This window comes from Amphiura filiformis, chromosome 20 (assembly GCF_039555335.1).
Source record: "Amphiura filiformis chromosome 20, Afil_fr2py, whole genome shotgun sequence".
NCBI classification, from domain to species: Eukaryota; Metazoa; Echinodermata; class Ophiuroidea; order Amphilepidida; family Amphiuridae; genus Amphiura; species Amphiura filiformis.
In genome coordinates this window covers 4310224-4430785 of record NC_092647.1, presented here as the reverse complement: position 1 = coordinate 4430785, position 120562 = coordinate 4310224, and the positions used below count along the sequence as shown (strand labels likewise).

General features: G+C 36.3%; 2 protein-coding genes across 4 annotated transcripts; both read left to right on the top strand.

The window, feature by feature from the left end:
* The first annotated feature begins 1076 nt into the window (after positions 1-1076).
* On the top strand, positions 1077-45962 carry LOC140143001 (neogenin-like). The gene is made up of 18 exons (XM_072165028.1): positions 1077-1519; positions 10958-11134; positions 16553-16666; positions 21207-21521; positions 22003-22014; positions 22239-22544; positions 35797-35820; positions 36644-36952; positions 37737-37781; positions 38853-39009; positions 39595-39743; positions 40475-40594; positions 41121-41327; positions 41751-41910; positions 42716-42762; positions 43578-43743; positions 44213-44289; positions 44756-45962. Coding segments are annotated over exons 1-18 (2454 nt in total). The 5' UTR covers positions 1077-1452; the 3' UTR covers positions 44758-45962.
* An 8177-nt stretch (positions 45963-54139) lies between these two features.
* LOC140142540 (neogenin-like) lies at positions 54140-98536 on the top strand. Of its 3 annotated transcripts, none has more exons than XM_072164535.1 (15): positions 54140-54425; positions 67084-67263; positions 68070-68180; positions 68530-68832; positions 80198-80512; positions 84794-84826; positions 88606-88756; positions 89126-89271; positions 90055-90171; positions 91383-91595; positions 93051-93216; positions 94017-94072; positions 94496-94664; positions 97023-97099; positions 97573-98536. In XM_072164535.1, coding segments are annotated over exons 1-15 (2103 nt in total). In that variant the 5' UTR covers positions 54140-54361; the 3' UTR covers positions 97575-98536. The 3 variants fall into 3 exon arrangements, with proteins under 3 accessions (XP_072020636.1, XP_072020635.1, XP_072020637.1); XM_072164534.1 differs by having other exon boundaries at positions 94493-94664; XM_072164536.1 differs by lacking the exon at positions 84794-84826 and having other exon boundaries at positions 94493-94664.
* Positions 98537-120562: the final 22026 nt, after the last annotated feature.

Here is a 120562-nt window from a genome sequence, read left to right as displayed (position 1 = left end):
CCTTATGCCATGTATGCTGTGGTGATTGTAACTGTTCAGTCCTTTAAAAGTGCAAATTCAACAAAAAATAAAGAAGTAAATCATCATAATTAGTAATTCAGACCTATAACATTAATTTATTTAATTGTTTTTGATGTTCAAAACATACTTGAACTTTTGACATCGTGTCTCAACAACTGTCACCATTATTTTGTAACCATTGTAAATTAGCCAATTTGTAATAATGCGCAACATGACACATTTCGGTCTCAGTATCATGGTCGAGATGTTACCTACGAAGACATTAAAATCAAAAGTTCCTTATGAGCTTTCCATGCTTATAGGATGTACTCAAAGTCACAAGTCGCATAATTTTATTTTTAAGGCAGATCGAAGGAGGATGCTCATAGCAGTGTTTGCACTCAAATATTGAGACAAATAAATCTGACGTAGGCGCTAGGAATGGGGTTTACTGTTTACTGAAGGGAGCAATAGGGTCGGGGAGGGGGAGTTGTAAGAACATTTTCAGGGGAGGGGGAAAATTTGACGTACCTGGCTAAAAATAGGAGTACAACAAATAGCTCTGATTTAGGCTCGAGGAATGGGTTCTATTCGCTCTTTGCATGGATCCACCATCTTGCTTCCAAAACGAGGTTCTCCTTGCAAACGCAAATTATTAAACGCATGCCAATCTTAGATTAATACTGTTAATAAAGTACACTTTTATTTCTCGAGCTTTTCTGGTAATGCGCATACGCGGTAATTAAAGCTTGCGTTTGGCGTGCACACATACAACACGCACTTTCCGGGGAAAACTTCGTTTTGAGATAACAAGGGGTCAATAAGGAGCAGTAGTATAGCCAGGCCATAAAAATCTTATCAGAGCGGCCAGCATCCTACAGGGGACAAGACTTCTAACAGCGGCAAAAACTAACACCCCCCCACCTCCCCAAGAATCGAATAGTGCGTCCCAAAAGGCAAGACGCGAAACGCATCCCACAGGGGCAAGACTTCTAACACGCAGGGGCAAGTGCGACGAATATTCGCGAAAATCATTAATGAGTAATTTAATAAATGGGAACGAGGCTGACAGTATGTATACATGCCAGTCAGTCCATAGACTCTAGCAGTCTTCCGTTCATTCTTCCGCAATTAAGATATACCCAGAAAAGTTTAATCTGTTCACAGTTTAACTGCCGCCGTCATTGTCTACCAAGTCGGAAACTGATTACATGATAATTTTGTTTTAATAAAAACCACAAGTTGAAGTCCATTATTAGTTATACCCTATGAGTCCCTATGCTCGGTTGGATATATTTCTGTTGCAACGCAATTAGGTCGTGGTTTTCAGCTCCTGGCGCAGAGAATTGTGGGAGATTCTTTCATTCGTATTTTGTAGAGCTCCGGTGAAGAAGACCATAGGAGCAAATAAGGGATTTATTTTCTTGACTACATGTGTGGTTATTTTTCATCATGAAAGGGATTTGGATAATCATATTGCTATTTTTATCAATCGTTGGTGAAGGATTGGGAAAAAAAGGTTAGTAATTTGCGTTCATATTATACTTAAATTTGCTAACACATTTCGCATTTTGTTAAAAAGATGCGCGGGTATTTTTTATTAATCTATCGCTGGGAATTAATTACAAAGGAAACCTTATAATAATACTAATTATAATATCAATACAATTACTTAAAATACTTTTTCTAGGGACTATGTGCGAGAGACAATAAAATGATAAGGCGTATTCAACATTATAAACTTTATAACATATATTATTTAGTATTTTAAAAGCCATAAATATCAGCAAAAAAGTAAAGACTGTGTTGCATGACTGCATGCAATTTAATCGCTGTAGTTGTCCCACCTAAATAGGTCAAATACTTCACCCTGAATTCCAATCAAAATAAACCCGTTAATTATGGTTAATTACTTTTCACTTATGTCATGTTAATGATAAAGTATTGTGATGCCGGCATGGGTTTCTGAAATGGAAACCATTATATTCGACCAGATTTGCGCTCACCCTATATTACACTTGTTTTGCCGATGGCAATTAAATCTGAAATCACAAATATCCAAATAGTTTCACGCGTTGAATTTGAGAAAATATATATTTTGATTTGTATATGATAATGTTAGGGTCAAATAAAAGGTCTTGTCTTTTCCGAATGTTAGCCAAAAAACCTTAAGGGTGATACCTCCCACGCGTTGCCTCCATATTATATTCTTTTTTCCTAGTTCTACTTAGGACGACAATTGTAATCCAATGCAATCATTGTGACAAAGCCAGATCATTAATATTATTTAATACAAAAACACTCTACGTCCCAACCACCCCATCTCACCCACCCACCCACCCCCCCACACACACACACACCCCCACCCCTCCCCACACATATACACACACCCCTACATGTATCCAGGCCCATGCAGATTTATTGGTGAGCTAAAATCGAACAAATTTTGACAAAATGACAAGATAGACAAGACAAAATAGACAAGATAGACAAGACAAAATTTCAAAAAATCAGCTTTCAAAAGGCATTTTGAGTAAAAGTTGGATGACTAAGGTATCTTTACTAATTTGGACCTGCTGAATCCAAAAAAGGCGGTGAGCAAGAATTATTTTGAGTCTATGACATTCAAAATGAGGGTCACAGACTCAAAATAACGCTTGCTCACCTCCTTTTTTTTGGATTCAGCAGGTCCAAGCACAAATTTGAGATTTTCCTCTAGACTAATTATGTATTATGTATTCCACTTTCAATGAATAAAAGAGAAACCATCTTTTTCAATCAATCAACCAATCAACAACATTTATATAGCGCAAATAACTAACTACTAGTATCACACACAACCTTGCGGCAGTTGTGGATTGAGATTGGATTATAAGAATTTCCTTTTTCTTGACCTAAAGTAAAATTGCCGGCATGACAGTAAACGCAAACACGGGTTTGTTATTATTATTATTATTAAATATCAGGTTATGAAAATGGTAATGAAGGAAACAACTTACACTCCAACTTTTTTAAATGTAGTTGATTGTTCTCATTAAATATTTTTGCAAACGTTTAAGCAAACATATCTTGTCAACAAATCAATAACATAAATGTTAGAAACTTGGAATGTTTTGAAGAAACTTTTTAAAATGTTATTAAAACGCTAAATTTTATACCCTCTGTATAACCTGAATTTTTGCGAATGTTTCTGAAAATGTTTTGTATTTTGCTGGGATGCTTGCTTTTCAGGCCGGCTTGAGTTTTATTTGAGCCTGGTCCGCATGAAACGACTGTTTCAACAAACAAACAAACACACACAATAACTCACTCACTCCCCCACCCACTCCCAATATAATCTAAAAACAATAAGCATAAAGTACGGCAAACATGACAAAACTCGCACCGCTTCACACACCAACACACCCCACATGCACACACCCCATCCACACATCCTACAAATATACCGAACTCGTCCCTACCCCACAACTTACTTAACACATTATATACTGCACCCACCACACACTACCGCAGGCTTTATAATTGTAGTGTTCCCAAAGAATATGCTTTATAAGGGAGCGATCGTTATTTATGGCAGGGGGGAATGGGTAAATTGAGGGGGGAACAAGAAATGTTTTTGTGGGCTTGAGGGGGGAACCAGAAATTTTAGTTGAACCAGGAGGGGGATTGTTAAATTTTAAATGGAGAAAATTGGGAAAACAAGGGGAACGCGAAAATTTTGAGCGGACGCGGGGGGGGAACGCGAAATTTGTTGTCGATATTTTTGCCAAAACACCCATTCCCCCCCCTGCCGTAAATAACGATCGGTCCCTAAGCCGTAAGTGTTCGTCAGTCCTTTGATCAAACAGAAATCCGAAACACGCATTTTGTTACGGAAATGTCTTCTTTTAATTTGACACCTCATTATAAAACTGACTACTTACTTTATGTGCTAGTATGTTGATGAATTAGCTTTAAAATCATTAAATGGCTGGAATAATACTAATGCGTATCAAACTGCTTTTAATTTCCTGTGAGACCATTGCAATATCCTAATTATGTTACAAGACAAATCACTATGCTTATCAATCATTCATCATGCTAATCATAGGTTAGAATTTCTATCGCAATTAGGGAAATAGAAATTAAGCATATATTGTTATTATGTTTTTAAGGACACATTTCGAGGTGACTATAATAACACAGCGACTGAAATAGGTCATGAAATGACATGAATAACCTGTTCAACTTAAGGGATGGGGTATGAACGTTTGGACAGTATTTATTGTGGGACATTAGAGCACATCAAACATATCGAATTGCATTCGGAATACGAAGAATGTCCTTCTGATATCAAATAATTTTGATTTTTTTAAATTCGCAATGTAATACACATTTTATGGCAAATCATTAAAAATTGATATTTTTGATATTTAACAGTACTCGAAGTAAACTTGATAAATCTGATGATTTATACTTAAAGTGTATGTAGGTGGGATGAAAAGCCGACGATCAATTGAAATTTTGACCTTTCGTATTGAAGATATGGATTTTTTCCCAAAACACAACAAAAAATTAGGTCTTTTGGGGAAAAAATCCATATCTTCAATATGAAAGGTCAAAATTTTCAATTGATCGTCGGCTTTTCGTCCCAGCTACATACACTTTAAGAATATATCATTAGATTTATAAAATTTACTTCGAGGACTGTTATATATCAAAATGTGAAAAATATCAAATGTTAATAATTTGTCATAAAATTTGTATTATATCGTGAATTTCAAAAAATGAAAATTATTTGATATCAGAAAGACATTCTTCGTATTCAGAATGCAATTCGATAGTGTGCTCTCATGTCCCACAAAAATACTGTCGAAACGCTTAAAAAGCTCATTACAGATCCCTTAAGGATAGTGCAATAATTGTGACGTGTCATGTCAAAAGGAGACACTTTTGAGCAGGATCGTAAATGGAGAAATAGCCAAAAATCTGCCCGGGGTGATTTTTTCACAATTTGGGTTTGTTGCGAATTTGTGATGCTATTAATGTTAAAAATATTGTCTGATAGTTTCAGACCGGAATATGACTGGCATCTTGTATTTTTGAGACATTTTGAAGATAAATCCTACTCTCAACAGTGTCAATAATATTTTTAAAGGACGATATCTCAACTTCCAATTTTATAATACTACAACTTACCAACTTAATATCTTCGCTTAGGAATGTTCGATTTCATTGGGGAAAACGGCATTGTGGAGCAAAATATCTCTATATTTAAGATATGTAAAAACCTCAAAATTGATAACCTGCCCAAAAGTGTCTCCTTTTGACATGACACGTCACAATTATGCATGGGGTGAATTGTAGAGGCGCAAGAATTTTTGCCAAGACAAAAGTGGGCAAACGAATTTTTGTCACGTCAAATGGGGTGTTGTTTGATAAGATCATTTATTATTTTTACTAAAAAAACTTTATATGATGTTCAATTCTAGACCTGGAAATACCAACAGCTATCACACTAATATACACATTATATTCTTAGCTATTTCTAACAAAAGATTTTTGTTTGCATATCATCTTTTTCTGTTTTTGTGGTAATTTTTATTCTAGAATCTGTACATTTGTGTGCAAATTGATGGCGCTATTTACGTATATTTTAAATTAGCCAAATAATATGAGTTATTCCTTACACTTCATGATACAAGGTTTTTTGAAAATGTCCTTGCCATTTGTTAGTCTATTTTCTAATGGTCTAATGCCATTATTAAGTGTCTACCCCTGGTAAAGATGTAAACAAGATTTTAGATAAATTGCGCTATCATTGTTCAATTTTTCTTTAAAATGACAGTTTTACATGCGATCAAGCGCCCGTATGCCACCTGCTCGATATTACACCCTAAAAAGCGGTAACAGGTAGGAAAATAGTCCAATATGAACCTGTTCCACGTGGTGAACGGGTTCCTAAAGATCTGGGGGAGGGTGGCAAAAATGTTATAGTGCATCGAACGGAAGGAACGGTATTGGGCCCTTTAATGTTCCTCCTATATATTAATGATATTGCAGACCACATCGATAGTTCAACAAAAATACGATTGTTCGCTGACGACTGTCTTCTATACAGAGTCATTCACACATCTCAAGATACAGATATTCTGCAGAAGGACTTAACATCTCTTTGTAATTGGGCTGAAAAATGGCAAATGCGCTTCAATACCGCTAAATGTAAGACACTCAGAATCACAACCAAGAAAAATCCCCTCATTAGTACATATACGATGTGTAATGATGAACTGGAATATGTCTCTCACCATCCCTACCTTGGAGTAAACATTTCGCATAATTTAAAATGGAGCATCCACATTAACAACATCATAGCTAAGGCAAATAAAGCCCTCTGGTTCCTGCGTAGAAATCTTTGGAGATGTCCGCAGAAGGTAAAGGAACAGCTATACTTCATGCTTGTAAGACCCCATCTAGAATATGCCTGTGCTGTATGGGACCCTTTTACATCATCGGATATCCATCGTCTTGAGATGATACAGCACAGAGCAGCACGCTTTGTCACAAAGAACTACAACAGAACAGAGGGCTCCATGACACAAATCCTCAATAAATTGCAATGGCCTACACTGGAACAAAGAAGAAAACAAGCCCGGCTTACCACCATGTTTAAAATACAACATGAATCGCTTGCAATTCCAAAACCAGACTACGTCCAACGTCAGGTTGATAACAACACTTGGCAATACCATCCAGCTAAGTACAGAGTTATGAGAACCAGAATCAACAGTTACAAATTCAGTTTTTGGCCCCGTACAATAGTTCAATGGAATGATCTCTCACCAAACACTCTCAACATCACCAATATTTCAGCTTTCAAAACAGCTTTAAGTAACAACTAATTTTTTGTTTGTAAGATTATTAGTGTCTATATGTTTATGTGTTTTTCATTCAATGCCACCACACTGTTTCTCAATTAGATATTGCTTCGGCAACTTTTTTGAGTATATGATAGATGTAGAACGGGGGGCACAGATCTTTGGCACGTCAAAAGGGGGCACCCAAGAAATTTTTGCAGACCATTTTGTGAATTCACCCACAACTCGCCACTAATTATTGCAAACCCCCTTTACGGATGAGATCCTCAACCCTTGTTCCCATCAAAATTGCGATTTTGTATATTTTTCTCATTTACCCTTATTATAATAGCTTAAAGATGTTTAGTTTTGATTTTGTATTAGCAAAACGTGTCTAAAGCAGGTTATCCAATGTATTGTTCATACAGCTAACTGGGCCTGACATATCACATTCTGGATCTCACAATTATTAAAGGAAGGTGACCCGATATATTTGAAAAATCGAATTCTTTCAACTTATGAATAACATAGAATGTCGTCCCTTTTAAGCATTCATGGCAAAAGAACACGCAATGTTGAATGTTACTTGCAAATGTGACTAATTCCTTATAGAATTACTGATAGGGAATATCACACAACTTCAGAAGATAGCTTTTATTGCCAGGTGGTGGCGGATGCGATATCGCCATTTTTGACGTCGCCATTGGATTAACACATAATCATGAAATGTTCACAAACAATTTTAAATTTATTATGTGGTGTCAAAGCAAAATTATCTTACTCTAAAACCGTTGGGGTACGACAATGTACCGGACTTTAAGTATGTTATTTTTTATTTATAACTGCTAACCGTCTATTTTGAATGGGACTGCCAGTATTCGCCAGCAAAGTGGTTACGTAACTCCCTGGTAACTGGATCACACACCTTTTGGCATTGATAGTATATGTCATAGACTTTGTGTTGCGATCATCTTGATCGTGGTGTAGAACTCACAAGCGTGATCCAGTTGACATGGTGATAATCGGATTAAACGTAACACTTCGGTGCGAATTGCATTTTCGCCAGCCTCGTACGTCACGTGTCGCGTGTCCTATACCGCCTGTTATTGGCTTGATTTCTGAATAAAATCAAAGCACACATTTATTGTTGTTTATCACCTTGATAGTCTATAATGCGATAACTGTTTAATATTGCAACTGAATTGAATGGACAATTGGTCTAGATGTTGAGAGGAGATAACACTTGGAGATGTGATATAAACTTATTGTATCTTGGTTTTATGTGTAATGAAATTTATTTTCTCGGTCAAATATAAAGCAATTTTTTTTTTTCAGTAATGTCAGTTAAAGACATAGTGCTTGGATAAACATTTTTTTTTTTTCCTGGTGTTAAAATTCAAGCATCATATTTTGTCTTTTAGTGTGATATTTTTGATTTTTATAGGCCTTTAGTTCGCCCGCGAGCTTTTTACGGAATTCATTTTTAGCGTCTCAAACTAATATAGTTTGCTAAAGAAAGATATTTCCCACCTCTGTAAAGCACATCGTGTGGGTCTATATATTATAGTTTTGTCAGAATTTCCGTTTTTATTTTACCCTTTTTCCCTTCATGCTCCGAAAATGTCAAACTCAGTACTTTATCTCGAGAGCAACCAGCAGAAATAATCGATATTTCAATTGTTGTCAACCAGGTCCCTTTTCCATTGAAAACCAGGATTGCCTGACCAGCGATTTGGTAGCCCAAATCCCCAATTCTGGTAAATGAGGTGAATTTTGGAAATTTGCTCCCGTGATAGCCTGCAATTTCAATTTATAGGGGCTATGGATTCCATGATTATGAAAACCATTTTGTCTGTTTGTTTGTTTGTTTGTTTATTTACCTAGGATGAGGTCCATGGGAAAATCCACTGTCCAAACCTAGAAAAATTCGCGTGTTATTAGAGGGGATTTTAATTTTCTGTCCCTCCTATCTCCAGGTGAATTTTGAATGACCCACCCCCCTTATCGCGGGTTGGCATTTTCATTACACCCTTCAGACTTGCGTTCGGGTTTGTGTAGGCCTATTTGTCATAATTTAGCACTATAGGACCTACTTTCTAAATGTATAGCTATAGCCGTGCTATATAAATATTATAAGGTACCGGTATGTAATATTTTTTAGGCCTATGGGGTGGGGTGGGTACTCAACACATTTTAACCATGACTTACAATGCTGTTACGTGAAATCAGAGTTAAGCAGCTCAAATTCCTTGGTCATATCCTCAGAAAGGATGGTTTCGAGAACCTAGTATTGACAGGAAGAATAGAAGGAACAAGGAGCAGAGGCAGGAAGAGAGTGATGTGGTTATCAAATCTGAAAGACTGGCTCAAAGCAAGGGGAACTGAACATAAAGCGACAGAGCTTCTGGAGATGGCTTATAACAGAGAATTGTGGCACGACATGATCGCCAACGTCTTAGGATATGGCACCTAGAGAGAGAGAGAGAGACAATGCAAGGCTCATTGTTGCCATAAATGATTTTTCCTTTAGGTCATTATAATAGGTTGTTATAAACTTCCATGTTTAACCTTGTATTGTTTTGGCTGCTTCATTATGACTTTCGGTGGGTTTAAGCAATTTCAAACAAACACAAACAAAAGGCACTATACCCAGTCACCTTCATAACAATTGAAACACTAGGTAATTTCTTTGCTATATTGAAGTTCTGGCAACACTGTATCCAGGCCGGGCTGTCCCGGGCACCCAGAGATATCGATCCACAATGCTAGTATTAGCCTAAGATTTCACGCGTGGATTTGAAAATTTTTCAGCTGGTAGTCAAAAATTATGGAATCAAAACGGAAATTCTGACAAAACTATGATATATCGCTCACGGTGATGTGCGTTAGTAAGTTAAGAAAAATCCTTCTTTAGCGAACTATATTACTTTGAAAAGCTAAAAGGTTGATCAAAAAAAGGCTCGCGGGCAGAGTTGAAGCCTATCAAAATCGAAAATCTTACACTAAATGACTGAATTTCACGACTAAGTTTGACACTAAGATTTGAACAAAAATACAGTATCAAGCATTACAGTTTTTCCTGACATTTACTGAAAAAATGAAAATTATTGCTTTTCATTTGGCTGAGAAAAAAAATTTTACACTGAAAAGGTGTAACTCAAAATTTTGTTCATTTGAATACCAAATACGATCGTTTGTATTGCCTTATTAAATGACTGAGTGAGCCTTGCAGAACAATAACAATCGGTTGTCCAGCGTCCTAACTGTATAGGGATGATGACGGTGTGAGTCAGCTCTCAAACAATACAGTAGGCCATTCATGTGTTTGTTAAAGAAAACCTGACTGCTGTGGACTCATGTGCCACTTTTAAAACGGTCTCTTTTCTTACACAATTAACCATTGTGACTGAACGCAATGAAGTGTGACGCTATAAATTGGTCCACGTGTGTAAAACAAATGGGGCTATATATATCTCCTTTTACATTTTTACATTTGGTAAAATATTTTTAGACTTATTCTAAAAAGTATTAGGGGGGAACTTATAAGTTGTGGACCGTATATCACACTGATATGTACACACATTTCCAGCCCTTTTAAACATATATTTTTGTTTCTTTTCATTGTTCAACTTTTCTTTAAAATGACGTACGGTTTTACATGCTATCAAACAACCGTGGAGCCGGATAAACAGAGAGAGCCTTATATTTTAATTTTTTTCTTTGGAAATTTGAATTGAACCCAATTTGCAAACCTTTTAAGGTTTGCAAATTGTTATTAGTAAAACAAAATAGTTTAGATTATATAATACGATCGTTGCAAGCAGGAAATTGTTCATTTTAAAAGTCTGTTATTCAATGGCATTTATTTGTTTAAAGGTGCCCCATAAAAGTGTGCCAAAAATAGGGTATCCCCACTTTCGACCTATCAAAAGTTGTTTCCCACCCTTTTTGCGTTGCCAAAAGATTCTTCTCCCACATCCAATTGTAAACTATCCCAGGGCTCCTAATTGACCTTTTCGGTAACATCTCGGGTCTAACCGAAAGGAATGGGATGTACCAAACAGGTCAATTATTACATAGCCCCTTATTTATCATGTTTTCTATTAACATCTATACCACAGCTAAGGCGCCAAAACCGATACTTGATTTTGAGCCATCCGCTACATCCATCCGAATCCAATGGAAGAAGCCATCCTCCAGCCATACAATAACACAGTGGCGAATACAACATATGGAACTTGGGGGTAGAAAGAAGCAGATAAGGGTGGACGGTGATCTCAGTGAATATATTCTGGAAGGTAAAATGTAGAAACTATAGTATTGTAAACAAACATTAACATTCGGTCGGTCGGCATGACGTCACTTTTGATAGAATAGCCTCTTCCCATTGGTTGTTTTTGCCGGGATTTGGTTTTTCCATCTCGCTAATACTGTTGTATTCAATGGGATGGGGAAATCACAAAACATGCCATAAAATAAATACCTCATGATGAAACACTCCAAAAGTTCAATTTTTATCAGGGAAATCGACTTTCAATAATTACCAAAGAAAGGGCAAATTGGTATTTTCGGTGCAGAGAAAATTGAGAACTGAAAGGGCCTGTACAAACCAAAAGGGATTTCATGAGAGTGTCCTTTTTGACAGACGTGAGCAGTGGGTGCAATAGATGGAACAACTAGTTGGGTGATCTAGAGCAATTCCGTGACCGTGGAGAGCGAAGGTTCGTTTTTCAGTGGATTTGTCTTCTATGAAGGTTAATAAAAAAATTTAGCGGGGGTGCCCCTCGCGAAAGTGTGGGCGGAATCCGTGGGGGCCCAAAATCCAAAATGGCCGCCATCGGCCATTTTAAAAACGATTTTTTCAATGGTTTGGCCTACAATGCTGTTCAGTATATGTTTTCTGAGGTTTTTTGGGTCGAGGAATTCATATCTGATGCCTATTTTATGATATTACTAACTTTTGACCTTCAAATCCAAGATGGCCGCCGATTTTTAGCTCAGAAAGGTCAAATTTTCACATTTGTCGTAGAGCGTTCATAATAGGCTCTAATTAAAGTTCTCCTCATGCCGAGTTGAGTGATTGACTCTAAAAACTACCAGTAATAATGATTTGACTTATTTTTGACCTTCAAATTCAAGATGGCCGCCGATTTGCAGCTCAGAAAGGTCAAATTTTCACATTTGTCGTAGAGCCTTCATAATAGGCTCTAATTGAAGCTCTCAACATGCCGAGTTGGGTGATGGACACTAAAAAACTACAAGTAATAATGATTTGACCTATTTTTGACCTTCAAATCCAAGATGGCCGCCGATTTTCAACTGATAAGAAAGGTAAAAATTTCAAATTCGTCGTATAGCCTTCATAATAGACTCTAATTAGAGCTGTGAGTAGTAGAGTCTTCATAATAGCCTCTAATGAATACCGTACCCCCTTCTGGCATATACATACACCCCCGCACACCAACATATACATTATATTCATATTATTTGAATGAGTTTAGTCGTTATTGGTTTCAGGTCTATGTGTGTTTTGCTCTGCACCCTATCAACAAAGAATGAATGCAGCATCAAAGACATTTATATAATTTTATATTTAGAAAGAAACATTATTCTATGAGACTAGTGCATAGATCACCTATAACACTGCTTGCTTGTTACCTACAGCAAAATCATCCCCTATCAATGTCTACTGAAATGTAGCAATCCGTGTAGGACCTAAGTCCTATCATACTATTGTCCAAGGTAAATATGGTAAATGGGAGAGTTTACAAACAAAAACGAAAAACTTGACAAATATGGTGATTTTTACAACACTAAAATATGGGTCTAGAAGTCATTACATGCATCACATGTTACATTATATCTCAATCGCATCTTCAGACAGGATTGAAAAGGCTCAGTATTCAAGTAAACCACCAAGTTCGGAAAGTGATGATGAGACAGAGGGACCATTGGCACCCAAGCGCCCGCGTTCATCTGTGCGTGGACCTCTTCACGAAAAAACTAAATGTGTATGGTGCATGTGGGGTGTGGATCTGAAGCACTCGAATAGGCCACAGGGTTAGCTGTCCATAATCAGCACACACTCAGCATGACGCTCCTTTAAGCGCCACACAGTCCTCGTAAAACATGGGGAGCTGAGGGATCGTCTCACACAGCTTGTTGAGTCCACGCCAGCACTGTCAGGTCCTTTCGCAAAATTATCATGTACCAACAAGCCTGTTGGTTGCAGCACGTCAATCACACTCAATTAAAGTTAGATGGTGTAATGCATCATCAGAATGTGTGTCTCGCAGAGGCAAAAAATTTGCTCTTTAGAGCCCATTGGCACCCAAGCGCCCGCGTTCATCTGTGCGTGGACCTCTTCACGAAAAAACTAAATGTGTATGGTGCATGTGGGGTGTGGATCTGAAGCACTCGAATAGGCCACAGGGTTAGCTGTCCATAATCAGCACACACTCAGCATGACGCTCCTTTAAGCGCCACACAGTCCTCGTAAAACATGGGGAGCTGAGGGATCGTCTCACACAGCTTGTTGAGTCCACGCCAGCACTGTCAGGTCCTTTCGCAAAATTATCATGTACCAACAAGCCTGTTGGTTGCAGCACGTCAATCACACTCAATTAAAGTTAGATGGTGTAATGCATCATCAGAATGTGTGTCTCGCAGAGGCAAAAAATTTGCTCTTTAGACACGTGGATAGATTCGAACCTTCACCGAGCACGAGATCCGTTCACGAGACCTTCTTATTCCCTCTGTTACTCCTGTTGCATTGCCTATCATAGTATCGATATTGAAGTCGTCAGTGTCGACGATAACAATGCCTGGCTTGCTGTCTGCAATCTCCTGCTGACAGGTTGCCTATGCTTCAACGACCATTAGAGTCCAGTGATCTTAAAATCAGCATAGCTGATGCAGACACGACTCTTGTGTAGAGTTCCACCAGATCTTGACTCCGCGTTATACAAGGAACATTGATGCCCAGGTTGATAACAGTGGTGGTGATCTGTCCAGTGCTGTGATCATGGATGCCAGACTGAGTATGGAATGGTTGAGATCGGCAGTTTTCTCTGAGGCTGTTTAGCCAAGTCGGCAGCTTTAACTGTTAACTAATCAACTCACAGAACTCTTTGTGTTCTTCAAGATGATCGATATGAGGTGGGCAGGCGGCAGTAGATGTGTCTTTGATCTTCTTAGACAGCCGCTGTGCCAGGTTCTTCTGGAGGATCTGTTCATTAGCTTTCATTACTGATACCAAGTGATGAAATGGCAGCCTCAGTGTCATCACCTCTTCCCCCAATATCATAGACCCACTGACCCTTGTTATCTTCTCATTTCTCTCTTTGAAGCCAATTGTCTCTTGATACTCATTAATGCGAATTGAGCAGGTCCTTGAGATTGGACGATTTTACAGCACCCACTGCATAGTCATAGTCACTATGCATAGCATAGTCATGCATTTGTAGTCTGCTATAAAGAGGGGCTGCAGTGAACGGATCTTGTGCTTAGTGAAGATGATAGAATCCATGTGTCGAAAGACCAAATTCTTTACCTCTGCGAGACACACGTTCTGAAAACACATCGATTTGTGTGTGGTTGACATGGTTCAACCAACAGGCACGGTAATACACTCAATATCAATTTGCGAAAGGATCTGTCAGTGCTGATGTGGACTCAACAATCTGTGTGAGACGATTACGAGGACTGTGTGGCGCTTAAAGGAGCGCCATGCTGAGTGTGTGTTGATTATGAACAGCTAACTCCGTGGTCTATCCGGGTGCTTCAGATCCACACCACGCATGCACCATATACATTTAGTTTTTTTTTCGTGAAGAGGTCCACGCCAGATGAACGCGGGCGCTTGGGTGCCAATGGTCCTTGTCTCATCATCACTTTCAGAACTTGGTGGTTTACTTGAATACTGAGCCTTTTCAATCCTGTCTGAAGATGAGATTGAGATATAATGTAACATGTGATGCATGTGATGACTTCTAGACCCAACTTTCCATGAGGAGGTGTTGTAAAAATCACCATATTTGTCAAGTCCTGACCAGTTTTTCGTTTTTTGTTTGTAAACTCTCCCATTTACCATATTTACCTTGGTATGATAGGACTTAGGTCCTACACGGATTGCTACATTTCAGTAGATATTGATAGGGGATGATTTTGCTGTAGGTAACAAGCAAGCAGTGTTATAGGTGATCTATGCACTAGTCTCATAGAATAATATTTCTTTCTAAATATATATAAATGTCTTTGATGCTGCATTCATTCTTTGTTGATAGGGTGCAGAGCAAAACACACGTAGACCTGAAACCAATAACGACTAACTCATTCAAATAATGTGAATATAATGTATATGTAGGTGTGCGGGGATGTGTGTATGCCAGAATGGGGTACGGTATTCATTAGAGGCTATTATGAAGACTCTACTACTCACAGCTCTAATTAGAGTCTATTATGAAGGCTAAACGACGAATTCAAAATTTTTACCTTTCTCAGCTGAAAATCGGCGGCCATCTTGGATTTGAAGGTCAAAATAGGTCAAATCATTATTACTTGTAGTTTTTATTGTCCATCACCCAACTCGACATGTTGAGAGCTTCAATTAGAGCCTATCATGAAGGCTCTACGACAAATGTGAAAATTTGACCTTTCTGAGCTGAAAATCGGTGGCCATCTTGGATTTGAAGGTCAAAAATATGTCAAATCATTATTACTGGTAGTTTTTAGAGTCAATTATTCAACTCGGCATGAGGAGAACTTTAATTAGAGCCTATTATGAAGGCTCTACGACAAATGTGAAAATTTGACCTTTCTGAGCTGAAAATCAGCGGCCATCTTGGATTTGAAGGTCAAAAGTTGGTAATATCATAAAATAGACATCAGATATGAATTCCTCGACCCAAAAACCTCAGAAAACATATACTGAACAGCATAGTAGGCCAAACCATTGAAAAAATAATTTTTAAAATGGCCGATGGCGGCCATTTTGGATTTTGTGTTCCCACGGATTCCGCCCACACTTTCGCGAGTGGCACCCCCGCTAAATTTTTTAATTAACCTTCATAGAAGACAAATCCACTGAAAAACGAACCTTCGCTCTCCACGGTCACGGAATTGCTCTAGATCACCCAACTAAACCCCGACCGAGAGAATGATTAATGTATCCCTGAATCAACTTTTTAGTTCAATTTGAAAATGCATACAATTATGATACATAATATAAATGCCTTTTACTTTCTTGAAGAGAGCAATTAAAATATGCGAATCTTTCATGGCAGTTATATAAGACCAATAAGATGGTACATTCATAGGATGAAATTCGAATGTGTTGTGCACAAAAACAAAAAAACGCTTATTTATTTATTTATTTATTTATTTATTTATTTATTTATTTATTTGTTTATTTATTTATTTATTTATTTATTTATTTATTTATTTATTTATTTATTTATTTATTTATTTATTTATTTATTATAATGTTGGTAGGGATATATCTTTGTATTATTTTATTTAGTTACATAGTTAGTTAGTTACTTAGTTAGTTAGTTACTTATTAGTTTCTTTTTGGAAAACATTATCTACAATACGAAAGTGTCTGATGTGCTCTAAGGTCCCACAAAAATAAGTGGAAAACGTTGCTATCCGAATTATTAAGCAGATTAAAAAAAAAAAATAGTTTACCGACAATCAGACAATGTTCTTTCTGACAGGACTTGCACCAGAGACAACGTACAGAATTCGTATGCTGGCACAAACAGCATCAGCAGGTACTGGCTTACCCAGTAGATGGACGGAAATTACTACACTAGCGGACACACCTGAAGGTAAGATACTACATATTAGAGAGCTTGCGAAATGGAGTTACTTTAACTTTAACTTTAACGTCTAGAGGATTATAGAGGATTATGTATTCAAAACCACTCTGCCATTAAAGCCGCTTGAAGTTAAAGTTAACGCCAGAATCTATAGTGTGCCGTAAATTATGATGAAAATACGTCATAATTAAAACAATGGTTTGCATATTTCCTCATAGACTACATAATTACCACTTATGTATTGTCTAGTTAATAGACCAATTATTGGAAATCTAATTTGGTTTGGGTAAAAACATGCCACATGATGCTAAAATTACTGATTGAATTAGATCAAAATAAATTTTGTTCCAAACGTCACACTTGATATATACATTTGTGTGTGCTCATGACGTACACCAAATCAGCTTGCGGAACCAAGTTTTGGCTTGACTTCAACGCGAAGGGGATTAAGTTCCAGTAAAATGGACTGATTTTACGGGACCCAGCAGTGTAGTGAACTTCTGCGAATTGCAGCACAGTTCCAGGATCTGTGATTGCAGCTACTGTGAACATTTTTTTTTAAACGTTGCGTGTCTTATAATTACACCTCTATATAACCAAATATGTTTGTACTATTCAGGTATTTTATTTAATTATTATTTTATTCATTTAGGCCTACATTATGTACCCCAATTCAGCAGAAAGATGGTCTAAAATGTGCCACGCTATTATACGCATATTATAGGCCTATGGGTATTGTATGTCAACCAAATTATTCATTACTAGGCGGTTACCCGTATTTGGCGGTTCTCGGCTGTCGCGATTACCTGGCTGATGGTGACTGTACTCACCATTTTATGTCCAAAGGACAGTTTTTACTAATTTGATCTCAGATGACCCCTTGTGACCTCGAAATGACCTTACAAAATGTGGTTCTAAATGTTGACTGTACCCACCATGTTTCATGCCCATATGACAGTTTTTAGTAATTTGACCTTGGATGACCCCAGATGACCCCAAAATGACCGTCCAAAAATTTGACTCTAAAAGTTGACTGTACCCACCAAGTTTCATGCCCATACGATAGTTTTTACTAATTTGACCTCAGATGACCCCTGGATGGCCTCGGGTGATCTTGGCCCACTAACTGAAACAAACTTGTTCTGTCTGAGGTTCAGATGCACCCACCCACCAAGTTTGAGGAACGTGCGACCCCTAGTCTCCGAGAAAATAGGCGGAAAACAGTTTTTACTAATTTGACCTCAGATGACCCCTGGGTGACCTTGACCCACTAATCGATACAAACTTGTTCTGTCCTAGGTCAAGATGCACCTACCCACCAAGTTTCATGCCCATATGACAGTTCTTACTAATTTGACTCCTAGATGACCTCTGGTGACCTTGACCCACTAACCAATACAAACTTGTTCTGTCCCGGGTCAAGACGCACCCACCCGTTAAGTTTGAGGAATGTGCGACCCCCAGTCTCCGAGAAAAACAGTTTTTACTAATTTGACCCCTGGATGACCTTGGGTGACCTTGATCCACTAACCAATATAAACTCGTTCTTCCTCATACCAAGCTGCACCCACCCATCAAGTTTGAGGAACGTGCGACACCCAGTCTCCGAGAAAAGAGGCGGACAGACACACAAACAAACAAACAAACAAACAGACAGATTCTGGTGAATTTATAGTAAGATTAAAAGAGGAGGCCTATTTGTTACAAAAAATAAGAGTGTCAGAAAAGGAGCATCCAGAAATATGTTGGTTGAAATTCAAAATTCTGGGAGTTTTTAAAGAACAAAATGAGGATCATTCGGGGAGATATATTTAATTCGATCAGAATGCAAAGAGGAGTCCTTGCCCTCCTAAAAGAAAACTCCTGGCAACGCCACTGCATGATGCAGTCATGTCTACAGTAGAATTCATCTCGACCTTTGCAGGACTTAAACCCCATTAAAAGCTATTAAACCAAGATAACACTCATTGAAGCAGCTCAACTGATTAAATCAGATCTTCTCTGGTTGTGTACAAGTGTCTGTTTTCAATGTGCGACATCGCAATAAAGCTGGTATTACAGCTTCAGTTGGGTAACCGATTATAAAGGAAACGAAAGGAAACAATGGTATGTGTACCATTGTTCACGAAATGAGACAAAGACCTGCTTTTTGTTAACCAGCATTCTTCAAAATGAGCAACATAATGATTGTTGACTTAACACAGTTTGGAAATAATTTCTTCATATTTTTGGTGTTATCTGTCGTTTACATATCCTTCCTAAAACACAAAAGTGCGACCCTCTCCAAACATCTAAATCAGCCAAAAATCTAGGACACGTTACAAAACTTTATTTTCTAGAACCTATTTAGAATAATTTAAATGTAGCTTTTACCGTTTTTTGTGGCATCCTTCAGAAGTGAGCGGTCCGATACCAATATTTTCGGTCAAATCTCCATTTAATTAACACGGGGAGTTGGCTAGCTATGCCTTGCCCTCACTCATATTTTACAAAAGTGCGACCATTTCTGAACATCTAACCTAGCTGTAATTTTAGGTCATGTTAGAGAAATATATTTGCTAGAAGTTTTGGAGAATAAATAAAATATTGGCTGGTTATTTTTCACACAGTGATGTTAACTAGGCAAGTGTCCATTCTCCCAACATACATCATTTGTTGAGGTCACACGTCAATGGTGAGAGCACTGTGTATTGTGTATAGGAAAACGGACAGTAACTGCAGTATGGGGGAGTGGGAAAGTGAGGATAGATGGAGGGAGGGGATGATATGGAGAGGTGGTGATGGTGGTGGGGGGGGGGGGGCTAGGGAGAGCAAACAGATAAAATGGGCTTATGTCCTGATGGAAATATAAAATTGACAAAGCAAAGCTGACGTTTACTGGAATAATAATTGAGCTTTTATTATAATAATCCGGGACAATAATATAGGCATAGCACAAGAATATTTAATTGAAACATGTTTAGAAGTATAATATTAGCGTATAGCTCATAACATAGGCCTAATTCCCATTGCATTGGTCATCGCCAAGAGATGTAATCCATGTTTATTCAAACTAAGCGCCTATTGTAATAAGTGTTACCAACAAACCACTTCAGCAAACAAAAGGAGAAATTTGATGCAGTCGCTTTTACATACCCTTCTGTTGATCGCCCGTGGATACACTTCCCCTAGTTTAAACAACAAGACGCTGTTGGAAAGAAAACAATCTGACGTTCGCGTTGAAGTGAAGTTGAGCAAGAAATCGAATCGATATTTTTGAAGTTGCCGTTACTAGTTCCAGTAACTTCATTCCGCAAGCTCTCTATTAGGTGAAGTTCAGCAAACCGTCGGAAGAAAATACTCCCTAATGGTGCGTAATCTCGCAAGGGGCGGCTGCCCCTTGTTCCCCTGTGTTCCCCTGTGATGATGGCCGCCGTACAATTTTAAATATTTAGGCTTTTTGACATCATTTGTCACCCCCGGCCTTTGACATTTGTCTTGCCCTCTAGTTGTCTAGTTTGTCTTGCCAACTAGTATGTAAGCTAGTAACATACACAAATATATGTGACGTGTCATGTCAAAAGGAGACACTTTTGGGCAGGTTATCAATTTTGAGGTTTTTACATATCTAAAATATAGAGATATTATGCTCCACAACAACGTTTTCCCCAATGAAATCGGAAATTCCTTAGCGAAGATATTGAGTTCGTAAGTTATGGTATTATAAAATTGGAAATTGAGATTTCGGTCTTTAAAAATATTATTGACAATTAATGTTGAGAGTAGGAATTACCTGGCAAAATGTCTCAAAAAGTACAAGATGCCAGTTATATTCCGGTCTGAAACTACCAGACAATATTTTAAACATTAATAGCATCACAAATTCGCAACAAACCCAAATTGTGAAAAAATCACCCCGGGTAGCTAGATTTTTGGCTATTTCTCCATTTACGATCCTGTCCAAAAGTGTCTCCTTTTGACATGACACGTCACATATGCTGATACCGTTTAATGGTTCGGCAATCTCGCTTATGCCTTATGCCTGTTATTTTATGTCAGTCTACTCCAATGTCAATCATACATCATAGTAGAATAGCTTATTATACGCACTCGAGCTGTATATTTTGGACGTAGAATTATTTAGTGTAAGACTTCCCCGTAGTCCACTTGCTCATTGTGCATACTCTGGCTATTACATTTAAGCATAAAACTCTTGATTGATAGATCTGATCTTCTCAGTCACCGTACTCACTCTGTTTGTTAGCTTCCATATTTTTTTTTACTTCGACTTTCGCGGTCAATAGTTCAGTAAGTGAGCCCTCATTATAATTACGCCAACATATTGTTGCATTCAATGACATACGTATAGGCTACTTTACTTTTACTGTCACTGTTTATATAAACTTTTTCTGACCATTTATTGAATACGTCATCAAGATTAATAACATATTTTTAAGGATCAAAATTCGACTATGACATAGTGTCTGTGGCGGTACTAGATTGTACGTTTGTATCATAATAAAGCCACACTCTTTCGATTAAAAAAAACATCTGTAACTTTTTTCTGTAGTTGCACAACCTGAACCAACTCCTAAACCTAAACCAACTATACCAAATCCACCACAAAGGCTTACAGCAGATGCCACAGCAACTACAGCCCGCATTACTTGGTCTCAACCGATAGACAATGGCATCGAGGCCTTAGGATATATCATCTCTTATGGACCAAGAGACAATCCTAGGGAAAATATCGTATCAGTAGATATTAATCCAATGGTAAAGGAACTAGATGGTTTATCTAGTAACGTACAATATCGTCTGACAATGACCGCTTTTAATACGGTGGGTCAAAGCGATCCAGCCACGGTGGACTTCTTTACTTTAGGTAAGTCTTTCATAATTTGCTACATATACACTAAGCCAAAAAAGAAACTTTACACACAAAATTACACACAGGATTACTTCAATACTCTACTCTAAACACATGTCAGTAACCAAGCAGTTGTCCAAATGACACAACAGCAAAATGCACCGACATGGAACAACTTCATGGACCACATTCACAGCCCATTAAATAGCCCCCAGCACAAGAAATCTCTGAGTAAGTGGAATAGTGTAGAACAAGACCTGTTTCTTGAAGAAAGTGCGTGAAAAGCAGAAATGAGCCCCGTTCCACACTATTCCACTTACTCTTTGGAAATTGTCATCTGTGTAAGGATCTTACACAGATGGACAAATTTTATGACAATTTTATTAAAGTAATGCTATATAATTATGATTTTTAATATTTTGATTTGCTTGTAATTTTCAATTTATCATATAATCCAAATTTGTTTCTTTCCTTTTTGCCCTGTTTATTCGTACAGCTGAAGAAATAGGTAAGTAAATAACAATTGCATGATTTACAAAACAATATAAACGACTGATTAGATATCAATCACGGTAAGTAACTGAAACTGATACAATGTACCTACTGTATATAGATAGCTTCTACAAGTGCCTCCAATATACTTACACTGAGTCTAATAATGAACCTAATGAGACGAATAAGAACTTTGCGAACCTTTTCATATCCTTAGAATTTGTGTTCGTTGCCTTTCAGTAAAGGGACCTCCCCCACCGATTGAAGCAATAGAATTCCAAAGCATCTCCCCAACTAGTATACAAGTCACATGGACTCTCCCGGACACAACAGTACTTAATGAGATTGAAAATATCCTATTTGGTTTCGGAGATGAGGGTACTCCTTTCAAAAAATTAAGCACAACAAATTTGGAGAGGCGGACCTCGAGATATACTATGGATGGGCTGCAGCCAGAAACACGATACATTGTTATGATCGTTACTGAGAACAGATACGGTGAAAGCAAGCGAGCAGAGATAACAGTGGAGACTATTCCTATACCAGGTAAGAATAAAGTGGTGGATTCCGTGTCATTACACTATGGACAACAATGGTCTCATCCCAATGCCATAGTTCAATAACCTTAATAAAAAACAATCATAGTAAACAATTTGACCTCAAGTTGCAAAGTATGAATTTTTGTACCCACATTTTCAAAGGTCATTCAATGAATGTACAAATATATTGGGGTTAAATAACGGTGCCCTGACAGAGGGGTATGTTGTGGATCCTAGTGTTAGGTAGAGAACAAGAGGTACACGGTAGTAGAAAGGTAATAAAACGTATTAAACATATTTCTGGGTAAACGTTATTATTTAGGCACCACAGTTCCGACATATGGGTATATTTATGTGCTCCGATAAGTACCGGTTATTTGTTTTATCGGACCCTGGAGAGATAATAAATCGTATCAAGCACAATAATAAACATTTGCATAGTGGAAGGCCCCATGTCACAGGGGAAGTTGCCCAAATTTGTCCAAAATTGTCAAAATGACCAAAGTTGCGCAAAATTGTGTAAAACTGCTCAAAGTTGTCATTTGACTTTGCAAAATTTTTGACAATTTTGTGCAACTTTGCATTAACATTGAGTAACTTTGTGCAACTTTACATTAACATTGAGGAAATTTGCGCAACTTTGTACAATTTTGTGTAGCTTTTGCAAAATTTTACGTAACTTTGAGCAACTTTGCAAAATTTTACGCAACTTTGAGCATCTTTGCAAAATGTTATGTAACTTTGCAAAACTTTGAGCAACTTTGCAAAATTTTATGCAACTTTGCGGAACTTTGTGCAACTTTGCAAAATGTTTAGGCAACTTTGAGGAACTGTGTGCAACTTTGCAAAATTTTACGTGACTTTGCAGAACTTTGTGCAACTTTGATATAAAATTGGATCGATTGAGCCCACATTTATTGGTCGAGCTATGAGTTTTAATATTGGACGAAGCGTACTCGAGTTAAAACTCATAGCTCGACCAATAAATATTGGGCATAAAGTATCCAATTTTATCATTATTATGTTTTGGATCCAATATTAGGCCCCACGACAGGGTATTAATTCCGATTTCAGGGTCCGATATTGGAGTTATCGGAATTGCAATATTTATTTGTAGTTATTCCGAGTTATCGATATTATTTGGAACAATCCGCAGTTAGTTGAAATTAGTCAGAACAATTTGGAGTTATCAAAATTAATCGGAACAATCCGGAGATAGGGAGTGTTCATTAATACTTTTGGTAGGGGGCTGGTCTTCCTTAAATTTTTCCTTAAACTTTTTTGACCCCCCCCCCCCATAGACCGCTAAACTTTTTTGACCCCTCTTTTGACAGACAAAACTTTTTGACCCCACACCCCCCCCCCCCCCTTTATCAAGATTCAAGATTCTTAATGTTCAAAACCTTACTAATACAAGTTACAGAACATAAGCACTTAAAATAGAATAACAAACATACTTAATAGTGTTGTTTCCAGTGGTGTGGTATCTGGGAGGCAAATGTTTGAAACATTCCCGGTGGGACAATTGCGCATGAAATACAAGCACAAGGAAATTTTCATTTTATACTTAATTTAGATTTGTCCCAAATCAGGGTGTTTATCTGATTTTACAGGGATAAATGAAATAGATAATTTGGATCCGTGGCTATGATAGTACAAATGCGCGCGAACCGCGCAAAAAATTTGGCCAAATATTGTTAAAATTGGAACTAATTAATGCAAAAAGCTAAAATGGTCAAATATGAGATTAATTTGGTCACGCAAATGTACACAGGTACAATGTGATCAGTTTTGGCCCCCATTACCTGGGCCCGTGCCCACTCTGCCCTATGGTAAATCTACCCATGGGCCTCAGTATATGTGTACAAAATAATTTTGCAATGAGAAATAGTAAACTGAAGTGTGCGGTTTACGTGCAAAGAAATCCAATTTATTTTCAATATTTTCTTGATTTAGTTGTATTTTGATCAGATTGGTACATAATCATATTTGTAGCCTACTTTGAAGAGATCTAAAATTCTATGATAAAAAATGCCAGTATTTCTTAGACCAACCCAAGCGCGCAAAAATTTTGGGTTTTGAAGAGGCCCACCCCACACCAAAATTTGCCAAAGTGTACAGAAAGTCCCAAAATTTCAGAATTTGCGAGCGTAGCGAGCAAAAAAAAGTCAGGTTTTTCGTCAAAAAAAGGTCCAAATTTTTTAAAGAAAGTCCACTTTTCACAAAATCGCCCCCCCTGGCAAAAAAGTCCACTTTTTCAAAATCAGCACCCCCCCAAAAAAAAATCCTGCGTATGGGCCTGTATAGGCCTATTACAAGCTACAGCTGAAGCTAGTTGCTACATGTAGTGGCCAGGATTCCAGGATCTGTGCTGTGGCATATGGCTGACCTAATGATGAAACTCCCAATGGGGGTAGGCGCGTGCCTCTCACAGAACAGTAGACCGACTTCAGCTTCATGATCTGTGATAGGGCCTACCCACACAAAGCAATGACCCTTCTATTACTGATCTTTGCTAGAGCATATTGTCAGCCTGCTACGCTAATTACCCAAGTCATTTTTTGTAATTTTGAGAACAAAGTACAAAATACTAATGGTTCAAGCATGCATTTAAACATATTTATTCACCAATATTTGTACAAGTATAGGGCCTACCAATGATAATGAAATGAAAGGGAATAATCCCAAATAATTAGGAATATTAGATAACTGATGTATGCTTGAACCACATTTTGTTCTTTGTTCTTAAAATTACAAAAATGACTTTAGGCAATTAGCGTAGCAGGCTGACGATATCACACATTATTACTTTAGGCTTTTCTGGCTCTCACCCAAAGACCCTATTTTAAAAGAGGTCATATTCTCAGCCAGCCACTGCCCCCCTAATTTAGATCCAAACGGTTCATCTCTCACCCAATGGTGACAGATGATATATTTTATACATTTTGCTCTCACCGAATGCCAAAAATGATGCTCTCACCCAATGACCCCATAATATTGTTTTATATTTTGCTCTCACTGAATGCCCCTTACTGTGTGAGTGCCAGCCCTACACCTATATCCATTTCATATTGAAGCCCCCTCCCCGGAGCATACCCCAGCTCTACTGCTCTTCAAATGCTGAGTTCTGAGAGAATCATTTGGTGTTCAGCGTGTGCTGGGTGAGGCTAAGGTTTGGCATAAATATTACAGGATTCAATTCAGACTTCAGTGTAGCTAGGCCTCAAATAATAATGGCATAAATGTGGTCTCATACTCAGATTTGCAACTGGCAGTGGCGGCCCCACGGGGGGGGGGCATGGGGAAAAATCCCCCCATCCAGTCAGAACTCTTGCCCCCCCCCCCTGGTGCCCCCAATTAAACCCAAAAATTTTCACTTTTTGCCGTAATTTTGCACAAAATTTGTTGATTTTTCCCCCCACCCAGAAATTCACTTTGCCCATCAATAACCCCCCGAAAAAATTAATGGCGCCGCCACTGGCAACTGGCTGTATAACTGTATCACAAACTCTCAGTGTTACAGCTTCTTACCATGCAGCTATATGCTTACTGTTTACCCCAGTATCCATTTAAAATTCTTCTTCTTTCCCCTTTAGGGAGTGTTCATAAATACTTCGGTGGGGGATTGGAAAATATGGTGGGGGATCAAAAAAATTTGGGTCCTAAAAAGGGGATAAAAAATCAGTCCTTAATACGGGGGTATCAAAAGAATTTAATGGTAAAAGTCAGGGGTAAAATGTTCGAGAAGGCATGTACATTCCTAACTTTTAAGTATTCAATTGTGTACTCTCAAGCTTCAAATCAATAAAATGTGTGCACTTTACAATTTGGGTGTAACACTATGACTCCAATGAGTATAACTCCAAATGGTAATTTTTAGCTAAATGAGTTATAGGCGTAGATCCCGGGGGATGGGGGATAACCCCCCCCCCCCCCGGAATATTATCATAGGGGGATGGTGACGCCTGTATATGGGTTTCTGACCAAAATTAACCCCAACCTTTAATGACAGTGTGCACACACATTCCATTATCATGTTACCCCCTAATTGATCTTTTGTAGTAAAAAGTGGGAAATTCAAACTGGCTGTGTACTTGCTAGTATTAGCATGTTAGCCATACTATAGGACCTACAGTATAGTGAGTATAGCCTACACATTTACACATACACTGTAAATAATAAATTTATAATAAATTATCTGATGATGTAAATACAAAATCCGGGTACAAAATCTATATAAAGAACATAGTATGGTGGTTATAATTATTTGACTATGAAATCATACCCTGCTTCTCCTAAAATAGCTTAAAATATATATTAGAGCCCAAACAACAAGTGCATACTGTTTGGCACGCGAAAATATGTTTTGGACATGCTATATATAGGCCTATCAATGTGTATTGGGCAATAATATTTCTTTTCTGCTGACTGACATACCGTAAAACCCCGTCTACAAGCATATAGAGTGCTTCTGATGAAAGCTAATTTATTCCAGGCGCCATTATGGAGTTTGAACAAATAAATTACAGATTCAAGCATATAAAACATGTATTATTGTAAGACCAATATGTTGTATTGGTATACGCCAAATTAGTATTAGTTAAGCTTTCATAAAAAAAACCCATATATGCTTGTAGACGGGGTTTTACGGTATTTAATTGAATAAATATTAAAAGCCTTTCAGACTCAATTTCTTAATATAACCGGTAGCTTCATTTTTTTTTTCAAATGTTTTATAAATTACAGTATTTATAAGCATGCAGGAAGGGTCACGTATATATTGAGCAGTTTTTGAATTAGTAGTTACCAGTTACGGGCACCATCTCTTCAAAAGTAACAAAAGAGCTTTTAAGAAATGTATACATCGTATATGGAAAACAAAGATTCAACATAACAATTTGGAAAAATCATTTACTCATGCTATAGGAATAGCTTGTAATAGTGTGTAAATTTGGATAAAAGTCCCAAAAATGGGCTGAATATATATATTAAAAGTACAGACATTTTGACTTAAGACATGCGAAGGAAAGGCGGCATCTCTGATACTGGAAATTATACTGGGAAATACTTGTAAACATTGGCATTATAGTAGTAAATACCTTGACAAATACTGGTTTTGCAATAATTCATGTATAAATTTTAGAAATAGTTTTGTTCATGTTTTAACACATTTTCATTCTCATCAAATAATTTCAATACATTTTAGAAAATGCCATTCATCCAAAACAGGTATATTTAAATTTATCATGTAAGTGACGTTTCTCTGTGACAAAAAAGTTACAGAGTAAAAGGCAAAACATTTATATTTCACTGCAATACCAAATAAAAACATTACCCTTCCCATCATTTTGACGGTCTGCCAGTCTGCATAAAGTGAGAACCAATGTCATAACTTGATTCATCTTGATCTACAGAAGCTTATAGAGATGTATAGACAGTTTTGAATTACCCGGCCCTGTGCTGAACCTGGCTAGGGGTCAGAGGCTAATAGCATTTTCAGAGCTATAGGGTAACCATAACCGTAACATGTGTAAATACTATAGATGAAATGTAAATTTCCTTTTTGTGTGATGAAAGAAATAACTTTTGAAAACAAAATATCTCACTTGCTCTTCTGGGCCAAGTTTTCAACTTGTTGACCCCATTTTATTAACTGACTCCCATCAAATGATCCCTTCAATCAATTCATTTCGCGTCCACTCCTCAATTTCTGGGATCAGTCCATATTTTTTTCCTCAATTTTCATATTAAAGTTTAAGGGATCTGGTTTGAGCGTTTCGACAGTATTTTTTGTGGGATATGGGAGCACATCAGACATATCGAATCTGAAACTGAATACGAAGAATGTCTTTCTGATATCATATAATTTTCATTTTTTAAAATTCACGATATAATACAAATTTTATGATAAACTATTAAAATTTGATATTTTTCACATTTTTGATTTATAACAGTCCTCGAAGGGAAATTTGATAAATCTAATGATATATTATTCTTAAAGTGTATGTAGCTGGGAGGAAAAGCCGACGATCAATTGAACATTTTGACCTTTCATATTGAAGATATGGATTTTTCCCAAAAGACCTATTTTTTTTTTGTGTGTGTGTTTTGGGAAAAAATCCATATCTTCAAAACGAAAGGTCAAAATTTTCAATTGATCGTCGGCTTTTCATCCCACATACATACACTTTAAGTAAAAATCATCAAGTTTACTCCGAGTACTGTTAAATATCAAAAATATCAATTTTTAATCATTTGCCATAAAATGTGTATATTACATTGGGAATTTCAAAAAATCAAAAATGTTTGATATCAGAAGAACATTCTTCGTATTCAGAATGCAATTCGATATGTCTGATGTGCTCTAATGTCCCACAATAAATACTGTCCAAACGTTCATACCCCATCCCTTAATACCGCTATATTTTCGAAAAAGCTGTAGATTGCCGGGTACCATTTTTTTGTTGAATTTTAGATTGTCCCATGCATCCATTTTATTTAGTACAATGGGCACGATTTGCTTGCAAGTGTTGCCCTGCAAAATAGCAATAATTGCGAGGAATTTGTATTGAAGCATTAATTTAATATTGTAATGCCAGGATGAACTAAGGATTTCAGAAAAATATACTAGCCCTAGTTTAGAAAATACATACATACATTCCCTGCTTATTTTTTAATTGATTTTATTTGCTTTTTATTCTTGATCTATTATTCTTAACATTTAGGCCCTATTTAGTATATAGTTTATCTATTTATTTATTTATTTATTTATTTATTTATTTATTTATTTATTTATTTATTTATTTATTTATTATTCATTTTCATTCATTTATTTATTCATTTTCATTCATTCATTCATTCATTCATTTATTTATTTATTTATCTACAATATTTATTTAAAAAAATAAAACTGGTGTTTATAAAATAGGTAGTGTTTAAAAATGCAAAAAATTAAGTTTATACAGCACTGAGGCCTGGTTAATTTTGATTGATATTGTAATTTTTTGGGGAAAATGGCTAATGTATATTATAAATTTAGGCCTACACATTACTCATTAATTGTTATTAATTTCATTTTGCTTGTTGCAAACAAGCTATATCAAATTTTATATTTTGAAACAAAAAGAACAGGTTATGAATGAATTGGTAGGTGATGTGGCTATGATTTATTTGGCAAAATAGGATAATGTATTCAAAAGTTATGGTCATATTTTCACTTTCTGGGATAAATACAGTGCTAAAAATAAACTACATTTTTAAAGCAATAATGTGCGATTTCAACAAAGAGTAGATTCTTAATATTTGTTTTCCACAAAATGTTAGTTTTCATTGATCACATTATGTCCCCATTTAATTTCAAGCCAAAAATTAACAAATGAGGTAAAGCGCTTTTTACAGAGAAAATTGCTATTTCATTCCAGCGCTTATAATTATCGCCAATGCAAATAGAGCTGGGGGTATGGTGGCAACAGAAAAATGGGGACGGCAAAGAGTAATGTGTCATTAAAATGACTAAAAATGGGACAAAAATGGACAAACGGGGACAAAAATTTGGCTTTGCTCCTCCACAGTAAAAGGCTGCGCCCCTGATTGAAGGCGTCGCTGTGGTGCAAATCACACATTAAGTTTTAAATTCGTATATTTGGCCTTCGTCAAGTCCGTACAGGGGAGCGGCAGCACCACCCCCAAAAGCAGGTGGTGTACGACGTGCATTCTCTAAATTCAGTAAATTTCCATCGTCAACCGTGTAATTGAATGGGATTATTTTGAAATTTTAAAACGCTTGAAATATCACAAACAAATAGGCCTATGTTGATAAATAATATAAATACAAGCTAAAACCGTTGGGGTTCGATAATGAACCCCACAAAACTAACTGAGTATATTGGAAAATGCCATACGGCCGGGCGGTTTCACAAGTTGCCGGCTCGATCATGTCATCCGCCGCCTGCCCAAAAGGGTCCGGTTTTGCTATTTTTCCAATAAAAAGGTCCAAATGTGGGAGAACAAATTTTAACAAGAATTTGTCTTTAAAAAAGACAAGTTCGCGGATCTGGTGTATAGCACATGTACTTTGAGCTACTTTGGTCTAACATTCAATATTCATATCTAACCTACTCTGCACTTATTCGACAATAAATAAGTGATATGAGGCTTAAAAATGATACATGCGTCTTGACTCTGGAAAACAATATTTTTTAAAAACCTCATTTTGCATTTAGTTTTTAAGCTACCTCAGGAGCCACCTACAGGATCTCGTTTTGCATTTAGGTTTTTATTGCGTTGCAAAGTAGCAAAACTTTCTTTATATATGGCCCAATTCGTGCCTGAAAAAGGCTATCCCCTCTTACAACCTATTGTCAGGTCTGATTTCTATATATATTGAGGTGTCACCGGGTTTGCAAGAGATAATAATACCAAATCTAAACACCATGAAATTTACCACATCACGACCAAGCTCACATTGGGCGCCCATTCCTTTTTAAAGGAATTTTTATTAAGTCACCTACTAGGAAACAAATTTGGCTATTACTAGGCTACGAAGAAAATTGTATCTTATCACAAGTAAACAATTAAAATAATTACACAGCTTGCTCTTGTTAGCTTTTGTCAGGGTCAGGGATATGTATGAACACCAATATTATACAGGTTTAGGCCTATAGGCCTACACATGGGTTATTACAAGAGTCAATAAACATTAGCTAACATTCAATTAACTATAGAGTATAGATATAGACTTAGTTTTGTGCAATGTAGTAAAATTCTGAAGTAAATCGCTTGCTGCACAGTTTTCTATACAGAATGATGTTTACTTTGTAATCAGGCCTGGCCATGAACCTGCTAGTTTTGATTAATCGATCAGTTATTGTATTGTCAGCATGTGATGGCTATAAGCCAATTACAAACATGTTTCTAAAAAAGGCTAAAAAATTCCTACTCCTGGACAGACTCTTTTCCAGGTTAGGGCTAATTAGTAAGTTGTCATGTGTGGCAAGATTAGATAAAGGCATACAAACAAGGGTATGAGATATTAGGAATTATTTCCTAGACTAATAACCACAGGGCTGGTGGGCTACAATACCTATTCATGACACAGGATATGTAAGGGATAAACTGTGCATATGAGATGTGGGGAAAGTGGCATCATTTCACTGCCATGAAAAAAGGGGATAAGGCATTTACACAGACAAGGGCAATTTGTAGAGGGATTTGGGTACACAAATCTGCCCAAGTACAGTTAGCCCTATCATTTGAAAGTCCGGTTTTTGGAATTCCTGCACCCTCCCAAAAAAAATCTGTGTATGTATAATGGCCCTGGCCTATTAACTTTTACAGGCTCAAGCTCAACTTCAGTTCAATTACACAATATTATGGTAATTTTTGTTTGTTTGTTGGAAAATGAACCACATTTTCAGGGGCTATTTAGTCCCGCTAAGAAGGTCTAAAAGCGTTGAAAATTATTTTTTCAAACAAAAACTATGCACATGATTTTTCCAAAATCTGATTGCATTTATCTTTGTCTTTTTAATACTATCATGACTCATGATAGTATTAAAAAGACATTCATGACAGCTCATGCCGGTATGTTAACCTTGTTACTTTTGAAGAGATGGTGATTAATATTAATTCAAAAACTGCCCAAATAAAGTGATTCTTCATGCATTCTGTTAAATACTAAAAAATTCTATTGAGATAAATATTAAACATGTAGGCCTAAATTGTCGACGTAAAATTTTAGTCTGAAATGCATTTATATCCTAATTTGAATATGTCTGCAAATAAGAAAAGTTTATAGGCCACCAATATAGCCTACACTCATTAAATAGGCCTACCAAGATTAATACCAAAAACAACGAAAACTAAACAGCAAATGGCACTTTTCAGGAAGTCAGTCACAACACAACAACACTAAAGTATTAAAATTAAGGGAAGGGGTATGAACGTTTGGACAGTATTTATTGTGGGACATTAGAGTAAAGCTAAGAATTTTTCGCGTTTAGGAAATTCCGCGAAAATCGCGGAATTCGGAGGTAAAGCGGAAAACGCATTTCTGAGAAAAAAATAAAAAATATAAGCAAAAATGACCTAGAAAAATGAAAAAAAATGAAATGGGTCTTCAAAATTCATCAAAATAAAGTAAAATCCGTCACAGATTTACCGTACAACGCCTGTCCTACCTCCCATTGCAGCCATGATACCCAATCACCCATCCCAACTTTGCAAATCGCAATGATCGTCACAAGATTCTTGTGAAAGTTTATTATGTCCGAAATGTGCTAAAATTACAAAGCGGAGAAAATCGGAATTTAGCATTTGTAAAGCAGAAAATTCTTGGCTTTACATTAGAGCACATCAAACATATCGAATTGCATTCCGAATACGAAGAATGGCCTTCTGATATCAAATAATTTTGATTTTTTGAAATTCGTATGGCAAATCATTAAAAATTGATATTTTTGATATTTAACAGTACTCGAAGTAAACTTTATAAATCTGATGATTTCTACCTAAAGTGTATGTAGGTGGGATGAAAAGCCGACGATCAATTGAAAATTTGAAAAAATCCATATCTTCAATATGAAAGGTCAAAATTTTCAATTGATCGTCGGCCTTTCCTCCCAGCTACATACACTTTAAGACTATATCATTAAATTTATAAAATTTACTTCGAGGACTGTTATATCTCCAAAATGTGAAAAATATCAAATTTTAATAATTTGTCATAAAATTAGTATTATATCGTGAATTTCATAAACTAAAAATTATTTGATATCAGAAAGACATTCTTCGTATTCCGAATGCAATTCGATAGGTCTGATGTGCTCTCATGTCCCACAAAAATGCTGTCGAAACGCTCAAAACGCTCATTCCAGTTCCCTTAACATTAATAATTTTCTCATTAAAAAGCAACTCATTACTCATACTTTCATGTGCTAATTTGCTAAAGTGTTTGAAAAGTGTTATATAATGTACACCAATATTTTATTATAATGATGTACGTAACTACTGTCTTAGGCTTAGTTCTAATATTTTAGAAGTACATGCATGTATTTCTAATTCACTGAGTGTACCATATAGTAATTAGTATTATATCACTAGGTTCTTTGTAGATTTGTATATTACTTTTATATTTTACTTATCAAATAAGGCCTAATTATTTCATTTATAAAATATGAGTATTTGTTATGACACTTTTATTCATGTTCAAGTTTATTTAAAATATTCCATTCAGTAAATACGTATTTTGGTTATACTGTAATACCAGAGCAAATATGGCAAGTAGAGCTATTACCAATTCAAACCACAGTGAATTCAAACCTACCACTATATTATAAAGGTCAAATAGGGCGAGCTAGGGGCAAGAGGTAACATGCTTTATGGCGTTTGGAGCATTCTTTTACTGTGATTAAAGGCTCACTGGCCTGGTTGGAGTATATTAAACACATTCTTATAGTGTTTTTGATAAGATAATAGCAGTGAATAAATATGAGTCTTAAACATAGGCCTTCTGTATGTACAATGTATTTGAATTATTTACATGATTAAAATACTAGAGTAGTCTTTAATACTATTAAAATAAATGCAACAAGTGGCAAAATCAATCATTCGCTTTATTTCGCTAAGTTACTAGTACCACAAAAACAGCCATAAGATCTGTTTAAACATGTTTAAAAAGGTTGTGTTCATCATCTTTTAGTTTTATATTGTTAATATATTATTCAATATTTATAATACTAGGTGTATATAGCTTATACAATGTGTATACAATTTTCCATAAAACAGTGAAAAATCCTGCTCGTTTTATAAAAGTTGATAGGACACAATTTCAAATAGTATGTTTGATGTATATATGAATAGCCTAAATTTCTGGTTTACGAAATTTGTCAATTTGAACATAACCTATTTCTTATTTGCAAATGTGTTTGTCTCGCAATTGTAGGCCTATACTAGTATACTTCCCTGATGTGTATTAAAAGGTCCAACTGTGGGCCTTATATGCCTTTTTTGCACAACACATCTTGTCGATGTTTGTTTATTTGTTTCTTGTGCAATAAACCCGGGCAATAAACATATTAAAATTAAAATTAAAATAAATTACTTTAAAAATGAATTTGGAATTCCAGACTTTTTCCCCCAAAATAAGTTTGCCCTCAATTGGGGTTCTGGTGGAAAATGCCCGGAATTCCATACTTTTTGCGGAGATTGGGTCTGAAATTCCAGATATTTTTTCCAAAATGAATTTGGAATTCCAGACTTTTTTTCAAAAAAACAGTTTGCCCTCAATAGGGTTTTGGTGGAATGTGCCGGGAATTCCATACTTTTTGTGGAGATTTGGTCTGGAATTCCAGATATTTTTTGCAATTCAATTTTGGAATCCCAGATTAAAAAAAAAAAAACATTTGCCCTCTATAAGGGGGGGTCTTTATTATCTGGAATAGCCCAATTGACATGAGAGTTGAGTCTCCAATAACAGTGATGCAAGTCAGGGGGCCATTTATACATTTCGAGGACGCCATTTGACATATTTATATTGCACAGCCTATGTAGGCAGGTAGGGGGGTGTTTTTTGGGTTGGTTTTAGGGGTTTAAAATCTTCTGGGGTGAGTCAGCAAAACCAGCAGCAACTAGACGTAATTGTATGAGAAGTTTACACAACTTTGGGCAACTTTGCATAAATATGGGCAGCTTTGCGCAACTTTACAAAATGTTTAGGAAACTTAATGCAACTTTCCGCAACTTTGTAAAATGTTTCGGCAACTTAATGCAACTTTGCGCAACTTTGCAAAATGTTTAGGCAACATAATGCAATTTTGGACAACTTTGCAAAATATTTAGGCAACTTAAAGCAACTTTGCGCAACTTTGCAAAATATTTAGGCAACTTAATGCAACTTTGCAAAATATTTAAGCAACTTAAAGCGACTTTGCGCAACTTTGCAAAATATTTAGGCAACTTAATGCAACTTTGTGCAACTTTGGTCATTTTTGACAATTTTGGACGAAGTTGAGCAACTTCCCCTGTGACATGGGGCCTAGTGGATGATAGTGCTATTGTTTTAAAATTTGTTTAAATAAAACAGATAGTACTCTACAAGTGCTCATGGTACGATGGAGAAATCGGCACCTATCGGCGCCGGGATCGGCGCACAGATAGCTCTATAGGGCGTAATGAAACGCGATGCCTTATATTATCAAGTTCGGGGCATTACCAACGCCCTTAACCTGTTATTATTTTATTTTTCATTTTATCGTTTACAGTTACAACTCCGGCACCAAGTAGAGGTATGTTACCAACATTAAGGCATGAGTAAGAAAGCTACATTGTAATTTTAAAGAATTTTTTTTTTTTAATCCTTATACAAGGTGTATTTAAATTATTATTTGAACTAGAAGAAGGGAATATCGAATATGTAGCAGGAGATGTCAGGAATTTTTGTCAGTGTAATTTAGAGGATTTTGTTTCAAAGTAACAGTCAAATTACTGGGCATGCCAAAAATCACCTGTTCCAATTGTTATACATTGGTAGACAATTCAAAAGGTATGATCACACCAGGTAAAGCATTATGAAAAACTAGACTAACTAGAATAATTATCTGTACAATATGTAAGTCACCATCATTTTTTAGTAATTATTCGGCTTTACGCCCTGAATTTTATATATTCGTTACTTCGATTATCTCTTGAAATTGTACGGAACCTGTAATGTTTGGATACCACAAAAATGGACCGGTGAAGTAATGCAGTTATATCATGGTTATGGCTGCCCTCTCTGATGCGTTTGTAACAGGAAATCATCAAATTGGTGCAGTGGTGGAGCTATAATGCAGCCCGTGTCCCGTAGTATGAGCTTGTGCTTTTTAAATTGACAACTTACAGCCGATAGAAACAGCCGCTAAGGTACCTGACCGGTACACACAGAGTACCTACACAGTATCAATGCTGCTACTGCACAGGACCCATTAGCACTGGTACTGTACTGACACTACACTGATACTCCAATGGTACCAGCCAAGTACATGTACAGGCGGCCGCTTAGGTAGTGTGAGTGATCCACATATCTTGATATGTAGATAACCAACGTAGTACGTTTTTAACGTTTTACAGCACGAGGACCTCCCCCACAACCTGAGAACGTTGAATACGACATTCGACCAGATGGATCACTGGAAATATCATGGACGCTACCGCAGACAACAACACCAGGTGAAATAGAGCATGTTGGTGTCGGTTTTGGATCCTATGGCATTCCACCCCAATTTTTGACGATAACCGAACTAGACAGAACAACAGTAAGATACGATGTAACAGACGAAGTAACGCCAGGATCACGATACACTGCGATAGTAGTCACACGAAACGGATTTGGTCAGAGTGATCCGGCTGTACTCACCTTGGAGATTCCTAATGATGGAGGTAAAAATACATTAAGCACATATATAATAATGAAGACCGAATCAAAACGACTAGTATGCGTCAGGGCAAAGGCGCAACGTGATTGGTTGCTGACCTGCGCAGTACAGCATTTATGGTCTGGTTGACAGGACGTCATACGCAAACTAGTCTTTTTTATTTCGTTCTTCAATTATAGCAAGATGTTACTAAATTACTGGAGTAATATTTACTCTAATGATTGCCGTCAAGGTCATCATGGTTATGAAAGCGGTTATTGATTCCCGAAAAAAAGTTACTTGGGAACTCTAGCTTCGAATTTGCACACGATAGCTGCGCATACAATGCTAGCGTCCATTGCTATCGTTTTTCAGCCGGTCAGCGTTGAATTTTTGTTTGCAACGGACGTTATTTATTCTGTTAATCTTGAACTTTGGATGAAAGTTTTTCGATGAGTATTCTTTTGAGTAAAAATTGTTTATTTTGGACAGTGTAACATTTTGTTGAAGTGCAAATTAGGCATGTTTGATGCGATCGCCCGTCGTGATCGCCTTTGTTTACTTCTGAACTTCCATTGTTTTACAAGGTGTCATGCTTTAGCGAATCCGACTAGATTTTGTATGTAAAGGTCTCTAGCCTCTAATGTGAAGCTATCGGTGAGCAAATTCGTGGCAAGTGAATTCAGATATAGAGTGAAGAAAACATGCATTCACATGTTATGATTTTTTTCCTTGCGTACAATATATGAAGATCTAGTAGTATGCCCATTTGAATGAAAATTATGTTTTCTTCTGAATTCATTGTACAGACGAAAGCAGTGAAAGTTCTATTCAAACAGCGGAAGTGGAAGAAGGTGAGATACTTGATATGATAATATTCTCCGAGATTTCATTCAATATGTCCACCGGTACCATTTGAGTGTGGCGTTATACAAAAATGGGGATCGGTGCAAGAAGGTCTCATCTGCAATAGCTGCCAGGTGATAGATTTGTACAATATGTATACTGCGCATAAAAAGTACCCAAACACTTAAAACAAACGACATTTAAAGTGCGTAATTTGATACCTCATTCGGCACAATGTGACTTTATTTCATTGACTAGCTTATAGCAATTTGAATAAAAAGAAAGCTGTTCAAAAGTGATACAAATTTACATTGACTTTCCCTCGAGTGAGCGTTAATCTGTGAATCTGAATTTAACCCGTAGGCAACGGTAATCGCCTTGACGGAGGAAATATCCAAAATTTGACACTTTTGAAACGCTACCTTTTGTCATTCAAATACGTATAACTTAATGGAATGAAATCTCTCTCATCTTTATCGACTACTTAATTTTGTAATTCAGTTTAGTGTCTTTAAGCAATTGCTTTTCGTTTAAGTGTTCGGGTACTTTTTGTGCGCAGTAGAATGCAGAAGATGCCAAATGTCTATTAGGGGAATATTGCAGATAGAGCGTTCTTCAACTATAACCATGATAACCCTTCGATTACCCTACGTAGATAATAACAGTATTCGTCTTCAATGCCCACCAGAGTCAGTCAGCCACCGCCTAGAAATAAATTAATACCGGGAGAGTAGTTTCCGTGACAATTTTAGCCTACAACTTAGCTTCTTCTCAGGGTTCTATATCAAGAAAAAAGAGTTCTTCAACTATTTTTGTTGGGTGCAGTTTTGGGAAATTGGTTCTTACCACAAACCTGTATTTTATTCAAGAGAGGAATATGGTCTATCAGTGAAATACTGTCAGCCCTTTGAACATGTTAAGGACCTTTTTCAAAGATTCTGCATTTCAGTCTTCAACCAATGAAAGTTATGCATTAGACAGTCTATACTATAATTTGGCTGACAAGACAAAGACTCTGTAAAAACGTATTCAACTAATAAACTTTTTACAACAATTCTTTTTTCATTCTACAATTGAAGTGATTTACTTGGAAGTGCCGTCAGACGTACATGCACAGGTTCTTACCCCAAGATCCGTCAGACTGTCATTCGTTGATCCAACGCTAGAAGACCCCGCACCCGAGACCGTGGATGATCGTTATTATACAGTGCGGTACAAGACTGATGATCAAATCAGGTGGGTTTGGGCAAATTTTCGATGATCCATACAATAAGAGTAAGTAAGTTGTTTCGTATTACTTGACATTTTACTTTGGCAGTAAGCAGATGTGGTATTCTTCCAACCGGCATAAAAACCGCAATGTTTTTACGCCAAAACGGCTTAAGCTAATCGTAGATCCATTTTTCCGCTCATCATTTAACGATAACATTTTTACACCAGCACCTTTCCCGGGGGTATGACCGACCATTAAATATTACCATAGAGTGAGGTTGGTGAGGCTTAGCATAGTATTCTACAATTATTCAAAGAGATATCGACTTTTTACTTGGAAATAGTCATTTACTTTCACATCTAGGAGAGAATCTAGTGAAAATGTTCGTACAATTTTTATCCAAAATCAATTTTGCTTATTACGAGGGCGTGCTCTCATTATAACGTTATGTCGACATTATGTGGGGAATGTTTGTACTTATTTTGGTATCACTGGGTAGAGGAGATCCATAACTATACATTGGTACCAAATAATAAAAATAACGGTATATGGTGTTCATGATAGAAAATAAAGAAGGTTGCAACCCCTATTTGCTTTACCAATTACAGCTTCCAATACATGCATTTCGTTCGAACGAATGATGTGATATCAGACCTGTTACCAGAAGCTAACTACCAATTTGAAGTAAAAGTTGTGAGAGGAGTGAACGGTCATAGTCTATACAGTATACCTGTTAACGTCTTTACTCGAGATCCTGGTAAGTTCAATAAATTTACAACATTTTTACCAATTACACGAACATGACCATTTATATAATATACAACAAAACAACGTACGATACTTTGAATTTAAAAAAATTATTTTCATATTATGAGAAATTACAGTACTGACAGGCCAAACGTTAAGGTTGTAGAGCTTGTTTGATCAGTTTGACAGATGTTACTGACAAGCAGATATACCTTATTACAGATTCCTGTAAATTTACGTTTAATAAATGTGACCTGCTACCACGAAATGAGAATAAAGTCGCCAGTTGGTAGTTTCGAGACATCCTGGCTGCTGAGTTGACGTTCTTTGTTTGCCGCGCACCTGTACCAACCAGTAGTATGTCCTTTGAGAATTAGCACCAGTGTGCCCCAAAATCACAAAGGACATACAAACATACTATTGGCTTGAACAGGTGCATGTGAAACAAAGAACACCAACGTAGCAGCTAGGACGTCTAGAAACTACCAAGTTGCGACTTTACGTTCATTTCGTGGTAGCAGGTCACAAATATGAAGAGTGATATGAACAGATATGCAGATTTATGGCATTACATACAACACACCCATACTTTCAAATAATACTCGCTTATAATTATGATGGATTATATTATTATTATAATTTTCACATTGTAAGTCTTTCTTGTTCCTTCTTACAAGATAAGTGTACATCAAATCACCATAATTTTTTGAATTTAACTTAGCTTTTTGTCTATATATTTAGATCACGCCAGCAAAGTATCAGATGTAACAGTAATTCAAATGAGAGTGATAAATGCGGATCATGTTTTTGTCATTATTAATTGGCTACCACCACAGAACGTACCAATTGGAGACATTACAGGTAGCGTGAACGACACCACTTAGCTTTGATTTGTTTTCTATGTATAACTCAAAAAATCTACAATTTGACATATTTTTTCGACTAGGAAAAAAGGGATAGATGAGAAAAAAATCTTGAGTTGTTTATCACCCCAGCAAATACAAAACATTCCACAAAAATGTTTAAATGTCGGGTTATACATTATAAAGAGTATCTAAAGGGTGTGTAAAACGTTTTAATACCATTCAAGAATGTCCTCATAATACCTTTACTTTATTTGTTTGTATGCAAGCTACTGAAGTATTTTTAAAGACTATTTTATGTTGGAACTATTTTTTACCCTTAAGTTCCTCTTCCACCACACCTTACATGTGTTCTTCACGCAAATCGTATTTAGATCAATGCCAATGTAATGCGAGGTATTATGTGTTCATAATTTAGAAATGGACATATTTAGGCTCACATTTTCACCATCAATAATATTATGAGCTATTTTAATTAATTATTATTAATTGTGTTCTATTGGGTGACTTTCTTGCCATTTTAGGATATGTTCTCGAATATACAGAAGGATGGCCTACTCAAAACTCTACATGGGAAAGACTTAATATCACCAGTGCTGTCCCTAATGCCAAAATCCACCGTCTACGAACAAGTACTTCGTACTACCTAAGAGTTGCGCATCTTGTCGGTGAGATCATGGGAGAGTTCTCGGATCCTCCAGATGTAGCCACTACTCCTTCGTTTCAATTAGGTAAGGATTTGTTTATGATATGTTACTGAGTTCAAGTAATGTTACAGGTGTTCTTTAGCTGGAACGATTAGAGGGCATTCTACCATTGAACAAAATAGGGAAGACTTAAAATAAACGAAGAAGAAAGAACAATTAAACGCACACCCTATACCAACCACATTAACCATAAGAGCCAGGATCAGATCCCCGAGTTCTCGTACGGTAACCTCCTTGTCCTGGGGAATTTCAATTCAGCTCAACTTCACGAGAACAAACATGGAATTCACCGAAGCTCTAAACTCGCATCACCAAACATCAATGTACCGGACTCTAATGCCTTATGGATTGAACTAACTTGACTGTTTACAATAGTTAAACTCCATACAATGTTCCCCAGACTTAATTTTCAGGTTAACACACGTTTATTCTTATGTACCAATTCAGGCCAACCCTTTGACCATTGCGGTGACCCAACACCAGAACAGATAATTGCCAGAGTGAATTGGATGCGTTCTGGTGGGCCTCAAACAAGAACAGCTTTACTAGGTGTACCACTTCCTTACTGCGATGATTATTATGCCAGACATGAATGCCATGGACTTGTGTGAGTACATACATAAAGTGGCCAACTAGTGGCGAAACTAGACTTTCACAATCGGGGGGGGGTCGAAATATCGATCTTCCATTTAAGCATGAGGAAGGGTGGCCAGTAAGCAGGGGTGATAATAAATGTTTAATCCCCCGGGAATTGCCATTGAAACGGTCATATAGATCTATAAAATACAAATAATTGAAGTACAGTCCTTCCTCTCCCTCTTATTATCTCTCACTCTCTCCATCACCACATCATTTCCTCCATCAATATTTCTATCTTGATCTCTACCTCCATCTCTATATCTACCCATTGGACATTCGTACCCTTTTTGGATAGGGCATTCTTTTCAATTATCACTGAAAACAGACTGGTTTCGATACCGAATGTAGTCTACACATGCTAAATAGGGTCCAGCTAGTGACGAATGTAGACTTTCGACATCGACGGGGGAAATCATGATTCATGAGGAGGGGTAAGCAGGGGTGTAAGTGTTTAAATCCCCCGGGGTTGCCTCTGAAACGGGCAGTGTAGCACAGTAGTTTGAAAGTATTTTACTCTGGCTCATAAATATCTCTTGATATATCTTGGGCCATAAGATACAAAGAATTCAAGCACAGTCCTTCCTCTCTCTCTTATTATCTATCACTCTTTCCATCTCCACTTCCACTTCCATTCCTATATTTCTATCTTCATCTCTACCTCCATCTCTACAATTTCCCATTGGACATTCGTACCCTTTGTCAACAAAATAACATGATATAGATAACAATCTGTACAAACAATAACATTAAAATGCAATTTTTCACTTCTCCAGATGTTTCTGCGTCCCTGGCAAACGTCCATCATGTGGAAGTCCTCCAGGTGAGTTTAGATGATTGAAACGATAGCAAAATTATGCTGCACATTCATATAAAATAATATGAAGTCCCTTTCAAGTTGAGAACTGATCACCAAAATCAAACTCATTTTGTATCAAGTTTGCATTCATCTGCAGTATGTTTTTGAAGTAATGATTATTTTGGATAAAATATTTTGTGCTTCCGCTTTTAGTCACATTTAACGAATATCTAATACACAGATAACACAATCCCTACCCAGCCCCGCGCCGATGTTTGTGCTTGGGCTGTGTAGAATTGGTATGATTTAAATAACAACATTGAGGGAGCTATTTATTATAAGCTTGGTTTAAACATTTACAAGTGGTGACATACCGTAGAATTCCATCTACGTGCCTCATAATGAGTGTTGTTGCTTTTGGTTTTGGTTTTTTGACAAAAGAGACGAAAGGCAGACACCCTGCACAAAAAAAACCCCGTTATTTACAGATACAGGCGGCTGTACAATGTATTATTTATACAATTAATTGTAATGGTTTTTCTGGAAGGTGTCTGTCTTTTGTCCTTTTCGTCCAAAACACTCATTTAGAGGCGTGTGCTTGTAGATATATACTGGTAAGTGGTGTTGATCATGAAGCAAATGCGTAGATATAGTAAAAAAAAAAGTTTACAAAAACTTTTTGTTCTTTGCTAGGCCCCGCTTACCAAGGAAACAATGAGTGGTTACATCCAGTTTAAATTTGTAGATCGTTTTGAGCTTAAACTATTATAAGTATAGAGATCAAACATTTCCGAATTTACTACAAACAATTCATACTACTAAATAATTACTTGTTACAGGGGTGCAAGGCGACCAACCGCCAGCGGCACCTTGCTACAATGAATATGAAGCAGCATTAAAGGAGATAAAAGATGCACGGAAATCTGGCAAACCAGTGAATGACGCTCATTTACCATATTGTACAGAAGATGGATATTATCAACCAAAACAGTGCCTAGGCTCCTTGTAAGTTATACTATATAGTTTCATATCTTTATCAAGTAGAGGCTAATGACTGCGCATGGGTTGTTTTCAGGGTATTATAAGGCTAAACTCAACATATTGATTCGGAACCAATAAATGAATTCCGAAAAATAACTGATACAAAGATTCAAAGTAAATTGTTTGAACGCATAACATGTCGTACAACGCGGTCATGATAGGGTTACTTATAAACTGCGGTCATTACACTTTTTCAATAACCTGCATATGCGTCCGCGTATTTAAAATAATATTATATGTGATTGGATTAAACACATCAACTATATTTATGAGGTTATGAATAGACTAGTTGCGTGTATGTAATTAACACAGCACAAGTGTAGATTCTTTTCGCAACAAATATATAGGCCTAAACAATATATCAACAAAAGCCACTCCCACGCTGGAAAACAATGGCAATTGTTATCACGATTATGGTTTGATTGATTTACAGGTGCTATTGTTCTACACGAGCTGGCATGCACACAGGAAAAGAGGTACCAATTTGGGAAGCCAATACACTCCATTGCTGTAAGTAATGTACTTATTATATAATAAAGATATAAAATACGCAATTAAAGAAATTTCAATATTTTATAGAGCGCTCCACTCAGGCATAAACCCACAAGCCTCAGCATACTTTACAGAAATCGCTGAGCTCTGTGGCCAAAGACTCGCCATTAAACATTCAATAAGCAACAACCTGGGACTTGCAGCTGCGAAGTGCACACTCTACACAAACTACATTAAACCATCGCATAACAAACAGGGACTGCGTGCGTTGGGACTCGAACCCGCATCGCTCCACACGCCAATGCGTCTAACTACCGATTGAGCTGATTTGATTGCCACAATAAACCAAAACATCTTCCATCAAAGATTCAAAACTCAGTCAGAGAAAACACATTTATGCCAAAACAATGAAACAATCTTAAGACAATTTATTTTCTAAGATTGATATTTAACTATTTTACTAATTTGTCTGATTTCCTTTCAGAGAATGCTGTTATGAAGATGAACACGTAGATGATTGGTGGCTATTTTTATCCATGTTATTTATGTACATTGATTTTGATAAGGACAAAGATAACTACTTTATGGTCAATTGAAAAGAAAACGAACGAAAATTGTACCACATAAAAATCTAGTTTATTTTGGTTTGATTAAGTCTCCAAAATGCATTAAGTAAAAGTGTCGTAACTTCTCACGCACGATATACAAATTTTGAACATTATTCTGAATCTAAATATGATCACAGATTTGTTGTAAAACAACTATTTTGGAGAAATTGACACAAAAATGCAAATTTGTTGCCTTATTTCCGTATACAGTATACAAAGTGCACATGTTAACAGTACAAAATATGCACATGTTGGCCTTACTTAATTCTTTAGTTTGAATTATTGATATGACTGGTATAAAAAAAATTCTTAGCTCTTTGGCTTAAAAAATGTATGTATATTTTTGTATATCCTGCATAAAAACACGTATTTAATAAGTAACGGGACTTTTATCACAGGCAATTCTGAGATTTAACAGCCCCTTCAATTGTGATAATATGAAGTGTGATGTTAATGATATGTATATAATTTTAATTGAACTTCATAAAATAAAGTTAAAAAGGAAAGGTAAGAGGTGCTATAAAGTGTAAAAATGTGCAGGGAATGTGAAATGTTTGTAAGCAATATGTACCTGTCATACTTTTATGTCTCTTACCGCTGCAGCAAGCGACATGACGTATTAGCCAATTGCAAGCCTTGAAATATAAGGGCTCTTTTGTCTACCCAATCCATATATCAGAAAAAGAACAATCACTTTTCAACACAATGGCTTTTATTCCAACCCATGTACTCATCTATATCCAAAGATAAGGTGACTTACATAAAATAGAGAAAATGCTTAGTCCCTATACTTGCGTGGTATATATGATAAATACCCCCTGAATTACATATGGCTCAGTTATATAGACAAAGAAAATATCCTGACTTGACCGATATTAATTATTATGCTACACAACACCAATGAAAAAATATTTTTGATACCCCTTTTTTTCTTGTCGAAATTAAATTTCTAAAATTGTAACATTTTTTGAGATTTACCCTGTACTTTGTTACATTATACATCATGTATTACATCAAATGTTTTCAAAGGGAATAATTTGTTACAATAAACTTCAACACAAAAAAACCACAAATGTATTTTTATTTTGTCATATTACTCAATATAGCATTAAAAGCGTCAAAAACACAAACAAAATATATATGTATAGTATAGTATATAGTATAGTATATTTTATTCACACACAAATCGTGGCCCTAAGGCCAAATTACAAGTGGTTTACAATATTAAAAACAATTAAACATTAAAAAATATAGTATCAATATTAACATGGAAAAATACAGCAACTGCTGTTGATATAAAATAAAATATTGCACTTATTCAAGACATCATTCAAAAACATTATAAATACACACCATAAAAAGGCTAAAACTGCCTCAATATTACCATTATTATTTAAAAAGTCAGAATATGCAAAACAGTTCAGGGCATTTAGTTATTCAATAAATTGATAAAGTATGGAATAGCGCTGTTTTTGAAACGATCGGTCCTTGCATAAAGTTGAGAGATTTGATTTGCATTGCGAAGGACCCTGCCATGACTCTCCAGTCTGGTAGGAGGGATGAGATCTTTTGTTCGAATAGAAGCAGAAAGCCCTTCGGCCAACTTACGACAATGGTCCTCCCTCCTATCAACTAGAGAGTCTAGCTGGCACAGATTAAGAGCGTTTTCATAACCATCATACAATTTGCCCAGAACTATTTTGCAAGCTCTTTTTTGCAGCTGCTCCAAAGTATGATCTTGAGTTGTGGTGAGTGAGGAATGCCATACTACATTCGCGTATTCAAGTAATGGTACATATCCTTTGTAAACTGAACATAATTCCTGGGTATTAAAACCAAACCTTTTTAAAATCCTAAGCATATACAACCGACGATTGGTTTTGGACACAATTTCAGCAATGTTTCTATCCCATTTGAGGTTGTCCTGCATCCAAATACCCAAAATTTTTGCCTCAGAAACAAAGTTGAGAGGGATGTCATTGATTTTGATAACATTATTGGGTAGATTCCTCTTAAAGCAGACCTGCAGGGCTTGACATTTCAAAGGGTTAAGTTTCAGATTATTATTGGCAGACCATTCACTGAATTCATCCAAAACATCTTGAATTTGGCTGGATTGGGGATGGATACAGTTTTCAACCATTGTTAAATCATCAACATATTTCCAACATTTTGTTTTGGGCACACTTCTTGATACAGCATCATTGATTATAATCTGAAAGCCTATTGGGCCTAGTTTTGTACCTTGTGGGAGACCTCCATTTACAGTTTTATAATCAGAAAGAACATGTTTATAACGAACACACTGTTGTCTGTTGCTGACAAAGTCGGACAACCATGGCACAATAGACTCACGGACCCCCATATGGATAAATTTCTCCATAAGCAGAGTATGGTCGATCAAGTCAAATGCTTTTGAGAAATCCGTGAGTACCACTGTGCCAACGTTGCTGGCCTTGTCAGCACCTTGATGAAGAAAGTGAAGCATGCTAATTAAATAGCACTGTATTGAACTGTACTATTCAACTCCGTGATGCCATGTTGAATTGAGAGGTCCATATTTCTCTTCATACAAATATTCTTGCCATTGTCCACGTAAGTTCCAGAAAGTAATTGCCAAACCTTGCTTGGTCATGAGCGTGTATGAATACAATGGCAAGAATATTTGTATGAGGTGAAATATGGGCCTGTCCAGTCAACGAGGCATCATCGAATTGAATGGTACAGTTGATATTTCATCTGTGGCTACCTGTACCACAGTTAATATCCCACTAAGGGGTGGTGCAATAATTATGTGTACCCCCGGGGGGGTGAATTCTCAAAATGGTCTGCCAAAAATCGCTTGCCCCCCCCCCCTTTGGCCGTGCCAAAAAACCTTTGCCCCCCCCCCCCCTTTCGACGTGCCAAAAAACCTTTGCCCCCCCTTTTGACGTGCCAAAAAATCTTTGCCCCCCCCCCCTTACACATGCAAGATTTTTGGGAACCCGAATTTAAAACCTTAAATTGTCTTAACATATAATGCGAGCGCAGCGAGCAGGAAATTTTGCATATTTGAACGTGTTCGTAACGTTTTCCTACGCCTTTTAGGGCGTAATATAGAAACGGTGCCCAAAATATCTGTGCCAAAAATTGCTTGCCCCCCCTTTCGACCTGCCAAAATCGCTTGACCCCCCCTTTCGACCTGCCAAAAATGCTTGCCCCCCTTTTGGCCTGCCAAAAATCTTTGCCCCCCCTATAATTCACCCTCCCGGGGGTACACATAATTATTGCACCACCCCTAAAGGATAGTATTGAAAGGTTGAAAGAAGAAAGCACATTAAGTGTTGTTGATGATAACAGCAGAGCCCTGGATGTAAGGGACGGTTGGTATACCAGCAGATATGATAAAGAACATTTAAACAAGGGTACTGAAGAATTAAAGGAAATGTACACATCTGGAGACTGGTTTTATGAAAGCAATATTCCACTGCAAATGAAACCAAATGCCACAGAGTGCAAAGAGTGCCACAGCCTGATTCCGCAGGTATAGTAGATCATTCTGTGAATACTTACGCAGAAGGTAAAATCAAAGTTTAAAGATTTTTTTCTTTGAAAAAACTCATTTTAGCTTTAGGCCAAATAAGTAATTGGAGCATGTAGTATGTGTATGCTATTATACAGGGTGTCCCAGAAAAAATTACCGGGCAAATGAATTTGGACGTAAGCCGAAAAATAGACATCAGAATCCAAAAATCTAAACATTAGCGTGTAGCCCATCTTATTCTGCATCTTATACGCCAATTTTACTGGAATCGGTTGACTGATCGCGAAGAAATGAGCGATTTTATAACGCATGTATCAATTCACTTCATTCCAAGTTTTCAACACAATGCGCACTAGTGGTTAAACTATCAACGGGCTTCATATTTTGTTCTATGAAATCCTTTTCGTTCTTTTGAAACAACCTGTTTCTTGCAAAACATTTAATTAGGTTTTGTTCAAATTTGAAAACCTGCACGATTTTGAAAATGAAAGCTTGCATGTAAGATGATGCTCAGTATTTTGTAAATATCTTTTTTCGTTAATGTTGATATAAATGTTGCATAAAGAACTACTACATAAAGAATTCCAGCTGGCTTAAAAATTTCTCACACACATAATGTTTTCGGAATATTTCCAAGGAATTGTAATGCAAAGTTTAAATCTTTTAAAACTTTAACATTAATGTTGCGTGGTATCAAAAATCACACGTAAAGCTGTTAGCACTTGATCATTGTCAGTTTTGGCTCAATTCTTTGTAAAGTATATTTGCACAACCTAAAGAATTAAAGTTGGAGAGCTTCCAATTGCAGAAATCAAAGTTTTCTCGGACAATTTGTTATTCATCTTCAGTGAAAGCATGAATGACATAACACTGTGGGGTTTTAATAGATAATGTGGACTACATAATTTTAATAAGATACACAGACTTTAGGAAGTGGTGAGCGAGTATGAAAATAGCGCCTGTTTATCAAACTTGGAATGAACTGCATTGATACACGCGTTATGCAATCGTCCATTTCTTCGGAACCAGTCAACTGAATCAAATAAACTTTTCGTATGTGATGCACAACAAAATAGGCTATGCGTCACATTTTAAATGTTTTGATTCTGATGTCTATTTCTCGACTTACGTTCAATTTTATTCACTCGGTAATTTTTTCTGGGACACCCTGTATGTACACTTTGATAAAGCTTTTGAAAGGGTGAGCTGGGTGATGATGTTAGATCTATTCTACGCTGATAGTCGCTGAAAAAAACCCTAATTGAACCAACATGCATTTAAAGACTACCATACGGTTGCCAAGATCAGAGGAGTACGTCAAGGATGTCTACTGTCACCGGTGTTATAGGTGATGAAAGGCAATGGAAAGAATAGAACTTGTGGGTATGTGCGACTTGGTCCGAGGCAGAGCAGATTTGCATTTGTTAGGTCATACAAGGTCAAAGGTCAAGTAAAATTTTAAGTAGCTCCGATCGGGCTGTAACTTGGGGGAAAATCCCCAGCACTTCGGGAGTATGAAACCGCAAAGGTCATATAAGGTCAAAGGTCAGGTCAAGTTTTGTAACTCGGGGAAACGATTCCCGGTTTATCTCAGATCGGGTCAAATTCAAAGTGAATATGATTCCTGACACTTGGGGGTATAAATCCGGAACGGTCATCCGTTGTCAAAGGTCAGGTCAAATGCAAGTTACTCCGATCGGGCTGTAATTTGCGGAGAATTATCCCTGACACTTGCAGAGTATGAAACCATAAAGGTCATCCGAGGTCAAAGGTCAGGACAAATTTAAAGTTGCGGACAATGATCCCTGACACTTGGGGAGTATGAAACCGTAAAGGTCACTTGAGATCAAAGGTTATGTCAAATTGAAAGTTGCTCCGATTGGGCTGTAACTTGGCGGACAATGATCCCAGACACTTGGGGAGTATAAAACCTTAAAGGTCATCCGAGATCAAAGGTCAAGTCAAATTACCGGGCTGTAACTTTTTTTCTTTTTCTTTTTTTCCCCCGATATTTACTAAAAGAATGAGTGAGCCTTGTATAGCAATATCCAGCGAGTGATAAGCGTTCTGAGTGTTAGTAAATGTTAGTTGTCCTTTGGAAAATGGTGTTAATCTCATGCAGAAAGTCAATAAGGCAACGTTTTTGCATTTGTACCCTAATCATCACTGATACAGAAAACACTTATTTATTTCCTGTACATTAATGTTAGTATAGTCATAGACCTATAGTCTACGCATGAATGTTAGTATATTCTACGCCTGCGTAGTGTGGGCGATAGATCAAGTGATTCTGGTGTAACCAGAGCCACTGAAATACATGTAAATGTTGAGAGAATGACCCGGGAGAATGAGAGTAAGAATTTGACCCATTTTAACTGCTAAGTTCCACACCCAAGCCCAGTTCTCAAGTCATTGAATCTTCTCCCAATTTGCTCAAATTAAAGGCTAATATAACTTTATGAAATTATGGTTTGCAAATAGTCCAAGAACATAAAGAATGAACGTGTTTTTTATGTTTCTTCCCCGGTTGTCTTGCTCTATTTCTCGCAGTTATATTGTCCGACTATATCACATTACTATACACTATGAACCACAATGGCCTCATCCCAATGACATAGTTCAATAATCTCAATTAAACAATAATAGTGTCAAATTCGACCTCAAGTTGCTGAGTATGAGTTTTTGTATTCAAATTTCATAGGTCATTCAACGAATGTACAAATGTATTGGGGTTGAAGAACTGTGCCCTGATAGATGAGCATGTTGTGGATCCTAGTGATAGTACCGCATCTGTCACAAATGAGTGCTAAACATGTGGATTTCTTGTTTCTTTGGCATGAATGACAGCATAATTATGGTAATACAATTCCATGCCATTGGTTATGCCAAAGGGTGTTTATACTGTCGTCTTCGCAAGTGCGGTTGCCAAAAAGTTGCAACTCCACGATCATCCTGGGTTACCATGGTTACCATATCGCGTATCACAATCAATAGTATAGGTAACACCTCATCGGTACCTCCACACCTACCCCACCCACCCACCCCACCACCCGGTCATTATACCTTCGGAATACAATATATTTAGAGAATTTATCATGCACAGCCGTTCACAGCACAATAGTATTTCAGAAAAAAGAATACTTAATCAATAATTGGTTGCTCACGCTGTTTATCCCTATGCAATGCTGTGTATGGCATCATTTTCAAACAATACAGATACATTATCAAAATATCACAAAGTTGACATGTTGCAGGCTTTTTCCGATGGTCACAATGCCCAGAGGGTAAGTTACTATTTTGTTCCACCTTAATTTGCGAAATACCCTCAAGTCATGGCAGGACATTAGAGTGGCATCAGGTGACGCAAACCGGTATAACTCAGAAGGGGCGTAGCCGCGGGGGGTGGGGTGGCAGGGGCAAGTTGCCCCCCCCCCCCCGAACATTTTAATGGATAAAATGGGGACGGCATAGAATAAAGTGTCCTTAAAATGACTATGCAACAAATAATTTCACAAATGGGGACGAAAATTTGGCTTCGCCCCTCACACTAAAATCCTGGCTGGGCTACTGTAACTCAGCTGAAAAGATTTAGGATCCATTTCAACATTCACATTCATTAGCAATGTTGAAATTAACAAATGGTTCTCATTAATAAGCAAACTTTTAGAAAATAATTTAAAGAACTTTCAGTTCAACAGATATTGTGGTAAGATTTATTTTATTTCAAATTAATGGAAAAACATCATTTTGCTCAAGAATCACAAGACCTAATTGGTGTTTTTTTTCTTGCTATAGTCTACCTCTTACCAATTGTAAACCCGTTCACAAAACCAAGAAAATGCCGACAGACCCCATTTAAAGGCAGTAATACAATAAATTTAGAGTATTTATCATGCACAGCCGTTCACAGCACAAAAGTATTTCAGAAAAAAGAATATTTAATCAATAATTGGTTGTTCACGCTGACAATCCCTATGCAATGCTGTGTATGGCATCATCTTCAAACAATACAGACATATTATCAGAATATCACAAAGTTGACATGTTGTAGGCTTTTCCTGAACGGGTCACAATGCCCAGAAGATAAGTTACTATTTTGTTCCCGGGATTTTGTTGCACCTTAATTTGCGAAATACCATCAAGTCATGGCAGGACATTAGAGTGGCATCAGGTGACGCAAACCGGTATAACTCAGAAGGGGCGTAGCCGTGGGGTGGGGTGGCAGGGCAAGTTGCCCCCCCGAACATTTTAATGGATAAAATGGGGACGGCAAAGAATAAAGTGTCCTTAAAATGACTAAATATGCAACAAATAATTTGACAAATGGGGACGAAAATTTGCCTTCGCCCCTCACACTAAAATCCTGGCTGGGCTACTGTAACTCAGCTGAAAAGATTTAGGATCCATGACCACATTCGGTTATTCCTTCATGTAATTTTACACGAAATTAGGGTTAGGGTTAGGGTTAGTTTAGGGTTAGGATTAGGGTTAGGATTAGGGTTAGGATTAGGGTTATGATTAGGATTAGGCTTATGGTTAGGGTTAGGGTTAGGATTAGGGTTAGAGTTAGGATTAGATTACACGAAATAATTACATGAAGGATCGACCCAACATTCACATTCATTCAAAATGTTGAAATTAACAAATGGTTCTATTTAGGAAAATATTAGTTAAAGAACTTTCAGCTCAACTAGTCCTTCAAGAATGACCCCGGCTATGGGGGAGCATGTTCGGCGAAGGCCGAAGGCCGAGTAGCGAGGCCGAAGGCTTTGCCTCGATATATAGTTTTAAACTTCTCAAGCCGAGAGTCATTCTTGAAGGACTAAGCTCAACAGACGTTGTGGTAAGATAGGTCTAAGTATATTAATGGAAAAACATCATTTTGCTCAAAAATCACAAGACTTACAGAACTTCAGAATGCAATATTTGAATTTGCTTTATCGATTTCTTTTATTTACATCTTTAACTTTCTTAGAATATGTCAACCTATCTAGAAGGGATGTTATTAGTCAAGTACCGCCTTAAGGATTTCACTTTAAAACAATAACAAGAACAAAATGTGATATTACATATGACGTTTTGTATTACATTATAGAACTAAAGGTCAATTCAAGCACTTTACTCCCAAACCAAAAAGTAGAGACAAGGGTATTATGTTCAAAGAAAATGTAAAACAAGATATTTGCGATAAATACGCGTTGTCTAAACACTTGTATTCCTGCTGACCCTTCGTAATTTAAACTTCACAACCACGCAGCCTGCTAGGAACGAAATTGGTCCTAAAGTTACAGAAATGTCCGAAATTTTAAGTAGAGAAAGATGATCTTTAAGATTTGTTATGACAGACCCCTTTGGCGACTCACAAATAGTTGCATAAACAAGAGACACCCAACTATGTTGCCAATTTAGGGAAGATTGTCCGACTCTACCATTTTAAATTGAATGGGCTCTTACAAATATGTATTATTATTAAATGAATATTTATCATATCATTTTAAAACATATTGATGCATTTTTTAAGCTTAACATACACTATCGTTTTATAAAGATTGAAATTACAAACTTAATGTAACCATGTCATACTGAAATTTGATCAAGACATGCTCTTGATTAACAATTCACCCCTGTAACAGAACATGGAAGATTCTAACTTTGACGCAGTTAAGGCATAGCCCGTAGTTACAACTTTCCATGGTGGTATCTTTTGGGAATATTGTGTACGGAAAGTTTAAAGTTCTTTCTTTCTAGACTCGTCTACTTAATGCAGCAGCATTAACAAACTTCATCTTGGAATTACAATGCTACGCCTGGCTATCTAATTTGCCGAGGTATCATTTGTGTTAACAGTACAAGTAGTTCACGATAAACTGTGGAAGTTCTTGTGATTGTTTTAACTGGATTTTAGTATAAAGATTGCAGAAATCAGAATTGATAAAGTTTCGGAAGTTTTGCAAGCAGTATGGCACAACTCCTAGCTTACTCATTACTCATATTCGTGGTACTTGGCTACAATGCCGCACAAGGTAAGACAAAATAATGTTCTTTTATAAACTTTTGCATTTATTGTTGTTATTGTTATAGCAAATTCGACTGCATGTAGAAATTTTGCAAATACATATAAATAACAAAACCCAAAGGAGTAACGCGCTTAAGAGTAGTAAAAAAAGACTGAGTTTAAAAAATACTAATGTGTATCAAAGTTATTAAAAATGCACCTTAAAATGAATTGGATTCACTTTCTTATAAGCGTTAATCGTTTATCATGTTTATTATGAATTGGGATTAAGTCAGATTTTAATTACTGTATTAAATTATAACTAACACTAACAGCCTGAAAAATTTAAAGGTGTAAACAAAACTTTACAATCACCCTGTATATGTATACTTTCGCTCATCAGGACGGACCTCGCGGCACTCTATTTCAGCCGGGACGATCCTCATAAACACATGAGTTAGCTTCATGCCCCCATCACATGTCTTCTTTAGGTACCTGATACTAGGACATCATACTAGGATACATGATTATTTTGTTATAATAGTAATATAACTTATTATGTCACCTGCCAAGAGCTAAACAGGTGGACTTTTCTTAATCAAAAATAACTCTGGGCAAATGAATATGTGTTAAAACATACCAGCATATTATTGAATTTGGCTGTAATGGTCTGATTTTGTATTGATATGGTATTTGTTAAACTTTTTTACCAACCACAATTTGGCTATATATGGAGCCAGACTTAAAATTTAATAGACATGATGTGTTATTTTATCAAATGACATGGGTTTATAAATGAAATATGACAATCTGGGCAAATGAATATGTGTTAAAATATACCAGCCTATTATTGAATTTGGCTGTAATGATTTTTTTATTGATATGGTATTTGTTAAAATGTTTTACTAACCACAATTTAGCTATATATAGGACCAGACTAAACATTTAATAGACATGATGTGTTATTTTATCAAATGACATGCTTTATAAATGAAATATGACAAGCTTTCACAAAACCACGAAAATGACGGTAGACCTCATTTTGTGGTAAATGCCTTTTTAAAGGTACCTCCCATACAAATTGTTTTGAAATGTACCTTTAGTATGGTATTAATTGTGGCACTATTATAAATTTAGTATAATACCATTGCTTATCATTGCACTTAAGTATTTTTGAAAAGGATTTTAATCCTTTAAGAAATCTTAAAATACCATTATTGATTAATTAATATTAAAATATTATTTAATCAATAATGGTATTTTAAGATTTCTTAATCCGTATTCACGGTGTGCATGTGCGGGTTCTATTAAAGGTTCGCTAGCCAGAAAATAGGTTCGCTAGTCCCAGGACTATTCGCCGTAGAAGTGACGTAATAATCTGATTAACTACCATAGCAATAGATGAATACATTTTTTGAATAGATCGCCCTGTACTACAAGCAGATTGCACTAATCACCTATGTATGTCAGCAAACATATATTGAATACAATACCGCTCTTTTCAAAGATACTAATCTTACAGGTGCGAGTGATCAGCCTTTCTTTGACATCTATGGTTCAATGCATAGATACCACGTGAACGTTGTAGTGCAGGGCGATATATTCAAAATTGTATTCATCAATTGCTATGGTAGTTAATCCGATTAATTACGTCACTTCTACGGCGAATAGAGTTAGAGTATCTTAGGGTCAGGGTAGGGTGAATGGTTAGGGTTAGTAATAGTGTTAGGGTACTAGCAAACTTTCCGGAATAGCAGATGTAGACTGTATTCACTGCTGTGAAATTTGAACAATGGGCATAATTCTGGTTTACCTGTGTGTTAAATTAAAGTTAAGGTCAGAGTTAGGGTTAGGGTTATAGATAGAGTGCGGGGTGTTCACGAATTATTCTGAACAATTAAAATTGCTTAGTTTCTCAGAATTGCATTTATTTTAATAAAGCTTTAAAATTAGAAAATAAGCTTTTAAAAAAAAAAGCATTCTTTAGATACATGTCAATGCAATTCTAAAACATACTGCAATTTTTTTTTCAAATACGCAACATTGATGAGGCACACCGACACCGCCTGGCTAATAATTATTTGGTGCAGAAGGGACACTAAAATGAATACACGGGATCGATACACGTGAATTGCTATGCACGATTTTGATATCAGACGAAAATCTTCTGATACCGGGTTAGAAAATGATGAATATCTCCCGTCATGATTTTTTTCTCAAGAAACCAGATTTGGTCTCATAAACTTGGAAATACGTGTTGAACAGATATGATAGTCGCTAGAATGCGCTTTGAAAATTGGCCGTGCGCTTTGAACTCAAAATTTGACCATTTTATATTGCATTGGTCCTGTTATGGACTACAGCGTGCAGCGTGTAGTACAGCTGCACTCACTGTAGGCAGTATAAAAGTCGATGACCATTGACCTCAATGGGGTATACAAGCTTAATCACGCACAACCAAGATCGATTACCCGGCTATTGTGAGTAGCCTTAGTTATGTCCCTCGACTAATTATTAGTTTAAAAGAGCTTTAAAGGTTTGAACCAAATGGCTAATCGTGGCTGTGGATTTAACCTACCATGGCGATTCCTGCCATGAAGATATAGGGTCGAAGACACTGTGTGAGGATTACATAGGTCAATGGCCTCCACTTCTGAAATAGAATGCGTTAATTACTACTGGTGTCACAAGCAGTGATTATAAAAGTACATTTAGAAAAATATAAGAACGGGTCACATATTTGTGACTACTCCAACGGAATACGAGTAAAGTCGCAAGTTGGTAGTTTTGAGTCCTCCTGGCTGCTGATTTTGGTGTTATTTGATGAGTACCTGCACAAGACAGTTAGTACGGTATGTCTTTATGAATGGGAAATTCATCGCAACATGCATAACGGGCCATTCACAAAGGACATACTACTTGCTTGTATAGGTGCGTGTCAAACAAAGAACATCAAATCAGCAGCCAGCGGGTCTCGAAACTACCAACTTGCGACTTATATTAGGGATGATCATCACAATTTCATGTTGCCTCTATTGCTACAAAAGATTGTTTTCTAGAACGAACTCATCAGCAGAAGTATTTTGGTGGTTAAATGGTCAATATCGGTCAAAAACTTTTCGAATTATGAATTTTCAAAGTTTCCCATTCTGACCGGTCATTAGAACGAAATAAAATGACAAAGTCCAAAAATAGCAATGGGAGCAAAATTGGTATAAGCATATATTTACCTTTTTATATTTCTTTATTTTAATATATATGCAAACATGAAACAAGCATATTGTGAAAGAATCAAAGGGGTTTCTTATAAAATGGCACTTTACTAGTCAATAGCATAAATTATTTCTTCAAACCGAGGCACTGAAATCATGCTTTTAGAAAACATTTGCCAAAAATCATCCAAAATGGCCGAATTGGCACAAAATCAAAAGTCCAGGTGAACTTTTTTTCCACAACAATATACACTACACATAAAAAAAATACTACAAGGGATTTTCAACATACTCAGGAATCCAAACAATCAAGTACCAACATGCACAGCTTTGTTCTGAAAGCACTTTTGGGGTTTTAACAAAATGTTTAACCGCTACTGTGATTGGCAGCTGCATACGGTATCTCTTTGATAGCTGATAATGCCCAGCCATTCAGCAAGTGGCTAATAACTGACCTTGATAGGCTTGAATGAACACTGTCATATGCTACAAAACCATCACACTCTAGGACCTGGTCACTCCATAATGCTACAGGGAGCACAGTACTTTAACAATGGAGTGAAAGACTCATTATTGATTAGGCGCGTATTTTAAAAGTACAGCTCCTGTGCGTGTATAGCAGCAAGTCAGTGTAGATGGTATAAATATAAGAAAATGTTTAGGGTTGAGATCAGGTGAAAAATACATCAAATGAGCACGAAACTTCACATTTATGTTCAGAAAGGTGTCTATTTAACATGACTCGAGAGGTGTATGGAAATTCCAAAGGGAAGCTGGTGATTTAATTTTTAACTCAAGATCTACTTGTCCATTTTTTTAAACCTTTTTACAGAGGGTATGATAGAGTTAATAACGGCAACTCTGCCAAATTACAGCTCAGAAGGTCAAGGTTTTCACCTGATCTTATTGATCTGAATATTTTGTGCCATTCTGAGCAGTGCTGTACTTGGCCACTGGCAATTAAGCGCACTGTGGCGATGGACCAATTTTGACTCACACTTACAGAAAAACCAAATAAGTTATGTTGATGTAATTTTCGGGATAGTTACAAAACATAATTGACATTAACATCCTCAATTTTTACAGAACAATTATGAAAAATAAAAGAATGAGCTCAATGTAGAAATGTCTGTGCAAGCAGTGCACAGTTGAGCTCCCTGCATGTCTATGGGAGTGTTCTAACCAATTTGATGGGTCATTGGTCATCCCCAGAGGTTGATTAAATGTAAGCCCAGAATACATTGCAGCCACTGACAGCATGTTTGAAAAACACATCAGAAAACATCATGCTGGGCTCCTGCTGTGCATGGTCAAGGTTGTTATACAACAAGATAAGCTATGTGTCTGCATGCATGCATGTGCAAGAAAACTTGGCTGGTTCCACCTTCTTTTCCCAAGCATATAAAATATCTATCATTGTTTTAAAAACACACGACTTTTTAACTTTCTTGGTAGCAATGTATCAACAAATATTAAACGTACCCAATTATCAATTCAAAACATAAAAGTCGTGATGAATATTCCATCAAAACTACTGGTTCTTATTTTGCACATAAATTTGAATGTGAAATGGTGTTGAAATGGCTCCTTTATTACATTGCACCTAATATCATACTGCATGCTGGGATTACATTGAATCAACCTCTGGGTCATCCCTACTTATATCTCATTTTGTGGGAGCAGGTCATATTTTACTCATCTCAAAATATCCAAAATAAAAATGGCGATATACTCATGCACGGTTTGTGGGTGGGATGGGTACTTATGCGACCAGTATTTCCAATTTAGAACGTGACGTTGTTATGAGAACACTAGCTGTGTCATCTTTAATGTTACCGTGGTTACCAAGAAGTTTAATGTTAAGAAAGAAATGATCTCATTATACACAACTGTTCAACTGGAACACTGAACTGTAATTTGAAATGTATCATGTTTAGAAGATCCTTGTTATATAAGCACTTTAAGGTTGGTATTCACCCTAGAAAGGACACTTTTGGGCGTTATTACCGCTAAACTATTGGTCTAAAGTATGTAAAAGTTTACAGATTGAGAATGAAAACTAATAAGACACAATTTTTACTGAATTTGATTTTATGCTTTTCATAAATCTGATGTCACAGTATAATATGCGTCAATTTTACTTTTATATTCTTTATACCTTATTTAGCAGTAAGGGCGCACCATTAGATTTCAGGGGGGGCATGGGAGTTTTTTGAAAAAAAAAAAACTTTGCCCACTAGTGAGAAAAAAAAAAAAAACTTTGCCCACTAGTGAGACAAAAAAAAAAATTTTGCCTCACTGATGAGTAAAAAAAAAAATTTCACCCACCCAACTTTGTATTAAAATGTACATTAAAATTGAAAAAAATAACTTCGCCGCCGAAGGCACTAAAAAAAAAAATTCGGTGCTCTTGGAGGCGAAAAAAAAAATTCCGCCGCCTTCGGCGGCGAAAAAAAAATTCTGCCTGACCCAAACTCCCATGCCCCCCCCCCCCTGAGAATCTAATGGTGCGTCCCTAATGAGGCCCACATGTTTCCACAATTTCAGGGTTAACACCAACATTCTGTTCACAAATTAAGCAACAATGTTTAGCGATTACCAGTAGCTACGGGTGTTGTAAATATTTTGGCCATTGTTTATTGCAGTTGTTATTAGGCAAAATAAAAAAATAAACATGTTTCACGTCCCCTCCCGCTTCCTTTTTTGAGGTTTCCTCAAATATATTTTTATTTTTTGAAATTCAGTTATAACTTTTCAAAAAATATGTCTAGGAAGTTGGAATGCTTTCTATAGCCTTGTTAAGATACAAGAAACATTTTAGGAAGGTTTTGTGATCAGTGGAGGGGGTGTAACTCTCAGAACAACAAATAAAAAAGGGCCTCCTCCTTTTTCCAGGCATTATTATATACGCTAAAACAGCTCTAAGTATGGGTATTTACACCAATTTTGCAATAAAAAATAGAAAATAAAAAGCCCCCTCCTCCTCCTTTTTTTCGAAAACTCGGACGTGAAACATGTTTTATTTTTTACTTGGCCTTATTTGTTAAAGGTTACCGAAAGAAACGTATAAAAAATGTATATAAGACGTATAAAGTTGTCCTCTAAACCAAGTTTTCTCAGCAATTATGAACTTACGTCCCTCTGAAATCAAGCGCATGAAAAACCCTCTCGCTAACCTTAATGGTTGGTTGGTTGGTCGCTTATTTATTTATGTCTTTGTTTTCACAATATTGTACCAATTATCATCCTTCTCCTGGTAGTGCAAAGGTTGCCCAAAGGTCAAATGGGGTCAAATTTTATTTATTTATACAATTTCGCAAGAATTACCAAAGCAGGTAGCTAAGATATCTCAATTTGCTTACAGTTATTACAAAGGAGCATCCTGTTACGTGCATATTAAACTGGGTTGTATATTTAAAATATCTTGTACCATTTTCAACTTTTGTTTCAAGTCTATAAATTAATAAATGTTGATCAATATTTGAATTTCCAAATATTGCCAAACAAAGACAATAATTTCTTTTCTTGCATAATATTTTGGAAACACTTCAACTGTGGAACTACGTATTCAATTTCAATGGGGTTTTCTTCAAAAGGTAGCTGTGCAAATGCTTAATAAAATCACGTAAAAAACTAAAAATTGAATATGCCAAACTTCAGACTGATTTTACTTGATCACACCACATATTATTATATTTATATCAAAGTTAAAGTTTTTCAAATCATTTCGAGAAATTGACAACAATGGACTTGTGCATTTCTTGAGGTTCTTAAAGTCTCTATAAAATATAAAATATCTTATGTGTCTCTGTCTTCAAACTTCCGCACTTGTGCAAACTTGTTTTTAATACTCTATATTCAATTGGGAAAACGGTCGTCAAAATACCTCGAGAAAAACTTGTTAATATGACTCGAATTTGTGACTTCCGTGTCCATGTTGACAGAATTTATCCAAATATCTGTAGGGAGAAGGAAGCTTTTGATTTCATGTTCTATGTAGAAAACTTTTTGAATTCGCATCACCATTCACGCTATTATTATTGCCTTGGCGTTGCTGAATTGCAATCAACAAATGTGGTGCGATCAAGTAAAATCATGTTCAATTTTCAGTTACTACTATAGGATAGTAAAATGCATTTATAAAGCTGCATTTGGCAGAAAATCCCATTCAAATTGAACAACCTGTTCTTAAGGTGCTACTACACCCCCTGATAAATTTGTGACTAATTTTGCATTTTTCTCAAAAAATAACAACACACTGGTAACAAGTATAGTATAGGGGCAAGGAATCCAATTACTTCACTGAAATTTCAGTGATTCAAGACATTATGTTAAGAAATTCTACATACATTCTAGCGGTACCTCTTTTCTTATCATAAACAACGTACCGCTTGTCTTGAGCCACTGAAATTCCAGTGTAGTTACTGGATTCCTTGCCCCTATAATATACATAACTTTTGTTACCAGTGTGTTATTATTTTTTGAGAACAATGCAAAAATAGTCACAAATTTATCAACGGGTGTAGTACCAGCTTAAGATATGGGAAATTAAAGAGTTTCCAAATCAAGAGGAAACAAAAGGACATATTTCCTTTGTTTGGCTATATCTCAAAATCAATACTAAACATTCAGTACTGATCTTTATAATCAAAGTCCGAGTGAATAAAGTGTCGTCACAAAATTTAAAAAGTTAAAGGCTTCAGGTCTTGCGAGTTTTTATGGGAACTGGTTATAAATCACTGGACGTAAAATTAATGGCAATTTTGTGACAACTTATAGATAATGAAATATCTGTACATGTCTAAATTCACAGATATCTATCTAGCTGGCTGGGTCATTGACCCGCGTAAAGTGATAATATAGGAAATGATGCAGTGATGCCTTGATGTAAGGTAACCGTGATACATGACGGATCGGCTGTTGAAATGAAACTTAAAAACACCTACGGGTACAAAAGTTGTTACAAAATTTCTCTCTACGTATACATTCCTTTAAGGGATCCAAAATGAGCGTTTATTGCGTTTCGATAGTATTTTTTGTCGGACATGAGAGCACCTCAGACCTATCGAATTGCATTCTGAATACGAAGCATGTCTTTCTGATATCAAATAATTTTCATTTTTTTAAATCACAATATAATACAAATTTTATGACAAATTATAAAAATTTGATATTTTTCAAATTTTTGATATATAATAGTCCTCGAAGTAAATTATATAAATCTAATGATATATTCTTAAAGTGTATGTAGCAGGGAGGAAAAGCCGACGGTCAATTGAAAATTTAGACCTTTCATATTGAAGATATGAATTTTTATAAAAAAAAAACCTATTATTTTTTGGTGTTTTGGGTAAAAAATCCATATCTTCAATACGAAAGGTCAAATTTTCAATTGATCGTCGGCTTTTCATCCCACCTACATACACTTTAAGTATAAATCATCAGATTTATAAAGTTTACTTCAAGTACTGTTAAATATCAAAAATATAAATTTTAATGATTTGCCATAAAATGTGTATCAAATTGCGAATTTCAAAAATCAAAATTATTTGATATCAGAATGACATTCTTCGTATTCAGAATGCAATTCGATATGTCTGATGTGCTCTAATGTCCCAAAATAAATACTGTCCAAACGTTCATACCCCAGCCCTTAAGTGAGGTCGTGTTTTTCTTTAATTGATAGCATATTCATGACTACTGTACATATATATATTTTGATATCTTGATGTAAATTAGTCATCCAGCAAATAATACAGGTTATCACGGAAAGAACTGTACCGACGCAAACTAATTTGACGGGTTTTATAAACGCCAGAATCAAACATGACCATATGCATTTGCACAATAAATCACCTTTCATACTTTTAAATTTTTAATATTGACCATTTTCTTATTGAAAATTAAGGATTTTACAAAACTACCTCTATTCTAACTCATTTTAAATCCGTTCCACGGATTCAAATATTAATTAATGATCTGTACATCTACATCAATCGCATACTCAAAATAAATATTGCCTTTTGCACCCACTCTCCCATTTTCTAGACTCTTGTGCGCAATGGACAAAAATAAATGGTTTTACAATTTACCATTTCCGTCGGCAAAAAATTGATTTGTACATTATTTAGTTGTGTTCCGAACACCTGGTTATGCCACTGCTGCCGAAGCAACTTTATTGAGAGACAGTCCAGTGGCATTAAATTGAAAAAAAAACGCATACGTATCTGGCGAAGAAATGTCTCATTATGTTAATGTAATTATTCAATATCATGTGGCTTCATGCATAATATGGTAATCAGTGCTGATAATTCAGGTGATAATATAATATTTCCAATATACTCTTACGACCTAATAAACACATTGAAACACTGAAATTAGGTCAATTACCTATTAAGTAAAATCCTGACCTTAGATTGTTATTGTTTGCCTTTAGCGATTTCACATGCCCTAACGTTTGCACTTTGGGTTTGTAGATCGTAGACATAATCTTAGACTCCTTTTAAATAGCTGTAAAGTTCTACCAGGGCATTAATACAACTTTTGACTCCTCAAGATAAGACGACCATATAGTGACTAGGATATGACCGCTACAGACTTTTCAGTAGGATGTCTTCATTATTTAATCTATTCCCATTATTAGTTGTAACGATTATTTGATGACGTAATAAATCGATAATATATTTCCGCCAGACATTCCACATAACATATTATCGATTTTAAGGAATCAAACATTTACTAGAACTTACATATTAATGGAAATAGAATGAGATTTAAAAAAATAAGCGTCAGTTGGTGATAATCATGAGATGACACTGACACTGTTTAACGCGGCTGTGTACTCAAGACGTTGTTTCTTTCGCAAAATTGAGCTTTTTTTATATTTGTTACTTTGTTATGTTTTTTATAAATACAAGGAAAGAAAATCCAGATTTATAAACTCCAACTGCGCTATTTTATGGATTTTATTTCACTATTTCATTCGTGTTTGCAATTTTAAAAGAGAAAATCTTTGTTGTATCAGCGGGGTGACACGCGCGCAACAACGCATCGCGCTGCGTATCGCGCAATTTGTTAACGCACAGATACGCTACGCATACGCGACGCTTATCTGCATGCGTGGCGCATCCTTTGGAAAAACTAATTTCAAGTGGTCAAATGGCTCCGTTTTAGCTGATAAAATGTGGGTTTTTCAAGTTCTTTTCCTCGATTTGAATATCAAGTTATGAATGGATTTCGCTCAAACTTCTCAACGGGCTGTGGATTTACCTGATGTTCACATAATATAAGGTAGAAAAACGAAAACTGCCGCATTCTCCTGTGAGATTCGATGAAAGGGCAAAATGTGACCACTTTAAACTTTAACGGCCATTATTTCAATGTTCATTTTCTCGGTAAAATGACGATTTAGGTACACGATAACTCAATAAATACAGCATCTATAGGTAAGCAAATATGATCATCGTAAAAAGCATGATCGACTCAAGAAACGGTTTTCTCATTTTTTTATATTTTGGTCTATTTCCGATTTTAGGCATCATTTTGTGCAAATAGGCGTTTGTGAATTTTTAAAAGTTCAATTTGATGCCTTATATGGTCAATATCTCAAAAACTAAGGCCAATATCAAAAAAATAAAAAAACCGTTTTTGGAATGGAGCCTCAAGATTGAGCTAAAAACAAAATAAAATATTTTGGAAAGAGTGTTTTTTTGTTATGATGTACCTCACAAATATTGCCAAAAACTCACTTTTTGTGATTTTCTTCATAATTGTTGTTTTTACCCCAAATCTGTATTTATATTAAGATTTATTGATGTCTTGCCTTTATAAAAATGTATACTTTTATATGTCTTGCGCGAATAATTACAAAGTTATTGCACTTTTACTACATGCATGTCTGAGAGTACACAGCCACCTTAAGAGAATATTAAATGATTGAGGCCTGCACCTTACGAAAGAAATATTTGAAACAGATTAGAAACTCTAAAGCTTCTGCTAATTTCGGTTAAGTTTTTAATTGATGAATATTCATTAAGTGCATATTGTGGCTAATTTTCTATGCAAACAGCTTTTTTGATCCAACAAAGTCTATAGACATCAGTTTATGGACTGTCTGCAGCGTCTTTAGAACGTTATGTGAAAAGAGCTTTAAGTCGCAAGTTGGTAGTTTCGAGACCTAGCTATTGAATATTGATGTTCTTTGTTTAATGCGCACCTGTACAAGCCAGTAGTATGAGCTTTGTGAATGCCCCATTGTGCATGTTGTGGCCCATTCACAAAGGATACACTGCTGACTTTCAAAATGCCTCATTCACAAAAACGTACTACTGTTATGTGCAGGTGCGCATCAGAGGATGATTTAAGGAAGCCCCATCATGCATTGCAAAATTGTTATCACTAGACTTTCAACTGCCACTTTTGATTTTCAAATCCCATTGAATTCTGTGCAAAAGATGTTGTTTTAGAACTGTGTGTGTGTCATTATTACTTGGTCGATTTCAGAACAAAAGTGATGTGTGTTTAAAGGATAATTCACACCTTCTGTAGATAACATAAAATATGAAATCGACCAACATGTTCATAACGGTTTTTAATGTAAATATAACTGTACAAATTCAAATTTAACCATGCACTTCCATGCAGCATATCATGTTATTCACACTGCTTGCATGCTGCACAGTTAACCCAGTGCATGGGGTGTTGGGTAGTGCTTAAATAATCCTCTAGGTGCGCATCAACACCAATTCAGTAGCCAGGAGGTCGCGAAACTACCAACTTGCGACTTAACGTTTATTCTGTGTGAGCAGATAAATTAGTTCTTACATGTTCTGTATTAGTGACATATAAAATGTGTGTATTAAGCGAGTGATATGACAGGGTCATATTTAACTAAAAACTGCAGTGTATATACTTTTTTCATATTAATACATTAATCGTATAAGAAAGCCGTTGCATACTATTTCCATAGGTCTTGTGGTTCTTGAGTTAATAATATAGTTTTGGGCGTTTTTCCACTCCCGAGAAGTTAGAAATGTACCTAACCTTTATAGAACTCATTGCAAATCAGCTTTATTTGTCTCAATATTTGAGTGCAAAATTATAGGTCATGCTCTTCTCCGAGCTGCCTTAAGATTTTTTTCCAAAAGGCCAACGTGCACGTGGAACATGCCGATTGATTAACACTCTTGAATCTGTTCTTGAATTCTTGAATCTATTATAGGAATTATACGTTAATATTTGGGGCGACTTCAAAACTACACCGCCGGTTGACATGTGGTTGAACCGCGTCCCATTATTGTTCAGAACAATAGAAGCTGGCTCCAACTGGACAGAACCTAGCGGAACCGGCCAGCAACCGGCGGTTTAGGTTTGAAGTCGTCCCTGAGTTGGTTTCATCACAGCCGAATGAAGTTTGTGTCGTCCGTATACATTGTATTACATTTCCCTGTGTTTTTTAATTCTTATTTTCCACAGGAGCAGTACCACCGCCACAATTCACATTAGAATCGAATGCCCCGGACAGCTTCGTCATCCGATTTGATCGCACAGGTATCCCAGGCACCGTCACTACCTGGCGAGTACAATACCGAGCAGCTGGAGCCACCAAGAAAAACCTTAATATTGCTGGCGGTCACGATGAACATATCATTGATGGTAATAATACAAGACAATAATCATTATACTCGTGAATAAAGGGGTGATGGCATTTTTCGACAGGGATAGCGTGCCTTGCGTAATCAAATAATAGAGAGCTTGCGATTTCCAAACGTTCATTCAAGGGGGTGACACTAAATTCACGGTTGTTCTATCAAGCACGCAAACGAATGACAAATCCCGTTGATTTGCTAGCTAGAAAATGAGGCCAGTTATCGATCGGTTATGATCCATTATGAATAATTCATATTCGACCCCATGATCAAGTCGACGAATACTGACGCCGTTAGTTTTACGAACTTTGTCTGTTCAATGAGAGTGTAGCGCGCCCCAAATACATCTGGGCACAAACCACTCGAAAACGATCCGGTTTATGAAATGGCGGACGCGTATTTCCCATCACGCACCAATGATATGTTTTTCAAAGAAAGTCTACTAAATTTCATTTTTGGAATAGTAATGTCGAAATTAGGACTTGCTGTCAATAATACGAAGGAAATGCGTGACAGGTGTAAGGTATGAAATACAAGTAGTATTTGAAGTATAGAAAATATTTGACCTTCCAGTTTAGCGCCATTTTGTATGTGTGTTTTTATTCGTTTCCTTGCGTGATAATAATTATCAATCTGCAATTATCAGACATATTGGTACTTGGCTTCCGGAGTGAATAAGTATTTTAAATGTATGTAAAGAGTTTACGGAAGACCGTGAGCGACGAAATAAGTAAGCAAACAAACAAAATAACGAATATCTTAATCTCAGGCAAGTGATCAGATTTACTACCATTACGCCTATATTCTTTACAGGTTTAACAGCTGATACGCCTTTTAAGGTGCGGGTGATGGCAAATACTGATAGGGGTAAAGGCAAATACAGCGCTTGGACTGGCGTAAGAACTGCTTCTGAGGCGGTAGTGGGTAAGTTAATTAACAAATAATATCATTCCTTGGCGTATTATGCGTAACAAGATCCTCCCTCGGGTCCGTGACCATGAATAACGACTAGTAAGGTAGACTATACCATTGTTAATCTTTATACTATACTGGTTTAGCAGTCGTAATGAGTTTCGCAACGTAATCTTTCTGGTATCAAAAATATCTTTGCCAATGTGATATCAAATTAGAGCTAAAAAGATGCTGCACATGACTGTGTCAATCAAATCGTCACAACATAAGGACATAAACGGTTTTAGATTTAGGACGGATTACATAAGTGAGGACTTTCTTTTTATGTTGTGTTTAATACAAACATCTTTCTTCAATATAGCACCAGAACCCGTTGCTGCCACCATACCAGAATCCCCACAAAACTTAGCGGTTGATGTAAGAGGAACCACCGCTAGTCTCTCTTGGAGCCCACCCGCAGACAATGGTGCAGAAGTCATCGGATACGTGGTATCTTACGGACCAGCAGATAACGCAAGGGAGAATGTCTTTACATTGCGCCCTGACCCTACTCGTACTGATCTTGAAGGTCTGAACACCAATGTACAGTACATGGTCACCATAACGGCGTATAATACTAACGGACAGAGCTACCCTGCTACCTTTGAGTTTTCCACATCAAGAGGTGAGAATATAATTATGTACAATATAAGCCTAACAAATAATTAACTTAATAACCGGTATTTCATATTAATAATACCAATATATTTTGTCATTCCTTATTTATCATTGATAGAATATTAAATTCGATTAAATAATGATTTAATCCAATCTAATCATCAAATGAAAGTAAAATATAAAATGGAAAATACGAAACAATCAAACCAAAGACTTTAAAAAGAAGTGTGCAAATTGGGCTATTGATCTTTTCGGTAAATCCCATAAGCCTTTGCGAGTACACCTGAAATGTCGTCATTTGACGTCACGCCGATCGGCGCCGATTGGCATATCGTTTATCGAACATCGTTACTCACATTGCAAGTCGGCGTGACGTCAAATAACAACATGTCTTGTCTTGTCTTGTGCTAGTACTACTCAAAACCCTCAAAATTGAGAGTCAACCGAGTAGGGTACGTGAGGCGCACTGCGACTGCAGACTAGTTGTTTTGCAGGTGGTTCTTTGTTGCTTGCTTGAAGGATTCTTTGTCGTCGATGTTGGTTAGGTTAGATGGTAGTTTATTCCAGTCAGTTAATGTACGGGGGATAAAGGAGTATTTGTAGCAGTTTTTATTTGTTGAAATTGGGATAAAACTCTTTGCTGTCTGTGATGTATGTCGTAAATTCCTCTTGACCGGGCGCAGGGTATTTCGTACTGGAATGGCGAGGTGACCTGCTACAGCTTGATGAAATATGGTTAGTCTGTCCACTTTCCTTAGTGTTTCTAGGCTCTCCCAGTGTAAGTCCTTTTTTAATGCGCTAACGCTTGTATTTCTGCCATACACCCCTTTTACAAATCGTGCAGCTCTGTTTTGAACTGCTTCCAATTTGTTAACTAACACTTGAAACATGATTTTTTCTCAAAGTGGACCAGAAAAAGTTCATTTTTTAAGTTAAAAGTTTTTTTAAAAAAAATAGGAATCAGTGCACACATGCTATATGCATGGGTGCTGTATAATATTATACCATGGATCAGTGCACTGCATCTAAGTATATGCTGTATTGCTGTATAATATTATACCATGGATGCTATATAATATTATACCAGCATCAGTGCACACATGCTATGCATGGGTGCTGTATAATATTTGTGTTGGGGTTCGGACACAGAGTTAGAGTTTATCGACGACGACGATGTCGTCGTCTACCGACGCGCGCACGGCGGCGCGGAAGCGGAACGATGGGAGTTATACGCGTTTCGTGATTTTTGCTGGACGCGTCTCGGTCGTCTCGCTTTCGACGCTATTCTAGACGTACGCGGTTGTCATTTCGCGACGTCGGGCATCGACTTCAAAATTAGGTTAGGGTTTAGAATTAGGGACGGCTATATGTTAGAAGTACATATAGGATTTAGGGTTATTGCGATGGTTAGATTAGGGGTATGATTGTGGGTGTAATTTTAGGGCACCCCCCCTCCCATTTATAAAACATTCTTCCATTTAGACAACATGGGATATTTTTAGCATGCAATAACAAGATCCATTGTGCAAAATCACAGGTCCATTGCAATGCAAACAGACAATGTAAACAGCTAGCCCTCATTTCATATTCATAACCTTGGATTAAGGGTGTAAATTACAAAAGGTGTTACATAACAAGCATCTATGGCCATGCAGAATCATAGGTTATGTGTGTACTGTAGTACATTGTAGTATTGGGAAATTTGCCTACTGAATAGAATGCTAATGCACAAAAATTAAATGAACATCTGGGAAAAGTTAAATTATATTTTTTTTAATTAAATGCAGGCTTTTTGCTAATCAATGGTTCGTTGGATGTGTTCGCCATCTCACGATGCGTCACAAATTACAAATAATTGACGCGTCATTTCAAACGGCATAACTGCGTATTTAGCCGATGAAATTCGGTATGCATAAAATTTCATTTTAAAAAGGCTTAATCTTGTATATGTTGTTGCTACCCTATGGCGATTACAGATATGGCCATGGCATGCATGCATGCGCTCAGCTACATGCAGTTTCGGTCAAAGAAGAACGGCACGTGTGTTTCTGATCGCTGATTTAATCGTCTGACAATCATAACAACATACGCGGTAATCTGATTGGCCGATTAAGCGTCAAAATGTTGCGTCAAAATGTCGCTCATTAACAGGGCGCTTGCGTCAATCTGAGTAAGGGACTGCCGTTCTTCTCTGAAACTGAGTGTGGTTCAACATGCATGCATGTATATGTGTACTGTGTAAGTAAGCTTAAACAAATTTTGTGTACTCACTTCATCAAAATTGAATTCACTATAAATCCATTATAACTTGACTTCGACGAAAACATGGAATTGAATCAGGCCTTATAGTTAAATATATAGACCTAGCCTTTCAAGCACATGACACTGTTCACTTTCAAGTTTCAACTCTTATTATTTGATAAAACCGCCACTTCGCAATAGATAGGATGTCGCCATTCTTATTTGATTTGTTTTTCTTGTTGCACACCACTATACATGCAAAAATCCTCATTGAACGACATGTTCATATTGATGATTTTGTCAATGCTGATGAAATGAAATTTGGTATCAAAATAAAGCTATTCATAAGTGATAATGTTATTATATTATCTGTATACCATGCTAATCATCAACTTCTTTTAACCATCAACCTTACAACCCCTCCCCACCCCACCCCCATTTTTTTTCCATTAAATCAACCTGGTGTGGTTCTCAGAATAAAACACTGAGTTTGGAGTTTGATTCGAACCCGATTTGGTGGTGTGTAAAATCAAGATTTGTTCAAGTCTACTCACCACATACTCACAACAAGTATGCATTTCTCAATGGGCTAACTTTTTAGCCTGATTACAAGTCTGTCCTTTTTAAGCAACAATTTCTCATTCAATTAAAGCATCAAAATAAATTGCAAATTTCTAGATTTTTTTTATATATTTTTTTTTATGAAACAATATGGACTTTTCATGGTCCATTTCGAAAAAAAACCTCTTTTGAGTGTGTGGGTCCCACACGGAGGAGCAGTATTGTAAGATTGGGTGCACTAATGTCTTGTATGACATTTCCTTGATGTGTTGTGGACATGAATGCAGATTCCTTCTCAGGAAACCCAGAGTCCTATTTGCCTTTGTTGCAATTTTATTTATGTGTGAGTTCCAGGATAAGTCCTCGGTCAGATCTACCCCTAAATAGGAGTGAGATGTTGTTTCATTAAGTATTATGTTGTTTACGGTATATGTGTTGAGATGTGGTGATCTTGCATGGGTGACATGCATAACATAAAATTTTTGCGGATTGAACTCCATCTGCCATTTTGTTTGCCATCTTGTAAGTGTATCTAAGTCTGCTTGTAATTTGCCAGCGTCCTCAGGCCCGGCTACGGTAGTATACAAAATGCAATCGTCGGCAAACAACCTGACATTTGTGTTGATGTTGTCCGGCAGGTCATTGATAAATAGGAGGAAATCAAGGGGCCCTGTTAACGGTACCCTGTGGTACACTTGAGTCCACTTTGACCCAATCTGAGCATTCACCATCAATCACCACGCATTGTTTCCTGCGTGTTAGGAATGCTTCTATCCACTTATGTATGCTACCTCTGATGCCGTAACGCCATAATTTCAACAACAATCTCCTGTGTGGTACCTTATCGAATGCCTTTGTAAAGTCCATGATGATTATGTCAACTTGATGTTTCTTGTCTAGTTCAGCTGCAATATCTTGAATTGTGGAAATTAACTGTGTCTCACATGAGTGACCCGATCTAAATCCATGCTGTTGATTGCACAATATGTTGTATGTGTCCAGATGGGTCATAATATTAGAGTGAAGTGTGTGTTCGAACATTTTACTGCAAACAGATGTTAAGTTTAAAGAACGGTAATTTGCAGGGTCTGTTTTATCCCCTTTTTTATAAATAGGGGTGATGTTGGCACACAACCAATCTTCTGGCACAACTCCCGAATCCAATGTTAATTGGAATAACACTGTTAGCGCTGGACTGAGTTCTTTTGCCGCCGTCTTTAACACCCACGGAGAGATCTCATCTGGACCTGTAGCTTTGAAAGGGTTGAGGTCAGACAACAACTTACAGACCCCTTAGGAGTTCAGCTTTGTTTGTTACATGTCACTAGACCACCGTGCGCATCTTTTAATGCTGGTATACCTGACGAATCATTTTTCAATGATTTGATGAAGCTCCAGAATTGTTTTGATGATTCTAGACACTTATCTCTTATGTATCACCTGTATGCTTTCCTAGTTGCCTTTTTTTATTTTCCTCCTAAGTTCTTTAAAACTCTCCCAGTCTTCTTGACTGTTACTTTTTCTTGCTCTGTTATACGCCCTTTGCTTACGTTTGTGTAGGCGTTTTAATGTTTGATTGATCCATGGTGTGTAATTTCTTTTGCGCACCATTTTGATGGCACATGTTTATCCACTGCCTGCAACAGTCTAGTTTTGAAAATGATCCAGAGAGCATTTGCATCAGTTTTGGAAACATTATCACTCTTGAAATCACTACTGATTTCATTTATGTCAGCTTTCAGCTCATCAATGTTGGTCTTGTTATAGAGGAAAAATTTCCTAGGCTTTTGCTTGACAGTGGATGGTTTGGAATGAATACTTACAACCGGAATCCCGTCGTGGTCGCTTATGCCCGGTAAGAGTCCAGATTTAACCACCAGGGATGGATTTTTCACAAATAACAAATCCAGGGTATTTTTACCCCTTGTGGGACCCTCCACGACTTGTTCGAAACCGCAATCATTCGCAATATCTATGAGATCTCTACACATGGGGCCTTTTGGTGAGCCCGGGCGAACTGATTGAGTCTCCCATATGATATCGCCAAGATTGAAGTCACCTCCAAGCCATACATTACTGTAATTGTCAACCTTAACCCTGGCCAGAGAAGTTCTGAGCATGTTCAGATCCTCAATTGGTGAACTGGGTGGCCGGTAAAAGGACCCTACTAAGATGGGCTTGGATCCTACAACGCTAAGCTCAATCCACACCAGTTCGCAATCGGTATCTAAATCATGTCTCTGGGCGTGGATCATGTCACTTTTGACAGCAATTAGAACGCCACCATGCGGCCTTCCCTTAATTTGAGGTCTGTCTTTCCGGTACACTGTGTAATTATTGGGGAATATTTCGCTACTGTAAACAGAGCTGTCAATCCATGTTTCTGTCGCAATCAAGATGTCTGGATCATCAAACTCCAAGCATGTGGCGAGTTCGGCTATTTTCCCTCTGATGCTTTGGAAATTGATTACCAGTATCTTGGTTGGCTTGTATGGTTTCTTATTAGTTTTTGTTTTATTGTCTTTTCCTCCTGTGTGTGTCCTTTACTCTCTTGATGTTTTTTACTGAACTTTGTTTGCGGGGATGAGGTTGCTATCGGAGATGATAATGGTTGATCAACATCTGCATCTATGTCAACTGCATCAAGACTACTGAAACTGTTAGTAACATCTATGGAGTCAGATGAAAAGAGACTTGAGGGAAAATTGGGCAAACCACACCGGCAGCAAATCCACGAGATATTACTGTGCTGCTCTAAAACCTCATAGATGCCATGTCAGGTATACTCGCAAAGGCTTATGGGATTTACAGAAAAGGTCAATTACCGAACACTCCCTGCTCCCTAATGAAGACATAACTTAAATCTCCCTCACAGGGTGTGTAGATTTCAAATGGAGTCACACATTTAGGTAATCCCATTTGAAATGAACACACTCCATATGTGGGAGATTACGATCATGTCTTCCAAAGGGTAGTGTGTGAATTTCAACTGCAATATGCTAATCTCAGAATTTCGAAACTCAGATTCACTTCGTATCGATTTTCGTCCCGATTCATTTTTTGTTTGTTCCATTTCCATTTTAATTGTTGTAATTTACTAATAATGTACTTATTCTGTTTATCGCGATATTTAGACCATATTGCCTTCCCATACCTACTAATCACACGTTTCATTATTTCATTTTATGTTGCCTTGTCGTCTGCCTGTAACCACCGCAGAACCGACTCAGCCTGGTGAGTCTATTATAAGTATGACATTTCTACTCCTGATGATGTGAGAACAATTCAATAAAAATGTTTTCCCCCGCCAGATGAAAAAATTATAGGTCAAACCTATATTATTAAGTTGGTGTAAAATATAAATGTCATATTTTAGGAAAAAAATAAGCAACAGTCAAACTCAAAGACAAGAAAAGTATAATGCTTCAGAATGTCAGAAAAGCAGAACTCACTTTGCAGTACTCACGTTCCGAAACATTGATGAAGACATTTTGTTTGCTGCATTTTCATTTTATCCTGTTGCAATTTACAAATAGATATTTGTTAACTTCAACACTACAACATTTGATAGCTGTTGTAATTTACAAATAGATATTTATTAACTTCAACATATCGCTTTCATAGTACCAACTGCGTTCTCAGCCGGATGTTATGGCTCTGATGATTTATGGCTTGACAACCTTGGATGACGTCACACTTTTAGATGACGTCAAAGGTGATTTCCTCATCTCCCTAGTGGTCTTAGAAATAAGAAGGTTGTCCCAAATTTGATCCAAGTCCAGTCTAGTGCCTCTGTTCAAGTTCGGTCCTTTTATTCTGATATGAATGGCTTCTAGGGCCCTTCTGAAAAATTCTCTAGGTTCTTTTTCCAGCACCTTAACGCTTTTCCCAGTCTATTTGATGAGAGTAATCACTACTGCAGATATCCTCAAAATTGGAACCTGAACAAATTTCCAGAAGGGTCCTAGAAGCCATCCATATCAGAAAAAAGGACCGAACTTGAAAAGAGACACTAGACTGGACTTAGATCCAGTTTAGGACAACCTTCCTATTCGCAAGAGCACCAGTGGGACGAGGAATTCCCACCTTTGACGTCATCTAAAAGTGTGACATCATCCAAGGTTGTCAAGCCACTGAGGACAGGTTGTCAAGCCACTGAGGACACGCATTCCTACTCCCGATGTGAGAAAAATACAACATTTTGTCTCGCAGGATGAAATATAATCATTAAATGGAAGTAAAACATAAATATCATATTTAATATTTTTTTAGAAAAATGAACAATAATCAAACTCAAAGACATGAAAAAGACACGCGCCATGCTAATTTCAGAATTTCAGAAAGGCAATGCTCACTTCGCATCGATTTTTGTCCCATAATGCATAGATGATAAGAATTGTGTTTGTTGCCTTTTCATTATCCTGTTGCAATAATTTATTTATCTGTGTATCGCAACATTTAGTTCCCCACCTTCCACCATACCAACTAATCAAATGTTTCATTTTCCATTTTGATGTTGTCTTACCATCTGCGTTTCACAGCCGCAGAACCGACTCCGCCTGGTGAGTCTGTATAACTGTGACATATCTACTCTCGATATCAGAACACACAAGAATAATTATTTTATTTTGATGATAAAATAATAGCTCAAATCAAATGGGAGTAAAACAGAAAATATCATATTCAATAATTTAATAGAAAAATAAAAAAACCAATAAAACCTAAAGACATGGCAAAAACTTTTCGTAATGTTAATTTCAGAATTTCAAAACGCACTTACTCACTTGATGATTTTATGTGTTGCATTTTAATTTTTCTGTTGCAATTTACCTATAGCAGTGATAAGAATTAATGTTGCATTTTAATTTTTCTTGTTGCAATTTACTAATAATCTATTTATCTGTGTATCGCGACATTTTGTTATCACCTTCCACCATACCAACTAATCAAATGTTTCATTTTCCATTTTGCTGTTGTCTTACCATCTGCGTTTAACAGCCGCAGAACCGACTCCGCCTGGTGAGTCTATAAAACTGTGACATCTCTACTCTCGATATCAGAACACACAACAAAAGTTTCTGAATGAAACATTATTTCATTTTGCCAGATGAAAAAATATCTCAGATCATTAAATGGGAGTAAAACATAAAATGTTCAATAAAAAAAAATCAAATCCAAAGATATGACAAAAACTTTGCATAGGAATGTTAATTTTAGAATTTTGAAACGCACTTACCCAGCAAACACAAAACGTTTTCGTTATCATTCGCAAAAGGTTATAAAAGGTTGTCAGAAAACGTTTAAATGTCGGGTTATATAAAGGGTATAAAACGTTTTCATAACCTTAAAAAACATTTTTTGATAATCTACTGCTCAAAATGTTTTACAGAAAACGTTTAAATGTCGGGTTATATAAAGGATATAAAAACGTTTTTACATTCCAAAAACATTCTTGAAAACTTGATACAAAACATTCTAAACAAAATGTTATTTTGTGGTTCAAAAATATTTTTCGAAAAATGTTTGCCCAAAATATTTTCAATAACGTTTTAAAAACGTTTTCATGACCTTTATATAACCCGACATTTAAATGTTATTAAAAGGGTTTGAAAATAACATTTTAATAACATTTCTGTGTTTGCTGGGTTCAAATATTTTAACATAATGTTATTTAAGTATTGACACAATATTTGGCAAAAATGTTTGCAAAAATAGTTTACAATAACATTTTTTGAAAACATATAAAAATATTGCTGTAGTGTGTTTTCATACAAAACGTTTTAAAACGTTATCATGACCTTTAAATAACCCGACATTTTAATGTTATAAAAACATTTTTACCTAAACCAAAAGCCAAAATATAACTTATTTAAAACGTTTTTAAAACGTTTTTGTGTTTACTGGGTACTCACTTAAAGATATTATAATTTTGTATGTTGCATTTTACCTCCAATAATAATTTGTATGCGACATTTTGTCCTAACCCAGCACCATACCAACTAATCATGTTTCATGTTTCATTTTCCAATTTCTATTATTTTACCATCTGCCGCAGAACCGACTCAACCTGGTGAGTCTATATAACTGTGACATTTCTACTCGATATATTAGAAAACACAATGATTTAAACTTTTGAAAAATATAATTTCATTTCGATAGATGAAATATCTGTACTATTTAAACCTATTCTCCAGATTTTGAACGCCTGGACTTTTTTAATTTTCCTCAAACAATGATCAATCTTTGAACTATGACTTTGAACTTTTACATAAGCATTATAGTACTTTCCAGTGTTGTTTCATAATCTTATCTTCTTTTGCTTTTATGAATAGCGAGAAATGTTAAAATTCCTTGGCATAATTATAAATTGATTTTAAAGTCTTTTAAAACTGTTCCCATCTAACAAAAAAAGTTGCGTTGTTTCTTCGATTATGCTGTCCTCTGTCTTCTCCTTTACCATAACAACTAACCAAACACTTTGCTTTCCATTTTCTTTTGTTTTTAATTTCGCACTTAACAGTCGCTGAACCTACTCCACCCGGTGAGTCAATGATAATCTTGACTTTGTTGTTGTTGATATGTTTGTATTTCTCATAAACTGAATTTAAAATCTTAATTTTATTTTAATTAATTTCAGTAATTTCTTTCGTTTTTTGTTTTTGTTTGTTGTTCTTTTTTCCTGTTTATTATTATTATTATTATTAGTAGTAGTAGTAGTAGTAGTAGTAGTAGTAGTAGTAGTAGTAGTAGTAGTAGTAGTAGTAGTAGTAGTAGTAGTAGTAGTAGTAGTAGTATTTGTTTATTTTATTTTCGATTATTGTTTTCAAACTAACGAAATTTAAAAAGTACAACATTGTATCTTATAAAATGTTACAATCCAAATTAAAGATGTGTACTTCCTTATCAAAAGGATGGCTTTTTTTACATAATAGCTACTCATCTCAATCTCAATCTTCCCCAGGTCACATGGTTTAGGAATACATACATTCCTAAACCGTGTGACTTGGAGATGATTTGAAGTGACCACCACTTGACCTGAGATAAGCTATTATGTAAAACGAGATACTTGTAGCAGCCGACAAGTGATCATTTTGACATGGTTGTACAAAAATATTAAAAATATAAAGATTCGCTTTGTTTACCAATAACCAAATATATAAAATATAAAGATTCTATTTGTTTACCAACAACCAAATATTAAAAATATAAAGATTTTCTTTGTTTACCAACAATTCGTGTGTCACTAGTAAGCGGAATATTTATCAGCATCACAAAATGTTGTTTTTGATAACATATTACAAATTCGGAATCCCCCCAAGTATAATAATTTTGCTATTCAATTAAGGGATCTGGAATGACAGTATTTTTGTGGGACATGAGAGCACATCAGACATATCGAATTGCATTCTGAATACGAAGAATGTCTTTCTGATATCAAATAATTTTTTAATTTTTTGAAATTCACGATATAATACCAATTTTATGACAAATTATTAAAATTTGATATTTTTCACATTTTTGATATACAACAGTCCTCGAAGTAAATTTTATAAATCTAATGACATATTCTTAAAGTGTATGTAGCTGGGAGGAAAAGCCGATGATCAATTGAAAATTTTGACCTTTATATTTTTTTTTTCCCAAAAAGACCTAATTGTTTTTGGTGTTTTGGAAAAAAATCCATATCTTCAATACGAAAGGTCAAAATTTTAAATTGATCGTCGACTTTTCATCCCACCTACATACACTTTAAGTATAAATCATCAGATTTATAAAGTTAACTTCGAGTACTGTTAAATATCAAAAATATCAATTTTAATCATTTGCCATAAAATGTGTATTACATTGCTAATTTCAAAAATCAAAATTATTTGATATCAGAAGGACATTCTTCGTATTCAGAATGCAATGCGATATGTCTGATGTGCTCTAATGTCCCACAATAAATACTGTCCAAACGTTCATACCCCATCCCTTAATACTTATATTTGATGATATTTATCTAAAGAGTTCCTATCCTTTTCAATGGTATGAGGATATGGTCACGCTTGCTGGTCTTGGTATGTCGTGCTCATGTGTCACGTGCGTATTTATAAATACGTAAGGCAGCTGTGGAGCACAATCTCCCGAATTATTATGTTTGCTTTTTATTATATTATTATTTGTTAGTATTTTTGTGTGGGTTGTGGTTGGTGGGATGTGTGGAGTTGTGGGAGTGGGTGGATGGTGTTCTGTTTTTTGTATGTCTGTTTGCTTGCTTGTTTCCCATTTCTCTCACTTTTTTTCTGATTCTAATTCTTTTTATTCGCTTTTCATTTAATTTCTTTTCATTTTCTTCTTAATGGAAAAGTACCAGAAATAGGTAAGTTTACTTCTAAGTTTTATACGTTTGTTTTATTTAATTTCAGTGTTTTCTACACGAAATACACACTGTAAAATTACTATATTCTTATCATTTGTTGAAGTGTACTGGTAATGCACGCGCGTTTAACATCAACATTTAGTGCAGACACGTGGAAACTGATTTCTTTGAGGATAATCAAGAAATATATTTTAATATTATTCTTTAGTAAGAGGACCACCTCCACAGCCGGAGAATATACGCTATGAGAGTATTAACCCAACCACCCTCCGCATTACATGGTCATTACCCGACACAATGTCATCAGATGAAATAGAGAACATCAGATTTGGATTCGGTGATGTAGGAACCCGCGTAGAATACCTCTCATCCTCCAATCTTGGCAAGGATGCCACTAGCTATACAGCGGAGGGACTGCAGCCTGGGACACAATATACTGTCATGGTGATTACTGAGAACAGATATGGGCAAAGCGATCCTGTGACTTTAACTGTAGAAACGAGTGCTGCACCACCACCGCCAGGTAGGCGCATATATGACTATATATTTATACAAACGAGTATCTGTATAATGAAATTAAAATTGTTTTCCTCGAAAAACGCTCAATTATTCAGTACTTAGGCACCACATCGAATTTGGTCCTATAGAAGTATCGGTGCCCGGTTAGGCACCGATGACTCTTAACATCACTCCCTGGAGATGTAATAAAAGCATAACAATTAACAGTTGCGTGGTGTCATTGTTTTTCATATAAATAATGCACTGTACAAATGTTCAGGGTACGATAAAAAGTGCCATCGGTACCTCTTCGGGCACCGATAGCGCTATAGGACAAAGAAAGATGTTGTGCCTTACCAAGCCTTTATTAACGTTTACAACGCGGACTCTTTTGTATTCCTTGATGTTTATATTTTGTCAGGTACCACTGCATAATTGCGCCACTGACTTTTGTGGTCACATCAAAGTCAAAGCTTTTGACCGCGCCGAATTCTGTGGGTGACCGATAGAAGGTTAACACTGTCAAGTATTTGGTACAAGATAATTTGGATCCCTTTGAGTACAGCTATTACTATTTGATTATTGATTGCCGTGTTTGAAGAGAGATAGCAGTGTTGGAATATCCCAAGTGCTATCAGCGACTATAAAGGAAATTTCTTGACCAAATTAGAGCGCTTAGTGTATTTTCGTGACCCCGTTGCTATGGTGCTAGCCGTAGGCTTCAATATAGAAGTCCCAAGTTTTAAGATATGTTCTCAAAATATCAAGAGCTATCTCAAGAACCATTTACACAAATTTGACACTTGTGGTGTGCAGTCGACATTCGCGTGTAGAGTTGGAGACCACTACTGTAGTGGGCAAGCTTAGTGCCCACCACAAGAGTCAGTGGCGGAATTATGCAGGACTTACGAAATTGATCGACGCACCTTGAGCATGTTGAGGTGCATAATAAGCACTGGCTATCCACACAATTGTGAGACAATAGGCAATATAATTAAGTACTTGATGAACCACCTTTTCATGCTTATACTATACTGTGCGCAGAAAGTATCCATACACTTAAATCAAAAGCAATTTCTTAAAGACGCTAAAACTTAATTACAACAAAAAGTGAGTGATAGATGAAGAATTTTGTTCTGCGTACTTTCATTCCACTAAGCTCTGCGCATTTGAATGACAAAGGGCAAGGTTTCAAAATAGACACATTAAGGACATTTCTTCTTCTTCCAAGCGAATGAATTCCACTGCCTTTTATTTACGGGCTCAACAAAGCATGACAGATGAACGCTCACACTGCTGTATTCAATATCTGCGTGCTACAATGGGAAAACTCACTGTAATTTTCTGTCTATTTTGAAAAGCTCTCTTTTATTCAAGTTTATCCTTCTATCGGCCACTTTAGTGGCGTTAAGAAATAGCATTTATTTTAAGTGTTCGGATACTTTTTGTGTGCAGTATATGTGACGTGTCATGTCAAAAGGAGACACTTTTGGACAGGATCGTAAATGGAGAAATAGCCAAAAATCTGCCCGGGGTGATTTTTTTCACAATTTGGGTTTGTTGCGAATTTGTGATGTTATTAATGTTAAAAATATTGTCTGATAGTTTCAGACCGGAATATAACTGGCATCTTGTATTTTTTGAGACATTTTTCAAGGTAATTCCTACTCTCAACATTGTCAATAATATTTTTAAAGACAGATATCTCAATTTCCAATTTTATAATACCATAACTAACGAACTCATTATCTTCGCTTAGGAATGTCCGATTTCATTGGGGAAAATGGCGTTATGGAGCAAAATATCTCTATCTTTAAGATATGTAAAAACCTCAAAATTTATAACCTGCCCAAAAGTGTCTGATTTTGACATGACACGTCACATATTTGTTTTTCTTCTTATGCACCATCTCGCATATTCAGATATCAAAGATGGATTATTAGAAAGACTTTGGAAATTAAAGGATTATTTTGTGACTCTAGCATCCTCTCTAATTGGTATGTTTGAGCAGATATCCACGAAAAAAGTGCATTCCCAAAAATTCAGTTGCGTTTGTGAGTTAAATGCATGATTGTGTCGCTCCATATGCCACTGTGCTGTAATTTCGTTGTGTTAACAAAATATAAATACACATTTGACAATATTTTTGCAAAGCGAATGAATCTGCAGTAATTATTTTGCACACAAACATTATGTAGCCAGATGTTTCAAGTGGTATAAAAATCTCAGCAGAGGCTATAGATCACAAAATGCCCCTTTAATTAAACAATTAGATATGACGCAAAAAATAATGAATATTAGATAAAGTTCGTCTGTTTGCTTTAATTGCAAAATGTGCTTTGATTGTATTTATCAAACTATGCTTGAAACTTATTTTATCAACTGTTTGCTTTCGACACTGTTTTAGGTTCGTGTACATATTTATATAAACCCTGCCCGAAGTTTTCGGGAGAGAGATGCTGAGAATCTCACTGACGGTGAAGTGCTAGTAACCTCTCCCCTCCAGGGCTTTTTAAATCATGTAGCTTGTTTCTCTGTGCATGCTTTTACCAAATGTGACCATTCACGGCGAATGAGCCGTAAATTCCTCCCCCGGTCAATTTTGTTTTATTTCGTGTTTAGAAAATATACATCATAAGCTTTAAAATGGTATATCATTTGACTTCAAACGATATCCAGAAGCGGGGTTATGAGTTGTAAAACTTTGCTCCTTCAACAAAATTATAGCTTTTTCGTTTCTACATGTGTCACTTTTTCCACATTGCTGGCAATAAATATCAAACAGTCATAATTGGCGGTCATTTCAAATCATCCCCAAGTCAACGAGGTTTAATAAAGTTCTCTCATTGTTAATTGTTGGTTATACATACCTATATAAAATACAATGCCTGGTAACCCACCACTTGAACAGGATTTAGCCAGAGCAAACAAAGACCAGAGCTATTAAAATTTCTATAGCCATCTAAGGTAGAAGCTTATTATCCACTTCAACAATAGGATTATTGATTGGTGTTTGACTTTCAAAATGAGATAGATGTCGCACCAGCTTAGGTTACCGATGAATACGACCTTCGTACACATTTTACACTGTAACTCGGAATACAATTTAGGGAATTTACGGCTCATTCGTGCTGTACGGTCACAAATGTGGTTTTTTTACATATATATTTCACTGTATGCCTATTATAGTGTATGCTTTCAAACTACACCTGCCTTGCGTTTCGGAAGTGAGATGAAGAGTATCTCACTGAGCAGTAATGCTTCGACTTATACATGCGCACGTGACCACCTCCGCGCTGCTGTAACAGCTTGTAGACAGTAAGTCTCGAAGTGACCTTCTACATAGCGGCTGATTTTCTTGTACATTTGAATAAGAGGTAAACAACACTAGACTACTGTGCAGCAAAATTGTCTATTTTGTTCAACTTTGGGATTATATTGTAAACGTTTCCAGCGATAAATATTTTCAGTCGGCAAATACTTTCAAAATGTTGTTTTTGATAACATATTACAAATTCGGAATCCCCATATATTCAATCAATACTTAAATTTGACATTTAAATAAAGAGTTCCTATCCTTTTCAATGGCATGGGGATTTGGGCACGCTTGTTGGTCTTGGTATGTCGTGCCCATGTGTCACGTGCGTATTTATAAATACGTATTTATAAATGTAGTCGAAGGTAGCTGCTGAGGGTGACGTCCTGATAACTTCTTCGCTCCCGGAATTTAAATTTCATGAAACCGTTTGCTTATTAATTGTATTTAATTTTATTCATTGTATATATTGCGACTATTTATGGTTTTATGGTATAAAATGCATTGCAGTGTTGTGGTGAACCTTGCCTCCGCAATTTGCGTCATTAGCGGTTGTTGTCTTGCCGTTATAATGCGTCGGACGCAATTTTACTTTTACTATTCTTTTATGTTGTTTTGTTTTGTTTATTATTTGTTTTATATGCTTTGATTGCATTTTTGATGTTGCCTGCGCTTTAATATTACATTTTAATTATGTATCTTTCATATAATTTACTTGCTTCCAGTTTTGTGTACATTATCTGTTCTATGTAAAGTGCTATAAATCCCATGTATTATTATTATTATTATTATTATTATTATTATTATTATTATTATTATTATTATTATTATTATTATTATTATTATTATTATTAATATTATTATTATTGTTATCACTATTATTATGTTGGATGCCCATTTCGACTGTGTATTTGCATAACCACCTTATAATGTATATTGTGATGAAACTTTGACAATAGCACTATATTTTGCTTTTGCCTCTATTTTCAGTCACTGATCCTGATACATCACCACCGGATCAAGGTATAAAATACATTCTGGACAACATTTTAAATACATGCTGTGTAATATCTTTGCAAACGCAATCATAATATAAAATAAAACGGCGCTTTTGCTATATATACAAAATTAGAGAAGCTGGCGTGTCTTTTGGTGGTTAATCACAAACAAACAAGGTGTCACAATTCTACTAAAAAAAGCTTTAAATACCAATAGCAACAGTCAGCATAATATTATAAACAACTGCTTTTACCGCTTTATAGCTTTATATAATGTAAAAATAAGCTGCGTTTAATTGCCAATATACCTTATATACTGTACATCATATTATATTGTTGTCACATTTACACTTGAAAGCAAGAAGGTCGTTTAAGTGCAAAATTATAGAGCGGTTTCAATTTCTTACGTCTTGGTACTTAAATTCGTTTATTATGTTGGATGCTTGCGACCGGTTGACTTAATCACATACAGTAACTATCCCATCTACGAGATAATAACTAAAATCTATGCATCAAATTTTAAAACTGAAATAGTAAAAACCCAGTTTTGTTCTGCAAATTTTGATGTCTCGTTTGTCTCAATAGCCCACAATTTTTTAATGAAAACGATGCAGATTTATTAGTGCAACTTTTGAAAAATAATGCATCTGTTCTCATTCAAGATTTGCAATTTAAAGATAATTCATTGCTCATTGAAATGAAGCTAGTATATGGACATTAAAGTGTGCTCTTTCTTTTAATGACATAAAATTCAAGATTTGCAATTTAAAGATAATTCATTGCTCATTGAAATGAAGCTAGTATATGGACATTAAAGTGTGCTCTTTCTTTTAATGACATAAAATTCAAGATTTGCAATTTAAAGATAATTCATTGCTCATTGAAATGAAGCTAGTATATGGACATTAAAGTGTGCTCTTTCTTTTAATGACATAAAATCTGAAAAATATTGTAAGATCACTTGAGGTTTTACATTTTGGTCAAAAACTGTGCTAGAATAGGTCGTTCTCAACAGATTTACCACATTCGCCTTGCTATAAACATTGAATTGCGCAATCTGTTGATGTAATGAAAAAAGTGTTTTAGGGGGAAGTGTTAGCTTAGTTAAATTCTGATTGGATGAAGGGAACACTTGAGGTTTTGACAAAAACCAATCACAGATGCCTATTTCCCACTAGTAGTAGTCACCAGCTAGAAGCTCACACAGCTCTTATGATGCTATGCACTCAACCGTGTAGTGTAAACAAAGACTGTGTAGAAACAATTCACTGCTTGCTTGGAAGCTCTTGGACGAAATTGTGTGCTCAGGTGTATCGAGGTGGAAACTTTGTTTAGTGAATCGTTTTGTAGCCAAACCTTTCCGTATGGGATTTTAATTTTGATGCACAGATTTTGAGTTATTGTCTCGAAATAAAGGGTTAGGTCTTTGTGCTGTGTTTATATTTACCCAAATCACGGAGATGCATGCAATTGCTGATACATACTGTATAATAATAAACATATTGATTGACCATATTCGTATTCCTTATATGTGACCAGCTCCAACAATACCCGGAACAAGTCGCCAGGCATGTTTTTGAGGTATAGTCCTTTAAAGATGACATTCCCATAAAAAAAAATGGAATTCTTAATTTCATGGTATTTGACCTTGGGACTGAGTGGACTTTCAAATCCTTGATAGTACGTATTAAAAAGAGGTTTATTTAATCAATTATTGACAGTTGAACTGTGATAATCCCTATTCAATCCTGTGTAAAGCAGGAAACTAATTAGCCGATTACTAAGAATAGCAGTTCGGCAAAAATATCAAGGTATCATTTACAAAATTATCCATGCATATCTTGAAAAGTATTGATGTTATGTATAAAATGTTGGTATCATTTTAAAGCTTATTGTCCCGTGATTACATTTTTCAAATCATGAAATGTCAAAAATGCGACTTGTTCCTGGTTTTGTCAGAACGGGTCACATATGCGAACGAGAACAGGATACAAATATATTGACCTAATATCTAAACTTTCTACTTTGATAATAGAATGCCCCCTTCCTGTTGTCGAATGTTACCACCGATATGAAGGACGTCTTGTAAACCTAAACCGCAATGATCCCACATTCTGTGTGACCGTCATACGATACGCTACCTGTATGTTAAGTCTCCCGCAATCATACCAATTGGCACCTTGTTACGAGATGTTAGTGAAGTCACTAACTCATGGTTACAACTTCTGCTTGGTACCTGCGGAACATTCATGGTCCCCTAATCCATTATTAAGGGGTATGGTTTACATGCCTGGTGCTTGAACCTGTGCATGAATCGATAATAGTCTGACATAATTTTTATTGCACGCACAAGCATTATGCTAAGACTTTTGGGAGGTGATCGTGTTAGCTCAATACTGCACTGTATCTTCTATAGCCTATGCTCAAGAGCACTCTTTAGTGGCAGTTGAGACTGCACTGGGTACATATTTTCCTTTCTCTTGACCTATTGACTATTTTATTTGTTGGCAGTGGTCTCCATTTCCTTGACTTAATCTTCATGTTTCTCTCCTTTCTTTCCATATAGGCCAGCATGTTTTAAAAGGGCTTTTATACTGGCTTCAGCATTTTTCTGGTCCCATCAGGACCGAAGCGTATCATGGAGCGACCGGATAGACAAATAAAAACCCGTTTGCTTCGCACGAGAATGAATACGCATGACAAATACACGAAAAATAAACTAAAGAGCAATTACTGTTTACCTGCAGCTTAAGAATGCTCAGCTGAAGCCTAATCCCGAAAATGTTACATCTGAGGCTGGGACTATGGTATGACACACATCCATGTGCAACTGATGGAAGCTATTGGTTGTATGCATTGATAATTATGTTTAGGATCTCCCAACGAGGGTTCTGCAAACGCACGTGATGTTGTGTTTAGTCCTAAGCCTGTTATTTCAGGAAAACGGTGCATACATCAAAATAGAGTTGGGCCATTTTGAAGCAGATTTGAATTCGAACTGTATTTTCGGCAAACAAGAATTAGAAGTATCTCATTTTATAGAAAACTCTTGGAAATTAAATTAGACATGCTAGATGTACAACAAATATTTGTGGAATTTCAATTCGGGATTTCCAACTAAGAATTTATATTTTCCCGGGTATTTTCCCTTCAAACCCCGAATTTACCGTTTGCTTGATCCGAATATATCTGGAGTTCCTCTCTTAAAAGAATGTGTACACCTGTTTCCTGAAATGGTACAAAGTTCCACCAATGCTTGTGCTAAATTAAACAAATGATTTTCGTACAGGCTGTAACAAAAAACTTTTTACAATTTAGACAAAGTATTATTTTTTAAAACATATTTGTTGTCCCATCGTAGAGGTAACTTCTGAAGCTAATGAATAATCTTTATTTCAATGAAATTGGTGGTCTAAAAGCAAAAATATGGTTAATTTTAATCAAGAAAAAGCTTTCTTATCCTTTTGTCAGATGTGTAGTGCCCAAGATATTTTTGATTTTACGCGAACATGATATGCGTTAAAATGGTGAAAGCATCTCACCCCGTTTTCTACACGATTTAAGTTATTGCGCATAACATTTGAACCAAAGTGATAAAAGATGATTCTGGTAGCCTAAACATTACTTATTTCAATGTATGAAATAATAATGCCATTAAATTTTACTTCTTGCAAATAAAAAATCTCATTGTACAAATCGCAAGTTATTAAAGCGTAATATTGCATTGTGTTTGCATCGTGAATGAAGATCTTGATTAGCATTTCAATCCAATTATTTATTGTACCAACCTCGTTACACTTGCAGATGTTGTACCGCCACCACAGCAGCTACAAGTAGACGTCATTTCCCCAACCTCAGTGAGAATATCTTTTGTCGATCCAACTATTAGTCAAGTGCAAGAAGTTACAAATGATCGCTATTATACATTGAGATACAAGAGACAGTCAGATCCTGGGTAAGTTCCTTGGTGTTTGTTTGTTTGTTTGTTTGTTTGTTTGTTTGCATGCTTGTTTGATTGCCTCTTTGACGTATACGTCCTGTAACATTTCCCTATTTACAACAAACCATCATGAATAACAGCAAACAATAAAGGATGAAATCAAAACTCGACCGGCGGTTGACCGCCGGTTCCGTCCGGTTCCACCCGGTTGCTTTTGTTCTAAATAATGGAAACCGGACGGAACCGCCTGACGCGTTTTGATTTCATCCCTAATCAGCTTTATATCAAGGATATAAGGAATAAATTTCTTGTTCTTGAAGAAAATGTCTCATTTGCTCTTAAAAACTTATTATTTGGTTTCATTTTGCACTGCAACAATTTCAGATATGAATATGCAAATATACGTGAAAATACCTACACTTTAGAGTATCTTCAACCAGAAACCAACTATCAATTTGAGGTCATGGTCGTTCTTGGAAGAGATCTTCAGAGCGAATACACTACAGTTTACGTATTCACCAGCGATCCCAGTAAGTATATGATTGGTAGAGAACACTATGTGATCGTATAAAACGCGAGAATGTTAACGCAAGATGTGACGTGATGCCACTGTCACTATACCATTTTCACCCTGATGTGGCAGTGACGTCAACGCTTTGATGCAGCTGTTTCGTGCGCTCATATACGCGGCGTATTTAAGTGGGGGTGGGGTGGGTGTGTGGTGGGTGGGTGGGGGTGTACAGGGTGTGTGTGTACGCCAGCCCTTATGCGAACGCTAGCGATTTAAGGTGCACCCAAAGAATTGGGTGCACCATGCCATATTATGGTGGAAAATGGTATAATCAACACTCTTGAATGTAGTCTGCTTGAATGGCACAGAATTGGCATCGCACATTTGTTCGTCTAGTGCTGTCTACTTTAATATTACCCTAAACGGTCCTGATAAACTTTGGTAATGTTCAATGGTGTTTAGTCAGCTCATTAAATGACAAAGAGTTTCAATGTTTATTTCGGGTTCCACAGTAGGGCTGACAATCAAATTTGGGTTCATCAAGTCCCCTTTTCGGTACTTCCAATAATACGACGCAGAGACTAGGTCATCGTCACTGCGCACTGGTCTAGCGTTTGCAGTAACTATTTGTATATTAACGATACTTTAGTTATCATAGTCGCAAAAATAAAAGTGTTAAACTACTACAGCTGTGAAATAAAGATCCTCTATTATCTAAGTCTCTGTTAACACGACTCTGTTTAAAATGACTTGACTCTACTAGTGTTTTTAATCATTCATTGTTTTTATTTTCAATCTTCAGGTAGACAAGATATGGTGCGTGGAGTAACCGCAATCCAGGTCAAGGTCACCAGTCCTGGTGTCCTCTCCGCTGTTATTAACTGGCTCCCACCACAGAATCAACAAACTCAGATCAGAGGTAATAACGAGAAATCAAACGATCCTTCAAATGCATTGCCCTATTGTAAGAAAATCATCTGCATAATGCACATAGATCAAATGTAATAAGTAAACATCAAAATGCTCGTTCAACAGTGGCGTAGAGTAGAGTCTAGTAATCCTTGAGTGGTGGCACTATATGTAGTGTTTCCACTTGAACTGTTAAAGCACCAGCAATCTAGGAATACCTGATTCAACATTACCATTGTTATTTGTATTTGGTCTGAATATTAAAACATCAGGTTTGTGATCAGGGCTGATATACCACGACAATAGCCAGTACATGTGTACGTATGTAGGTGGGGTGATTCTTATCGGACTTTTATGATGCCACTGACTCTTCAAGAGTAAAAATAATACATTTTTTACCCGGGAGAAAACAACCTTAAAAATCGCAAAATTATATTGTTCTTGGGTTTTTATCAAATATACCGATTTAGTAAGGGCTGGGGTATGAACGTTTGGACAGTATTTATTGTGGGACATTAGAGCACATCAGACATATCGAATTACATTCTGAATACGAAGAATGTCCTTCTGATATCAAATAATTTTGATTTTTTTTAAATTCGCAATGTAATATACATTTTATGGCAAATGATTAAAATTGATATTTTTGATATTTAACAGTACTCGAAGTAAACTTTATAAATCTGATGATTTATACTTAAAGTGTATGTAGGTGGGATGAAAAGCCGACGATCAATTGAAAATTTTGAACTTTCGTATTGAAGATATGGATTTTTTCCCAAAACACAAAAAGAATTAGGTCTTTTGGGAAAAAATCCATATCTTCAATATGAAAGGTCAAAATTTTCAATTGATCGTCGGCTTTTCCTCCCAGCTACATACACTTTCAGAATATATCATTAGATTTGTAAAATTTACTTGGAGGACTGTTATATATCAAAAATGTGAAAAATATCACATTTTAATAATTTGTCATAAAATTTGTATTATATTGTGAATTTCAAAAAATAAAAATTATTTTATATCAGGAAGACATTCTTCGTATTCAGAATGCAATTCGATATGTCTGATGTGCTCTCATGTCCCACAAAAAATACTGTCGATACGCTCAAAACGCTCATTCCAGATCCCTTAAAGTAGTCACTATACATAAGCCTATTTAAGTTTCCCACAATGCAAAACAATTCCGTAATATCGAATTCTCTTGTTATGCTTTTGTAGGTTATGTTCTAGAAATCGCAGCAGGAGAGAATTTAACTCCAAGTACTACCTGGGAGAGTATGGAGACCGATGATCGTGTCCCCAGTATGGTGGTATCACCTCTGACAGCCAATACAACATATCATGTCAGAGTGGCTCCTAGAGTTGGTAATCAGATTGGAGACTTCTCAAATCCTCCTGAAGTATTCCTGACACCAACTGTTCCTCCATCAGGTAATGTATGCTTACATTAATATGGTGGTTACAAGTAGCACTATTCTTTAACCTATCTTTCATGTATATATAAGCTTACAAGAAAATATCCTGTATTAAGACTTCATTTAGGGGTTCGACGGCTTTATTCCATAATCCCTATATTAGGTTAGCTCTGTGCATGCCTACATGAAGGTTTATCGAATTATACGTTTATCGAATTCACACTTTAATGTACTAAAGTACCCGTTGCTCACAAAATTATGTATATGATATCTAACAGCTTAAAAACAATTTAATCACTATGGGGATTTTTTAAAATTATTGCACAGCCCCGAATACAATCGCATACGGCTAATTTGTGAGTTCTTCTGTTTTATAACAATACGGCTTTGGTTTTGTACAATTACAGATCTGCGAAATAGATTTTCGTCATGTTTGTGCCGTCTTCTTCATTCGCTTCATTTTAAATGCTAATGTTTTGTGATGTGTTCTTGGGTTTGCTTGACATTATATCGTAAACGTACGCCTAATGGCGCTATGGGCTCCCTTGACATACCTGGAATTTTAAATACAAACTAAACGTCCCCTCCTATAAAAAATAAAAAAACTACCAGCAAATAAGGGCACATACCCTTAAATCTTGTTGGGATTTTTAGAGGAGGGACCCAGCAAACACAAAAACGTTTTTAAACGTTTTAAATAAGTTATATTTTGGCTTTTGGTTTAGGTAAAAACGTTTTAATAACATTAAAATGTCGGGTTATATAAAGGTCATGAAATCGTTTAAAACGTTTTGTATGGAAACACACTACAACAATATTTTTAAAATGTTTTTTACAAAACGTTTTAATAACATTTAAATGTCGGGTTATATAAAGGTCGTGAAAACATTTTAACGTTATTGTAAATATTTTGGGCAAACATTTTTTGCAAAATATTTTTTCAACCCCAAAATAACATTCTGTTTAGAATGATTTGTACCAAGTTTTCAAAAATGTTTTTGGAATGTTATTAAAACGTTTTTATACCCTTTATATAACCCGACATTTAAATGTTTTCTGTAAAACATTTGTGTTGGCTGTGCAGTAAATTACCAACAAATGTTATTGAATGTTATGAAAACGTTTTATACCATTAATGTACCCTTTATATAACCCGACATTTAAACGTTTTCTGACAACCTTTTATAACCTTTTGCGAATGATGTCGAAAACGTTTTGTGTTTGCTGGGGAGCTCTCTATTTGTACATGAAATTTACTCCAAGGCAAAGGAGCCCATGGGCGAACGTTTACGGTATTTCTAGGTCACAAGGGTGCTCACTGCTCAGGGATTTGTTCAGAGAAATCGCTCAAAACACTTAACGAATTTTGTTTCTCTTCTGTCATAATGTTATTACGTATTGCCATGCTGTCCTGATACAAAAGATAAAATAAACTATAACAATAGCATGTCCATCAAACTATATTATTTAGGCCAACCGTTACACATGTGTAGCAGTTCCGAGACAACTGAGGAAGTTATTGAGCGTGTGAATTGGATGAGAGATGGTGGAGGTGATATAGCCAGACCTGCGCTTGTTGGTGTACCTTTACCGTACTGCGACGACTATTATGGAATCCATGAATGCCATGGACTCGTGTAAGTAATAATATGAAACAGAATATTATTATTAATTATCAAATCAATTATTGAATACCCCGGACGGAGTTTGCGATATACTCTCCTCTTTTAGACATAGGGATAATATAGTAATCGATCTCATCCCCATTTGAAAATTGATCAACCCTCAATGAACAATCTCGTAATTTTAGCATCCTATTTTGGGATATGTTTCAACAGATTTCCACCTGTTCACAAATAAAGCTTATTTCCAAGTTCTCAGTTCATTTGGATATTGAACTTGAAGTTACGTATGCATAATTACATATACATGTAAAGGTTCGCCTCATGAAGCATATGGGCTCCCTTTAACTGAACTGGAATCTTAGGCACAAATTAAAAGTGCCTTCCCGTAAAATTCTCACCAGCATATAAGGGCACGGACCTTAATTCTTGTTGGGATATTCAGAGGAGTGAGCTCGATCGCTCATGTACGTGAAATTTACCTCCTAAGGCAGATGAGCCCATGTGCGCCATTAGGCGAATCTTTACGGTATCACAATGTCACATTGGCTACTGTGGTGTAATTTTCAGAAAATACAAATTGGACGATGTCTTGGTACTTTGTCAAACGACTGAATCTGCAAAAAAAGCTTTGTACAAAAACATTATCATGATTATGTAGTCCTGAAGGTATAAAAACATAGGTATACAACATGTATTGATTCCGAAAGGTCTTGTTGAAAACAAAGCGTATAAATCTTATCGTAATAATAAAATTGATGGAATACTTTTTGGTTCGTTCAAAGTCGTGTTGTTTAATTGCATTTCTGATACAGGTGTTTCTGCATTCCTGGAAAAAGACCTCAATCGGATGCGGCTTGTAGAAGTGGTGGTATGTAGCACAATATTGATCGTGTTGTAGTAGTAGTCCTAGTATAAATCAATCAATCAGTACGAGAACTTAACTCCCTTTCAATGTTTTCCTTTTGGTGGTTTTACAAACGCTTTTCATTTTTTAGAAACTTATTCGAAGAAAAGTACGAGTAGGCTACTAAAAGCAGACAAATATGTCGGTATAATGTTTTCATAGACACTAGGTAACTTAGCGTGAAATCAAAACTCAACCTACAATCCGCTGCCGGTTCCGGGCGGTTCCGGCCAGTTGGGGCCTGTTTCTATTGTTCTAAACAATGGAACGTGGTTCAACCGCCGGATTCCATCCCTTACATATAGACGTATGTGGATTTCGCTAGTATGTAAACTTAAGTACGTTTTCAACATGTTAGCTCACCCAATGTTGTTTTATGTATAGCAGGCTATCAAGGTGATCAACCAATCCCCGACGGCCCTTGCCAGGCAGAATATGAAGCCGGAAGGCAAGCAATAACTGAAGCTAGAACGGCAGGAAAAACACTAACTGGAGTTCATTTACCACTTTGCAGTGACGATGGCTACTATCAACCAAAACAATGCCTTGGATCTGTGTAAGTTTTATTTATCAGCATCATCTACATGATCTAGAACATGGTTTGCTTTTAATATGAGCTAATGACATTAAGTGCAATATGACATGTCTTAAAAATTTGCCAATCGACCTAAATTATTATTGTCATAAGTAACCAAAGTTTATTCTACATTATGAGTATCTATATTAGTGAATGTTTTGTGGATCTAGTTGGCAGCAAATGTTGTTTTTGAAATGAGAGTTTGTATTTTAGATAAATAAAATCATACAGATTTACAGAGAGTCCAAAGACTCAATTTACGAGTTGACAAACTCACGCTTTTCAGCCGAAGTTATTCTAAATCGTGCCCTGTGCTTAACAAATCTTTTATGTTAAGGGATGGGTTTATATGTGTGTAAATGGAGGAGAAATGGGAGGATTCTGGCATGTTTGCTGTGATTGTTTGCCTAGCAATATTGATCACAAGTACACAATTGATGGTGCATATCAAGGACCAAACTCTATAGTTTTATATTTGAGCACGATCACTTCTGTAAGGTCATGGGAAATTATGTAAATCGGCTTTTATATTTGATGTTGCATATCGGCTCACGCACTTTATTTTTGTACCCAGTATTTCACAAAGTCCCTGTACTCTGATGACCCTATGACTTTTTGCTGGTATGTTGAGCACTTTAAACAATTAATTATAGTACTTACCTCCTACTTTAGGAACATGCGTATGTCTTAATGTATGTCGACCATGTCAACAACCCAGTGTAGTTTTACATGGTTGGAAAAGTCTATTTCCTTTCGCTATTTTGCCAATCATAATTCATAAATTGTCCAACTTTTTTGACAAAAAGAGTTTTACAACTATTCCGCCAGCAAGGAAACACAAATTTATGTGTATCCAGTGCGTCCTTTACGTTTAAATAGTTCAGTTTATTGTCAAGTTGTGCCTCTATACGCCATATTTACGGAATTGATGATACGAGCTGATACGGAATTTTTGAACCCAAATTTCTTGAAATATACATTACCTTTTTAACTTCTCGCCACGAAATTGGATTCATAAGAAGGTCAAATACAAGCCTTCCATTATGGCTGGTATCATCATCTCGATTGGTGTCTTGTGTTAGTATTATTCCATATTTTGCTGGTAGAAGTTCAATGAAACCCTCCATAATTCACGACTACTGTCACTTGTGTTATAAACTCGATGTGTTTACTATATTGTCGCTCGGGTCCGCGACTAATCGCAGGGACCAGTCTATCATTAGCTATTCTATACACTTTTCAATAGCCTTATTGTGATGTGTGGGAGTTTTAAAAGCCGAGCCATGAACAAAATATAATGCGAGCACCTGGGGGCATCAACTTTAGAGGTGACGGTATGTGCCTGTCAATATATGCCCTCTTTTGAAGCCGACTATACCCGATGACCAGGCACCTTCAGTTTTCAAAATATTATACCCAATGACCCCTTTTTCATTTTGATTGTACATAATTGACCCTTTTTTATTAAAAAAAACCCCAACGTTTTGTACTGATATGCGCCTACTTCGCGACGCTTGTACAAAATGTAGGCACATATACCCATCAATTCTAAAGTTGAGTGCCCCGGGGCGGCGCATACTGCGGGCCAATGAACAATGAGATAGTGGCTTTTCTGATATCACTTTGAGGAACTGTTGAAGTATAAATCAGCCAACGAGTAGGTGTGTGTCCAAATTGCACATCTTGAATTGAGACCAAGACATGCTGTTATTTCAATTGTTATATCGTTCCGGTTGGTTTATTACCTACCATTGCCTACGAGATGCAGTTCTAAGGTGACAGAGGGACAGGTCTGCAATTCGATTCCACAACCATTCATACCTTTCATCTGTTTTATTGTATTATCGTGCGAATTGCTCCGTGGTACCTTACGGGTACCTGAATTTTATTTGAATGAAGATGACTCTGTCATGCTCGACGTCATATTGCATAATTTCTATACAGTATATGCAATAAACCAACCAGAACAGTATAACAATTGAAATAATAGGCAGTTCTAAGATAGGTTAAGAAGAATATAACGTCATTCTGTATTATTATTCAAGGTTGTAACGTGTGTCTATGCTGTCATGTAGGCCTACCTGGCAACAGACACGCCCCCGGTACAAACAGATGAAATTTGTAGAAAAGCGTGATTATGACAAAAAAACATTAAAAATGATACTTTGAGGTATTGTTTTTTTAATTTTTGTATGGCAGATCATACATACACATGTGCTGAGGTCAAAAAGGTAAAAATTTTGTTTTTGACCCCTGACTCACCTGTCATTCCAAACAACCCCTTAACCAATTGAACTGTCAATAAAGATAAATAAATTTCGGCTTTTGTTTTACTAGCTGCTATTGTTCTACACGGCGGGGCGAGCACACAGGGAAGGAGGTACCAGTGTGGCAAGCCAACAGTCTTCAATGTTGTACGTATCATTATAACACATTCTTACAGTGGTTAGGACCCCCCCCAGTGCATTCTATTTGAATTTTGGGGTACATTTTTACGACGGGCTTTCATCCAGTTCATAACAATTAGTAAATTTTAGCGTGTTCGACGTCGGACAATTTTAGAACTGTCAAGCTTTCGTAAGGAGTAGCTCTGACTTCTTCAGGACAAAGTACTAAGAAAGAGACGTGCAGGCCGTCCCTTGCCTACTGATGGCTCTGAAAAGAGTCGTTCACCTTCGACTGCCCCTTGTCAACAGAGAACTCGCTATAAAAGGTTTGGTGGAAAAGAGCCGTTCCCTGAAGACTACTCCTTTTCAACAGAAAAAGTAGACCTCGCCTATCTGCTAATGTAATGAGCCACAGCAAGTCTGTGGAGAGTAATTTTGTTTTTGTACATTCGTAATTATTCCATATATGATTTTAATCGGCCGTTTGTTTTTTCTTACAGAAATTTTCCACAAATTGAGAAACCACACCTTCTATGTACTACATGGACAATAACTATATGCCATGGATCTGAAATATGACGAAGAAACTATGACGAGAAATTTTGACGAAACGTGGAATTTTTAAGAGATTCTCTTGGTAGAAAAATGCACATGTTTAGATAATTAATGACTATAAATTGATAGATTTTTATATTTTTAGTAATTTAGACGATGAAGATCGTTTATAAGGTGGCAAAGTGTAAATTTCCATATTGGAATACCACCGATGACATGGTTCAATAATCAAAGACAGAATTAAAAAGACTAGTTTGCGTCTGACGTCATCTGTCAATCAAATATGGGCACAGTTTGTTTACGAGTGTCGTGATGACTGAGTGTTTGAACATGGCGGTAAAACAGCGTGCCTTATGGTTAATTTTGCACCTTTAAATATACAAACCGTCTCAAAAATTAAGACTTAATAATAAGAAACCTTTTTCCTGAAGGCACCATATCAACAATGCATAGAAAAGTTGCTTCTTTGCGAGTAAAAGTACCGTATTTTTTCGCCAGTTTCTGCGATTCCTTTCCTCCGATCGGCACCAGATGAATCAACCTTCCTTTTACGCGCTACTAACCAATCATAATTATCAAGGGCCGTGGGTAGCTTGATTGACGGTGACGGCAGACGCAAACTTGTCTTTTTAATTCTGTCTTTGATTTTAAAAAGCAAAATAGATTTTATATCCTAATATTATAATAAAAGTCTTAGTTATAGACGTATTTCAAGAAAATGTCAGTAAAATTCTATATTTTTTCAATACGAATTTATTCAGCAGAAATCAAATACACTGGAAATATTGTGTCTAGTTTATGCCTTTGTAAATGTTTTTGTTTTATTAAATAGCAAACTATGCACAAAAATTGAAAAAAGCAAGAAGTACAAAACAATAAACGTGAATAAAATTAAAATTTACAACATTACTTATTTGTATTTTAGTTGATTTATAATAATTTGACTGAACAATACGAATGAGCCACAAATTGTATTCTGAGTTACAGTTTAAATTGTGCGTCGTATTCATATGTATCTCAATTCGGTGCGACAAGTATCTCATCAAACACTGTTTAAACCAATCAATAATCCTATTGCTGAAGAGGTTAATAAGCTTCTACCTATTTCTATAGAATCCTTAAATAGTTCTTGTCTTTGTTTGCTTTGGCTAAATCCTGGTCAAGTTGTGGATAACAAAGCATTGTATTTTGTCTAGGTATGTATAACCAACAATTAACAATGAGAGGACATTCCTGAACCTCGTTGACTTGGGGATGATTTGAAATGACCGCCAATTATGATTGTGAGATATTAATTACCAGAAATATGGAAAAAGAGACACATGTAGAACCGAAAAAAGGTACAATTTTGTTGAAGGGCTCAACAAACCATAAACCCGCTTCTGGATATCGTTTGAAGTCAAATGATATACCATTTTAAAGCTTATGATATATATTTTCTAAACACGAAATAAAACAAAATTGACCCAGGGCCGACTTTACGGCTGATTCGTGGTGTCCAATCACATACTAGTATACGTACATGTATACAGACTATACATTTCGTTCATGAAAGTGGAGTGCATCGGCTCTAACAATATTTTGTGGTATTCTGAAAAGTTGAAATATAATTATATACTTAATATCAAATCAAAAAACCTTAAAATGGAGTTTTTTACCCATATGGAAAGGTTTCTATAGATGTTGTGCATATGACGTATTTGACATACCGTAAATATGGCGGACTACTCAAATGCATTCAACAAAAGCATGATTGCAATCTACCGCGACAGTTCGTCTTACACATCCCAACACCCACCCTTATAGAAAAATAGCTGATTACGCAAATTCATATCAGGATGTCTACTAATTTATCATTGCATTGCATTACCATTATTGCATTAATGCTAATGTTTTGTTTTGATTTGAGGAATTTGACCTTAAAATTTACGAGTTAAGACATCATTATCATTCGAAATCAACAAAAGATATTTCAGCAGTATAAGGCCACATTCTTTCTCTGGAGTTTTTGGAACATGTATATATATGTGAAATAGCATCAACATGGTTCGCTGCATAATGGTAAAAACAGCCTTGACCAAAGGAGGCATTTATAAGTTGTGACAATATCATAATTTACTAATAAATTTATATAAAAAAAAGAAGCGGCTGATTTTTCATATGTTTAAAACCATTAAATGTGTAATACTTAACTCAGACGTCAACTTTTGTCTAGGTCAAATCTGTCTCGTTCGAAGGAACTCATCGCTTAAGTTGGTTTTTGCGTAATATCAATTTTAAACGTCTTATTTTCTCAAAAAAGGGATCATTTCATTGTCCTCGTATAATATTAGCTTGCCATTGATATGATGTTGTCCGAGCAATATATATGACCTTTAATACGGAATTAGGAATCATCAGGAATAACAATGAACAATGGGAAACATGCCCTCAAATGAAAATAAATTGGTACAATCAGGAATCTGGCTGTGCTGTTGCATGCGGTATTTTCTTTCCTTTTTTAAAACATTGCCTTTACAGTGTATCGCGTAACAAAACTCTTTGCTTGCTATACAGCAAAACTCTTTGCTTGCTATACAGACTGTATCAAAAAGATTAGTTCCCATTAGTTTCCAGTGATATGTACATGACGGCTACACCTTAGTCTGGGGCGGACATTTTAAAAATGAATTTAGAAGAGCAGCAACGACATCACTTGCATTACATTCCAGATGTTAAATCTACATCATATGCAAAATTGAGGAAATTCGCACGAGTCCGTTTTATTTTAGGGCCATTTGTCTATAACTGGCCTTTACATGTAGCCCTATGGAGAGAGTGCCCGTTGAGGGCGATATAACCCCCATTTTAGGAACAAAAATGTGATTTAGAAAAAACGGACTCGTGCGAATTTTCTAAAATTTTCAGAGTATGTAGTATGAACATGTAGAAATATAATCAAGTAGTTGCCCTACCTGCTCTTCTGCGAAAAAATAAAAAGTCCTATACCTCAATGATAATGAAACCTAGGTGGCTACACTGTAAAAAAAATGACCGTAACGAAGTTGCCAGCATTCTACCGTAAAAAAGACGATTATACGAAATAACATTTCAACACAATCTGTCAGGAGAATACGGCTATAATTTAAAAAATTGAAATATACAACACTTTACACACACAAAAAATACACAAATACCGTCTAACGGTCCTAGCATGCCTATTTTCAGTGAAATGGTAATTCAATTTTACGGTAAACAACCGTAAAGTTTACGGGAAAATGTCGTAAAAACACGGTAATATTTTACAGTGTACATCAAAATGCAACATAGGGTCCACAGTCATATAGCAATAAATTATGGCCATTTCAAGGAGACCCTATGTTGCATTTCGAAGTAACAGGCTTTTCAATAACCATCAAAACCGATTGAGTACCAATCATTTTGATAGAGCATAAAAATTGAAAAGCATATTGCACTTAAACCGCTGTCCAACCGAACTCTTTATATTTTGTGGGCAGTATGTCCATAAGTTTCCAAAACTCTGGAAGGATCATCATAAACCCTGAAAAACAGAAGCATATCCATTCACAACGGTTTCCAGGCTGTTCCAAGCTGTTCCCCCACTTTGTTTCCCTTACACGTTCTCTATCCCCTTGGAGTGTCTATTTTGTCCAGGATATTTGTTAATTCCACGATTGCGTCATCATCATTTCCTAAAAACATCAAGAAAGGTAACACAATATTGTTTGCAATGTTTCTTTCTCCAATATGAAATTGATATGCCCCCCCCCGCAAGCCTTTTGGGGGAGAAAATGTAGTCAATGTTCCATTCTCTTTGCCTACTCAATTTTCATATTGGTCATTAATTGTGGGTGTTTTTATCATTATTATTTTTATTATTATTATCATCATTATTATCATTATTATCATTATTATCATTATTATCATTATTATTATTATTATTATTATTATTATTATTATTATTATTATTATTATTATTATTATTATTATTATTATTATTATTATTATTATTATTATTATTATTATTATTATTATTATTATTATTATTATTATTATTATTATTATTATTCACCTTGCTGATCACACACTAGCTCGTGTGCTTTCCACAATGGAGCTTGTCCTGACGTTGATTTCCCGGATCTATCTACACAATAACACCTATTGAGGAAAAAATGGAAATGTATCAAAAGAGGCATTTCATCCAGCTTCATCATATTGTTTAGCATGGCTTGTAGTGTACTTAGTTGCTTATAAAGTGGTAAAAGAAGTTGAAAAGCACTGTGTCAATTACTGGATCAAGCCCCGTCACGGTGGGCTAGAACATTTTCTATATTGACCGGCCTGTATAAACAGATATTAACGCAACGAAATGTAACATTTTGGATCTGTCTATTCACATTAATGACTTCCAGTTGGAAAGATCGTTTATATAAATAACAAACAGCAAAGGCCCAAGTATTGATCCTTGGGGAACTCCAAATAAGTCTGGCCTCAGCATCTCCATGTATATGCTGTAGATATAGATTAGTAGGGAAATAGCAGTGATACGATTACATTGTAAATAAACCATCCGTCTGTTTTTTCACTTCTGTGTACCCAACGAAAGTGTAACAAAAATCAAGATTGTGTATAAATTACCTAAAAGTGGAGGATAAGTCATAAAAATATCATTGAAATGAAATACTTGGCAAAAAACGAGGAAAGCAGCTTTATTGACAAAGTTGAAGTCCCATTCAAATACATTTTTGTATTTCCTCGTTTTCAGAATGCAACTTGGTGTGTCTGGTGTGCTCTCAGGGCCCACAAAAAATACTGTGGAAAGGTGGGTGCCCGACCCCTTAAACGTTTTCTGTAAAACTTTTTGTGTTTTTCTGGGAGTAAACAAACGCCTTTGGAGAGTTTGGAAAGATTATTTGTGACATGTTCATATCGTGTTGCATATCAATGGACAGCTAAAGGTATTCTCCTTTACAATGGCACCACATTTGAAATAATCACCATTTTTCATGACTGAGTACACGTCTTGTGAATGTAGTGAGGTCTCAAACAGAATGTGCCAAAATGACCATTATTCTGTGCTCAAATAACACTAGTAGATAAACCTCAAAAGCGGGTGGAAAAACCATACGCAGCCACGACAGCCTGGCACCTCCTAGCTCCTCCTCATGATGCCCACCAGTCTGATCACATGTTGCTGTGGGATGGCATTCTATTCTTCAACCTGGATTCGTCGCAGGTCATTATTATTATTATTATTATTATTATTATTATTATTATTATTATTAATCAACACTTATATGGCGCTCTAACAAAGAGCACAGCGCCTTACAAAATATACAGGCAAAATGAAGCAAGAAATAAATACAACCAACATTAATACAAATGTGTTTTAAGCAAACGCTTGAAAGCAGGCACAGACACCGCCTCCCTCAACTGGATAGGCAACTCATTCCAGAGCCGTGGAGAGGCAACAGCAAACGAATGATCACCAGCTCTCTTATTTGATCGTGGAACCAAGAGCCTTGTTGTATCTGAAGAGGAGCGGAGTCTGGGCCTATTTTCGTGCGTTACCGTGTCGCTGAGCAAGGTAAGCAGGTCACATAAATATGGTGGAGCGACATTCATCAAACACTTATAGACATACAACAATATTTTAAACTGTATTCTATCCTTCACTTGAAGCCAATGCAATATGCTTGCATTCAATATGGTTGCATTGGCTACTCTGGCACACACAGCACCACTAAGCTGGTCCCACAAGTGTTCAATCGGGTTGAGATCTGGGCTGATAGCAGACCATTACATTCTCTCTACTCCCTTATTCTGTAGGTAGTCGTTGATTACCCTGGATCTGTGGGGCGAGCGTTATCATCTTGGAGGATTGCACAAGGTCCCAGATTGTAAAGATTTGGGATTGCAGCTTGCTGCACAGAATAATGGTCAATTTGGTAAATTCTGTTTGAGACTCCACTACATTCACGAGACGTGTACTCAGCCGTGAAAAGGGTGATTGTTTCAAATTTGGTGTCATTGTAAAGGACAATAAATTAGCTGTCCATTGATATGTAACACGATATGAACATGTCACAAATAATCTGAGATAAAGATGCTTGAAAAAAATCCAAACTTTTGTTGATGAGTTTATATACTTACACAGAACCAGCACACTGTTTCAACTCATAGAAGCCATCTTCATCACAGTAAGGCCGATTTGCACCCAGCATAGCATATTGATCACTTGCTCTCGCCAGGACTTCCTCTTGTTGGATCAGCTCAAGTTCCAGCGCACAAGGACCTATGTAGTGTCTAGATCTTTCTTCTTCTTTGTCTTCCACCAATGTCTTGTGGCCGTTGTCTGGCAAATTTAAGAAAAATGAAACATATTGCATTCGTCCCTTATATGTGACGTGTCATGTCAAAAGGAGACACTTTTGGGCAGGTTATAAATTTTGAGGGTTTTACATATCTTAAATAAAGAGATATTTTGCTCCACAACGACGTTTTCCTCGATGAAATCGGACATTCCTAAGCGAAGATATTGAGTTTGTAAGTTATGGTATTATAAAATTGGAAATTGAGATAACGGCCTTTAAAAATATCATTGACAATGTTGAGAGTAGGAAGTACCTTGCAAAATGTCTCAAAAAATACAAGATGCCGGTTATATTCCGGTCTGAAACTATCAGACAATATTTAACATCAATAACATGACAAATTCGCAACAAACCCAAATTGTGAAAAAATCACACCCGGGCAGATTTTTGGCTATTTCTCCATTTACGATCCTGACACGTCACATATTATCTTCTTCTTCTCCAGCTTCGTCTTCTTCTTTCAGTTCTTCTTCTCACTCTGCTTCTCATTTTCTTCTACTTATGTCACCACTTCATGATAATTCTGACTTCTACCACACTTATATCCTGCTTCTTCTACAATTACAACAATAATTCTAAAGCGCTAGTGTGCAACATTTTACAAAGTGACTGAAGTCATTGCATTTAAAGGCAGGTGACCTGATATATTTGGAAAATAGAATTCTTCAAAACTTACGGATAACCTAAAATGTCGTCCCTTTCAAACAGTCATGCAAAAAGAACACATCAATGTTCCTTGTAAATGTGACTAATTCCTTTTGGAATTATTGACATTTATACAGCATGATACTGGCAGTGTACAGTTTTTTATTAATGATAATCATCCTGATCATGTAACAGATTGGTATCAAATGAGAGATCCTATTTTTCTCATTAACATATTGAAATTGGGAGTTCCAAATCGGTGTATTTCTGAAGATATCATCAAAAAAATGTACTGTTGAATTAATCTCAAATGTGGTACACCACACTTAAGACTAATTCGACAGTTTGTTTTGATAATTTCTAGAGAAATATATCGATTTGGAATGCCTAATTTCAATATGTTAATGAGAAACATACGAGCTTTCACCTGATACCAAAATCTGTATTTTGATGGGGTAAAGTGGGGAAATGATGCATGCTGTTAATCAGGTTACCCACCTTTTAAAACAAGTTAACGGTTAAAAACATAATGGTTGCAACAAAGTATAACCACTTCAATGACAACAGTAATTTTGAAAAGGGCAAAAACTTCTGCCATGCAAGTTCAGAAGCAACATCAATTAACTCACCTTTTACCGCTTTGTTTGCTTTTCGCAATTTTTCAAGTGCTCGTTTTAAATCTGCTACGGACATTTCATCTAAAAAGTCTCGGAGCTTCCCAAAGACAGGGTCAAATTCATCGTTCTCATAATCATCTAATATGTTTGAACAAAAAATACAAATTGGTCATTAATGCCTACTGCCAAAGATAGCAAAGAAAGAAAATAAACAAGTTTTAGAGTTGTTTAAAGTTTAGATTGTAATGTTTTCATCATACACTATTAGAAAAGAATACATTTGTACTTGTACTAGAATGTCCTACATAATACAGATCAAGAGAAAAGGGTTCTAGGCCAGGATATTACATGAACCTCAAAATTATTCTTTCTGGCATTCACATATCAATTTGTAAGCGCTCTTTAGCAAAGTCATAGTTCATTGAATTCACAACTGTATGACAAAACAGGCGAAAATGGTAACTTTTTGCACAAGATTTGCAATTTAAATAGAATTGGCCATTGTTAATTCTAGTGACTCTAGTATATGGACAATATAAGTGTGCTTTTATATTTAATGACATAAAATTTGAAAAATATTGTAAGGAACACGTGAGGTTTTGACTTTTAAACCTACATTTTGGCCACAAATGTGCTTGGATAGGTAGTTTTCAACAGATTTACCACATTCGCCTTGCTATAACATTGAATTGCGTTATCTGTTGACCTAATGACAAAAAGTGTTTTAGAGGTAAGTGTTATCTTTCGTTTGATCTAAAAAAATCTGATTGGATGAAGGGAACACTTGACAAAAACCAATTACAGAGACCCATTTTCCAGCCAGAAGCTCCACAGCTCTTACGATGCTATGCACTCAACTGTGTAATCAAAGACTGTACGGAGACAAATTCACTGTTTGTTTGGAAGCTTTTGGACGAAAATATGTGCTCAGGTGTATCGAGGTAGAAACTGTGCGTAGATGGTTTATAAGAGAATCGTTTTTGTATAGAAACCTTTCCATATGCAGGACCTTTTTAATGTCAACAATGGTTCGTACTGGCCTTTGCAGAACCTTTTTAGTAGTTCTCCGTAAAGCGATCATTTAAGGTTCTACATACAGGACAGCTGAAGAAAATTTTTAGGTTCCAATTGGAACCATTTATCAAGGGGTGCATTAAAGCATAGTTTCAACGTAATTTGAATTAAACTTCAACACTACTTGTTTATTTCGCTTACCGGGAGCGCTTTCGAGGAATTTCCTCGTCATCAGCCGATGTTGTTAGCTCTGATTATTCCTTGGAAACTGCTAGAGACAAACCTGATGATCGGGTGACATCACACTCGACGACGTCACATAAGTCGGAAAAGTTGGTCTCTAACCTTTTCCAAGAAAAACATAAGCGAGAAAGTTCCTCGAAAGCGCTCCCGGTAAGCGAAATAAACAAGTAGTGTTGAAGTTTAATTACTTTCATTTTATTGCCACTATGAATCTGCAATGCTACATTATACAGTAGGGCGGGTCATAAATAGGGAAGGTTTTTATTTCAAATCGGCCATGGCCAAAAGGTGTTCCACTTGACCCCACTTGAACAAATATGCAATTTAAAAATAATTGAAGTGGGTCTTCAGACCCCACCACCACCCTTATTCCCCTATATACTGAAATATGCACATTTTGTCAGATGTTCAAAGAACAGATACATAATGAGAGGACATGTTGCTTCAAAACGTACATTTTATCCACCCAGAAGCACTTTTCAAACACAAATTAATCATCTACTATAGAAAATAGTCTATTATACAATACTTTTCTCTGAATTTCATAACACTTTGTATGCTAAGATGTCCAATATTTACCAATATCGCATAAATATTACACATACAAAACTGGGTAACATAGCCATGACAAAATTAGGTTGATGTATTATTACCAGACTTGTTTAAAAAGGAATTAAATGAATCTGTAGCTGTTTATATGTGACCCCATCATGACAAAATACGTCGCCACTTTTGAAGATACATCCCAATAAACATCACTTTAAAAAAAAAAGGAATTTTGACGGGAAATTTTATATTTACATGGACAAAAAATTTAGCAAATATGACAAATGATATTCCACTCATATTAGCGGTTTACTGTTTACCTTCATGAAATCAAAAGTCTTTTCAACCATTTTTGTGTATATATACTGGACCCTATAAAATCATCCTTGTATATTTACCTTTCAACACGTTTAATGTCACTGGTGATGCAAATTATTGTCACCTGACACTACACTTGAAAGTCTTTGGTAGACTACTCCAATGGCAAATTTGTCTTTTGCATGGCAATGAGTTACCATTCAGAGCTTTGTTTACTCACTATGATGGGCCTACACAGGCCTAACCTCATTTGGTGGAAATATCGGTAGTCAACTCAAAGAGCACCTATCTTCAAGGGACATTGTTGATTTCAAACCAATCCGCAATCCAGACTTCCCCATTCTTTCTGATGAAGTAGTTGAAGATCTAAGTTGGGATCAAAAACTCTTGAACAAGTTTTGTATGGCTGTGATCTCAGTAACTGGCCAGAAGATCTACTCAATGAACCAGGTGCATGGTCTCAATCATTCACGTTGGCTAACAACTGCAGAACGAATTCTATGCTTGTATATCAGAACACCTGAGCCTTCTGTTGGACTGACAAGATTGGCAAATATTGTTGTCAAATTCTACGCCCCTATGTGGTTCACAATCAAAAGCAATCCTTCTATCACAGATGCACCTAGAAGCTTCTTCCAGATGATAAAACTTTTGCGACACTTGACAACCACTGAGAAGAACATAGCCAAGAGGGCAATGCAAAGAAATGCATTTTCTGCTCACCCAGAAATCTTCCTCCTTGCAATGGCAGCTGACAGCACTCAAATCATTCGTGAAGAGGCTGTTAGATGGATACTTTCTGCACGGAAACACGCGGTCATTGTTGCAGAGCATTTTGACGGCACAGGTGAAGATCCGGGGGGTGGGGCACTCAACTTTGAAGTGACGGTTTGTGCCTGTCAATAGGCCCCCTCTTTGAAGTCGACTATACCCGATGACCCCTTTTTTAAAAAAGTCATACCTGATGACCCCCTTTTTTAGTTGCGGTTACCCAATGACCCCTTTTTTGGTTGCGGCTACCCAATGACCCCTTTTTCTAGATTTTCTACAATAGCATCATCAAAATGCAACAAAATAATGCCGAAACTGTCAAATTTTGCTCCATTTTTTCAAAATTATGCCGAAACTTTCACAATTTTGCTCTATTTTTTCAAAATTTTCTACCCGATGACCCTTTTTTTGAAATCTTATACTCAATGACCCCCTTTTTTCAAAATATTATACCCAATGACCCTCATTTTATTTTGTTTGTACCCAATGACCCCTTTTTAAAATAACGCTTTGTACCTGATAGGCCCCTACTTCACGACTCCGGTAGGCACATACCCGTCACTGCTAAATTTGAGTGCCCCCCTGGTGAAGATGTACAAGACGAGCTTGTCAATGTAGAAGTAGAGGGATATAGTGATGATGAAGCAGAAGGAGACACGTTTCCTGATGAAGACTACCCAACAGATGAGACTGTACGCTTTTTCAAAGTCCCTCAGATCAAGTTTGGAGCATCGGCTTACAGCAAAATGATAGATTGGCGCAAAGAGCCTGTCACTGAGCCACCTCTGACAAAGCACCTAACTAATAAGCAGGTTATAGATATAGTAAATGTCCCACTAAATGTACCCAAATATCCATGCCACACACAATCAGCGGAACGAGCGATAAAGTTGGTGTCTGAAGCCAGTGAGAAGGTATATGGGCAGAAGGCAAGGGATGGTTACATTCGTCAAATCTGCCGATCACATGCCGTAATGCCAGTATTTGAATCAAAGAAAGACTCTCAAGTGTAGTGTCAGGTGACAATAATTTGCATCACCAGTGACATTAAACGTGTTGAAAGGTAAATATACAAGGATGATTTATAAGGTCCAGTATATATACACAAAAATGGTTGAAAAGACTTTTGATTTCCTGAGGGTAAACAGTAAACCACTAATATGAGTGGAATATCATTTGTCATATTTGCTAAATTTTTTGTCCATGAAAATATAAAATTTTCCCGTCAAAATTCCTTTTTTAATGTAATGTTTATTGGGATGTATCTTCAAAAGTGGTGACGTATGACGGGTTTTTCATGATGGGTCACATACAGATTCATTTACCCGGTAATTCCTTTTTAAGCAAGTCTGGTAATAATACATCAGCCTAAAAATTTTGTCATGGCTATATGTTATTAGAAGTTACCCAGTTTTGTATGTATAATATTTATGCGATATTGGTGAATATTGGACATCTTAGCATACAAAGTGTTATGAAATTCAGAAAAAGTATTGTATATAGACTATATCGACTATTTTCTATAATAGATGATTAATTTGTGTTTGAAAAGTGCTTCTGGGTGGATAAAATGTACGTTTTGAAGCAACATGTCCTCTCATTATGTATCTGTTCTTTGAATATCTGACAAAATGTGCATATTTCAGTATATAGGGAATAAGGGTGGTGGTGGGGTCTGAAGACCCACTTCAATTATTTTTAAAGTGCATATTTGTACAAGTGGGGTCAAGTGGAACACCTTTTGGCCATGGCCGATTTGAAATAAAAACCTTCCCTATTTATGACCCGCCCTATTATACAGTGTAGTTTCGATTATATTTTCAATTACAAAAACAATCTCTTACCCTCTTGTGTCTCACACTCTCCTTCATATAATTTGGTTAATTTGTTATCGGCACATGTCTGCTGTAGGAGTTTACAGTAGTTATAATACGTTATTTTGTTGGAACCACAAACCGGTTGGTAAACGGTTGGACACACCATAAAAGAACACGAAGATGCTACAATGGATAATGGATTGAACAAAATAAAATGCACCAAGTAATGATTTCCAGCAGCAACATACGCAGTAGTTGTTTAAAAATAATTCAACAGTGTTTTTCTTTTTCAATTCTAAAACAAATTTGCGAAATTTCCGACAAGCATGTGGCACTCCCCCATCCCCACTCGACAAAAAGGTGCACTTTTCAGGGGAGATGTGCTTATTTTTTTCTTCGCAGAACTGTTTAAAGGCCAATTCATCAATTTGCTCAACCATAAGGGACCGTTCACAAACACTTGTAAGGGGGGGGCTGATGCAAAAACAAAATTCAGGCCCCCCCCCCCCATTACAGACCTCGAAAATTTCAGGGCCCCCTTTTTGACATGAAAATTATGGGTCAACCCCATAGAAAAGCATATAAACTCAATTTTTCCAGGAAAATTTGTGGTCATTTTTTTCAGTTCCCCCTTAGGAGGGTCAAAAAATATTTTTGCATCAGCCCCCCCCCCCTTACAAGTGTTTGTGAACGGTCCCTAACACCGTAAAATTCATCACAATTTTATTTTTGCATTTTTAAAAGAGGCATAGATGTACGTGTTACTGTGATGATAAATGGCGAACATAAAAGCAATCTGATTGAGACCAAATCTGACATCAAAATGAACAATAAGAGAGAGTAAAAGTACTATTTTACTTTTTTATTAAATTTTGTGTTTTTTATATGTTTTTATTCTTTTTTGTGTTTTTTATTTCTGTTAATTTTTTGATTGTTTGCTTGTTTTTGTTTTTTCTTGTTTGCTTTTGTTTTTGTTTACTTTGTGTGGGGGTGGGGGTGTGTGTGTATTAATTTTTGTGTGTGTGTGTTTTGTTTGTTTGTTTGTTTGTTTTTGGGGGGTTTGGTTTTTTGTTAGTTTTTGTTTTTTCGTTGTTTTGTTGATTTTGTTTTGTTGTTTTGTTGCTATTGTTGTTTTGTTGCTGTTGTTGTTTTGCTTATTGCTATATTCCTACCTGGCTGCTCTTCTTCCTTATTGCTGCCCATGGTATAATCTTTTGCAGGTATCGCTAGAGATCTACCACCGGGTTCTGCAAAATTAAAATTAAGAATTTAGATACACAGAAGGAGTTTAACTTTCAAATAACTACTCTCTTGGTTTGCCCAATTCCCTACGCTTATACCGTATAGTGAAAAAACTTTGTAAAAAAGGGATTCGAAAACTACATTATATCATACATTTTATTTCATTATGCGCCGATGGTTGAACGTATTTTGGCATGCCAAAATGAAGGAGCAAGCATATCAGACCCAAAGCTGAATAAACATTTATTGCCACTTATTCTTAGGGTCATCTTTTAACATTGCGCAATTTATCTTAAAACGTGTTGTTTGCTGTTGTTGATTCTTTTGTGATTTTTGTGATCTGTTGATAATTTGTTTGTTTTTTCATATATTATAAAAATGCAATAAAACATTTACAGAGAAAAAGATTAAGATTTAAGAAAAAAAACCATTGTACAATTTAAAGATAACAAAAATGATACTACAAATTTCAAAGTGTGTTCTGCTGAGTTCTGTGGCATACTGTTCTATATAGGTCAAATCACAATTATACTCATTTTTGCTTGTTTTAGCACTACACGTGCAAATTGACGAGCGCATTTGTCCCAGTTAAGGGTGGTCTTAACCCTGGAATTATGGAAACTTTCGGGCTTCATAACTGCTAAATTATTAGTCTAAAGAATATAAAAGTATACATTTTAGACTGGAAATGACTTGCTGAATTCATCTGTGAGGTCCAATTTGGGCCAAAATGCTCATTTTGGGAGAAAATCCCAAAAAAACGGGTTTTTTGGCCCAAATTTTTTCGTGTAACGTAACAAAAAATTATTTGGCCAAAAATTTTTTTTTTTATTAATTTTAAAAAACTATATAAAAATATCTAGGGACCGTTTTTTATTTTTTGAATTTTGACCAACTTTGAGAAATTTGCACCAAAAATGGTCAAAAATGCAAGATTTTCAAAAAATCATAAAAAGCCTGATTTTTGCCCAAATTTCAAATATTTTTGGTGAAGTTGGTCAAAATTCAAAAAAATGAAAAAACGGTCCTAGATATTTTTATCTAGTTTTTAAAATTAATAAAAAATTTTTTTGGCCAAACAATTTTTTGTTACGTTGCACGAAAAAATTGGGCCAAAAAAACAGTTTTTGGGATTTTCTCCAAAATGAGCATTTTGGCCCAAATTGGACCTCACAGATGAATTCATCAAGTCATTTCCATTCTAAAAATGTATACTTTTATATTCTTTAGACTAATAATTTAGCAGTTATGAGGCCCGAAAGTTTTCATAATTCCAGGGTTCAGACCAACCTTAAGTCATACCGGTACCTCATTTCCCCAGCCCCTCACTCTCTCTTCCATAACCCGCAGGAACAACTTTTTCAAACTGTTCTCTTCATCTCATTAAATCAAGTATTAATTTTGACTTTTTGATTAAAACAATATATCCAAAGTAGGTTGATTGCTATGTCCTACCTGGCTGCTCTTCGTCCTTATTGCTGCCAACTTTATCATCTTCTTCATGTATCGCTAGAGATCTGCCTCCAGATGCTACAAAATAGGAATCAGTAGATACGGAGAAGAAATTTAAACTTTCAACCAACACTGTCCTTTTGGGCAATTCCCCGCACTGATATTCGCCAACGAAGTGTTACGTGTAATCCGATTATCACTATGTCAACTGCCTGGATCACGCTTTTGAGTTCTGCACCCCGATCGAAATGATCGCAACACAAAGTCTATGACATGTATTACCAATTCCAAATGGTGCGTGATCCAGTTACCAGGGAGATATGTAACCACTTCGCTGGCGAATAGCGAAAACACTTGCAAGGGAATTGAAACCTAGGCCTATATATTATTATCTATACGCTCTATTTCTACGCAATAATTATGTACTCATGATTGAAGCAATTTTGGCAGGCCAAAAGGAAGCAGCAAACTTATCTGGACAGCCCAAAAGCGGAATAAGCAATAATATTAGTCTTTTTAGGATCATCTTTTAACATTTGCACTATGACGAAAACGGTATGACAGCGTTCATAAAAACAATATTATTCAACTTTTGCCCATTTTAGCGTTGCAAATTGCAAATTGTCGCAAGCATTTGTCCCAGTAGCTCAGCGGGATGATTTTGCAAAGATTTTGCCCATGTACTCGTATCTAGATCATAGAAACTGGAGAATAGATTTTAAAAATATATACGAAATGTTTAAAATTGGACCAATTCGACTTTATCATCCCTGAATTAAACACCGTAGAACAGCATGACGATTGACTTTTTTTAATTCCTAGCGATGAAAGGAACAATTTGCGATACCTTACAACATGATGGGACTCCCTTTTTTGGACTCATTGTGACTTAATCCTTCGTGCGATCCATTGGGGTGTAGAAAAAATATAACAAACCATAGTTTTATCATTTGAGGTGTAAACAGTGGTGGCACTGATGTAGCAAAAAAATACCCCAAAACATAATACCGTGCACTATAATCACTTACGTATTTCTTCTTGGTTAGCGAGCGATGGGCTGTCTTCAAGATCCTTATCCATTATGGCCTATACAAAATAACAATGAATGCATCAGCTCGGTGAGATAAACAAAATTCAAATATGACTACGAGAATAACATGATGGTGCAGGCCCGTACGCAGGATTTTTTTTGGGGGGGTGCTGATCTTGAAAAAGTGGACTTTTTCCAGAGGGGGGGGCGATTTTGTGAAAAGTGGACTTTTCCCCCAAATTTGGACCTTTTTGACCAAAAAACGTAAAAATTCTTAAATTTTGGGACTTTTGTGTACTTGTGCAAATTTGGGGAGGTGCGGTCGCACCCCCGCACCCCCCTGCGTACGGGCCTGTGATGGTGTAATCAATGTTATCACCTCAGTGGTAACGAACCCTGTGTTAGCGCTTACTCTCCAGAAAATTGCATGTTTTAAAGAGAAATGGTAACGTAAGAACTAAAGTAATTGAAATATTCATAAACCTAATTCTTCTACATGTATTTCAAAAAAGGTTACAATAGAGAAAACGTATTGAAAATACCCCGGGAAATTTGCAAATTTGGGGAGGTGCGGTCGCACCCCCGCACCCCCCCTGCGTACGGGCCTGTGATGGTGTAATCAATGTTATCACCTCAGTGGTAACGAACCCCTGTGTTAGCGCTTACTCTCCAGAAAATTGCATGTTTTAAAGAGAAATGGTAACGTAAGAACTAAAGTAATTGAAATATTCATAAACCTAATTCTTCTACATGTATTTCAAAAAAGGTTACAATAGAAAACGTATTGAAAATACCCCGGGAAAATACAAGGGTTTTTGGGTGTTTTTTTTTTTTGTTGTTTTTTTTGTTTACCTGATTCAAAGGGTATCGCTTTCTTTAAAGGGTATAATTTTCTTCAAAGGGGTATCCATTTTTTCAACTGAAGTTGAAGAACTGTACCTTTAGTATAAGTAATTCCTTTAGATTGAGACCATGGTGATGCTTGGTATCGGCATTTTGTACGTCATCATGGTCGTTTGCTACTGCTTGCTGGTCTGGGCCCGTGTCCTCCTGGGCCTTAACCCCTGTACCAAAATAGACAAATAGTTATAACCAACTACAGGCCTAAGTGATATGAAACCTCTCAGTATGTCATTTGCTTAATTGTTCATTAAAAAAAAAAAAATGAGGAATCGAATCGTGTTTTCAGATAATTGAAACATGAATAAGCGGGAAATACAAATAGACTATCGGCCATAATTTGCTTTTTCAAGTGAAAAAAAATTAACTTTCGACTGTTCGTCTATTATTCTCCTATCATGTATACACAACCAGATTCCTATTGCCATTTGATTGCTGCCGCCGCAGAGGTACACCGCTGTCAAGCTACTTTGTGGCTACTGGCTACCCAGCAAACACAAAACGTTTTCAAACTTATTCGCAGAAAAGTTAGAAAAGGTTGCCAGAAAACGTTTAAATGTCGGGTTATATAAAATGGTATAGGTGATGGTGCAAAATATTTGGCAGAATATAATTGCAAAAAATCATTTTACAAAATAATTTTGGCAACATTTTAAAAACGCTGTTGTTATATTATTCAAATGTTTTTACCAAAATCAAAACCCAAATTATAACCTGTCTAAAACGTTTAAAAATCGTTTTGTGTTTGCTGGGTACTCTAAAGTACCAGTTTCAGAGTAAACACATAGGAATCACACGTACAGTACACACACCTTACTGCATTGGTACTGCGCTGGTACTCTATAGATAGCCACAAAGTAGCTGGGCAGCAGAACCTCTGGGGTAGCAGCAATATAGGAATCGGGAAGTGTACATTAGAGCCATCAGTTTTCCGTGATACGGAAAACGGACGAATTTCACGGAATCGGCGGTAGAAAACGGAAAATGGGATTTCATGTAGTTGGAAAAATAAAATTGAAATAATTGAAAAAGGTGAATAAAATATAAAGAAAAAAATTCGATATACATAAATATGTGGGTCTGTTGTTGTTTTCAATCAAATAAACGTGTAAAAGGTGCGGAAGTTGTAATATGTGACGCGATCAAGCAAAATCAGTCGGAACTCGGAAATATTAAATTTTCAGTTTCTTATAGGGTAGTAAAAACCATTTTGCAGAAAACCCCATTGGAATTGAACAACCAGTTCCAAAGATTCCAACAGGAAACGAAAGGATCAATATTTCTGAGTTCCGACTGATTTTGCTTGATCGCATCACATACCGGTATATCTTTAATAAACCTCTTGTAAAACGGACAAAACATGGAAAGCCACAAAAAACGGAAAACACGGAATGTGACATATTGACAAAACGGAATTTCAAAAGGCATAGAACACGGAAAACTTATGCTCTAGTTCATAACACGTCATGATACGCATATGAAATATTCTAATAATAATAAAATAATCTAGTAATTATCATTCGATCGAATCGAAAAGAAAAGGAAAAAAAAACCTTACCGGTTTCCTCCGTTTTACTGGGTGTTGATACAATAAATGGTAAGGTGACCAAAATCACACAAATACTCAGAATGAACTTCATTTTCATCGGTCTTGATCACAGTGGTCTTGATTAACTGAATTTTACAGTATAACACGTAATACACATACCATACGCACCTATTCGGATATAACTCGTTGAGTGTAATGAGAATTAAAACAAAAGTAAATACCTTATTAAATTTTTATTGTAGATCAAAGTCCATTAATATTGGAGCAGGTAAATAGTCTAATGTATGAAGTACCTGTAGGTGTTTTATCACTTAATTTAATTATAGTATATACCATCGAAACATGATGGTTTCGATAGTATTATAGTATATTCCAAAAATAATGATAATTATATAAAAGTTGCCTTCAATTGTCAGAATTTGCCCTCTCAAACATGCACATAATAATTATTTCACAGCCCCAAATCCATCCTCCTTCAACACGTTCATTCAGGATGCCTCTGCCACCACCAGATTCAGGTACAGGGTAATAAAAATGGAAAAACAAAAACAAAAACAACAAAAAAGATGCCTCTGCATCCGCATGTGCCGAGACTGGTCCTCGATCCACGTGCGTTTTCGCACGGAAATACCTATAAAATATATATTTTTAATTATCATTAATCAGGTAGAACTGTTAGTGATACGACCCATTTTTATGTTGACAATGACATAATACAAATAAAAACCAGGATCTGTAAAAAAAAAAAAAAGGATCCGTGATTTTTAATCACGGAACTTTGAGTAGTTTTTGGGAAAAAATGGGCGTGGAAATTTTAGAACCATTCCAAAATTCTTAATGAATCTGTCATTGTTGACTTTCTATCTTTAGACCATGATACCACGTGTTTTTATAAACGAGGCATTTCTGCCTTCGGGACTACTCCTTAATTCCAGATTTGGATTTAAAAAAAACATATTATCTGCGTGCTAAATGAAATATATCTCGAGTCATTTTTAATCCTTTATAAAAGAGATTATTGATCAGCGTGAACAGCGCAGGGTGTCCCACAACCATTTATATAGAGGAATCCAAATACACGCATTCCTACACCTGACTAGCAGCCTTTAGTTGGGTCCCCGTCGGCTATGCATCCAAACTGTGAAATGATTCGGCCTTGGCGGAAATTTTAAACTGTATTCCATCACCCGTTTTACACCTTCCGCGAAAACACAGGTAGACAAAAGAATGATGAATCATGAATTAAAGTTTACAACACAATACAGTTCCAACAGCTGTGCAAATAAAAGCCGCCTTACACCTAGAGCGTGTTTATAGTGAGACAATCTTTCCGTTATTTGGCTAAACTACCGCGTAGTCTAGATTTGCAATGGTTAGTAAAACATAAACAAATATAGACTGCGTGGCAGTCCAGCTAAATACCGCATAATCTGGCTCACTATAAACACGCTCCTAGAGAAGGTCGAGGAGGGTTAATAGAATAATACAATAGAGATAATTCCGCAGGTAATCCCGTCGCATCTATTCATAGATGTAGGCCTATACAAATGGATGAACAAAAGGACTATGTATGAATAGATGCGACAGGATTACCTCTATTGTATATATTATTCTATTAACCCTCCTCGTCTTTGCATCTTCTCTAGGTGTTAGGCGGCTTTTATTTGCACAATCATGACAATCGGGCGCTCAAAACACCAGGTTGGTGCTAGCGGGAAACCAAAGATGGCCGACTAAATCCTGACCATGACTTGGCTCGTTGGATTCGTCTATACACCTCAATAGCAGCCATTACTGGGTCCCCCTTTGGTCTATTCCCCCGGTATATTCCACTTAAAATGTGAAAGGATGTGGCCTTGGCGGGGATATTAAAATGCATTCCATCACCCGTGTTACACGTAGACAAAAGAATGATGAAAGTTTACAACACAATACAATTCTAAAACGATTTTAAGCGTATTTAATCCACCCAATTTTTGGCAGTAACAACACCAGTTTGGGACCCAGTAATGGCCGACTGAATTCTGACCAACGCTCTGCAGGGTCTATTGTTCTATTGTTTCCGATTAGAGCGATGACATTGGAAAATGTTGCCAATCAATATTCATGAGAGTGTACATTCAACGTCCAGTTTTCGAAATTGGGTGACTTGTGTTTGGCAGGTGTGAAATACATCTGACTGGGCGTTTTAATTACGTAACGAATAAAGGCATTCCCTCATTTCAAATATATAGTTTTGGTTTCTCTTTTGTTCAGAAACCAAAAATCAAGGGATTAAAAAGTAGAGCTGATCTGTTCTGCAATCATAACACTATTATGCTGGGAGGACACAGTATAGGGTATATAACCAGAAGTATACAATAGCCTATTGTGCTAACATAATTATTATCATGATTGATATCGGAAATCTATCCTGCTGACGACAGTTGATGCTCTCTGACGAAGGTAGGTGGCATATTACACTTCTAGGCCTAGAAATCATAATATACATGCGCGTATACTGAATGATGGGGTGGGGTGGGGGAATTTGTTTGTTTGTATGAAACATAAACGATGCATGGAGATGGTTTGATTATGAATTAGTTTATTATCCCCGGGAAGCACAACCCATACCTCTTTAAGAGGGGGCTCCCCTCCCTATATAACCACCTCTTTCCTAAATTACCCCTTTCCCCTCCTCCTCCCCTACATTCGATATCTTCATCTCGAGCTCTCCTCCCCCTTCTCTTTCCCTTCCAATGCTCTCTCTCCTATGTTTCTCTCCCCCCCGGCCCATATCCCCCTTGCCTTCCACCCCCCCCCCCACACCCCCACACACACAATCTTCTCCCTCTATCTTCTACTTTTGCAGTAAAAATTGCTTCAGTAAAAGTCATTAGGTTATTAGAGGTCATATAATGGCCTTCCATCGATTCTGGTACATGGGATTAAGGACATGAATCGATTTTGTTTATAGCACCTATACAATTACAGTAGTGGTCCCTTTTGTAATGTCGAATGCAAATATTTCGATGGTCTATATATTTTCACAGTGAAATCAGCTTAGGCTATTTCGTAGTCTCAAGCCAATGCTTTCAAACTAAATCAATGCTTTCAAATGTAGACTGTTTTGTTCGACTTCTCTGCTCGTGAATATTGCACTGCGAAATTTAAACATTTCTTTTGTATACTTAGAATAGGTAACTTCAAATCAAATAATTTTACGACTCACACCACTTATAAGAAACTGAAACCAAAACCGAAACTGACTGACACAAATGTTCGGTTTTAAACAAAAGGTAGAAACAATGAGTTCGATATCTTATGATTCAAGTGGTTAGGCAGGACAATAGGAAACCACGTGACCAAAACCAAAACCAAAACTAAAACTATATATTTGAAATGAGGCATTGACATCATCGAATGGCTGCCCAGTGCTGTTATGTGTTTAGTTATTATATAGGCCTAATAATTATTATTAAGGGGGTACTACACCCATGCATTTTTTTTTGCATTTTTTGCATTTTGTGAAGAAATGAGAAAAGAAATTGGACAAAGTGGTATGCAAAATGAAGGGCAAATCTTCTCGTTCAATTGGTGGCATCAGTATCAATGAAGCGTACATGCTTCTAATGATATAAGCCAAAAGGTGGTACATCACTGATGTTTTAAATTCACTTCATTTTGGAAAGCTTACTATCAACGGATTTCGTTAAAATTTTGGATATGTGTTGCTAACACATTAGGGAAATAATGTTGATATGTAAAATGGGAATAAGCGGTCCGTGATCTCTTTTATGACTTCATGAACTTGGTGCTCCACAACTGTCAAAAAACGAACCGGTTAAAATGCTTCTATTTTCAATGTTGAGCTATATTTTGTATTTTGAACTTGCGACACTATTTCACTGAAACTTAATTAAGCCATAGGTAACAGGTTACCACAACCACACTACAGCAATGTTGAAAAAGATTGTATTTTTTGTCACCCATACCACCATATTAGGTAGTTTTCCGTAAGCTTCAGTTTTGTGATTTTGGTAACTATTTTATATTTATTTGCCCAATTCATCTCAACTAGGCAATCTAAATTGTACTCACCATTTACATCCCAAGGTATTTTAGTATATCCACCTCACATATTTCCATTATATATCCAGTAACAGACAAAATATCAAAATTGATGCCTCATTATGACATGTATGATATCACAGACTACCACATGTTGATGCCTGAATTTGACCTGAACCAATTGACCTATAACCTGACCTTTGATGACCTTATAGCCTTTTTTAATCTCTTTTCCTAACATCACATTATAGAAGATAAATACATGGTGTACTATTAAATTGTCTATGTGGAAGAGATTAGGCCTATTTAATTTATTCAGTGTTATAATCAGTGAGTACATTTCTATAGATGGTATAACAAAGGATTT

Excerpts from the sequence above, each read along its gene's own strand:
- LOC140143001 (XM_072165028.1), top strand. The coding sequence starts at position 1,453 with ATGAAAGGGATTTGGATAATCATATTGCTATTTTTATCAATCGTTGGT. Across the intron at positions 11,135-16,552 it reads CAGTGAATATATTCTGGAAG|GACTTGCACCAGAGACAACG; the intron begins GTAAAATGTAGA and ends TCTTTCTGACAG. Across the intron at positions 43,744-44,212 it reads AAACAGTGCCTAGGCTCCTT|GTGCTATTGTTCTACACGAG; the intron begins GTAAGTTATACT and ends ATTGATTTACAG.
- LOC140142540 (XM_072164534.1), top strand. The coding sequence starts at position 54,362 with ATGGCACAACTCCTAGCTTACTCATTACTCATATTCGTGGTACTTGGC. Across the intron at positions 90,172-91,382 it reads TCAACAAACTCAGATCAGAG|GTTATGTTCTAGAAATCGCA; the intron begins GTAATAACGAGA and ends ATGCTTTTGTAG. Across the intron at positions 94,073-94,492 it reads TGCGGCTTGTAGAAGTGGTG|CAGGCTATCAAGGTGATCAA; the intron begins GTATGTAGCACA and ends TTTTATGTATAG.